This window comes from Ovis canadensis, chromosome 3 (assembly GCF_042477335.2).
Source record: "Ovis canadensis isolate MfBH-ARS-UI-01 breed Bighorn chromosome 3, ARS-UI_OviCan_v2, whole genome shotgun sequence".
Classification (NCBI taxonomy): domain Eukaryota; kingdom Metazoa; phylum Chordata; class Mammalia; order Artiodactyla; family Bovidae; genus Ovis; species Ovis canadensis.
In genome coordinates, this window is record NC_091247.1 from 72,039,049 (window position 1) to 72,183,227 (window position 144,179).

Genomic DNA, 144,179 nt, shown 5'->3' on the forward strand with positions numbered 1-144,179 from the left:
TATTTATGAATGACTTAAACTATAATTTCAACTTTTCTGAATATTGTCCTTTAGGTATGTGAAAGTGCTGAACTCTATATGCCAGCAAATTTGGAAAACACAGTAGTGGCCACAGAACTGGAAAAGGTCAATTTTCATTCCAATCCCAAAGAAAGACAAGGCCAAAGAATGTTCAAACTACTGTACAATTACACTCATCTCACACTCTAGCTAAGTAATGCTCAAAATTCTCCAAGCTAGCCTTCAACAGTACATGAACTGAGAACTTCCAGATGTCCAAGATATATTTATAAAAGGCAAAGGAACCAGAGATCAAATTGTCAACATCCATTGGATCATCGAAAAAACAAGACAAAAACATCTACTTATGCCTCATTGACTATGCTAGAGCCTTTGACTGAGGATCAAAACAAAATGGAAAATTCTTCAAGCAATGGGAATACCAGACCACCTTACCTGCCTCCTGAGAAATCTGTACAGAGGTCAAGAAGCAACATGGACATGGACACTGAACTGGCCATGGAACCCCAGACTGTTTCCGAATAGGGAAAGGAGTACATCAAGGCTGTATATTGTCACCCTGTTTATTTAACTTATATGCAGAGCACATCATGCAAAATGCAGGGCAGATGAAGCACAAGCTGAAATCAAGATTGCTAGGAGAAATATTAATAACCTCATATATGCAAATGACACCACTTTTATGGCAGACAGTGAGGAGGAACTAAAGAGCCTCTTGATGAAAGTAAGAGGAGAGTGAAAAACCTGGCTTAAAACTCAACATTCAGAAAACTAAGATCATAGCATCTGGTCCATCCTTTCATGGCAAATAGATGAGGAAACAATGGAAATAGTATCTTTATTTTGGGGGGCTCCAAAATCACTGCAGATGGTGACTGCAGCTATGAAATTAAATGACTCTTGCTCCTTGGAAGAAAAGTTATGACCAACCTAGACAGCATATTAAAAAGCAGAGTCATTACTTTGCCAACAAAGGTCCATCTAGTCAAAGCTATGGTTTTTCCGGTAGTCATGTATAGATTTGAGTTGGAACATAAAGAAATCTGAGCATTGAAGAACTGATGCTTTTGAACTGTCGTGTTGGAGAAAATTTACAAGAGTCCCTTGGACTGCAAGGAGATCAAACCAGTCAATCCTAAAGGAAAACAGTCCTGAATATTCATTGGAAGGACTGATGGTGAAGCTGAAGCTCTAATACTTTGGCCACCTATTGTGAAGAACTGACTCACTGGAAAGACCCTGATGCTGGGAAAGATTGAAGTCAGCAGGAGTAGGGTACAACAGAGGATGAGATGGTTGGATGGCATCCCCGACTCAATAGACATGAGTTTGAGCAAGCTCTGGGAGTTGGTGATGGACAGGGAGGCCTGGCTTGCTGTAGTCCATGGGGCCACAAAGAGTTGGACATAACTGAGAATCTGAACTGAACTGAAGTATGTGGAAAGAAGTAATTGCCACTCAGTATTTGAAATAAAACTGTATATATCTTACTCAGCAATGTAGAGTTGTGCTTGTAAGACACAGTGTTTCTGATCAAAGTACACTGTTGATTTTAGACATGGATTTTAGGAAATGCATATATCAGAAATTGGTGGGCTAACCAGAAGCAAGAGTGCCTAGGGATTGAATGACCTTTGGCCTCAGTCATAGGATTGTGGCTGCCACCAATTGGTTGACTTTCAGAACGTTGTATAGCCTGTGGGACATTGGAAGAAGTTTCCACTGGTTGGGAGGGTATTTAAGCAATTTTGGAAGTCTATTTTATTCAAGTCAATTAACCAGTATTTCTGTAGAAAAATAGAAATATTTTTATTTTCAAGTACAAAACCAAAAAATAATATATTTTACAATAATTAGATATGTAGCCTTTCTATCTCCACTATCTGATATACTAAATGATAAAAATTAAAGAGAAAGAAAATTTCAAGTTAGTTGTACAAAAAGGGAAACAGTAAACAAATCTCTGGGACTGCAATAAATAGTTGTATTTCAGTGATCTCGGTAGATAATCCATGTTGTGAAGTAATTGCCATAATTTTAAATTATAGAAAGCAAAAATTTATATAGCTGACACTTTACAGAGAATAAAAAAAGCCAAACAAATATTTATTTTAACTATATTTTGCATAAATACTGCCCATCATCATATTTTTTGTCCTCCATTACCATATGCCATATTCTCCTATTAATTCCTAAGTCCAGTTGTATACAGTATCCAAAAGCTAAAATTAGAAATTTAGTTTCACTGAAGATTGAAGAAGTGAACAAATAACTTATTCAGTTGTGCAATATTTTACCAACAGGTCAAACTTGTTTTCCTTTCAGTTCAGTTCAGTCCCTCAGTCATGTCAGACTCTTTGCGACTCCATGAACTGCAGCATGCTAGGCCTCCCTGTCCATCACCATCTCCCAGAGTTCACTCAAACTCAGGTCCATCGAGTCGGTGATGCCATCCAGCCATCTCATCCTCTGTCGTCCCCTTCTCCTCCTGCCCCCAATCCTTCCCAGCATCAGAGTCTTTGCCAATGAGTCAACTCTTCGCATGAGGTGGCCAAAGTACTGAAGTTTCAGCTTCAGCATCATTCCTTCCAAAGAACACCCAGGACTGATCTCCTTCAGAATGGACTGGTTGGATCTCCTTGCAGTCCTTCTCAAGCACCACAGTTCAAAAGCATCAATGCTTCTTTTACAGATCACCAATTTCAAACTAATATGAATATAGATAACTAGATATATTCATTTAATTATCTTCAAAACAACTGTTGTACTAAAGAGAGTTGAAAGATGCTATTGTGTTGAAAAAGAGAATAGAACTAGATTTACTGAACCCATGACATTTTTCTAGGTTCTGTGCTATGCAATCAGCTTATTTTCTCATGTTATCTATTTAATTTTCACAGTAATTGCTATATTTTCTTTATGAAAAACATCACACATAAATACACAAATTGACTTTACATTAAGATGATATTGTAGATGAACAATCAATGACTCAGAAAGATTTGATAAATTTCTCTGGTTAAAAAATAAATTGGGGGAGCAGGGATTCAAATTCATCCCTGCCTAACATAGAAGCCCATGGGAGCTCTAAGATGAAATAAAATAAAATAAAACTCATTTCAAATTAGTCTTAATCTGGGTGAATTATCCTATCTTGTGAATATCAAGAATGTTTAAATATTATATTTATAATTTATGCTATCTAGCCTATACGTGGTTTTGTGAGAGAAATAAGTGAACTTGCCAAACAGATTATGTGGATTGTGACTCAGTTATGCTTTTCAACAAATGTTATTTATGGAATTTACTACTCCCCTGCAAATTGAGCCATATACCATGCACACTAAAATGTTTGCCTGGATGAACTCAAGTAGGGCAGCTCTAATAGTCTATTTTGTTTTTCAAAGTGTCGGCATTCAGCTCATTGGAAGGTACATGATAGAACAATGCTTTCCCCCTTTGCAGTAAATGATGCCACATTTCTTGTTGTTTTCCAATTTTCTAGCTCTCTGTAGTGCTCCATGACTTTGTAGCTACAATTGTGGTTGTGCTGGGTAGTTTATTAGTCAATTCCTTCAACACCCAGGGATCCATTTTATTTGGTCCTGCTGGTTTATGTATGTTCACATTTTTAAAAAAGTATTCCCTGGTGAGTTTTAGTCAGTAGTCATTTTTTCACTTCTTTCCAATTCTGTAAACTTCATTTTCTCTATCAGCATTGCTTTCTTAGTTTGCTATACTGTCTCCAGTTTTTGGTCTCTTATTTCCTGTGAATCATAGGCTTTAAAAACATTAGCTAATTTTCTCATCTCTTCAGATAAACTGCTCATTTCTCTACTTTTTTCTTCTTTTTGCCACTGGAGTCTGTTTTCTGATATCACATTGAATTCTATTATTGTAAGTGCCCCTTTGCACTTATCCCAGATTCTAACCTATTCATTCCCTGTCTTTATATGGTTCTACTATTTAAGCACATCAGAGTATACCATTTTGATCACTAGGATATGGATACCTCAATTCACAAACTTTATACTTAAGTTCTCTATTAAATTGCTTGATGGAATATTATCCATAGTAGAAAAAAGACAAATGTATTATATAGTGTGGACACACACACAGGCATACATCCATAATACAATTAACATACAGTGGTAGTGTTAGTTGCTCAGTTATGTCCAACTCTTTGTGACCTCATGGACTGAATTGTAACCTGCCAGGCTCATCTGTCCATGGAATTCTCCAGGCAAGTATACTGGTGTGGATTACTATTCCCTTCTCTAGGGATCTTCCTGACCCAGTGCTTGAACCTAGGTCTCCTGTATTGCAGGCAGATTCTTTACCATCTGAGCCACCAATTAACATAGGGTGATATAAATCATGAAAGAGCTCTATGTTGCCCACCGTAAGGCCAAGATTCAGATGCCTAAGTTTATACTTCATCAATAATAGCTTCTACATATTAATTATGTTTCAACTTTGTAACAGGACTCTTTCACATATATCCTGGATAGCAAAAGGAGAATAGCTACCAGTACTGAAAGAACTAACATACCAGAGATATGCATTACTATGGAGCTGTGTTTCTGACTTCATATATTGGCAATTGCTCTCCCATTTTAAAAGTTCTTTTAGGGATCTAGCCAAAGTGAATTCTATTTGTTATTCAAACAAGTGTTGGACATCCTTTCAGATTTCATAGAAGTTTATAGTTGCCTTTATAAAGTCAAATGTTTTCCCACAATCTCTATTTAGCTACTAATTTGTACCTCCTAGTTTTTCTCCACCTGAAGATGTTATAAAATTTGCATTAAGATTATAGAATGGTAGTCTCCCTGTGTTTCTTCGTAAGTGTTTTATCAGTGTTGATGGGTCAAAACCCTCGCTAAAACATTTAATACTGAATACAATGGAATAAACTACATACATACTACATATACATTGAAATAAGATAGCATGGTAAAGCACTTGTTGGTGGAGAATATTTCAGTATGGGGTAATGATTCCTATTGGCTAAGAGCTTATAGTGGGCTCCCCTGGTGTCTCAGACAGTAAAGAATCTGCTGGCAATGTGGAAGATCGGGGTTTGATCCCTGGGTTGGGAAGATCCCCTGGAGAAGGGAATGGCAGCCCACTCCAGTATTCTTGCCTGGAGAACTCCATGAACAGAGGAGCCTGGCAAGCTGCAGTCTGGGGTTGCAGAGTTGGACACAACTGAGCGACTAACGTGCACACACACACGCAAGAGCTTATAGTACAGTCTATCAGGTTAGCTGTTGTTTACTTGGAAAGTAAGAATGCAAATCAAAGCACAGGAAAATTACACATATTGGTATTGTCCTTTAGTGGCTTGTATGTGTATATATATTTAATTATACATGTTTTCTTTGTCTCAGTCTCTCATATATAGCACACATGACATTTGATGAATGTGCTTAAATGTTACGTAGGAAGTACTTTAAAGACAAATAGGATTTCATGAACATGCAAAATAGAAAAGATTTTAAAATATGAATATATATCTTTGTTCACAAATTTAACTAAAACTTATCAAGTGCCTAACCCATGCCATTTGAATCACATATACTCTCTTTCTTAATAATTATGTTTATACTGAGAATGTGATAAGGGAATATAGAACAAAATGGAACAAGACAGAGAATTTTATTGTCCTCATATGAGTCACTCTCGGGAAAAGTAAAAGATATAAAGATATGCATTTTGACAAACAGAGAGAGCATCAATTCTTAAGTCCAAAATCCCAAGTGTGAGTTCCAAAATAAGGGATAAAGATAATAGAAAAAAATATAACAAATATATTAGACAAAATAATGAGGAGCCTGGAGGGCTACAGTCCATGGGGTCTCAAAGAGTCAAAACTGGGTCTTCTGTATTGCAGGCGACTGAGCGATTTTCACTTCCACTTTCCTGGACTCTTTGTTTAGTACCCTGCAATAAAGTTATTCTTTTCTACTTCACTCAAAACTGTCTCTGTGATTCAATTTGGTGGTGTACAGAGGCCAGGTTTCAGCAACACTTTGGGGTGGCAAATTTTGCTCCTCTACAGAACTTTATTTACAATAAATAAGCAAGACTGGAAATAATTAAAATATTCAACAAGGGAATGGGCCCATTCCTTAAGAAGGTGGAAATGTTTTCAGCGTAATAAAGGAGTATCCAAAGGAAAATATATTTAATGAAATTAGAAATAAGGTTTATATACTATATAAAATCACTGAAGAACATGATATTACAATATGTAACTATGGTGAACAACCATGTTGAAGAGAAGGAAGCTGGCAATCATATGAGTGACTAAGAATGTAAGAAAGTATGACAAATTTCCATTTGTCATAATAGGTGCAGATTATGTAATATCTAAAATATATTAATCAATAGTCTTAGTAAAACATAATTTAGAGATGTGGAAGTCCCAATTCCAATTCATGGTTGGGGAGGAGGGGATTTCCCATTACCTACAAGCAGTTGTCAGACACAAACATAGTGTCCAAGAATTCAACTCAGTTCTGACACTCTATACCAGAGACATCATCAGATTTCACAGGTTGAGTTTGACCCTACAATATTGCCTCTAACTCCAGTTGCACCTCCACCCCGACTTCAGACATCACTCACAAGCCTAAGCTGTCACCTGTTCTTCTGACCAACTGACAATAGTTTGAAGTTTCCAGTGACCCCCTATAACTCAGGATGCCAACTGAAAGCCCAGGATATTTATTACCTGTACTTCTGACCAACTGGCTATAGATCAGAGTCTTCTTGACCTCCTCCTTGGGTTTGATTAATTTGCTAGACTAGCTGACAGAATTCAGAGAAATATTTTACTTACTAGATTACAGGTTTATTTTGAAAGATTTAACTCAGGGACAAGCAGATGGGAGAGGTATATGGGGCAAAGTGTGGGGCAAGGGCTCAGAGCTTCCTCCTCATCTCTAGGCAAGCTGCTCTCCCAGTACCTTCCAGTGTTCACCAACCCAGAAGTGCTTTGAATCCCTTCATTTTAGATGTTTATAAAGAGGGTTCATTACATATACATGATTGATTAACTCATTGGACAGTGGTGACTGGTTCAACCTCTGGCCCCTTATCTCCTCCCCAGAGATCAGGGATGGGACTAAAAGTTACAACTCAACCTTCTAAACATAGAGTTGGCTCCTCTGGCAACCAGCCCACGTTCTTAGGAGTTATCCAAAAGTCACCTCATTAACAAAACAAAAGACACTTTTACTTCTCTCTTCACATAGGAAATTCCAAGGGTTTTAATAGCTCTGTGCCAGAAAAAAGACAATGACCAAATAAATATTTCATACTCTAAATCACAATATCAAAGCTAGAAGAATATAACAGAAATGAGTTAAAATTTAATCCTATTTTGGAACAGCACAGGGTATACAAAACAAAAGGTTTGTTTAAATTGTGAGCTTTTCTTATTATTAAATATTTTTAATGATGCACGTTTTATTTTGATTATTAAAAAAGCTATTTATATAGTTGCTTGCCAACCATCCTTGCACATAAATAACTTAAATGGCAAAATATATTTGTTAGACAGCTTAGTAATAACTAAATTGGTTGAATTAAAACACAGATACTCTCTGACCCAGCCATTCCATCAACATAAATTCAACATAGATAGTTTTGGATGAAAGCACAAAGATATAAATGGGAATATTCACTGCAGTGTTGCAGTAACTAAAAGACATAAATATCTTTCAATAGAAATCAATTAAGCAATTTTGCTATACCCATGCACTGCATTATTCTTTTTTACTTTATTCTCTCCATACTTTTTTGAAGTATTTCAAGTTTTATTGTTATTACATAAAGTAAGATATAGAACATTATTAAATTGTGGTCTTATGTACATAAAATAAGTATATTATAAATATACACATATATAAACACAGCAATTATATGGAAAAGTACTTTGAGGGAGGGGAATTGAGACGCAATTGTTAACTGTACTTCAAGAATGATATTGACAAGGATGGTGAGATAGAGAAATTTTGGAGAGGAGAGAGTGGATTCCATCTGTAGCATTCAAATTATTACTCTGAAAATGAATCACATTTCCTATTAAACCATAATTTAAAATAATTTAAGAACAACATATTTATCTTTGTTTCTTTAAGCTGTGTAAAAGTTACTTAGTTCTTTCTATATAGCAGGGGCTCACTAATGGTTGATTATATGAATTCCAAATGAAACAGACTGGCAGAGAGAAAGGGTCATGTGACTGAAAGGTTGTTGCTGAATCATGCAAAGATGCTGGGATTCTTGGCCTCTGGAGGAGACGAATTCAATTTGGGGCCAGAGACGAGGCTTGATTGCTCAGAGCTTTTGTGTAATAGCTCAGTTCAGTTCAGTGCTCAGTCGTATCCGACTCTTTGTGACCCCATAAAACGCAGCACTCCAGACCTCCCTGTCCATCACCAACTCCCGGAGTTCACTCAGACTCACATCCATCGAGTCCGTGATGCCATCCAGCCATCTCATCCTCTGTCATCTTCTTCTCCTCCTGCCCTCAATCCCTCCCAGCATCAGAGTCTTTTCCAATGAGTCATCTCTTTCCATGAGGTGGCCAAAGTACTGGAGTTTCAGCTTTAGCATCATTCCTTCCAAAGAAATCCCAGGGTTGATCTCCTTCAGAATGGACTGGTTGGATCTCCTTGCAGTCCAAGGGACTCTCAAGAGTCTTCTCCAACACCACAGTTCAAAAGCATCAATTCTTTGGCACTCAGCCTTCTTCACAGTCCAACTCTCACATCCATACATGACCACAGGAAAAACCATAGCCTTGACTAGAAGAAACTTAGTCAGCAAAGTATATTTCTGCTTTTGAACACACTATCTAGGTTGGTCATAACATTTCTTCCAAGGAGTAAGCGTCTTTTAATTTCATGGCTGCAATCACCATCTGCAGTGATTTTGGAGCTCAAAAAAAAAAAAAAAGTCTGACACTGTTTCCACTGTTTGCCCATCTATTTCCCATGAAGTGATGGGACCGGATGCCATGATCTTCGTTTTCTGAATGTTGAGCTTTAAGCCAAATTTTTCACTCTCCACTTTCACTTTCATCAAGAGGCTTTTTGGTTCCTCTTCACTTTCTGACATAAGGGTGGTATCATCTGCATATCTGAGGTGATTGATATTTTTCCCGGCAGTCTTGATTCCAGCGTGTGCTTCTTCCAGTCCAGCATTTCTCATGATATACTCTGGATATAAGTGAAATAAGCAGGGTGACAACATACAGCCTTCACGTACTTTTTTTCCTATTTGGAACCAGTCAGTTGTTCCATGTCCAGTTCTAACTGTTGCTTCCTGACCTGCCTACAGGTTTCTCAAGAGGCAGGTTAGGTGGTCTGGTATTCATATCTCTTTCAGAATTTTCCACAGTTTATTGTGATCCACACAGTCAAAGACTTTGGCATAGTCAATAAAGCAGAAATAGATGTTTTTCTTGAACTCTCTTGCTTTTTCTATGATCCAGTGGATGTTGGCAATTTGATCTCTGGTTCCTCTGCCTTTTCTAAAACCAACTTGAACATCAGGAAGTTCAGGGTTCACATATTATTGAAACCTGGCTTGGAGAGTTTTGAGCATTACTTTACTAGCGTGTGAGACGAGTGCAATTGTGCGGTAGTTTGAGCATTCTTTGGCATTGCCTTTCTTTGGGATTGGAATGAAAACTGACCTTTTCCGGTCCTGTGGCCACTGCTGAGTTTTCCAAACTTGCTGGCATATTAAGTACAGCACTTTCACAGCATCATCTTTTAGGATTTGAAATAGCTCCTCTGCAATTCCATCACCTCCACTAGCTTTGTTTGTAGTGATGCTTTCTAAGGCCCACTTGATTTCACATTCCAGGATGTCTGGCTCTAGATGAGTGATCACACCATCGTGATTGTTTTGGTTGTGAAGATCTTTTTTGTATAGTTCTTCTGTGAATTCTGGCCACCTGTTCTTAATATCTTCTGCTTCTGTTAGGTCCAGACCATTTCTGTCCTTTATCGAGCCCATCTTTGCATGAAATGTTCCCTTGGTCTCTCTAATTTTCTTGAAGAAATCTCTAGTCTTTCCCCTTCTGGTGTTTTCCTCTATTTCTTTGCATTGATCGCTGAAGAAGGCTTTCTTATCTCTTCTTGCTATTCTTTGGAACTCTGCATTCAGATGCTTATATCTTTCCTTTTCTCCTTTGCTTTTTGCTTCTCTTCTTTTCACAGCTATTTGTAAGGCCTCCCCAGACAGCCATTTTGCTTTATTGCATTTCTTTTCCATGGGGATGGTCTTGATCCCTGTCTCCTGTACAATGTCACGAACCTCATTCCAGAGTTCATCAGGCACTCTATCAGATCTAGGCCCTTAAATCTATTTCTCACTTCCACTGTATAATCATAAGGGATTTGATTTAGGTCATACCTGAATGTTCTAGCGGTTTTCCTTACTTTCTTCAATTTAAGTCTGAATTTTGTAATAAGGAGTTCATGATCTGAGCCAGAGTCAGCTTCTGGTCTTGTTTTTGTTGTCTGTATAGAGCTTCTCCATCTTTGGCTGCAAAGAATATAATCAATCTGAATTTGGGTTGACCATCTGGTGATGTCCATGTGTAAAGTCTTCTCTTGTGTTGTTGGAAGAGGGTGTTTTCTATGACCAGTGCATTTTCTTGGCAAAATTCTACTAGTCTTTGCCCTGCTTCATTCCATATTCCAAGGCCAAATTTGCCTGTTACTCCAGGTGTTTCTTGATTTCCTACTTTAGCATTCCAGTCCCCTATAATGAAAAGGACATCTTTTTTTGGTGTTAGTTCTAAAAGGTCTTGTAGGTCTTCATAGAACTGTTCAACTTCAGCTTCTTCAGCGTTACTGGTTGGGGCATAGACTTGGATAACTGTGATATTGAATGGTTTGCCTTTGAGACGAACAGAGATCATTCTGTCATTTTTGAGATTGCATCCAAGTACTGCATTTCGGACTCTTTTGTTGACCGTGATGGCTACTCCATTTCTTCTGAGGGATTCCTGCCAGCAGTAGTAGATATAATGGTCATCTGAGTTATATTCACCCATTCCAGTCCATTTTAGTTCACTGATTCCTAGAATGTTGACGTTCACCCTTGCCATCTCTTGTTTGACCACTTCCAATTTGCCTTGATCATGGACCTGACATTCCAGGTTCTTATGCAATATTGCTTTTTACAGCATCGGATCTTGCTTCTATCACCAGTCACATCCACAACTGGGTGTTGTTTTTTCTTTGGCTCCATCCCTTCATTCTTTCTGGCGTTATTTCTCCACTGATACCCAGTAGCATATTGGACACCTAATGACCTGGGGAGTTCCTCTTTTGGTATCCTATCATTTTGCCTTTTCATACTGTTCATGTGGTTCTCAAGGCAAGAATACTGAAGTGGCTTGCCATTCCCTTCTCCAGTGCATAACAGGCAGGATGCATAATCCTAAAGAATGTAGAGGGAAAAAAATGTTTGTCCTTTTTTCCTCCTTGAGAATTCCAGAACCCTTTCTCCTTGGGGACCCCTAGACTTCTTATCAACCTGCCTAGGAAATGACTCTCTCATGTCAAAATGGAGTCTCCTACAATTGGGCTAAATAATTGAGTGGTAATTTCCTGTGTAAAACATCCTTTCACCTAGACAGTAGTTAACCAATATTCAGTGTTTTAAGAACTGATTGAAAGGATGGCCACAGTCCTTGTTAGAGAGTTATTTGTCTGTGAATTTCATTGTAATTAGGCTTAATGAGGCTGTTACTTCCCTGGGTCCACAGTGTCATATTGTTGGCCAAAGGACACCGAGGCTATTATATCTCTTCTCATTTTGAATCAAGAATACTCTTTTCTGGGTATAAATTTCATTAAGGTCAGGAATATAATGGGAATGAACATACAAGGCAAGGAGAGAATCCTTTTTTTTTTTTTCAACTTTTTTTTTTTTCCCCTAAATACTCATTTGTGGCCTTTCACTCTACCTTTTTCACAAAATGAGGTCAGTTCACCCCTCTTACTTGTTAAGCCCTGGGTTATAGTACAACTCCTAAGCCCATTACCTTTACCTATTGCAGAGACAAAACTGAGATATTTGTTGGAGCTATAAATAGCAGTAAGATAGTGGTTAAATGCATAAGACTTGTTCACAATTTGATGACCTGGTTTTGAATGTTAACTCCATCAAGCACCAGCTGAAAAAAATTCAGGCAAGGTATTTAACTTTTCAGAGCTTTCATTTAGTCATCTGTGTAATGCTGAAAATAAGCCAACAGAGCCATGGTAACAACTATGGTTTTTAGAAAGTTGTATATACAGAGTTTTAAAATAGTGGTTATATATTAACAACAATCAGACTTTAAAAAGGAGTACATTTTTCCAGCAGGAAAATACATTTGTAACTTTTCCTGGGCAAGTGGTATCTCAGAATTTAAAACAAACAAAAAAGTAGAGTTGGCAGGATGATAATTGTTATGAGAGTTATCATATGTTCTAGTGGTTATTATTCTATAATAAACTTAGACATTGAGAAATAATAAGCTTGGAAAAGGTATTGGAGACCCTGAAAAGACTCCTTAGGTTTGGTGTACTATATCCTGTTCCATGTGCCAGGCAAGTGTATATATTTACTGTGAAAATCCCTAAGGGCAGAAATGTGCTTAAAATTGTCAAGCAACAGAGAAATAAAAATCCTGGTGACAAAAACTTCTTAGGAATCTTATCTCAAAAACATCAGTTATTTGATCTCACAGCTTGATTCCAAACAGAATTTAATTGCCAGTCTATGTCTGACGCAGGATACAGCATGCTTGGGGCTGGTGTATGGGGATGATCCACAGAGATGTTATGGGGAGGGAGGTGGGAGGAGGGTTCATGTTTGGGAATGCATGTAAGAATTAAAGATTTTGAAATTAAAAAAATAAAAAACTAAAATAAAATAAAATGAAGGAAAAAAAAAAAAAAACCTTTGCTTCTCAGTTTCTAAAACCTAAGCACTTACCCTATGTCAAATCCTCAGTCATAAAGGAAGCGTAAGTGATCTCTGCCATAGTGCAGCTCTTAGTGTATACAGAGAGACAATAAACAAGTAAACACATGAATAAACCTACAAAGACTAATTGTAATATATGACATGAACTCAAAATTCAGAGCTCAGTGGCAGAGAGAATGAAAAATGTGGTGGAGTGCATTGTCTATATAGAGAAGGTTTTACACAAAATTACTCTGAGTGCAGTTCAATTTATTCTCTCTAGTTTCAATATGAATTACAGATGCCTTAAATTGTAAAAAAAAAAAAAAAAATCCAACAATGTAGTTTTGCAATCACTTCATAAAAATAAATGAGTACTTTTCAAACCAACTTTTGAAATTATTTCTTTATAACCACTAAACTAAAATTGAGTGCACCAAGAGTGCTCAGCTTTCTCTCACTGTAAACGACAGAAGTTCTATCTGTCATTGTAGAGTGTTATTGATTTCATTTTAAATCCTCACATAATGACTACACACAAAAACCTTCTTTTCTATTAACAGTTAAAAATTAAAAGCAAATGATAGAAGTAGTGATTTAAAACTACTAATTTATTTATGATTTCCCAAGAAATTTTGCTGTTTGATTCTTTACTGGCAAAGAAGCAAAAAATAACAACAAAACCTTTGTCCGAGGAATTGATACTGACAAATCTAATTGCTGATTGGAATCTCTTATCCTATATAAGACAGCAAGTTGCAGCTGTTATAGAATCCTTCAGCTGGTCCATTACTTACTGACAAATTAAACTCTAAATTACTGATTTTTTTTTTTTTTTTGGCCAAAGTCCTTAATATTGCCACCCCATGGTTTTTAAAAGATTTATTTTAAAAAGAACAATAATGTGAAGGCCAAGTGAAAGATAACAAGTCTACTGGATTATAACTTTGATTTTTTCCTACAATTAGCTCTATTTGTGCTAGAAAGCTCTATGAATCATTTGAATATGTACTAAAGAATTCCCACCTCCTCCTTCCTTCCTCTGTCATATTGATAACTTGAAGAATTTAATCTCTTCTATTTTGAGCATTCATCCCTTTCACCACCCAAATCTGAGATAATATTAGGTAGAATGTGTTTCTTAATCATCCATCACCCCTCCCTCATAAAAACCGCAGACATGGTGCTTTTCTTGTTTGTTGCTTTGTGGTTGTCTGATTCATAGGTTAGCACTTTTGACTATACATTTTCCTTGTGGTTTCTATCTAAGTCTGTCATTTCCATTCATTTCAGAGTTAAAGTTTGTATGAGTAAATAGTTTTGTTATCAGAAGAATCTTAAAGGCTTTTGAAAGACTTCTAAAGTAGTCAAATATATTTTTGTATTCAATTGCTCTAACTTCCAAGGTTAAAGCCCCATTTCTCACAGGAACACTTTGAATGCTACAGCAGAACACACAGGGCCTGAGAAGTAGCAAGTGACTGATGATGCTATTGATTTTAGCCTTGGTTGGTTTTCTATATGGAGCTTTACACTTCTCATAAAGCTTTTAAAAATAAACCAAAATAAACTTCCCAGAGAAACAATAAAAGTTAAACACTATTTTTAATAAAAGCACACAACTACTGACACTTTCCATCTCTATTATACTAATAATATGCAAGTGGGTTATACTTTCTGGAACCTCAAATTAGTGACATGCAGAAGGTGAACAGGTATTTTCAATTTATATCCCAGGCAACCTCAAAAGCTATGTTACCACTGTTATGTTATATGTTATTATGTTTTACCACCCATCCATGCTCAAGAAACTAGTTACATTTAATATTTTATGATTGTAGTGAATATCTGAAGCTATTTCATCATGAAGCACTTACAAAGGTAAATACTTAAGAAAATAAGATATGGATCTTCTTTCTGTGTTACACATTGTTTATTTGCTTCAGTTGTCTATAGATTCTGTAAACATTATATTTGTCATTGTTTAGTTGCTAAGTTGTATCTCTTTTGCAACCTCCTGCATGGACTGTAGCCCACAGGGCTTCTCTGTCCATGAGATTTCCCAGGCAAGAATTCTGGAGTGGGTTGCCAGTTTCTTTTCCAGGGATCTTTCTGACTCGAGACTGAACCCAATTGATCCAATGGTACGCATTGGGAGGCAGATTCTTTACCACTGAGCTACCAGGGGAGGCTAAACATTATACATGTATATGTTATAGTATTTTTATTTAGGCCATATTTTACTGTGGATTAATTTTATACACTGAATAGATAGTTCATGTAAAAATCAAAGCAATATAAAAAGGTATATAAGTCTTATTCTAATCTGGTTTATTCTATCACACTTACTCCCTACACAGCCATTTTTAGTTTCCCATGTAGTTTCCCAGTGTCTCTTTATGTAAATTCTAAGAAATATTAATATATATTCTCTTCCTTCTTTTCTCATATACTCTACTAAACCTTTTTCTTTAAGAATATATTCTAGAACTTATCTACTATCAAGATGGAGAGTATTTCCTCCTTTTTTAAATGCTGCATAATATTTTAAAATGTAGCTGTGCTCTTACACTTTAGCTTGCTTTCGAACTCTAGAAAATGCAAGGTTGATGCACTGAAAAAGATGCCAGATGATTAAACTTATACATCTGTTATTTTGCCCATGTTCAAATATATCTATAGAATAGATTCCCCAAAATGGGATTGTAGAATCAAAGGATGATACAGTTGCAATTTCAAGAGATGTTGCCAAATTTTCCCGCAGAGGAGCTGTTTCATCTTCACATTTTTGCCAGCAGGTTATGAAAGTATCTTTTCTCCACTGTCCTACAAATAGATTTTTTGGTCAACTTTTGGGAATTTTTTTGCATTTCTCTTATTTGTAGGTAACTTAAACACCTTTTCATCTGCTGAAGAAAAATTTATATACATAATTTTCTTGTGGACTATGTATAAACTGTGTTCTTTTATATAATGAGCCATCGGTCTTTTACTTATTGATTTCTTGGGAATTTATGTATATATATATATGCTGTATATAAATAGTAATATTTTTTCTGTGATATAAACATTTTTAGTCTTATTTTTTCTTTTTATTTTCAATTTTAAGTGATAATTTTTGCTATGCAAAAGTGCTTCTTTTTTTTTATTTTTTGCTTTTTTAAAATGTATTTATGGTTTTCAAGTTTTGGGTCATGATCCTTCCCTACTGTGAGGTTATCAAATGATTCATTCATATTTCCCTCAAGCACATGCATGGTTTTATTTTTTTTATACTCAAAACTTTTATTGATTTGTGGTTTACATGTCTTGAGATATGGATCTAAATTCTTTACCCTACTGGGTAACAACAGAGTTTACAAATTCATATAACTCTATTAATATGAGATACTGAATTTTTTAACAATGTGTTTTTAAAATTTTTTAATTGAAGGATAATTGCTTTACAGAATTTTGTTGTTTTCTGCCAAATCTTAACATGAATCAGCCATAGGTATACATATGTCCCCTCCCTCTTGCACCTCCTTCCCATCTCCCTCCCCATCTCACCCCTCTAGGTTGATACAAAGCCCCTATTTGAGTTTCCTGAGCCATACAGAAAATTCCCATTGACTATCTATTTTACATATGGTAATATAAGTTTCCAAGTTTCCATACATCTCACCCTCTCCTCCCCTCTCCCTTTGTCCACAAGTCTGTTCTCTATGTCTGTTTCTCCATTGCTGCCCTACAAATAAACTCTTCAGTACCATCTTTCTAGAGTCTATAGTATTTGTTTTTCTCTTTCTGACTTACTTCACTCTGTATAATAGGCCCTAGGCTCATCCATCTCATTATAACTGACTCACATGTGTTCCTTTTTATGGCTGGTTCCAAATAGGAAAAGGAGTACATCAAGGCTGTATACTGTCACCCTGTTTATTTAACTTATAGGCAGAGTACATCATGAGAAATGCTGGGCTGGAAGAAGCACAAGCTAGAATCAAGATTGCCGGGAGAAATATCAATAACCTCAGATATGCAGATGACACCACCCTTATGGCAGAAAGTGAAGAGGAACTAAAAAGCCTCTTGATGAAAGTGAAAGAGGAGACTGAAAAAGTTGGCTTAAGGCTCAACATTCAGAAAACTAAGATCATGGCATCTAGTCCCATCACTTCATTGGAAATAGATGGGGAAACAGTGAGAACAGTGTCAGACTTTATTTTGGGGGGCTCCAAAATCACTGCAGATGGTCACTGCAGCCATGAAATTAAAAGAGGCTTACTTCTTGGAAGGAAAGTTATGACCAATCTTGACAACATATTAAAAAGCAGAGACATTACTTTGTCAACAAAGGTCCATCTAGTCAAGGCTATGGTTTTTCCAGTGGTCATGTATGGATGTGAGCGTTGGACTGTGAAGAAAGCTGAATGCCGAAGTATTGATGCTTTTGAAGTATAGTGTTGGAGAAGATTCTTGAGAGTCCCTTGGACTGCAAGGAGATCCAACCAGTCCATCCTGAAAGAGATCAGCCCTGGTGTTCTTTGGAAGGAATGATGCTAAAGCTGAAACTCCAGTACTTTGGCCACCTCATGTAACGAGTTTACTCCTTGGAAAAGACTCTGATGCTGGAAGGGATTGGGGACAGTAGGAGAAAGGGACGACCGAGGATGAGATGGCTGGATGGCATCACCAACTCAATAGACGTGAGTTTGAGTGAACTCCAGGAGTTGTTGATGGACAGGGAGGCCTGGTGTGCTGCGCTTCATGGGGACACAAAGAGTCGGATACAACAGAGTGGCTGAACTGAACTGAACTGAACTGAACATTCCGTTGTGTATATGTACCACGACTTCTTCATCCATTCATCTGTCGATGGACATCTAGGTTGCTTCCTTGATCTATCTATTGTAAACAGTGCTGCAGTGAACACTGGGGTACGTGTCTTTTTCAGTTTTGGTTTTCTCAGGGTATATGCCTAGGAGTGGGATTGCTGGGTCATATGGTGGTTTTATTCCTATTTTTTTTAAAAAATAAATCTCCATACCATCTTCCATACATTTCTACCAACAGTGCAAGAGGGTTCCCTTTTCTCCACATCCTCTTCAGCGTTTATTGTTTGTAGTCTTTTTGATGATGGCCATTCTGACCAGTTTGAGGTGATAAATCATCGCAGTTTTATTTGCATTTCTCTAATAATGAGTGATGCTGAGCATCTTTCAGTATGTTTATTAGCCATCTGACATAATGCCTTCCTTACATATAAGATTTCATATTCATTTGGGTTATCCCTATTCTTTCTTTTTTGTTCATTTGGTTCATATATGTATTCATTCATCTTTACCACATCTTTTAATTTTTGTGATTTTTGTCAGAGTCTTTCTGAATATTCTTACCTGTTTATCTTTTTTCCCATAAGTGCTTCAGAATTTGCATAACAATTTTAGAAGCTAGCCTTCTGCTTAAATCTAATTATTACATCATTGCTATTTATAGTGTGCATTTCCTTATTCTTCAACAGTCAGGCCCTTATTTTCCTGGATGCTCTTCAACATTTCCAAATTTGGTGACTAAGACATTAACACCTTCTAGCTGTGTGCTCCTTTTCATTTTTGAAAGTGACGTTGTCTCTGCCCCTCTAATCATGTGACTTGGCAGGTAAAAATCTTCAGTGATTCTCCATAGTATTTGGTGGCCAACATACTTATTATACAAAGACCTCCAAAGCTCTCCAGCTTCTGCACATACCGTGCATACCTTCTCTACTCAGAGGTTTTTTTTTTGGGGGGGGGTTCTAAAACCCAGTACTTTATCTCTAATAATAGGATATTTGCAAAAAAAATATCACATTCCATTATTTTTCAAAAATGTATCTAGCTGTTTTTGGAGTCCTCGACCAAGGTACCAGCACTTCTTTAAAGGTTTTATTAGCTCTCATGGATTGATTCAGGTACTCCTCATCTGTGCTTCCTTTATATCTCTCATATAGCTTTAATCAAACTTTTATGTGAATGATTATTTTAAAGCATTCACCATGTTTATCAAGTATAGGATTTTGTCTTAATATAGGTACATTCTCATGAGACAAGTATTGTAAATGCAAAATAGAAATCATTTAATGTCTATATAGGTGAGACATAGTTTCATCTTTAGTTAGGAGTTCAAATGCCTAACTCACCTAGAAGTTCACAATATTGATGATAGACTTGAGATAGCACCCAAGAACCTTGGCAGGGAGCTTAGTTTCTTTCTATCATAACTTAATAGGCTGTTCACACACATCTTCCAAGATTGTGTGTGGATGGCTGCATGGAAGTATGTGCCAACACATGGTGTAAAGAGTACCCTGCTGCTGCTGCTGCTAAGTCGCTTCAGTCATGTCTGACTCTGTGCGACCTCATAGACAGCAGCCCACCAGGCTCCCCCATCCCTGGGATTCTCCAAGCAAGAACACTGGAGTGGGTTGTCATTTCCTTCTCCAGTGCATGAAAGTGAAAAGTGAAAGTGAAGTCGCTCAGTCGTGTCCAATTCCTAGCGACCCATGGACTGCAGCTTGCCAGGCTCCTCCATTCATGGGATTTTCCAGGCAAGAATAATGGAGTGGTCGCCATTTCCTTCTCGAGGGGATCTTCCCAGTTCAAGGATCAAACTTACATTTCTTGTATTGGTAAGCATTGGCAGGCAAATACTTTACCACTGAGCCACATATCCATACGTAATATAAGAAAGACCATGTGGTTAATAACAGCAGAGTATGTAACTAAAGATTAAATTTCCTTCACTGCTGCTAAGTCACTTCAGTCGTGTCTGACTCTGTGCCACCCCATAGATGGCAGCCCACCAGGCTCCCCCGTCCCTGGGATTCTCCAGGCAAGAACATTGGAATGGATGGCATTTCCTTCTCCATTGCATGAAAATGAAAAGTGAAAGTGAAGCCGTTCAGTCATGTCTGACTCTTAGCGACCCCATGGACTGTAGCCCACCAGGCTCCTCCATCCATGTGATTTTCCAGGCAAGAGTACTGGAGTGGGGTGTCATTGCCTTCTCCTTCAGAAAAGTGTAAATGCCTTTTAGCAGGTTAAACAAAGCTGTCTCTGACAGTAAATTCAAGAAAGGTTAAGATTGTTTATGTAGTATTAGTAGGGAAATGGTAAGTGAGACATCTAAGTCACAATGCATAGAGGAACAGTATGATAGACTTGACTGCATGAAGTAAAATGTTTGTATATCAAAAGTTGACAAGATCTTGCTTTATAATCTAGAAGGAAAATATTCATAAAAATATGACAAAAGGTCAATGTATTTGTATAAGTAACTCACATGGCAACATGAAAATTATTTTAAAATTTATAGTGAAAATGTAATGTACATAGGACTTTCCCAGATAACTTAAATGACTACATTGCACAGTAATCAAAGAAACATTTATAAGAGAAAAATTTGTGTATATTGTAGTAAGGTTAAATAAATATACGTAATACAAATAAAAGATTGCTTCTTTCTTCCTTATAATTGATTTTATTCCCAATCCTTTAATTCTCTGAGTGGTGGGACAATACTAACTTTACACTTAATAATACTATCACCATTTCCTTGATGTAAACTACCTTAAGTCTTAACAAAAATATGACTTACTTCCTCTTCCTGGAATTCTTTCTTCTGCAGACTTTTCTCACTTAAACGTATTAATCCACCCTTCTATTCATCTTACAGATGTTGGTTTGATTGCCATTTTTTCAGGGAAATGTATCTTGTCCTTTAACTAGATAAAGTCTCTCTTTTAAGTGTTCTTATATAATGGCAGAGGAACCACAGATCAAATTGCCAACATACACTGGATCACCAAAAAAGTAAGAGAGTTCCAGAAAAACATCTATTTCTGCTTTATTGACTATGCCAAAGCCTTTGACTATGTGGATCACAATAAACTGTGGAAAATTCTGAAAGAGATGGGAATACCAGACCACCTGACCTGCCTCTTGAGAAACCTGTATGCAGGTCAGGAAGCAACAGTTAGAACTGGACATGGAACAACAGACTGGTTCCAAACAGGAAAAGGAGTCCATCAAGGTTGTATATTGTCACCCTGCTTATTTAACTTATATGCAGAGTACATCATGAGAAACGCTGGGCTGGATGAAGCACATGCTGGAATCAAGACTGCAAGGAGAAATATTAATCACCTCAGATATGCAGATGACACCACCTTTATGGCAGAAAGTGAAAAAGAACTAAAGAGCCTCATGATGAAAGTGAAAAAAGAGAGTGAAAAAATTGGCTTAAACCTCAACATTCAGAAAACTAAGATCATGGCATCCAGTCCCATCACTTCATGGCAAATATGGAGAAACAGTGGGAACAGTGGCTGACTTTATTTTTTGGGGCTCCAAAATCACTGCAGATGGTGACTGCACACATTAAATTAAAAGACGCTTACACCTTGGAAGGAAAGTTATGACCAATCTTGACGACATATTAAAAAACAGAGACACTACTTTGTCAACAAAGGTCCGTCTAGTCAAAGCTATGTTTGTTTCCAGTGGTCGTGTATGGATGTGAGAGCTGCACTGTGAAGAAAGCTGAGCACTGAAGTATTGATGCTTTTGAACTGTGGGGTTGGAGAAGACTCTTGAGACTCCTTTGGACTGCAAGGGGATCCAACCAGTCCATCCTAAAAGAGATCAGTCCTGGGTGTTCATTGGAGGGACTGATGTTGGAAATCCAATGGACAGAGGAGCCTGGTGGGCTATAGTTCATGGGGTCAAAAAGAGCCAGACATGATTTAGCAACTAACAACAGCACCAAAATCCCTTTATAATCCATCAAAATTATCAAGTGAATTTTAATCATGCATGTGACAAATGGTTTTTAAACTGACACACTCGGTAAGTCTTTACACATAACCTAGAAAATCCCATGGATGGAGGAGCCTGGTAGGCTCATGGACATGAGTTTGGGTAAATACAAGAGTTGGTAGTGGACAGGGAGGCCTAGCATGCATGGCTCATTGAGTAGCAAAGAGTCAACCATGACTATGCAACTGAACTGAACTGAATCTTATTCTGATTTCATAGTACATACTAAAGTGCAATCGATCGATTAATCATCTATCTCCCCTATTAGACTGCTTTCAGCTACACTGCTGAGATTGTGCCTGTTTTCCTATTTTAAAATACACCCGTTTTCCTAGTGTCCAGCATGTGCTTTGGCACAAGACTGACATCTATTAAACAATATTTAAATTTTTAAATATTTAAAATATTTAAATGAGCAAATAAACAACATTCTTTGAAAAGTAGAAGCATCAGTTCAGTTCAGTTCTTTTTTTTTGTTTGCTTGTGTTTTTTTTTTAATTTTTATTTTTACTTTATTTTACTTTACAATACTGTATTGGTTTTGCCATACATTGACATGACTCCACCACGAGTGTACATGAGCTCCCAAACATAAACCCCCCTCCCACCTCCCTCCCCACAACATCCCTCTGGGTCATCCCAGTGCACCAGCCCCAAGCATCCTGTATCCTGCATCGGACATAGACTGGTGATTCGATTCTTACATGATAGTATACATGTTTCAATGCCATTCTCCCAAATCATCCCACACTCTCCCTCTGAGTCCAAAATGCCGCTATACACATCTGTGTCTTTTTTGCTGTCTTGCATAGAGGGTCATCATTGTCATCTTTCTAAATTCCATATATATGTGTTAGTATACTGTATTGGTGTTTTTCTTTCTGGCTTACTTCACTCTGTATAATTGGCTCCAGTTTCATCCATCTCATCAGAACTGATTCAAATGTATTCTTTTCAATGGCTGAGTAATACTGCATTGTGTATATGTACCACAGCTTTCTTATCCATTCATCTGCTGATGGACATCTAGATTGTTTCCATGTCCTGGCTATTATAAACAGTGCTGCGATGAACATTGGGGTACATGTGTCTCTTTCAATTCAGGTTTCCTCGGTATGTATGCCTAGCAGTGGGATTGCTGGGTCATAAGGCAGTTCTATTTGCAATTTTTAAAGGAATATCCACACTGTTTTCCATAGTGGTTGTACTAGTTTGCATTCCTACCAACAGTGTAAGAGGGTTCCCTTTTCTCCACACCCTCTCCAGGATTTATTGCTTGCAGATTTTTGGATCACAGACATTCTGACTGGTGTGAAGTGGTACCTCATTGTGGTTTTGATTTGCATTTCTCTAATAATGAGTGATGTTGAGCATCTTTTCATGTGTTTGTTAGCCATCCGTGTGTCTTCTTTGGAGACATGTCTATTTAGTTCTTTGGCTCATTTTTTGATTGGGTCGTTTATTTTTCTGGAATTGAGTTGCATAAGTTACTTGTATATTTTTGAGATTAGTTGTTTGTCAGTTGTTTCATTTGCTATTATTTTCTCCCATTCAGAAGGCTGTCTTTTCACCTTGCTTATATTTTCCTTTGTTGTGCAGAAGCTTTTAATTTTAATTAGATCCCATTTGTTTATTTTTGCTTTTATTTCCAGAATTCTGGGAGGTGGATCATAGAGGATCCTGCTGTGATGTATGTCGGAGAGAGTTTTGCCTATGTTCTCCTCTAGGAGTTTTATAGTTTCTGGTCTTACATTTAGATCTTTAATCCATTTTGAGTTTATTTTTGTGTGCAGTGTTAGAAAGTGATCTAGTTTCATTCTTTTAGAAGTGGTTGACCAGTTTTCCCAGCACCACTTGTTAAAGAGATTGTCTTTACTCCATTGTATATTCTTGCCTCCTTTGTCAAAGATAAGGTGTCCATATGTGTGTGGATTTATCTCTGGGCTTTCTATTTTGTTCCATTGATCTATATGTCTGTCTTTGTGCCAGTACCATACTGTCTTGATGACTGTGGCTTTGTAGTAGAGCCTGAAGTCAGGCAAGTTGATTCCTCCAGTTCCATTCTTCTTTCTCAAGATTGCTTTGGCTATTCGAGGTTTTTTGTATTTCCATACAAATCTTGAAATGATTTGTTCTAGTTCTGTGAAAAATATCGCTGGTAGCTTGTTAGGGATTGCATTGAATTTGTAAATTGCTTTGAGTAGTATACTCATTTTCACTATATTGATTCTTCCGATCCATGGACATGGTATATTTCTCCATCTATTAGTGTCCTCTTTGATTTCTTTCATCAGTGTTTTATAGTTTTCTATATATAGGTCTTTAGTTTCTTTAGGTAGATATATTCCTAAGTATTTTATTTTTTTTCATTGCAATGGAGAATGGAATTATTTCCCTAATTTCTTTTTCTATTTTCTCATTAGTAGTGTATAGAAATGCAGGGATTTCTGTGTGTTGATTTTATATCCTGCAACTTTACTATATTCATTGATTAGCTCTAGTAATTTTCTGGTGGAGTCTTTAGGGTTTTCTATCTTAGAGGATCATGTCATCTGCAAACAGTGAGAGTTTTACTTCTTCTTTTCCAATTGGATTCCTTTTATTTCTTTTTCTGCTTGTATTGCTGTGGCCAAAACTTCCAGAACTATGTTGAATAGTAGTGGTGAAAGTGGGCGCCCTTATCTTGTTCCTAACATTAGGGGCAATGCTTTCAATTTTTCACCATTGAGGAGAATGTTTGCTGTGGGTTTGTCATATATAGCTTTTATTATGTTGAGGTATGTTCCTTCTATTCCTGCTTTCTGGAGAGTTTTTATCATAAATGGATGTTGAATTTTGTCAAAGGCCTTCTCTGCATCTATTGAGATAATCATATCGCTTTTATTTTTCAATTTGTTAATATGGTGAATTACATTGATTGATTTGTGGATATTGAAGAATCCTTGCATCCCTGGGATAAAGCCCACTTGGTCATGGTGTATGATCTTTTTAATGTGTTCTTGGATTCTGATTCCTAGAATTTTATTGAGGAGTTTTGCATCTATGTTCATCAGTGATATTGGCTTGTAGTTTTCTTTTTTTGTAGTATCTTTGTCAGGTTTTGGTATTAGGGTGATGGTGGCCTCATAGAATGAGTTTGGAAGTTTACCTTCCTCTGCAATTTTCTGGAAGAGTTTGAGTAGGATAGGTGTTAGGTCTTTTCGAAATTTTTGGTAGAATTCAGCTGTGAAGCCATCTGGACCTGGGCTTTTGTTTGCTGGAAGATTTCTGATTACAGTTTCAATTTCTGTGCTTGTGATGGGTCTGTTAAGATTTTCTATTTCTTCCTGGTTCAGTTTTGGAATATTGTACTTTTCTAAGAATTTGTCCATTTCTTCCACGTTGTCCATTTCATTGGCATATAATTGCTGATAGTAGTCTCTTATGATCCTTTGTATTTCTGTGTTGTTGTTGTGATCTCTCCATTTTCATTTCTAATTTTATTGATTTGATTTTTCTCTCTTTGCTTCTTGATGAGTCTGGTTAATGGTTTGTCAATTTTATTTATCCTTTCAAAGAACCAGCTTTTGGCTTTGTTGATTTTTGCTATGGTCTCTTTTGTTTCTTTTGCATTTATTTCTGCCCTAATTTTTAAGATTTCTTTCCTTCTACTAACTCTGGGGTTCTCTAATTCTTCCTTTTCTAGTTGCTTTAGTTGTAGAGTTAGGTTATTTATTTGACTTTTTTCTTGTTTCTTGAGGTATGCCTGTAGTGCTATGAACCTTTCTCTTAGCACTGCTTTTATAGTGTCCCACAGGTTTTGGGTTTAGTTTCTATACATAGTTTGATTTCTTTTTTTATTTCTTCCGTGATTTGTTGGTTATTCAGAAGTGTGTTGTTCAACCACCATAAGTTGGAACTTTTAATAGTTTTTCTTCTGTAATTGAGATCTAATCTTCATGCATTATGGTCAGAAAAGATGGTTGGAAAGATTTCGATTTTTTTAAATTTATCAAGGTTAGGTTTATGGCCCAGGATGTGATCTATCCTGGAGAAGGTTCCATGAGCACTTGAGAAAAAGGTGAAATTCATTGTTTTGGGGTGAAATGTCCTATAGATATCAATTAAGTCTAACTGGTCTAATGTATCATTTAAAGTTTGCGTTTCTTTGTTAATTTTCTGTTTAGTTGATATGTCCATAGGTGTGAGTAGGGTATTAAAGTCTCCCACTATTATTGTGTTATTGTTAATTTCCCCTTTCATACTTGTTAGCATTTGTCTTACATATTGTGGTGCTCCTATATTGGCTGCATATATATTTATAATTGTTATATCTTCTTCTTGGATTGATCCTTTGATCATTATGTAGTGGCCTTCTTTATCTCTTTTTACAGCCTTTGTTTTAAAGTCTATTTTATCGGATATGAGTATTGCCACTCCTGCTTTCTTTTGGTCTCTATTTGCGTGGTATATCTTTTTCCAGCCCTTCACTTTCAGTCTGTATGCGTCCTTTGTTTTGAGGTGGGTCTCTTGTAAGCAGCATATAAAGGGGTCTTGTTTTTGTATCCATTTGGCCAGTCTTTGTCTTTTGGTTGGGGCATTCAACCCATTTACGTTTAAGGTAATTATTGATAAGTATGATCTCGTTACCATTTACTTTATTGTTTTGGGTTCAGGTTTATACACCCTTTTTGTGTTTCCTGTCTAGAGAATATCTTTTAGAATTTGTTGGAGAGCTGGCTTGGTGGTGCTGAATTCTCTCAGCTTTTGCTTGTCTGTAAAGCTTTTGATTTCTCCTCCGTATTTGAATGAGATCCTTGCTGGGTACAGTAATCTGGGCTGTAGGTTATTGTCTTTCATCACTTTAAGTATGTCTTGCCATTCCCTCCTGGCCTGAAGAGTTTCTATTGAAAGATCAGCTGTTATCCTTATGGGAATCCCCTTGTGTGTTATTTGTTGTTTTTCCCTTGCTGCTTTTAATATTTGTTCTTTGTGTTTGATCTTTGTTAATTTGATTAATATGTGTCTTGGGGTGTTTCACCTTGGGTTTATCCTATTTGGAACTCTCTGTGTTTCTTGGACTTGGGTGATTATTTCCTTCCCCATTTTAGGGAAGTTTTCAACTATTATCTCCTCAAGGATTTTCTCATGGTCTTCCTTTTTGTCTTCTTCTTCTGGGACTCCTATAATTCGAATGTTGGAGCATTTCATGTTTTCCTGGAGGTTTCTGAGATTGTCCTCATTTCTTTTAATTCGTTTTTCTTTTTTCCTCTCTGATTCATTTATTTCTACCATTCTATCTTCTATTTCACTAATCCTATTTTCTGCCTCCGTTATTCTACTATTTGTTGCCTCCAGAGTGTTTCTGATCTCACTTACTGCATTATTCATTATATATTGACTCTTTTTTATTTATTCTAGGTCCTTGTTAAACCTTTCTTGCATCTTCTCAATCCTTGTCTCTAGGCTATTTATCTGTGATTCCATTTTGATTTCAAGATTTTGGATCATTTTTACTATCAATATTCAGAATTCTTTCTCAGGTAGATTCCCTATCTCTTCCTCTTTTGTTTGGTTTGGTGGGCATTTCTCCCGTTCCTTAATCTGCTGAGTATTCCTCTGTCTCTTCATCTTGGTTATATTGCTGTGTTTGGGGTGGCCTTTTTATATTCTGGTAATTTGTGAAGTTCTCTTTATTATGGAACTTCCTCACTGTGGGTGGGGTTGTATCAGTGGCTTGTTAAGGTTTCCTGGTTAGGGAGGCTTGTGTTGGAGTTCTGGTGGGTGGAACTGGGTTTCTTCTCTCTGGAGTGCAGTAGAGTGACCAGTAATGGGTTATGAGATGTCAAAGGTTTTGGAGTAGATTTGAGCTGCCTGTATATTTAGGCTCAGGGGTGTGTTCCTGTGTTACTGGAGAATTTGCATGGTATGTCTTGCTCTGGAACTTGTTGGCCCTTGGGTGGAGCTTGGTTTCAGTGTAGATATGGAGGCATTTGATGAGCTCCTATTGCTTAATCTTCCCTGAATTCAGGAGTTCTCTGATGTTCTCAGGCTTTGGACTTAAGCCTCCTGCTTCTGGTTTTCAGTTTTATTTTTACAGTAGCCTCTAGATTTCTCCATCTATACAGCACTGATGATAAAACATCTAGGTTAAAGATGAAAAGTTTCTCCACATTGAGGGACACCCAGAGAGGTTCACTGAGTTACATGCAGGAGAGAAGAGGGAAGGGGTAGTTAGAGGTGACTAGAATGAGATGCGGTGAGATCAAAAGAGGAGAGAGCAAGCTAGCCAGTAGTCACTTCCTTATGTATGCTCCATAGTGTGGACCGCTCAGAGGTATTTATGGAGTTATACAGGGAAGATGAGAGGGAGGAAGTAGACAGAGGTGGCCAGGAGGATAAGAGAGAGGAATGAAAAAGAGAGAGACAAATCCTGCCAGTAACCAGTTCCTTAGGTGTTCTCCACCGTCTGGAACACATAGAGATTCACAGAGTGGATAGAGAATAGATGGGGGAGGAAAGAGACAGAAGCCACCTGGTGGAGAAAAAGGAGAGTCCAAAGGAGGAGAGAGTGATCAAGCCAGTAATCTCGCTCTCAGGTAAAATCGGGTAGTGAAGTTTGGGTTTTTAAATGTACAAAATTGACCACAAAAAACAAAAAGCAAAGTTTAAAAATCTAGAGTAGAGGTTGGATTTTCAAAAATACAATATTAAAGGAAAGAAGCAGAAGGAAAAAAGAAAAAAGAAAAAAAAAAGAAAGAAAAAAAAAGCCACAAGAATTATTAAAAAACTCTAACAACAACCACATAAAGACTATATATGGTGTTTGCCTTAAAAAAAATAGAGTTTTTTCTTTTGAAAAGTAATAAGAGGTTATAGAAATAAAAATTAGAGGAGAAACAGAAGACTTAACAATTAAAAAAAGTTAGGAAAAAAAAGGTAAGAAAAAAAAAGAGAAAAAAAAGGAATGATTGTAAAAATAGTAAAGATATATATCTGGCCCTTTTCTGATGTTGTGGGCAGTGTGAGTCACTTCCAAGGCGGTTCCTTCTGTTTAACTTCTTCTGTTTGCTGGTTTTTTAGGCTCACTAGTTCAGTCGTGCTGTGGGGAGGGGGGATGCTGCAAACAAATAGCACTGTCGTGTGCACACAGTGTCTCCACCCCACTGGACCTGTCCCTTCTCGTGGCACACAAACCACTCCGGTTCTACGATGCTCAGCCGGGAACCGTCTGGGGCCTGCCCTAGGCTGCGTGCACCTCCCTGGTCTAAGCCGCTCAGGTTTGGCGCTTAGGTAGCCCTCAGAGGCTCAGATTTGTTGGGGACTACGTTTTGTGCCCTTCCCAGGTCCGAGTAGCTCAGGAGTTTGGCAAGCGCGGTCGCTGCGACTTGTCGCCTTTTCTGTCTCTGCTGCTCAGTTTTCTGGGTGTACCACTGGCGCCCCTTGTGAGGCAGATGGTGTCTGTCCAGCACCCCCAGAAGTCTTAGCAAAGAAGCCTGCTTGCAGGTTGGTGGGTAGAGTCTCTCTGGGGCTGCAATTGCCCCTTTCCAGCCCTTACAACTCTGGCTGCCTGTCCCCGGCGGGGGATGGTCTGCAGCCGGCTATTTCCGTTCCATCCTTTGTTCTGTGCGCGGTCCTGGCGGTGTCTTATGTTCGAGCTTTTTGCGTTGTAGCTATCCCACAGTCTGCTTTGCTAGCCCAAGTTAGATCGTTCTGGTTACACGTGGGGCATTCCTGCCCGATTCTTACAAATCTCTGCAGCCCACACCTCCCGCGCTTCCCTGCCCTGCTCCCACTTGCTAGTGGCAGATGCAGGCGTCTGTGCTGCTTTTCCTCTGGGGGATTTACTGTTGGGCTTGTAATCTGTTGGTTTTAATTATTTATTTATTTTTCCTTCCTGTTATGTTGCCCTCTGTGTTTCCAAGGCTCGCCACAGACTCGGCAGGGAGAGTGTTTCCTGGTGTTTGGAAACCTCTCTTCTTAAAATTCCCTTCCCGGGACAGGCTTCCCTTTCCGGGACAGAGCTCCCTCCCCACCTCCTTTGTCTCTCTTTTCATCTTTTATATTTTTTCCTACCTGTTTTCGAAGACAATGATCTGCTTTTCTGGTTGCCTGATGTCCTCTGCCAGCATTCAGAAGTTGTTTTGTGGAGTTTGCTCGGCGTTGAAATGTTCTTTTGAGGAATTTGTGAGGGAGAAAGCGGTCTTCCCGTCCTATTCCTCCGCCATCTTAGGACCGCCCCTCCTCAGTTCAGTTCTCTCCCTCAGTTGTGTCTGACTCTTTTCCACCCGATGAATCACAGCACGAAAGGCCTCCCTGTTCATCAACAACTCCCGGAGTTCACTCAAACTCATATCCATCGAGTCGGTGATGCCATCCAGCCATCTCATCCTCTGTCATCTTCTTCTCCTCCTGTCCCCAATCCTTCCCAGCATCAGAGTCTTTTCCAATGAGTCAACTCTTCACATCAGGTGGCCAAAGTATTAGAGTTTCAGCTTCAGCATCAGTCCTTCCAATGAACAGACAGGACTGATCTCCTTTAGGATGGACTGGTTTGCTCTCCTTGCAGTGCAAGGGACTCTCAAGAGTCTTCTCCAACACCACAGTTCAAAAGCATCAATACTTCAGCGCTCAGCTTTCTTCACAGTCCAACACTCACATCCATACGTGACCACTGGTAAAATCATAACCTTGACTAGACGGACCTTCGTTGGCAAAGTAATATCTCTGCTTTTTAATATGCTATCTCGTTGGTCATAACTTTCCTTCCAAGGAGTAAGCAGCTTTTAATTTCATGGCTGCAGTCACCATCTGCAGTGATTTTGGAGCCCAAAAAATAAAGTCTGACACTGTTTCCCCATCTATTTCCCATGAAGTGATGGGACTGGATGCCATGATCCTAGTTTTCTGAATGTTGAGCCTTAAGCCAACTTTTTCACTCTCCTCTTTCACTTTCATCAAGAGGCTTTTTAGTTCCTCTTCACTTTCTGCCATAAGGGTGGTGTCATCTGCATATCTGACATTACTGATATTTCCCCTGGTAATCTTGATTAGAGCGTGTGCTTCTTCCAGCCCAGAGTTTCTCATGATGCACTCTGCATATAAGTGAAAAAAAGCAGGGTGACAATATACAGCCTTGACTTACTCCTTTTCCTATTTGGAACCAGTCTGTTGTTCCATGTCCAGTTCTAACTGTTGCTTCCTGACCTGCATATAGGTTTCTCAAGAGACAGGTCAGATGGTCTGGTATTCCAATCTCTTGAAGAATGTTCCAAAGTGTATTGTGATCCACACAGTCAAAGGCTTTGGCATAGTCAATAAAGCAGAAATAGATGCTTTTCTGGAACTCTCTTGCTTTTTCTATGATCCCGTGGATGTTGGCAATTTGATCTCTGGTTCCTCTGCCTTTTCTAAAACCAGCTTGAGCATCTGGAAGTTCGTGGTACACATATTGCTGAAGCCTGGCTTGGAGAATTTTGAGCATTACTTTATTAGTATGTTAGATGAGTTCAATTGTGCGGTAGTTGATCATTCTTTGGCATTGCCTTTCTTTGAGATTGGAATGAAAACTGACCTTTTCCAGTCCTGTGGCCACTGCTGAGTTTTCCAAATCTGCTGACATATTGAGTGCAGCACTTTCACAGCATAATTTTTCAAGATTTGAAATAGCTCAACTGGGATTCCATCACCTCCACTAGCTTTGTTCATAGTGATGCTTTCTAAGGCCCACTTGACTTCACATTCCAGGATGTCTGGCTCTAGGTGAGTGATCACACCATCATGATTATTTTGGTCATGAAGATCTTTTTTGTACAGTTCTTCTGTGTATTCTTGCCACCTTTTCTTAATATCTTCTGCTTCTGTTAGGTCTATATCATTTCTGTCCTTTATTGAGCCCATCTTTGCATGAAATATTCCCTTGGTATCTCTAATTTACTTAAAGAGATCTCTAGTCTTTCCCATTCAGTTGTTTTCCTCTATTTCTTTGCATTGATCTCTGAGGAAGGCTTCCTTACTCTCCTTGCTATTCTTTGGAACTCTGCATTCAGATGCTTATATCTTTCCTTTTCTCCTTTGCTTTTCACTTCTTTTCTTTTCACAGCTATTTGTAAGTCCACCTCAGAGAGCCATTTTGCATTTTTGCATTTCTTTTCCATGGGGATGGTCTTCAGATTTTACAAAATTATTGAAGATAAAAGTGAGGTATACCCTTTGACCTACTACACATTCATTGTAATTTACTGTGAGCTCTACACATATGAATACAATTTTAACAATCATTATCTATAATAGTGTAAGTCAGAAACTATATAAATGTCCAACAACAGGAAATTGCTACAATAAATTACTGCACTTTAATGTAATACTTTATAAAGTACACCTTAAAAAATATAAAGGAACAGTTTTAGATGTGGGAAAAGAATCACTGTAAAGTCCTAAATGAAGAAAGCAGATTTTATACATCATGCTTTGACTTTTATTTTTTTTTAAAAGAAAGGTACTTGCATACACACACAAATGTGTACAAATATTTTCAAAGCCATAATGTGTGAGCTATATGGCTAGAGAATTTCTTCTGTTTGTGCATTTTTAAGTTTATTTCCTGAGTTGAACATGTTTTCCTTTTCTTAAACAGTGTTTCTTATTGAAATGGGAAATAATACTAGACCTAATCATGGGAAAATGATCAGATTGTTTATTTGAAACCTGATAAATCAGTATAGTATGATAAATATAGTGAGGAAAAATCTGACATAATAGGAGAAAGAAAGAGTCATGTATTTTTCAGCCTTTTAATAAAATTTATATATGGATAAATTGCCATGGATTTTAGTTATGATTTTGTCATGACAATGATTTTAATTTTAAAGGAAAGAAAATAGTGTCTCAAACTATATTTTTAACATTTTATTTATAGTAAATATAATATAAAAGCACAATTTGTTCATTTATTTCATTTTAAGCTTGTGGAATAAACCAGCACTGATCTTCAAACTCTTAACTTTGAAAAGAAAATGTTGTGGAATTGATTGTGATACTAGAAATGAATAAGAAGAATTGAAAGAATGATGATGTCAGTGGCTTGTGACTGGGGGAAATGAGGGAGATATTGGTCAAAGGGTACAAATTTTTCGTTTATAAGATGAATAAATTCTGGGGATCTAATGTACAGCCTGGTGAGTATAATTAGCAATACAGGTGATTATAGTTAACCAGATAATTAACAATGATAATAATTGTTAATGTAATTAAGAAGTCACATTTCATTGTGCTTTGCTTTATTGTGCGTTGCAGACATTGTGGCTTTTTACAAACTGAAGGTTTGTGGTAACACTGAATTGTGCAAGTCTATTGCTATCATTTTTCCAATAGCCTTTGTGTTTCTGTGCTACATTTTGATAGTTTCTGTGACATTTCAAACATTTACATTATTGTTATACTTGTTGTGGTGATCTGTGATCAGTGATTTATGATTTTACTATTGTAATTGTTTTGGGGTACCGCAAACTGCCCAAATAAAACAACAACAATAGATAAATATTGTGTAAGTTCTGACTGCCCTACCAACTGGGCTTTCCCCAGTTTCTTTTCCTCTCTTTGTGTGGGTGCCTGTGTGTTATTCACTCGGTCGTGTCTGACTCTTTGGGCCTCCATATTTCCTGGGACACAATCATATTGAAATTAGACCATTTAATAATCTTACAATGGCTTCTAAGTGTTCAAGTAAAAGGAAGAGTCAGTTGATATGGCAAACTTCATTGTTGTTTTATTTAAAAAAATTAATATAGCCACCCATCTTTAGCAACCATCACCCTGATCAGTCTGTAGACATCAACATGGAGTCAAAACAATCCATCAATAAAAAGATTATGATTTGCTGAAGGCTCAGATGATGATTAGATTTTTAGTAATAAATTATTTTTAATTAAAGTATATACTTTGTCTTTTTTAGACATAATGCTATTACACACTTGATAAACTTTGGTATAGTGGAAACATAATTTTTCTTTGCATTGGAAACCAAAAATTTGTGTGACTAGTTTTATTACAGTTATCTAGATCCAAATTAATGATATCTCTGAGATTTGCCTATACTATGTTGTATACTTGACATTTCCTAAGAGTAAATGGTAAATGTTCTCACCACACACAAAGAAACATTGGTAATTATGTGAGGGGAAGGATGTGTAATTAATTTGACTGTGGTAATCATTTCACAATATAAACAAATACATATTAAATCATCACATTCTAAATCATTTTAAAAAGTCATGCTGTACAACCTAAATTTATACAATTTTTTGTCAGCCATACCATGATAAAGAAGAAAAAAGACAAAGAAAATCCAAGATCTGATTCTGAAGACACTGCTAATTTATTTTCAGGTTTATGATTCCATCAGCTTGTAAATCACAAAAGTGAAATCTATCTGTAAATACCTGAAACAAAATAAATTAATCCTTATATCTATTACACAACTATGCAGAAGACGTGAGCACACACAATATGGGCTTCCTTATGCTCTGTAAAAATCATAGAAAACAAAATGGTCTCAAAAACCTAGAGGAAAGACATAGGGTACCAATAATGAGCATAAATTATAAGTAGCCAAGGAGAGAAGAAAAGTAAAAGAATGCCAAGGGAGAAAGGGTAAGATACAACCAACTGAATTCAGACTTCCAGAGAATAGCAAAGGGAGATAAGAAGGGCTTCTTAAGTGAACAATGCAAAGAAACAGAGGAAAGCAACAGAATGGGAAAGACTAGAGATCTCTTCAAGAAAACTGGACATATCAAGAGAACATTTCATGCAAGGATGTACCCAATAAAGGACAGAAATCGTAAGGGCCTAACAGAGGCAGAAGAGATAAGAAGAGGTAGCAAGAATACACAGAACTATTTTCAAAAATATCTTAACAACCTGGATAACCACGACTGTGGCCACTCTCCTAGAGCCCAGCATTCTGGAGTGTGAAGTAAAGTGGGCCTTGGGAAGGACTACAATCAACAAAGCTAGTGGAGGTAGCAGAATTCCAGCTGAGCTATTTAAAATCTGGAAAAAAAAAAATGATGCTGTTAAAGTGCTGTATTTAATATGTCAGCCAATTTGGAAAACCCAGCAGTGGCCACAGGACTGAAAGTGGTCAATTTTATTTTTATTTTTTTATTTTTAATTTTTTAGTATAAATTTATTTATTTTAATTGGAGGTTAATTACTTTACAATATTGTATTGATTTTGCCATACATTGACATGAATCTGCCACGAGTGTACACGTATTCCCCATCTTGAACCCCCCTCCCATCTCCTTCCCCATACCATCCCTCTGGGTCATCCCAGTGCACCGGCCCCAAGCATCCTGTATCATGCATCCAACCTGGACTGGCGATTCATTTCACATATGATAATATACATGTTTCAATGCCATTCTCCCAAATCATCCCACACTCTCCCTCTGAGTCCAAAAGGCCACTATACACATCTGTGTCTTTTTTGCTGTCTTGCATACAGGGTTATCATTGTCATCTTTCTAAATTCCATATATATGTGTTAGTATACTGTATTGGTGTTTTTCTTTCTGGCTTACTTCACTCTGTATAATTGGCTCCAGTTTCATCCATCTCATCGGAACTGATTCAAATGTATTCTTTTTAACGGCTGAGTAATACTGCATTGTGTATATGTACCACAGCTTTCTTATCCATTCATCTGCTGATGGACATCTAGATTGTTTCCATGTCCTGGCTATTATAAACAGTGCTGCGATGAACATTGGGGTACATGTGTCTCTTTCAATTCTGGTTTCCTCGGTGTGTATGCCTAGCAGTGGGATTGCTGGGTCATAAGGCAGTTCTATTTCCAGTTTTTTAAGGAATCTCCACACTGTTCTCCATAGTGGCTGTACTAGTTTGCATTCCCACCAACAGTGTAAGAGGGTTCCCTTTTCTCCACACCCTCTCCAGCATTTATCGCTTGTAGACTTTTGGATAGCAGCCATTCTGACTGGTGTGAAATAGTAAAGAGGTCAATTTTAATTCCAATCCCAAAGAAAGACAATGCCAAAAAATGTGCAAACTACCCTACAATTGCTCTCATTTCATATACTAGGAAGGTTATACTCAAAACCTTTCAAGCTAGGCTTCAGCAGCATGTGAACCAATAACTTCCAGATGTACAAGCTGGTTTTGCAGAAGCAGAGAAATCAGAGATAAAATTGCCAACATTTGTTGGATCATGGAGAAAGCAAGAGAGTACCAGAAAAAAAAAAAATCTTCTTCTGCTTCATTGACTACATGGAAGTCTTTGACTGTGTGGATCACAGCAAACTGTGGGAAATCCTTAAAGAGATGGGAATACCAGATCACCTTACCTGCCTCCTTAGAAACTTGAATGAGAGTCAAGAAGCAACAGTTAGAACCAGACATAGAACAACATACTGGTTTCAAATTGCAAAAAGAGTATGTCAAGGCAATTTATTGTCACCCTGCTTATTTCACTTCTATGCAAAGTAAATCATGTCAAATGTCAGACTGGATGAATTGCAAGCTGTCAAGATTGCTGGGAGAAATATCAATAACCTCAGATATGCAGATGATATCACTCTAAAGGCATAAAGAGAGGAGGAACTAAAGATCCTCTTGATTAAAATGAAAGAGGAGAGTGAAAGAGTTGGCTTAACACTCAACAATCAAAAAACTAAGAGCATGACCTCAGATCCCACCATTCATGGCAAATAGAAGGGAAAAGAGTGGAAGCAGTGAAAAATTTTATTTTTTTGGACTACAAAATCATGGTGACTGCAAGCATGAAATTAAAAGATACTTGCTCTTTGGAAGGATAGCAATGACAAACCTAGACAGTGTATTTAAAAGCAAAGACATCACTTGGCTGACAAAAGTCCATACAGTCAAAGCTATGGTCTTTTTCCAGTAGTCATGTACAGATGTCTACCATTTAGCATATCCTTATTAATTTTAATTATTTTTCTTTCTTTATCAATCTCATTATATAGCTATATGATGACAAATATGGAGACAGATGATAGAGATAGTAGATAGATACATAGATACATAGATTATCTTGCTTTGAAGGCCTGGCAGAAACAAAAGTAACTATTTCTTGTGTCTTTTTTTTTTCCTGCTAACTATACATCTAATAAAATGCAATTTACACAGATCTTGGATTTTTCCAATTTAGTCTCCAAGGATCTTCCAATGAATAAAAAAGGTGGGGTACAAGTGATTATGATGGATTAGACTATAAATGAAAACACTGGGACTTATTAAGAGAGTTAAACTATCATTTTAATTTCACCTGGCGCTTACATGGCAGTTATAGAATAATGTTAGAAGTATCAGGGGGCTAGTAATTGCATGACTCCCCGACTGAGGTAATTTCAATAGAACTGGCAACTAGGGAGTCCCATAGTCAGTTGCTTTTCAGCAATGTCCAGGACTGACAATTATCATTATCTCTCACATTTGTGCAGGTAAACTATTTGTAGGCAAGGTAGGGACTGCTTGTCCCTGATATATCAACTGTTACACAAGAAAACATTGAGAATATTCCTCAAGGTGCGGTATGAAAGAGAGCAAAGGCAAAGCACTTTACCTGGAGAATATGTAAAGCCAAGATTTACCATCTAGTTTATGCTCTGTATCAAGAATTCTCCAGGGCTCTCACATCACTAGAGGCTATTTTAAATGTTTGATATATAAGCAGAGGAGCAAGGAGGCAGAGATTTCTTCTGCCTCATGTAGAAAAGATAGTATGAGTGCTCTATTTAGAAATGTTGAGGCCGGATGCCTCCTTTGTGACACTGTTAACCCTCCTGTCTCTCCTGCTTAGCATCTCACTTGGCCTGACTGCTTTAAAGGTAAATAAGTGGGAAGAAGTCATGACTTGCTTACAGTATAAGTGTACAGATGCATATGTTGTGTACTGTTTTGGATATTCTAGATAACTTCCCTCCTGGCAATGTATTTCTTTTGTAATTCATCACTGCCCCTTTGTCTTATAGTCCTACCTAATAAGATGGATTTCATTTTCACAAATCCAAAAAGACTTCTGAGAGTGGAAATGAATGAATCATTATGGTTTTGTAACCAAGGGACTTGCAATATCTTGAGAGAAATCCTGGAAAGATTTTGATTCAAGGACCAGAAGATTTTAATTCATGGCAGCAGAAAGGATGCCTCTCTTTCTTACATTGTGTTCACTTAACCATATGAATTAAAGGTAAATTTTGGGCCACATTCTAGGTAGGTGACACACATTTATTTCAGTGTAGACACTGTACTCTGAAGCTTGCCTTTATGTTAGTAAACATCAGTCACTAGCTAAAGATAAGTGAATTAAACTGTCATTGGTTTCCTCAATATGCTGCTGCTAAGTTGCTTCAGTCGTGTCCAACTCTGTGTGACCCCATAGATGGCAGCCCACCAGGCCCCTCTGTCCCTGGGATTCTCCAGGCAAGAATACTGGAGCCGGTCGTCATTTCCTTCTCCAATACATGCACGCATGCTAAGTCACTTCAGTCGTGTCCGACTCTGTGTGACCCTATGGACAGCAGCCCACCAGGCTCCTCTGGCCACAGGATTCTCTAGGCAAGAATACTGGAGCAGGTTGCCATTTCCTTCTCCAGCCTCAATGTGAATTAAAGATAATGTCTGAATCATATTTTAAAGTGAGGTTCACATAATATATAGAAAAGAGTGCTTTCAGGAATATGATTCAAGTTGGGACCTAACAAATCTGTGTACTCTGTGTATTCCCTGTCACCATTGCCAAAGTGAAAACAGGGTGCCAGAACTCTGTGTTATCATAGAAGGAACATACTCCCTTTCTCAACCCTCTAATACTCATTGATTTGCTACCATCATCTGCATTGAGATCATCAGGATTAATTATTTTATGTCTTTATCGCAAAGTAGATCCACCGCCTTAAAAATCTTACACATGTAAGGTTAATCCTCACTCTTCGGTTCTGCTGCTTATCAAGCTCAATGGGGCAACACTACCCCCTACCCTGTCCCAAATTTTCTCACCCCCTTATCACTCCTGCTGTTTTCTTTTTCCTTCAGAGCAATTTACTATATAGTTTTTTATATGTTTTTCTGTTTTTCACACAAGAAACTTTTGGCTCTCTTGTTCATTGCTATTCCCCAAGCACATAGAACTTGGCACAAAGTAGACAATAAATAATTATTTTTGAATACATGCATAAATGAAATTACTAAAACTATAAATGATATTAATAATATACATTTAACAAGTATTTATGAGTACTTAATATAGTATGTATACATCATAAAACATATTATAACATGCTATTTAATATCTAAAACAAATATTTCAAGATAACTAATAAACTATTAATAATATTTATCTTTCCAATGCATCAGAGACCTACAACATTAATTGTAAATTTTAAATGTTGGATAGCCTACTGTTTTCCAGCTCTTATGAAGTATTAAATAATACCTATATTCAGGTATTTCAAAGCACTGTTCAGCAAATGAGGTGTGTACATAGAAAAAATGCAAAGTAGGAAGTGTGATCCAAAAAGAGCTACAGATAAAATTATTTGACTGGTTAAATTAATTAACCATTGGATTTTCCTGGTGGCTCAGATAGTAAAGCGTCTGCCCAATGCAGGAGACCTGGGTTCAATACCTGAGTCAGGAAGATCCACTGGATAAGGAAATGGCAACCCACTCCAGTACTCTTGCCTGCAAATTCCCATGGATGGAAGAGCCTGGTTCTCTACAGTCCATGGGGTCGAAAAGAGTCAGACACGATTGAGTGACTTCACTTTTTTTTTCACTTTAAGGTAATTATGATTTGGAGGTCAAAACACTGCAAAATTAGGCAACAAATACTTTCTTTTAGTGTGTTATGATTGAATATTTAATACTTCATTTTATATTTTAAAACTCACAGTCTTATGTAGTTTCATGCTAGTAGAACCCAGAAAATTATGCTTGGAGACAGCTTCCATCAGTACCTCTTAAAATTTAACTACATATACACACTCAGTTCAGTTCAGGTCAGTCACTCAGTCATGTCTGACTCTTTGCGACCCCATAATTGCAGCACGCCAGGCTTCCCTGTCCATCACCAACTCCTGGAGTTCACTCAAACTCATGTCCATCGAGTTGGTGATGCCATCCAGCCATCTCATCCTCTGGCATCCCCTTCTCCTCCTGCCCGCAACATAGCCCAGCATCAGGGTCTTTTCCAATGAGTCAACTCTTCACATCAGGTGGCCAAAGTAATGGAGTTTCAGCTTCAGCATCAGTCCTTCCAATGAACACCCAGGACTGATCTCCTTTAGAATGGACTGTTTGGATCTCCTTGCAGTCCAATGGACTCTCAGAGTCTTCTCCAACACCACAGTTCAAAAGCATCAATTCTTTGCTGCTTAGCTTTCTTCACGATCCAACTTTCACATCCATACATGACCACTGGAAAAACCATAGCCTTGACTAAACGGACCTTTGTTGACAAGTAATGTCTCTGCTTTTGAATATGCTATCTAGGTTGGGCATAACTTTTCTTCCAAGGAATAGGCATATTTTAATTTCATGGCTGCAATCACCATCTGCAGTGATTTTGCTGCCCCCAAAGATAAAGTCAGCCACTGTTCCCAATGTTTCTCCATCTATTTCCCATGAAGTGATGGGACCAGATGCCATGATCTTCGTTTTCTGAATGTTGAGCTTTAAGCCAACTTTTTCATTCTCCTCCAACTTTTTCATTCTCCTCCAACTTTTTCATTCTCCTCTTTCACTTTTATCAAGAGGCTTTTTAGTTCCTCTTCACTTTCTGCAATAAGGGTGGTGTCATCTGCATATCTGAGATTATTGATATTTCTCCTGGCAGTCTTGATTCCAGCTTGTGCTTCTTCCAGCCCAGCATTTCTCATGATGCACTCTGCATAGAAGTTAATAAGCAGGGTAACAATATACAGCTTTGATGCCCTCCTTTTCCTATTTGGAACCAGTCTGTTGTTCCATGTCCAGTTCTAACTGTTGCTTCCTGACCTGCATATAGGTTTCTCAAGAGACAGGTCAGGTGGTCTGGTATTCCCATCTTTCTCAGAATTTTCCACAGTTTACTGTGATCCACACAGTCAAAGGCTTTGGCATAGGCAATAAAGCAGAAATATATGTTTTTCTGGAACTCTCTTGCTTTTTCCATGATCCAGCAGATGTTGACAATTTGATCTCTGGTTCCTCTGCCTTTTCTAAAACCAGCTTAAACATCTGGAAGTTCATGTTTCATGTATTGCTGAAGCCTGGCCTGGAGAATTTTGAGCTTTACTTTGCTAGCGTGTGAGATGAGTGCAATTGTGTGGTAGTTTGAGGATTCTTTGGAAAGGCAATTCCAAATAATTGGGATTGGAATGACAACTGACTTTTTCCAGTCCTATGACCACTGCTGAGTTTTCCAAATTTTTTGGCATATTGAGTGCATCACTTTCACAGATCATTTTTCAGGATTTTAAAGAGCTCAACTGGAATTCCATCACCTCCACTAGCTTTGTTTGTAGTGATGTTTTCTAAGGCCCACTTGACTTCACATTCCAGGATGTCTGGCTCTACTATACTTAAAATAGATAATCAACAGAGGCCTACTGTATAGAGCAGAGAACTCCACTCAGTAATCTGTAATAACCTAAACAGGAAAATAATTTGAAAAAGAATAGATACATGTATTTGTATAACTTAGTCACTTTGCTGTACACCTGAAGTTAACACAACATTGTAAATCAACTATGTGCTGTGTTTAGTCACTCAGTCACGTATGACTCTTTGCAACCCCATGGACTGTAGGCCACCAGGCTCCTCCGTCCATTGAATTCTCCAGGCAAGAATACTGAAGTTGGTTGCCATGCCCTGCTCCAGGCGATCTTCATTCAGAGATTGAACCCAGATCTCCCACACTGCAGGTGGATTCTTTCCTGTCTGAGCCACCATGGAAAACCCAACTATAGTACAATATAAAATAATTTTAAAAACAACAGCAACAACAAAAGAATAACATTTGAATCAACCGAAGATCCTGTTACAAAGCAGACTCTTATCTGCAGTAGATCTGAGGTAAGACCTGGACTCTGCATTTCTAGTGAACTGTCAGATAATGATGGTAAAGTTGCCAAACCCTTGGCTAAATATTGAGCAGAAAGGTCCTCAACACTGCCAGAGTCATTAAACAAAAGATCATTATAGCAACTGGAATTTTAATAAAATGAACCATAAAGTCAATTGGATTTGATTTTATACTTTGAAAGCTGACACCTAAAATATGCTTCAATGCATTTTCATTAGTATTGCTATCAAGCAGAAATTTCAGTGTTTTGTGCAGAAAGCTTCAACTGTAGCTTAGGAAGAAAACATGGTAAGATTACAAATCTTGCCTGCTATAGTGCTTCCTTATATATTCATTTTCTTGAAATACTATTTGTCAGGTACCCAGAGGGTTCCACTGCACCACCAGGTACTATGTAAAAGAGAATTTAAGAGAACCACTTATCTCTCCTTCGAGATCTAGCTTACTAGCCCCCACCTAAGATATTTGGTTGTAAAACCCAAATATATTTTTATATAACCTAAAGGTCATTTTGAACAAACTTAAGGTCTTATTAGGGACTAAGAAACTCTTTCAAATTTTTCTGAGTGCTTTGTGAAACCTCATTTTCAACTTGATCTTTTCCCAAATCCCTGCTAGTGAAGTCACTGAAGACCAAAATTTTGCATCAGAAGATGGAACTTCTCTTCTGTGTGTGAGAATGTTAAAGCAATTTTTTTAAAGGTATGGTTTATTTCATTTACAGCAGGTATTGTGCACCCAGACCAGAAACAAAAAGTCAATGCAGCTGTGGTTTAGGAAAATTAACAGTCTCTCCCACAAACTCATCATTTTGACAGAAGTCTCCAGTATGAACTTGGTCACAATATATTATAAAATGTTTTAAAAATTGAAAACAAATATGACTTCTTATGCAGATTCTACTTGGGGTCTCAGAAGGAAACACCAGAAAATTTCATATATATATATATGCTGCTACTGCTGCTAAGTCACTTCAGTTGTGTCCAACTCTGTGTGACCCCATAGACGGCAGCCCACCAGGCTTCCCCGTCCCTGGGATTCTCCAGGCAAGAACATTAGAGTGGGTTGCCATTTCCTTCTCCTATGCATGAAAGTGAAAAGTGAAAGGGAAACACTCAGTCATGTCAGACTCTTCGTAACCCCATGGACTGCACCCTACCAGGCTTCTGCGTCCATGGGATTTTCCAGGCAAGAGTACTGGAGTGGGGTGCCATTGCCTTCTCCATATATATATACATACACACACATATATATGTATATATAGTATATTATATACATTGAAAATTGATACATTAAACATTCATAAATATTCATATATATATATGTAGGAGGCAGTGATATATAAGCTGGGAAAGTACCATCTAATAAGATATTTTACGGGTAAATACTTCTAGAGGGAATGTATAATCTCTGCTGAACCTTACAGGTTCAAAAGAACTGGGCATATATGGAGAAATAAGCAGTTTGCTGCAGCTGGAGAAAACTGCATATGGATGGAGAACGGGAAGCAGGAGATGCTGAACAGAGAATTTTCTAACAGAATTTTGAATAGTTATAGAGAATCTTGTGTGCCTTGTCTATTGTGGTGCTGAGGATTTATCTTACAGCCGAAGAAGAATCATTAAACAAGTCCTTATAAACACTGTTTTCTAGAAAGCTAATGTTACTAGAGGTATAGAGGATGGACTAGTTGGAGAAAGTCTTCAGGTCAGCTATCCTCTAGGAGCTTATTGATCTGAGAAAAGAAAGATGCTGAAAGCCCAAACCAATCTGTTAGCAGTGAGAATACAGAGGAAGCAAAGAGCATGTATATGTGTGTGAATGTATAGTTGTGTGGATGGATGGATATATATATATATGCATATTGAGTAATTGGATGTGTGGTACCTCAAAGAATTACCTACAAATACTAAAACTTATGAATGGTGATGTTCTCCTAATGTAAGATACTGATGAAAATTTTTAATATACATATGAATAAATAAGAAAATCTCTACTGACATGATATAATTTTGAGTGTGTCTTGTCAGAAAATTAATATGCTTTTTCATTAGGATTTTGGGAGAGATTTGTTAGAAACATGGCCTTGTCTTCCATATTTTTATGAATCTTCTAAGAATGAAGAGTGGCAGAATACACCAACCCAAATACATAACTTTGGCATCAGGATTACTTTTAAAGACATTAAAAGAAAATAGCGGATGCAAGAAGGGTATCTTAACTTCCTCTTTTCTTCCAGAAAATAGGAGATTAACACTCCAGTATGAAAGATGTCCTCTCTGTACCAGGAGAAAAGAAACTTTCTTTGATGGGAAGTCAAAGCCAAGAGTTCTCTGTATGAACAGAGCTTTTCAATTCTTATTTTTCTTTAGCCTCTGAATATAGTTTAATTTTCCACAATTGTTTCTCCTTATTCAACCTAATATAATAGCATGTAGGTTTTGCCATTCTTTTGGGGTTTCACCCCATTTGAGGGCTCTTATGTAAAACATATAAACTTGTATGCTTTTCTTCTATTAATTTGTCTTATCTAAGTTTAATTCTCAGGCAAAACCAAAACACCCTAAAAAAGTAAAGAAAATGCCAGCAAAATTTGAGAACTCTATTTTATATAGAGTAAAAAGCACTATTAGAATATATGTTACCAGAGGATACTGTAATTTCAGATGCGTCTTCCTACCTCTCTTACTTTGAATATTAGGTAAATAAAATCAATATCAGGGTGTAATTTGTCTATAGGTTATGTTGGTTTAATAGTGACATATTTGTACAGAAAGGTGATCACAATAGTTTATGGATATCACTATTCCTGGGGAATGCTTCAATCACTCAAGGGTAACGGTAAGTGTGAGTAGAGGTTTAGCAAGGAATCAGGGGAAAAAGGATAAACCAAGTGCATGCTCTGTACCTCCACAGGCTTTCTGTAGGGTTCCAAAACTGATGAATGCAATGTCTTATAGTGTGAACATACCCTGTGACTCCATATCCAGTAAACACAAGTTGCTGTTGTGTTTACTTGTTTGGCTTTTCTGTCGTCAGTCTGATGGAAATGCTGATTGAAAAAGAAGACTGGTAAACTATGTTTTTCCCTCTGTAATAAATCTAGGGTATATTTGGGCCACAAAATTGTCTCATGCCATCATGTGGATACAGTTACTGGGCTTTCAAATTCTGTCTATTGCTCATTTTTTAAAGGTTTTTGAATAGGGAATATCTGCCAAATTCTAATGCAATAGTTACATTCTCTCTCTCAAATAACCACTGATATATTCTTTTTTAAAATGTATAGAAGATCATGGTTTTTAAGTCTAAGATGATGAATTTATCCAAACTCCTGCTATCAGGGGAAGATTTAAAGACAATAGTTCATATTAGAAACTGCCATAGGAATTTTACAGATGATATTAAGAAAAGACATTGTTGAAAAAGAGAGTTGGGAAATGTAAAAGTATTCCCCAGAAGGACTTCCTACTGAAGAGTGAAGTTTAAAATTTTTTTGCAGAAATTTCTTTCTGTGAATCTGACTGTGAGATTTTTTAGCTCATTGCTTCTTTATAAACACAAAGCAACTTGGATTTACCTCATTTTCTCATACAACAGGGATACTGCTAGTCCATTTTCCAGCCCCATATGCAAAATAATGGCTCATCTTGCATGCCTCAAAAGCTTTTGAATTTAAATTAGGTCATGAAGTTGGTGGGGAGGAAAAAAATGCCAACATTTTTCAATGTTTATAACCTGAGGTTTCAAATTACTTGAACAAAGTCACAAACTTCTCTAAAATTAAAAGTAGGCAGAGCCCCCCAAATCATATTTTTACCTATACATTTCAAATACAAAATTATATAAGAAGTAGTTATTTTTGCAATTTCAACTTTTGTAATTCTTCTAGTGTTTACATGAGTGATTTTGCAGAGGATAACCTTGTGACCTCTGGGGTTCTATACCCAATTTTGGGGGCCCTTAACCTTGAGTATTGGCTTCTATTAAATGGATGAGTCTAATAAAGTGAATTGTTATAGTCAAATTTTGCTTACCTAGCAAAGTTAAAGGAAATAGCATTATCTGTAAATTAGATAATTTTAATATATAATCCCTTAATTGCCATCTTTATTATCCTAAACAGCAAGAATGAGAATCTTAAGTTATTGATTACATTAATGAACATTTGACATTCTATTTCCTGAATTGTGATTCTCTTGGCTTGGGGCATAGTTCATTCTCTCCTTTTGTGTGTGTGTGTTCTCTGGTTCTTTCTCACTCTCCTCTCCGTTTTTGATGTTTTATTTAGTAAAAACTATAAACACAGTATTAGGAATAATTCACTTGACAATCACACATATATCTATCAACTGCTATGTGTTCCTACTCTGTTTTTAAAAATACCATTTAATTCAGTATAATCCTTAAAACAATTCTAGAAAGCAGGGATCATTTTCATTGTCATTTTACAAATGCAGAAAGTAAGAAATTAATTAAAAGTCAATAGGTAGTGAGAGATTAGGAATGCAAATCAAGTACATCAGCTTTCACAGTCATTGCTATTTCCATTATGCAATATAACTTTTAAAATAAACTGATAACTTGGATTTATCTCATATAAACATATAAACAAGGTCATGAGCTATGTTTTAGACAGTTTCTAAGGAAATAATTCTGTCATTATTTAATATAAACCAGTAATTCAACTAATTTGTTAACCATTGTTTGTTGATTTATTCTATGAGTTCAAAGTTTTGTTGTCCAAGACAATCTAACCCAAACTTGTAACCATTACCAAGTATTACTTGATCTGAATTTAAGTAATGATTTATGATTCTTAAGCCTTTGATACTAGCTTAATATTACTCTGCATTTTGTTTGAAGTGCCTCCCTTAATATTCACAACAATCCAGTATTAATACCCTAATATTCCAAATTAGAAAGGCAGGTTCATACAAGTATATAACTTCCTAAATTCTGCTACTCCTAAGTGGTTCACCTATGGCTTGAACTGGGACTTAATTTATTCTAGTGTTCAAACTATTACATTCAGGACTTTACATGTGTGATAAAGCTTAGAAAAATTAGTGAAATTGATAAGGACAGGGAAAAGGGACAGGGTAGGTAATTAAGTATCAATAGTTAACCTCATTCAGTTCACTTCAGTTCAGTTGCTCAGTCGTGTCTGACTCTGCGACTCCATGAATCGCAGCACACTAGGCTTCCCTGTCCATCACCAACTCCTGGAGTTCACCCAAACTCGTCCATCGAGTCGGTGATGCCATCCAGCCATCTCATCCTCTGTTGTCCCCTTCTCCTCCTGCCCCCAATCCCTCCCAGCATCAGGGTCTTTTCCAATGAGTCAACTCTTCGCATGAGGTGGCCGAAGTCAGCCTCAACATCAGTCCTTCCAATGAACAGCCAGGACTTGTCTCCTTTAGGATGGACTGTTTGGATCTCCTTGCAGTCCAAGGGACTCTCAAGAGTTTTCTCCAACACCACAGTTCAAAAGCATCAATTCTTCGGCACTCAGCTTTCTTCACAGTCCAACTCTCACATCCATATATGACCACTGGAAAAACCATAGCCTTGACTAGATGGACTTTTGTTGACAAAGTAACATCTCTGCTTTTTAATATGCTGTCTATGAGGAAGATGATCTCCCCTCTCCAATTTTCCTTTGATTATAAAACTGTAGCCCACTAAGTTCTTGGGGTGGTATCCTTGCCTGCCTCTTTGTAAGCCTCACAAGCATCCTACCCTAATAGATCACTTCTTATCTATCATTTTGCCTCTTGTATTATTTCCGCACTGAGAAATAAAGAACCACAGCTCCTTGGAGCCACTGCTACTTGTCACTCAAGACACATTTCCACAGTTTCAACTGGCTCATTACTGACTTCAGATTTTATTCTACATACCTAATATGAAATAATAGGGCATTGCTTTTATCTCTCCCAAACTGGAGCTGTACTCATGTGCAACTTTTGCTTTCTTCTAGTTGCTTTATTTGTCTCAAGGTTTCAGTTCAGTTCAGCTTAGTCACTCAGTCATGTCCAACTCTTTGCAACCCCATGAAATGTAGCATGCCAAGTCTCCCTGTCCATCACCATCATCTGGCATTTACCCAAATTTATGTCCATTGAGTTGGTGATGCCATCTAACCATCTAATCCTCTGTCGTCCCCTTCTCCTCCTGCCTTCAATCTTTCCCAGCATCAAGGACTTTTCAAATGAGTCAGCTCTTCACATCAGGTGGCAAAATATTGGAGTTTCAGCTTCAACATCAGTCCTTCCAATGAACACCCAGGACTAATCTCCTTTAAGATGGACTAGTTGGATCTCCTTGCAATCTAAGGAATTCTCAAGAGTCTTCTCCAGCACCACAGTTCAAAAGCATCAATTCTTTGGCGCTCAGCTTTCTTCACAGTCCAACTCTCACATCCATGCATAACCACTGGAATAACCATAGCCTTGACTAGATGGACATTTGTTGGCAAAGTAATCTCTGCTTTTGAATAAGGTGTCTAGGTTGGTCATAACTTTCCTTCCAAGGAGTAGGCGTCTTTTAATTTCATGGCTGCAATCACCATCTGCAGTGATTTGGGAGCCCAAAAATATAAAGTCAGCCACTATTTCCACTGTTTCCCCATCTATTTGCCATGAAGTGATGGGACTGAATGCCATGATCTTCGTTTTCTGAATGTTGAGCTTTAAGCCAACTGTTTCACTCTCCTCTTTCACTTTCATAAAGAGGCTCTTTAGTTCTTCTTTTTCTGCCATAAGAGTGGTGTCATCTGCATATCAGAGGTTATTGATATTTCTCCTGGCAATCTTGATTCCAGCTTGTGCTTCATCCAGCCTAGCGTTGCTCATGATATACTCTGCATATAAGTTAAATAAGCAGGGTGATAGTATATAGCCTTGATGTACTCCTTTTCCTATTTGGAACAGGCTGTTGTTCCATGTCCTGTCCTAAATGTTGTTTCCTGACCTGCATTCAGGTTTCTCAAGAGGCAGGTCAGGTGGTCTGGTATTCCTATCTGTTTCAGAATTTTCCAGTTTGTTGTCATTCACACAGTTAAAGGCTTTGGCATAGTCAATAAAGCAGATATGGATGTTTTTTCTGGAACTCTCTTGCTTTTTCAGTAATCCAGCAGATGTTGGCAATTTGATTTCTGGTTCCTCTGCCTTTTCTAAAATCAGCTTGAACATTTGGCATTCACAGTTCACATATTGCTGAAGCGTGACTTGGAGAATTTTGAGCATTACTTTACCAAGGTGTGAGATGAGTGCAATTGTGTGGTAGTTTGAGCTTTCTTTGTCATTGCCTTTCTTTGGGAGTGAAATGAAAACTGCCCTTTTCCAGTTCTATGGCCACTGCTGAGTTTTCCAAATTTGCTGGCATATTTAGTGCAGCACTTTCACAGCATCATCTTTCAGGATTTGAAATAGCTCAACTGGAATTCCATCACCTCCACTAGCTTTGTTTGTAGTGATACTTCCTAAGGTCCACTTGACTTTGCATTTCAGGATGTCTGACTCTAGGTGAGTGATCACACCATCGTGATTATCTGGGTCATGAAGCTCTTTTTTGTATATTTCTTCTGTGTATTCTTGTCACCTCTTCTTAATATCTTTTGCTTCTGTGAGGTCCATACAATTTCTGTCCTTTATTGAGCCCATCTTTGCGTGAAATGTTCCCTTGGTATCTCTAATTTTCTTGAAGAGCTCTATAGTCTTTCCCATTCTATTGTTTTCCTCTATTTCTTTGCATTGATTGCTAAGGAGGGCTTTCTTGTCTCTCCTGCTATTCTTTGGAACTCTGCATTCAAATGGGTATATCTTTCCTTTTTTCCTTTGCCTTTGACTTCTCTTCTATTCACAGCTATTTGTAAGGCTTCCTCAGATGGCCATTTTACTTTTTTGCATTTCTTTTTCTTAGGGTTGGTCTCAATCCCTGTCTCCTGTACAATGTCACGAACCTCAATCCATAGTTCATCAGGCACTCTATCAGCTCTGGTCCCTTAAATCTATTTCTCACTTTCACTGTATAATCATAAGGGATTTGGTTTAGGTCATACCTGCATGGTCTAGTGGCTTCCCATAACAACAAAAGGAATATGTTAAAAACTGAAGATGACAGAGTAATGCCTCAAAACCAAATATACTGGCTTCAACCCTCGTGCTGAAAATCTTGCACTTTTTTCTTATACTCAGGACACTGCTTGATATCTAGGGACTCAAGATTACAATATGCTCCTTCCTACCTTAGGCAATTTCTTACCTGGACAACTACAGATTCCCATCTCATTCTTCAAACCTGTAGTATTTTGTTGTTATTTGTTGCTGTTTAGTCACTAAGTCGTGTTCAACTCTATTGGGTGCCTGCAAAATTGAAGAAAGTGGGGGAAACCACTAGACCATGCGGGTATGACCTGAATAGAAGAGAAGTGAAAGGCAAAGGAGAAAAGGAAAGATATACCCATTTGAATGCAAAGTTCCAAAGAATAGCAGGAGAGGCAAGAAAGCCCTCCTAAACCATGCAAGTTCATCTGGACTTGCTCTTCATCCCCTTCTCTGTTGCTTTCACAAGGGGATAATCAGTGAGGTGAACACTCAATGGGTGTCTGAAAGCTACCTTTCACTGATTTTTGTGAGTTGATAGCTATTTCTTGGTGATAGCTATTTCTACTTTTACCTTTTTTTGAATATAAAGTATAAGTATCCTTCATGGGCACCAGTGCATAGTAGACATTTGACAAAGATTTCTACAGGTTTAGGAATGCCTTTGGAGCAGGGGTGAGAGATCATATATCTTCATCTCTCTATCTAGTGCCATGTTTAGACATGGGGAGTTGCAATAAATATAGATCTTATTAATCAATAAAATATTTTAAAACTTTTGACAGTTTCTTTTCTATGTTACCATTCTTTATCAACACATGTTATACTTATTATGAATCTAAATCATTTTATTCTTACCCGAGAGTATTCATATTACTAAGGGACATTCAAATCATTAGTAAAGATCTATAAGTTTTCCTTCTTCTTCTTCTTCTTTTTTTTTTCTTTTTTTTGGACTTCCCTTGTGGCTCAGAGGTTAAAGTGTCTGCCTGGAATGCAGGAGACCAGGGTTTGATTCCTGGGTCGGGAAGATCCCCTGGAGAAGGAAATGGCAACCCACTACAGTACTCTCGCCTGGAGAATCCCATGGAGGGAGGAGTCTGGTGGGCTACAGTCCATGGGGTCGCAAAGAGTTAGACACGACTGAGCGACTTCACTTCACTTTCCTTCTTTTATCTACACTAAGAAACATTAAAATGGATATTGTATTAAATTTTTATTCTAAGAACAACTGAGAAAAAAATGAAGTTTTCTTCTAAATTAAAAAACATATTAAGCTATTGAGAGCTGTATCTAAAATGGGGAGAAATGGTTTACCTTTAAATTGGAATATTTGTGCAGAAGCAAAATTTTACACTGCTCTGCATTTTCCCTAATAATGATTCCACTTATATCTGTGAAGACTATTTTCAAGATGAAGATATGGTGACTGAACTGACAAGAATTAGGTGACACACTCCAAATGCAAAGAAATGAATGGGGTTCTGGAAAAGGAGTAAGGAGACTTCTGTTCTCAGTTCTACTACTGATTCAGTTCAGTTCAGTCACTTAGTCGTGTCTAACTCTTTGTGACCCCAAGGACTGCAGCACACCAGGATTCCCTGTCCATCACCAACTCTGGAGTCTACTCAAACTCATATCCATCAAGTTGATGATGCCATCCAACCATCTCATCCTCTGTTATCCCCTTCTCTTCCTGCCTTCAATCTTTCCCAGCATCAGGGTCTTTTCAAATGAGTCAGTTCTTCACAACAGATGGCCAAAGTATTGGAGTTTCAGCTTCAGCATCAGTCTTTCCAATGAATATTCAGGACTGATTTCCTTTAGGATGGACTGGTTGGATCTCCTTGCATTCCAAGGGACTCTCAAGAGTCTTTTCCAACACCACAGTTAAAAAGCATAAATTTTTTGGTGCTCAGCTTCATTCACAGTCCAACTCTCATATCCACATATGACTACTGGAAAAACCATAGCATTGACTAGATTGACCTTTGTTGGCAAAGTAATGTCTTTGCTTTCTAATAAGCTGTCTAGGTTGGTCATAGCTTTTCTTTCAAGGAGCAAGTGTCTTTTAATTTTAAGGCTGCAGTCACCAACTGCAGTGACTTTGGAACCCAAAAATATAAAGTCTGTCATTATTTTCATTGTTTCCTCATCTGTTTGCCGTGAAGTGATGGGACCAGATTTCATGATCTTAGTTTCCTAAATGTTGTTTTAAGCCAAATTTTTCACTTTCCTCTTTCGCTGTCATCAAGAGGCTCTTTAGTTCTTTGCTTTCTGCCAAAGGATGGGGTTATCTGCATATCTGAGGTTATTGGTATTTCTCTCAGCAATCTTGATTCCAGCTTGTGATTCATCCACCTGGGCATTTAATATGATGTGCTCTGCATATAGAGACATTACTTTGCCAACAAAGGTCCATCTAGTCAAGGCTATGGTTTTTCCAGTAGTCATGTATGGATGTGAGAATTGGACTATGAAGAAGGCTGAGCACTGAAGAATTGATGCTTTTCAACTGTGTTGTTGGAGAAGACTCTTGAGAGTCCCTTGGACTGCAAGGAGATCCAACCACTCCATTCTAAAGGAGATCTGTCCTGGGTGTTCTTTGGAAGGAATGATGCTAAAGCTGAAACTCCAGTACTTTGGCCACTTCATGCGAAGAGTTGACTCATTGGAAAAGACCCTGACGCTTGGAGGGATTGGGGCAGGAGAAGAAGGGGACGACAGAGGATGAGATGGCTGGATGGCATTACCGACTCAATGGACGTGAGTCTGAGTGAACTCCGGGAGTTGGTGATGGACAGGGAGGCCTGGCGTGCTCCAATTCATGGGGTCACCAAGAGTCAGACACGACTGAGAGACTGAACTGACTGACTGACTGACTCTGCATATAAGTTAAAAAAGCAGGGTGACAAAATACAGCCTTGACATACTCCTTTTCCTATTTGGAACAAGTTTGTTGTCTAGTTGTAACTGTTGTTTCCTGACCCATATACAGTTTCTCAAGAGGCAGGTCAGGTGGTCTAGTGCTTCAATCTGGTTCAGAAATTTCCAGTTTGTTTGTGACCCACAGAGTCATGGGCTTTGCCATAATAAATAAAGCAGAAGTAGATGTTTTTCTGGAACTCTATTGTTTTTTCAAACATCCAAAAGATATTGGCAATTGATCTTTGGTTCCTTTGCCTTTTAAATCCAGCTTGAACATCTGAAGTTCACGGTTCACGTACTGTTGAAGCTTGGTTTGGAAAATTTTGTGGCAGTGCATGCAGGGGACCTTTTGAAGAAGGTTGCATTATTCACCTTAGTTTGGTCTAAGGTCAAGCAACAGGGAGGGAACACAGTCTTACCTATCAACAGAAGATTGGATTAAAGATTTACAGAGCATGGCCCTGTCCATCAGAACAAGACCCAGGATCCCCCACAGTCAGTCTCTCCCATCAGGAAGTTTCAATAAGCCTCTTATCCTTATCTGTTAGAGGGCAGTTCGGTTCAGTTCAGTCCCTCAGTCCTGTCCAACTCTTTGCAACAGGATAAATCACAGCACACAAGGCCTCCCTGTCCACCAACTCCCGGAGTTTACACAAACTCATAGCCATCCTGTCCATGATGCCATCCAGCCATCTCATCCTCTGTCATCCCCTTCTCCTCCGGCCCTCAAACCGTCCCAGCATCAGGGGTTTTTCCAGTGAGTTCACTCTTCACATGAGGTGACCAAAGTATTGGAATTTCAACTTCAGCATCAGTCCTTCCAATGAACACCCAAGTTTGATGTCCTTTAGGATGGACTGGTCGGATCTCCTTGCAGTCCAAGGGACTCTCAAGAGTCTTCTCCAACACTGCAGTTCAAAAGCATCAATTCTTCGGTCCACAGCTTTCTTTACAGTCCAACTCTCACATCCATACGTGACCACTGGAAAAACCATAGCCTTGACTAGACAGACCTTTGTTGGTAAAGTAATATCTCCGCTTTTTAATATGCTATCTACCTTGGTCATAACTTTCTTTCCAAGGAGTAAGTGTCTTTTAATTTCATGGCTGCAATCACCATCTGCAGTGATTTGTGAGCCCAAAAATATAAAGCCCGCCACTGTTTCCACTGTATCCCCATCTATTTCCCATGAAGTGATGGGAACAGATGCCATTACCTTAGTTTTCTGAATGTTGAGCCTTAAGCCAACTTTTTCAGTCTCCTCTTTCACTTTCCTCAAGAGCCTTTTTAGTTCCTCTTCCCTAAGGGTGGTGTCATCTGCATATCTGAGGTGATTGATATTTCTCCCGGCAATCTTGATTCCAGCTTGGGCTTTTCTAGCCCAGCATTTCTCATGAGGTACTCTGAATATGTTAAATAAGCAGGGTGACAATATACAGCCTTGACGTACTCCTTTTCCTATTTGGAACTAGTCTATTACTCCATGTCCAGTCCTAACTGTTGCTTCCTGATCTGCATACAGGTTTCTCAAGAGGCAAGTCAGGTGGTCTGGTATTCCCATCTCTTTCAGAATTTTCCACAGTTTATTGTCATCCGCACAGTCAAAGGCTTTGGAATAGTCAATAAAGCAGAAATAGATGTTTTTCTGGAACTCTCTTGCTTTTTCAATGATGTTGGCAATTTGATTTCTGGTTCCTCTGCCTTTTCTAAAACCAGCTTGAACATCTGGAAGTTCACGGTTCATATATTGCTGAAGCCTGGCTTGGAGAATTTTGAGCTTTACTTTTTTACTAATGTGTGAGATGAGTGCAATTGTGCAGTAGTTTGAGCATTCTTTGGCATTGCCTTTCTTTGGGATTGGAATGAAAACTGACCTTTTTCAGACCCGTGGCCATGGCTGAGTTTTCCAAATTTGCTAGCATATTGAGTGCAGCACTTTCACAGCATCATCTTTCAGAATTTGAAATAGCTCAACTGGAATTCCATCATCTCCACTAGCTTTGTTCATAGTGATACTTTCTGAGGCCCACTTGACTTCACATTCCAGGATGTCTGGCTCTAGGTGAGTGATCACACCATCGTGAGTATCTGGCTTGTGAAGCTCTTTTTTTGTATATTTATGCTGTGTATTCTTGCCACCTCTTCTTAATATCTTTTGCTTCTGTTAGGTCCATCCCATTTCTGTCCTTTATCAAGCCCATTTTTGCATGAAATGTTCCCTTGGTGTCTCTAATTTTCTTGAGGAGATCTCTCATCTTTCCCATTCTGTTGTTTTCCTCTATTTCTTTGCATTGATCACTGAGGAAGGCTTTCTTATATCTCCTTGCTATTCTTTGGATCTCTGCATTCAGATGCTTTTATCTTTCCTTTTCTCCTTTGCTTTTCACTCCTCTTGTTTTCACAGCTATTTGTAAGACCTCCTCAGACAGCCATTTTGCTTTTTTGCATTTCTTTTCCATGGGGATGGTCTTGATTCCTGTCTCCTGTACAATGTCCAAGAAGAGCTGTCCCACTTCTGAGGTCAGGAGCAGCGGCTGAGAGGACCTACCCCACATTTGAGGCCAGGGGCGGCGATTGAGAGGAGCAACCCCATGTCCAAGGAGCAGTGGCTGTGAGGAAACAGGAGGGCTGAAATGAGCTACTCCACATTCAAGGTCAGAGGGGTGACCTCGTCCAAGGTAAGGAGCAGAGGCTGCGTTTTCTTGGAGCCCTGTGAAGAGATACCCCACGTCCAAGGTAAGAGAAACCCAAGTAAGGTGGTATGTGTTGCGAGAGGGCATCAGAGACCAGACACACTGAAACCATAATCACAGAGAACTAGCCAATCTGATCGCATGGACCACAGCCTTGTCTAACTCAATGAAATTAAGCCATGCTGTGTGGGGCCACCCAAGATGAACGGGTCATGGTGGAGAGATCTGACAGAATGTGGTCCACTGGAGAAGGGAATGGTAAACCACTTCAGTATTCTTGCCTTGAGAACCCCATGAACAGTTTGAAAAGGCAAAATTATAGAATACTTAAAGACAAAATTCCCAGGTTGGTAAGTGCCCATATGTTACTGGAGATCAGTGGAGAAACAACTCCAGAAAGAATGTAGGGATGGAGCCAAAGCAAAAGCAATACCCAGTTGTGGATGTGACTGGTGATAGAAGCAAGATCCAATGTTGTAAAGAGCAATATTGCATAGGAACCTGGAATGTTAGGTCCATGAATCAAGGCAAATTGGAAGTGGTCAAATAAGAGATGGCAAGAGTGAACATCAACATTCTAGGAATCAACAAACTAAAATGGACTGGAATGGTGAATTTAACTCAGATAACCATTATATCTACTACTGTGGGCAGGAAATCCTTAGAAAAAATGAAGTAGCCATCATGGTCAATAAAATAATCCAAAATGCAGTACTTGGATGCAGTCTCAAAAATGACAGAATGATCTCTGTTCGTTTCCAAGGCAAACCACTCAATATCACATTAATCCAAGCCTATGCCCCAATCCAGTAATGCTGAAGCAGCTGAAGTTGAATGGTTCTATGAAGACCTACAAGACCTTTTAGAACTAAAACCCCCAAAAGATAGCCTTTTCATTATAGGGGACTGGAATGCAGAAGTAGAAAGTCAAAAAACACTTAGAATAACAGGCAAATTTGGCCTTGGAGTATAGAATGAAGCAGGGCAAAGTTTAATAGAGTTTTTCCAAGAGAACGCACTGGTCCCAGCAAACACCCTCTTCCAACAACGCAAGAGAAGTCTCTACACATGGACATCACCAGATGATCAACACCAAAATCAGACTGATTATATTCTTTGGAGCTAAAGATAGAGCAGCGCTATACAGTCAGCAAAAACAAGACCGGAAGCTGACTGTGGCTCAGATCATGAACACCTTATTGCCAAATTCAGATTTAAATTGAAGAAAGTAGGGAGACCCACTAGACCATTCAGGTATGACCTAAATCAAATCCCTTATGATTACACAGTGGAAGTGAGAAATAGATTTAAGGGACTAGATCTGATAGACAGAGTGCATGATGAACTATGGACTGAGGTCTGTGACATTGTACAGGAGACAGGGATTTTTTCCATCCCCATGGAAAAGAAATGCAAAAAAACCAAAATGGCTGTCTGAGGAGGCTTTACAAATAGCTGTTAGAGGGCAGGCAGAATGAAAACCACAATCACAGAAAACTAATCAAACTGATCACATGGATCACATTGTCTAACTCAATGAAACTGAGAGCCAGGCCATATAGGGCCACCCAGACAGATCATCAGGGGAGTTCTGACAAAACGTGGTCTGATGGAGAAAAGAATGGCAAATCACTTCAGTGTTCTTACTTTGAGAACCCCATGAAGAGTATGAAAAGGCAAAAAGATATGACACTGAATGATGAACTCCCCAGGTCAGTAGGTGCCCAATATGCTACTGGAGAAGAGTGGAGAAATAACTCCAGATAGAATGAAGAGACAGAGCCAAAGCAAAAACAACATCCAGTTGTATATGGGACTGGTGATGGAAGTAAAGTCCAATGATGTAAAGTGCAATATTACATAGGAACCTGGAATATTAGGCCCATGAATCAAGGTAAATTGAAAGTGGTCAAACAAGAGATGGCAAGAGTAAACATCAACATTTTAGGAATCAGCTAACTAAAATGGATGGTAATGCACAAATTTAACTCAGATAACCATTACATGTATGACTCTGGGCAAAAATCACTCAGAAGAAATGGAGTAGCCTTCAGAGTCAACAAAAGAGTCCAAAATGCAGTACTTGGATGCAACCTCAAAAACGACAGAATTCAATTTTGGAGTTAATACAAATCTATGCCCCAACCAGCAGTGCTGAAGAAGCTGAAGTTGAATGATTCTGTGATGGCCTAAAAGGCCTTCTAGAACTAACATCCTAAGAGTTATCCTTTTCATCAGTTCAGTTCAGTCAATCAGTCGTATCTAACTCTTCGCAGCCCCATGATCTGCAGCACAACAGGCCTCCCTGTCCATCACCAACTCCTGGAGTTGACTCAAACATATGTCCATTGAGTCTGTGATGCCATCCAACCATCTCATCCCCTGTCATCCCCTTCTCCTGCCTTCAATCTTTTCCAGCATCAGGGTCTTTTACAGTGAGTCAGTTCTTTGCATCAGGTGGCCAAAGTATTAGAGTTTCAGCTTCAGTTTCAGTCTTTCCAATGAATATTCAGGACTGATTTCCTTTAGGATGGACTGGTTTGGTCTCCTTGCTGTCCAAGGTACTCTAAAGAGTCTTCTCCAACACCACATTTCAAAAGCATCAATTTTTCGGTGCTCAGCTTTCCTTATAATCAAACTCTCATATCCATAAATGACTACTGGAAGAACCATAGCTTTTACTAGACTGACCTTTGTTGACAAAGCAATGGCTCTGCTTTTTAATATGCTATCTAGGTTGTTCATAGTTTTTCTTCCAAGGAGTAAACGTCTTTTAATTTCATGGCTGCAGTCACCATCTGCAGTGATTTTGGAGCCCCCTTCCCCCAAAATAAATTCTGTTACCGTTTCCATATTTTCTTCTTCTTTTTGTCATGAAGGGATGGGACCAGATGACATGATCTTCGTTTTCTGAATGTTGAGCCTTAAGTCAACTTTTTCTCTTCTTTCACTTTCATCAAGAGCCTCTTTAGTTCTTCTTCACTTTCTGTCATAAGGGTGGTGTCATCTGCATATCTGAGGTTATTGATGTTTCTCCTAGCAATCTTGATTCCAGCTTGTGCTTCATCCGGCCCGGCATTTCTCATGATGTACTCTGCATATAAGTGAAATAAGCAGGGTGAAAATATACAGCCTTGCCATACTCCTTTCCCAATTTGGAACCAGTCTGTTGTTCCATGTCCAGTTCTAACTTCTGCTTCTGGACCTGCATGCAGATTTCTCAAGAGGCAGGTCAGGTGGTCTGGTATTAGGGGGCTGGAATGCAAAAATCAAATGTCAAGAGATACCTGAAGTAATAGGCAAATTTGGCCTTAGAGTATAACATGAAGCAGGGCAAAGACTAACAGAGTTTTGCCAAGAAAATGCACTGGTCATAGCAAACACCTTCTTTCAACAACACAAGATAAGACTGTACACACGGACATCACCAGATGGTCAACAGCAAAATCAGATTGATTATATTCTTTGCAGCCAAATATGGAGAAGCTCTGTACAGTTAGCACAAACAAGACTGGGAGCTGACTGTGGCTCAAATAATGAACTCTCTTTTGTCAACTTCAGACTTAAATTGAAGAAAGTAGGGAAAAGCACTAGACCATCTAGGTATGACCTAAATAAAATACCTTGCAATTATACTGTGGAAGTGGCAAATAGGTTAAAGGGATTAGATCTGATAGACTACCTGAGGAACTATGAAGGGAGGTTCTTAACGTTGTACAGGAGGCAGTGATCAAGACCATCCCCAAGAAAAAAAGAAATATAAAAAGGCAACATGGTTGTCTAAGGAGGCCTTAAAATTGCTGAGAAAAGAAGAGAAGTGAAACCTAAAGGAGAAAAGGAAAGATATACCCATTTGAACGCAGAGTTCCAAAGAATAGCAAGGAGTGATAAGAAAGCCTTCCTCAGTGATCAATGCAAAGAAATGTAGGAAAACAGTAGAATGGCAAGACTAGAGATTATTTCAATAAAATTTAGAAGATTAAGTGAGATGAATATCCAGTGTCATTAAAATGAGAAATTCGAGGGCTAACTGCTCTGTTTCTTTGTGTGTCTTCTGTTTCAAGCCCCTAAAGTTCATCTATTTTGAAAACACTTCTCTTGTTCATATTATCTAAATTCTATGTCTGTAATTTTATTAAAATTGTCTAAAATTATCTATATTCATACAATTTCCTGATCACAATTAGTACATGCTTTTCCATATTCAATAGCATCTTGCACATCTCTAAGAAGCTTGTCAATCTTTCCATAAAATAGAACTGTCACTCTTCTCTCTCTTACATGTCAACATATAGTCCAAAGGGGTATTGCTTACTGAAAAAAGGTGGAAATGCGTTCCACCTCTCTCTGATAGTTTGTCTTGCTCTTGCTTTTTTTGGGCACATGGTTATCCCATACGCCAAAAGAAGTGAGAGATAAAAATATGAATGATGTGTATAGACATCATATTTGCCATAAGCATCTATCATCATCCTCTCAGGAGTAAAACAATATATATTCATTATATCAGGAATTTCTTTCCAAATAAACTGTGTTTGCAATGATGATTGTTTTTGTGGCAGTTAATTTTAACTTTTCTGGTATCCAATCTTCTCTGACCTTTATTATTGAAATATGAGTCACCACTAAACTATATTTGTTATGTGTTAATACAGCCCATTAACTGGCAGGAACTTCTATAGCTGCTCATGTAATAGGCTAGATTAGTGCAGACTTAGTGGATGAATTGGAAGCTCTAAATATAATATGAAAGCAAAAATAGGATGTGTCCAAAATAGATTAATCAAATAAATGAATTACATAAATCCTTATGATATAGCAATGTACAATTGTTAAGAACTATAATGCAAAACACAGTATATTTGAAGATAGAATATTCACATAAGCAAGAAGCTCTATGTATGAGACACAAAATTGCATTCTTCTTTTCCCTATCAGATTTTTACCACATTTCAAGAACTGTAAATGGTCAAAGATATTCCTCTGCTTTCAAAATAACATGTTAGCCTGCTACAGTTTTGTGGATTCTTGAAGAAGACAGAAGATTATTAGGAAAGAAAGAGGGACTTCTTACTTATGACATAGTTGGCAACGTGAGCTTATTGTCTCCATTATGTCATCTTGTTTCCCGGGTCCCAAAGAAGTTATATAGATCTTGGAAAGAAGTTGCATGTGCCATTTGCTTTTTTAATGAGTAACTCTGAGCTCAGGAAACTACAATATTTTGAGGTGACTTATAGAAAACCTGCCCAATCTTTGCTTTACTAGAAGAGATTATCTTTATTACCCTTGGGAGCAAGTAAATTTGTTCTTTGTCCTGGAGGCGGATACAATCTCTATCCTTCAAAACTGACTACTATACAGAAATCCTTGAAAACATTCCAGAATAAAAACTTGTCAATGCTCTGCTCAAAGACTTAAAAACAAGAGAGACTAAAGAGATTGTCTTCTGATACCACTGTTAAATTGTTCTTAACATCTGTCCTGCTTTAGTTCTACTTTATAAATCCACCTGATGTATCACTAAATAATGCATAATTGCTTGCTTTGAAATTAAAATTAATGGAGCATTCAGTGCCTTTTTGTTATTTTTTTAAATCCACATTAAATCTTATCCAAGACTTATCCAAGTCCATATATGTAGCTATAGCCTATTCATTACCAGGGCTGTATAATATTCCTTGTTTGAGTGTGTCAAAACTTATGTATTCCTTGCATTTATCCATTTGGCTTATTTTTGTTTATTGTTTATGTGAAAATATTTTGAGTCTTTTGAGCAAGTCTCCTAATACATATATTCAGGAATTTCTCTAGAGCATTTTAATAGGAAAGGGAGTGTTAAAACATTTTAGACATACAATGAATGTCACCAGATACTTCAATGTTTTCTCAGTGGGTTAAAGTTTGAAAATATCTTTACTTTTTATTAATGTTCATTATTTGAATACCTACATTGGGTAGAAATTTCAGGTGCTTAGCATTTTTGTCAAAATATGGTATTCCTGCTTAATTCTTTTGCCTATTTTCTACAATTTTTTTCTTATAAATTCATCAGAATTCTTCACATTTTCTTGGTACTAATTAATGGTCAATGATACATTTGGAACTAAGGTCCCCAATTCATGACTTGCCTTTTCATCCTCATTTTCTTTTATTTCACTTCATTTGATATCTTTTACTATGCTTCATAATCAATGTCTTATTAAGAAGTCCTACTAACTTTCATCTATGGCATGAAAATAGATATGATTTCCAAATTTTACATTGAGTTTAGTTTTCATAAAAATATATATTTATGAATTTATAATATATATACATGCCTGTATATAACCAACTTCTCATGTCTATTCTTTCTCCATAGATCTATAATAGCAAGCCTATCAAGTACAACTGTTCATACATATATGAGTCTTTCAATGGGCTCCTTTAGGTTACATTGATCTATTTATCTATTCCTATTCCAAATACAAAATTAATGACCATAGTTTATAATAATAATTGGCATTAAGTGAGGCAAATATTTCCATCTGGTCCTGTGTCTTCAGGGAAATTTTGTCTCTTTTGGCTCTCTTTTCCATATAAACTTTAGAATCATCTTGTCCGGTATGCTCACATATCCACAAGAAAGCATAAATTAAGATTCTATTTAAATAGTATTAAAAATATAGGATAGTTTAGGAGCAATGGAAATATTTGAAGTATGTTCCTTTGATTACTTGAACATGACATGTATCTTCATCAACATATATTTTCTCTTGTATATTTTAATAAAAATTATGATAGTGTATATAAAATCTTGAAAGTATTTAGTTAGAATTATTTCTAGTTACTTTGTATTTTTGATGTAATTTAAATTGTATCTTTGAAATTTCATCTTCTAAATGCTTGTTGTTGATACATAAAAATGTAACTGAGTTTTGTATATTGCTTCTGTACCAATCAGACTGTCAGTTTTAGTTATTTATCTATAGTTTCTTCTAACTTTTTTCTGAATTTTATACATTCATATTATGTAATCTATGATATATCTATGATAATGAGAGTTTTGAAAATTGTTTTCTATTTTCAATAACTTTGCTTCTTTTTATCTTTTTTAGACTGTCTTGAATATTCTGTATGTTACAGAATAGAATGCTATTAGTGCACATCCCCACCTTTTTCCTGAATTTGAAGACAATTGCTTGCAGCATTCATGCTTAGTTATTGTAATTTTAGCAGTTTTTTGGTAAGCAACTCTTAGGGAGTTTAAAGACGTTTCTCCCTTTTTATAAATTGCTATAAATTTGATTTATGTTTATTTTTTTATTTTTATTTTTGTCAAGAATGTGCCTTTATCTACTTATTCATTAGTACATATCCAATGCTTGGAAGAGTGACTGGCATATAGTAAATGTGGAACTGGATACTGAATTTTATACATTTTTGTGCATTTATTTTGATAATCACACAATTCTTCACATTAATCTACAAATATACTCAATTATATTATTATATTTTTTTTCTTTTTTTTTCAAAATTGAAACCTTACGGTCTTTTACTTCCATTGTACAATTGTACGCACATTTTTTTAAATTTTTTTTTAATTTTTATTTTTACTTTATTTTACTTTACAATACTGTATTGGTTTTGCCATACATTGACATGAATCCACCACTGGTGTACATACGATCCCAAACATGAACCCTCCTCCCACCTCCCTCCCCACAACATCCCTCTGGGTTATCCCCATGCACCAGCCCCAAGCATGCTGTATCCTGCATCGGATATAGACTGGTGATTTGATTCTTACATGATAGTATACATGTTTCAATGCCATTCTCCCAAATCACCCCACCCTCTCCCTCTCCCTCTGAGTCCAAAAGTCCGCTATACACATTTTGCTGTCTTGCATACCATGTTCAGGGATCGGAAGAATCAATATACTGAAAATGAGTATACTACCCAAAGCAATTTACAAATTCAATGCAATCCCTAGCAAGCTACCAGAGATATTTTTCACAGAACTAGAACAAATAATTTCAAGATTTGTATGGAAATACAAAAAACCTCGAATAGCCAAAGCAATCTTGAGAAAGAAGAATGGAACTGGAGGATTCAACTTGCCTGACTTCAGGCTCTACTACAAAGCCACAGTCATCAAGACAGTATGGTACTGGCACAAAGACAGAAATATAGATCAATGGAACAAAATAGAAAGCCCAGAGATAAATCCACATACCTATGGACACCTTATCTTTGACAAAGGAGGCAAGAATATACAATGGAGTAAAGACAATATCTTTAACAAGTGGTGCTGGGAAAACTGGTCAACCACTTCTAAAAGAATGAAACTAGATCGCTTTCTAACACAAAAATATATTTTCTAATGTTAAGTTATCCTTGCACTTCTAAATATTTATATAGAGGAGAACAGGCTAAGAGGTATGGCAGATTTATCTGTGGCTATACAAATTCTGCAGCTAAAGATATTTTTTTTACCAAGAAGGATATGACATCAAGCTGGGACAATTGTTTTAAGATACTATGATCTTTTCTTCCACCCCCCTCAGTTTTGTGATGCAGAAAGGTAGAAGATAGGGTACATTACTATAAAGAAATTAAAATGTATTCACTGTCTTCTCAATATTTAGTTTCCAAACAAGTACATGAAAAGATAGACTTATGGAGTAAAGTTTAAAACTTCAGTTCTATCAATCAGTGTGTTAGAACTAGCTGTAACGCACATCAGCTATGCAGACAGAGTCAAGGATACACTTTGTCTTAAAGGAGGATGTGTAGTAAAGCACCCTAAAATTATATTTTTAGTTTGTCTTGTTCCCCATGAGTAAAGTATTAGAAAAAAAAAACATAAAAGAGCTTAAATTTATTCTGCCTTATTAATAATTTTTCTACATAGTTTTTCATTCTAAACCTGAGATTGTAAATGTTCTTGCTGTTTGAGGCATGTTTATTTCTTCTGTTTATTTCTTCTATATGGCATTTCTTATGTCTCATCCTTTCTTAGAACATTTACTGAGTTTTTTCCCTTTGTATATTCCTCTGCCTAGTTATGTCCTTACATTTATGAAAAGAAACCAGATCTTTTTCTTGCTCTGTAACTCAGAGATAGCAGATGTATCATAATGAAGTCATCCTTTAACTGCTTACATGTGAAAAGACATAAATATCATGTACCCCCACCCCCTAACCTCCACCCCCACACACATACACACTGGACTTCCTGACATATTTCCAGGCTCTTTGATTATCAGGGAAGTGTTTCTAAATTCAAAAATATTTACAATTTAATTAGCTTCATAGCAAATTAAATCTATGATATTATATTGCTGACTGACTGTGTTCTCAGTCACTTCAGTTATGTCCAACTCTTTGTGACATTACGGACTGGAGCCTGCCAGGATCTTCTGTCCAAGGGATGCTCCAGGCAAGAATACTGGAGTGGGTTGCCATTCCCATTTCCAGGAGATCTTCCTGACCCAGGGATTGAACCCACATCTTTTATGTCTCCTACACCGACAGGTGGATTCTTTACCACTAGCACCACCTAGGAAGCCTTATTGACTACTTTTATTTTAATGACAGAGATTCATCCTAGAAGCATGTGTTTATTTAATATTAGCAGTGGTTATGTATAGAAAGAAGAATAAAACTAAACTGTATGTAATATCACTTTTTGGTAAATATATAACAAACAATCTGTAGCAGATGCAAAGTTCCTTGTATAATTTCTTTGGTTCTGATTAAAATTTGTGATGTGATTATTAATGTTTTCTAACTATCATGTATGTTCAACAAAAAGTCCTTTAGAAATATTATAATTCAGGCAATTCTAACCATGGGCAAAGTATCAAACTGGGTAATACATATTTTTTTGCCAATTCAACACTTATGTCACACTCTAGGTCCTTTCCAAGTTCTAATGCCTGTTTCATTGCTTCCCTCTGTCTGGACCCAGTTCTCCTGCTTCCCCATTTATCGTGGCAAAGCCTGTCTAGATACCTTGTTCATACTTGGATAAGACTCACTGCATTTGATATCTTTTTTGGAGGTATCTGCATTTAATAGAGACCTATGACTTGTGTGCCCAATATCTTCCCTTTCAACAAAATGTTGGTTGCGCAAAAGTCCATTTAAAATACATTCAGCTTTCTGTACTTGCTGGTCACCATTAAGGAACTAGAAGGGTAAAGTGCAAAAAATAAAATAAAATAAAATAAAAGCATCCTTTGAAAGTGTATTCAAACTGAGCCTCAATGACAAGAATGTTTCTGAGATACCTTGTTTGAAAGATGGGAAGACTGATGATGTAGGATCTTTGTAATATTTCATTGTCAGTTTCATTTGCAATGACACCAAGTATAATTTACTTGTCCTCTCTCTAGAAGCAACATTATTTAAGCAAAACTTCTCTCACATTGGTAATCAGATATTTCTCCTGAACACTAATCCCAAGGGTGGTGATACAGAATATGTAGTTGACTCAGTAGTACTGATTTGGGAAGGAGGTGGGACAAAATGTTGATTGCATATTTTATATTTTTCCTTTGATATTCTCTCTCTTAAAACATCTTGCTTAAGATTCTATCAAGTGACTCCAGCACTTACGATTCCAGAGTTAAATAACTCCAGCAATAGTCTAGAAAACAAAGTTAAATTTCTGGGGCAAATTTCAATTGTTAGATAGTTGCTGTGAATAGTGAAACTAATCAGGATCTAGGGGGACCTTTCCAGTGACAGGCCCCAGTGTACCCCACCTTTTGTTTGTAAGAAAGACTTAGTGTTCTAGGCCTTCCCCAAGTTCCAAAGAATAAATACAATCAGAAAAGTGAGAAAAGGCAGAAACAAAGGAAAACAGTCAAGAAAGACAATATAATAACAGTTTGGTCATAAAACAAAGTTAAGTACCTTTAGTTTCCACTCAAAGTCTACAGATAATATTCTGAGCCAGAGCTTTGAGTAGTTTTGCAGATACTAAAACACCCACTATGTAGAAAATATTAACTGCACACTGGCCACAAACATACAGATCACTGACTATATTCTGTTTGGAACCAGAATGTTGATGATTGAGATTCTCAAATCATCACCATATTACCTCACCATCAACCAACCAGAGAATTGTGCCCAAGCTGACCACACACTCTGTAAGCCTCTCCCTCACCCTGACTTTAAAAATCCTTCCTGAAAAAAACAGTGGAAAATTTCAGGTTTTTTGAGCATAAGTTGCCTGGTCTCCATGCTTAGCCTCATAATGTGTACCTTACAATAAACACAAATGCTTCACCCCAAACCAATGTCAGTAGATCGGCTTTGCTGCTCATTGGGTGAGCAGATCAAAGTTTGTTTCAATAACAATAGGGCATCATAAGAAGTTTTCTGAGACTTCATTCATACTCTGCTAGAGTATTAAGATCAGCAACTTATGTCTACCATGGGTGAAAGCAGGAGACAGTTAACGTGACACATTACTACTACAAATTACTTTGCTGGGTTATATTTGCCAGACAGAACTGTACTTTAGTAATCTGGGGGACATGGTTTTTATTGCTAACAAATGATGAGAAATTCCAATGCTTTTGAAACAAAGTATTTCTTCTTTTTTGCATTTTTCATTTGGAAGGTTTGCCCTGGCTATAGAATTGAATCAACTATGTAATTTGGAATTGCTCCTGGGAATTAAGAAATAGAAAGTGTTCCTAAAGATCAGCTTGTTTTGTATTTGATTAAATAAGTGTGGCAGAAAAATAAAGTAAAAATATAAAATCGATTACTTTGTTTTAACTCAGTATATCAGTGTAGGCCTGTATACTTTTAAAGCACTTCTCTGTGAAGTCGCTCAGTCGTGTCCGACTCTTTGTGACCCCATGGACTGTAGCCTATGAGGTTCCTCTGTCCATGGGATTTTCCAGATAAGAATACTGGAGTGGGTTGCCGTTTCCTTCTCCAGGGGATCTTCCTGACCCAAGGATTGAACCCAGGTCTCCCGCATTGTAGGCAGATGCTTCACCAAAAATGTTTTTTCTTCCTGTTTGAGTGTTAGTTATATTTGTCATTGTTATACATTACACATCCCTAGTATTTATATATCTTACAGCTGGAAGCTTTTACATTTTTATTTTCTTCATTCAGTTCTCCCTTCCCCCCACCCTCCATCTCTGGTAACCACAAGTCTGATCTATTTTTCAATGACTTTGCAACTGAACAACAACAACTAGATGTTTAAAATTGTTAATCCCTACAATGTTCCTTTGGGATATAGAAGGGGAGTGCTAGTCTTCCTACTTTATGCGTGAAACTGTATACACAGGAAATCAGTGATTGATCAGAGGCAAGAATTCAGGTATCCAATCTTAAAAAAAATAATGATATTCCTATTATACTACTTTAGCTTTCATTATACTATGTGAAGAAAAAGTGGGATATCTAAAGTGACAGTTACTTACATGGCAAACACTCTAGTAGTAGCTTTTTAAAAATTATCTCCTTTAATTCTTACCCTAACTCTCTGAGGCTATATACTTTATGAATTTTATGAAAAAGGACACTTTTTGTAAAGGTTAATAAAGGTTTTCATAAAGGTTAATTAATTCATCCAGTGAAAACAACTAGTATATGGCAAAGTTAGCAACAAAGAATACTACTTTTCAGAAATATTACATAAACTTCCAACTTATCCATGATCATCAAACTTTACCCATTTCCTAAGCTGCTGCCTGTTTATGACTTCTCCTCTGACTTCTCTTTGCAGCTTCTTTCTGTCAAGTAGTACCTATATGCTGGCATTGACCACCATGAAAGTAATCATCCTTTGTTAGTGGCTGATGTGGTGCTTTGCCCATGAGTCACATCTTGTTTAAAATTCAGGGAGATCCTAAATTAAAAATTGTAACTACCTTATCTATGATCCAAAAAAATTAAAAGAGTGGATTTTACATAATTAAGAGCATTGTGGAATCTGAATCTTGCTTACTATAAACTATATCTAGAACTTAGAATTAAATAAGATTATACATTTTAAACATCAGATAAGATGCCTGGCACATAGTAGGTCTTTTCCTTTATTTTTATTCTTCACCTGCCTTTTAGAGATTCTGAATAATAAGTTCTATGTATTGTTTGTTATTTGAGCAGTTTCCTTTTTTTCCCTTTAACAAAGACAAAAACTAACATTCACCATATTCTCTAATATGAGGTCATTGCATAAATTCCCTTAGCAATAAGCAATCTGTTTTATATATTTGATCTTGAGATTCTTCCAAATACTCTTTTTTAGAAAATGTGGAATGTTTTTCACAAAAATGGAAAATTTACATTTTTTGAAAACATTCAGTACAGCCTCGATGGAAATCACTGCTTAAAAGATATGAATCTTGCATTTGATCTACATTTCTAAATTAGTCTCTATTATGGTTCTACAGAGGTGACTGAAATTTTAGTCTTAAGTAGCAGTCTTGGAAAGCTTCCAAATACCAGTTTTTGCCACTTCTTTAATGAAAGCATTTCTCAGGGTTGCCTTTCATTTTGGAAATACAGCTTTGTTTTAACAAATAAAGCTTTGTTCACAAATTTCTCAGATTTAAATGCCTTCCCAGACATACTTCTAGTTTGTTGATGCATCTGATGCATCTTTCGATCAATTTAGCTCAACCCACCACTCTAAATCTACTTTTGGTAATCTGTATCACACATTGTACCACTTATTTCTCATTACTCCATGAGAATTATCTCCTTTGCTAACTATATATATATATATATATATATATATATATATTTTGGGTGTTCTATAAAACCAGAGTTAAATCTAATATCAAAATTATTACAAGGGCCTTTGAAGTATTTATTTTATGGTAATTATTTGGAGTCATTGGTGGAATTTTCTATGCAAGGGGAAATTTTCCTCTCTAGCACATACCTTTTAACTTCAACTTGACCAACAATAGCAAATTAATTTGATCTTTTGTATAAATTTTATCAACTCATGGTAAACTGTTATGTTGAAAAGTATTTAGACTATGTTAGGGTTCAATAAGTAGTGCCATGATTAATCAGCAATCTGAGGAGACCCTTGAATCAGGTGGTGTTTCTCTTCCTAAACCCAGGAGGTGGGGTGGAGTAAGGAATGAATTACAAGACATTGTTTCATTATTATTATGACCATTTCCTCTTTTGGCTTCTGATCTGTTGTCATAGTTTTCAAACCAGTTTTTATATAAGGGAGTTACAATTATTAACTTATTGAATGAAATAATTTAAAAAAAAAATAAAAACAAGATATGTCCATGTAAGTCATCAATGGTTAAATCAGAGTGATTATTTTGTTTTCCTGAGTAATTTCTTTTTAAAAGTGTGCATTCTTTATGAAAGTGAAAATTTGAAAGTGAAAGTCATTCAGTCATGTCAGACTCTGACATCCCATGGAGTATATAGTCAGTGGAATTCTCCAGGCCGGAATACTGGAGTGGGTACTCTTGCCTGAAAAGTCCCATGGACGGAGGAGCCTGGTGGGCTGCAGTCCATGGGGTCACAAAGAGTTGAAGATGACTGAACAACTTCCCTTTCACTTTTCAGTTTCATGCACTGGAGAAGGAAATGGCAACCCACTCCAGTGTTCTTGCCTGGAGAATCCCAGGGACGGCGGAGCCTGGTGGGCTGCCGTCTCTGGGGTCGCACAGAGTAGGACACTACTGAAGTGACTTAGCAGCAGCAGCAGCAGCCTTTCCCTTCTCCAGAGATATTCCCAACCCTGGGACTGAACCCAGGTCTCCCACATTGCAGGTGGATTCTTTACCAGCATTCCCTATAGACAGAATCAAGTACCAAGAATATAAGAAGCCATAGAGGTATGATTTAAATACTGATATTTTCCTTTCTATTCAGGAGGATGACAAAACAATGCCTTTTGAGAAGCTGTAGAGAACAATACAATCTTCTGTGCTTATTTCTGAGTCTCTTTTGTCCTAACAGGATAATAAATTATTGAGACATTTCACGCTTTTGTTTATAAAATATCTGGGTCATAAATTCTTCACAACTTACACCATGTAATATGATTCCATCTCACTATGGGATGGGCATTTACACATACAGTTTCTTTTCTATTATCCACTAGTTTATTTCCACTGGGAATCATTCCTCTCTTACTCAACATGGTGTAGACATCCCTAAGAATCATAGTAATCTTCTAGTAATCACAGTTTTTTATATGCTCAGGGAATTATTTATCAGGTTATCTTTCATGCAGTATGGCTGAAAATTCTCTAAGCCAGGCTTCAGTAATATGTGAACCGTGAACTTCCAGATGTTCAAGCTGCTTTTAGAAAAGGCAGAGGAACCAGAGATCAAATTGCCAACATCCGCTGGATCATCAAAAAAGCAAGAGAGTTCCAGAAAAACATCTATTTCTGCTTTATTAACTATGCCAAAACCTTTGACTGCATGGATCACAAGAAACTGTGGAAAATTCTGAAAGAGATGGGAATATCAGACCACCTGACCTGCCTCTTGAGAAACCTATATGCAGGTCAGGAAGCAACAGTTAGAACTGGACATGGAACAACAGACTGGTTCCAAATAGGAAAAGGAGTACGTCAAGGCTGTATATTGTCACCCAGCTTATTTAACTTCTATGCAGAGTACATCATGAGAAACGCTGGACTGGAAGAAACACAAGCTGGAATCAAGATTCCTGGGAGTAATATCAATAACCTCAGATATGCAAGTGACATGACCCTTATGGCAGAAAGTGAAGAGGGACTAAAAAGCCTCTTGATGAAAGTGGAAAGAGGAGACTGAAAAGTTGGCTTAAAGCTCAACATTCAGAAAACGAAGATCATGACTTCTGATCCCATCACTTCATGAGAAATAGATGGGGAAACAATGGAAACAGTGTCAGACTTTACTTTTGGGGGCTCCAAAATCACTGCAGATGATGATTGCAGCCACGAAATTAAAAGACGCTTACTCCTTGGAAGAAAAGTTATGACCAACCTCGATAGTATATTCAAAAGCAGAGACATTACTTTGCCAACAAAGGTCCATCTAGTCAAGGCTATGGTTTTTCCAGTGGTCATGTATGGATGTGAGAGTTGGACTGTGAAGAAAGCTGAGCGCTGAATAATTAATGCTTTTGAACTGTGGTGTTGGAGAAGACTCTTGAGAGTCCCTTGAACTGCCAGGGGATCCAACCAGTCCACCCTAAGGCAGATCAGTCCTGGTCTTCACTGGAAAGACTGATGCTGAAGCTGAAACTCCAATACTTTGGCCACCTCATGCAAAGAGTTGACTCACTGTAAAAGACCCTGATGCTGGGAGCGATTAGGGGCAGGAGGAGAAGGGGATGACAGAGGATGAGATGGCTGGAAGGCATCACCAACTCAATGGACATGAGTTTGAGTGAACTCTGGAAGTTGTTGATGGACAGCGAGGCCTGGTGTGCCGTGATTCATGGGGTTGCAAAGAGTCAGACATGACTGAGTGACTGAAATGAACTACCTTTCATGACTGAAATATCCTACTTTCCTTTGTTTTACTTTTCATCCTTCTCCAATATTTAGACTTCAATGAGAATATAGACTACACTCTAGTATTCTTTTTTTAATAATTAATGTCAAACAAATAGGAAGTTCTCCACTATATACATAGTTTCTCCCAAAGTAGATCAAGGTAAACAAGTTGATCTGAGAAACAGAAAAACTGTAGATCAGAATCTGGCTTGTTATTTAAGATTCAGTTCAATATAACTTCTTACAAAAAGCATTTCTTGAACTTAAATTTAATTTCCCCTAAGGTTGTACTAGTTTCTGTTCTTTCATGCTTTAATAAGACTCTAAGCTTACCTGAATCAGCATATATAATATATTTATGTTTATTAGTTTATAGTTAGCTCTGAGTGCAGGGGGAGAAATCTCATTTATTTTTGAATTCCCACTATCTGTCATAGTACCTGGCAAAATATAGGCTCTACCTTTGTGGTTACAAAAATTGCTATAATCATGGGCATATGAGAGATATTTGATATCACATTAAGTAAACAATATAGGGAATTTTTATATCATAGAAATACTTTTACTTCAAAATTCATCTTTCTTTTAAAATTAGAATATTTACCAATACTCTGTAATCTAGTACTTTCATTTTTATAGTGATAAAAATTTTACAAATGCAGAACTACTTTGCATTACTGGAATACTTCTTCATAAAGCCCCAAGTGTTTTACAGTCAATGATATAGCATTCTAATTACAATGTTTTGAGGAACAAATAAATTACCAACAATTCTTTATGGCTCATTAGCCTCTGGCACAGGATACTGTAGTGAAGATCTACAAACTGTGTGAATCAAACACCTCTTCTAACAGATGAAACTATGAAACCCCAGAGAAGTGTCATGACCTTCTAAGACATTAGAGTAGGCTTATTATGGTGTCAAGGTCAAAACTCGTATTTCAAATATAAAAGATGAGAGATGAATCTCCAACTCTGACATGCTTTCACCTCTGAGAGAAGTGATTATAAGTAAAAGGTCTGCATAAAGTATAATGGTCTAACACATGAAATATATTGTCCTGCCTACAACAGAATGTACTGGAGAATGCCCTAGTAGCCAGAGGCAAGATTTGGTAAGCTAAGTAAGTTTGCAGTGGTATGTGTGTGCTCAGTCGTGTGTGACTCTTTGTGACCACCTGGACTACAGCCCACCAGGCTCTTCTGTCAATGGAATTTTCCAGGCCAGAATACTGGAGTGGGTTGCTATTTCCTACTCCAAGGGATCTTTATGCCTATGAAATGGATTGCTTCAAGACTATTCTCAGTAGTAGGATATCATCTTCAGTTCAGTTCAGTCGCTCAGTCGTGTCTGACTCTTTGCGACCCCATGAATTCAGCACACCAGGCCTCCCTGTTCATCACCATCTCCCGGAGTTCACTCAGACTCACATCCATCGAGTCCGTGATGCCAGCCAGCCATCTCATCCTCTGTCGTCCCCTTCTCCTCCTGCCCCCAATCCCTCCCAGCATCAGAGTGTTTTCCAATGAGTCAACTCTTCACATGAGGTGGCCAAAGTACTGGAGTTTCAGTTTTAGCATCATTCCTTCCAAAGAAATCCCAGGGCTGATCTCCTTCAGAATGGACTGGCTGGATCTCCTTGTAGTTAAAGGGACTCTCAAGAGTCTTCTCCAACACCACAGTTCAAAAGCACCAATTCTTCAGCACTCAGCCTTCTTCACAGTCCAACTCTCACATCCATACATGACCAGAGGAAAAACCATAGCCTTGACTAGACGGACCTTAGTTGGCAAAGTAATGTCTCTGCTTTTGAATATGCTATCTAGGATGGTCATAACTTTTCTTCCAAGGAGTAAGCGCCTTTTAATTTCATGGCTGCAGTCACCATCTGCAGTGATTCTGGAGCCCAAAAAAATGAAGTCTGACACCATTTCCACTGTTTCCCCATCTATTTCCCATGAAGTGATGGAACCAGATGCCATGATCTTCATTTTCTGAATGTTGAGATTTAGGCCAACTTTTTCGCTCTCCTCTTTCACTTTCATCAAGAGGCTTTTTAGTTCCTCTTCACTTTCTGCCATAAGGGTGGTGTCATCTGCATATCTGAGGTGACTGATATTTCTCCCGGCAATCTTGATTCCAGCTTGTGTTTCTTCCAGTCCAGCGTTTCTCATGATGTACTCTGCATAGAAATTAAATAAGCAGGGTGACAATATACAGCCTTGACGTACTCCTTTTCCTATTTGGAACCAGTCTGTTTTCCATGTCCAGTTCTAACTGTTGCTTCCTGACCTGCATACAGATTTCTCAAGGGGCAGGTCAGGTGGTCTGATATTCCCATCTCTTTCAGAATTTTCCACAGTTTCTTGTGATCCACACAGCCAAAGGCTTTGGCATAGTCAACAAAGCAGAAATAGATGTTTTTCTGGAACTCTCTTGCTTTTCTGATGATCCAGCGGATATTGGCAATTTGATCTCTGGTTCCTCTGCCTTTTCTAAAACCAGCTAGAACATCAGGGAGTTCACGGTTCACGTACTGCTGAGGCCTGGCTTGGAGAATTTTGAGCATTACTTTACTAGCATGTGAGATGAGTGCAATTGTGTGGTAGTTTGAGCATTCTTTGGCATTGCCTTTCTTTGGAATTGGAATGAAAACTGACCTTTTGCAGTCCTGTGGCCACTGCTGAGTTTTCCAAATTTGCTGGCATATGTTAGCAATTGACAAATTCACCTAATCCTACTTCCTCTTATGCAGTGTGAACCAGAAATGTACATGGAGAGGGTGGCCTGGAAAGAGGCCTGAGTACTTGCTCCTCAATGAAATCATTCATCCAGCTTATATGAACTGATGACTTATGATATGCAAGGCATTGTAAATTCTCCAAGCCAGGCTTCAGCAATACGTGAACCGTGAACTCCCTGATGTTCTAGCTGGTTTTAGAAAAGGCAGAGGAACCAGAGATCAAATTGCCAACATCCGCTGGATCATCAGAAAAGCAAGAGAGTTCCAGAAAAACATCTATTTCTGCTTTGTTGACTATGCCAAAGCCTTTGGCTGTGTGGATCACAAGAAACTGTGGAAAATTCTGAAAGAGATGGGAATACCAGACCACCTGACCTGCCTCTTGAGAAATCTGTATGCAGGTCAGGAAGCAACAGTTAGAACTGGACATGGAAAACAGACTGGTTCCAAATAGGAAAAGGAGTACGTCAAGGCTGTATATTGTCACCCTGCTTATTTAATTTCTATGCAGAGTACATCATGAGAAACGCTGGACTGGAAGAAACACAAGCTGGAATCAAGATTGCCGGGAGAAATATCAGTCACCTCAGATATGCAGATGACACCACCCTTATGGCAGAAAGTGAAGAGGAACTAAAAAGCCTCTTGATGAAAGTGAAAGAGGAGAGCGAAAAAGTTGGCCTAAATCTCAACATTCAGAAAATGAAGATCATGGCATCTGGTTCCATCACTTCATGGGAAATAGATGGGGAAACAGTGGAAATGGTGTCAGACTTCATTTTTTTGGGCTCCAGAATCACTGCAGATGGTGACTGCAGCCATGAAATTAAAAGGCGCTTACTCCTTGGAAGAAAAGTTATGACCATCCTAGATAGCATATTCAAAAGCAGAGACATTACTTTGCCAACTAAGGTCCGTCTAGTCAAGGCTATGGTTTTTCCTCTGGTCATGTATGGATGTGAGAGTTGGACTGTGAAGAAGGCTGAGTGCTGAAGAATTGGTGCTTTTGAACTGTGGTGTTGGAGAAGACTCTTGAGAGTCCCTTTAACTACAAGGAGATCCAGCCAGTCCATTCTGAAGGAGATCAGCCCTGGGATTTCTTTGGAAGGAATGATGCTAAAACTGAAACTCCAGTACTTTGGCCACTTCATGTGAAGAGTTGACTCATTGGAAAACACTCTGATGCTGGGAGGGATTGGGGGCAGGAGGAGAAGGGGACGACAGAGGATGAGATGGCTGGCTGGCATCACGGACTCGATGGATGTGAGTCTGAGTGAACTCCGGGAGATGGTGATGAACAGGGAGGCCTGGTGTGCTGTAATTCATGGGGTCACAAAGAGTCAGACACGACTGAGCGACTGAACTGAACTGAACTGTACTAGTGGCTGAGCAAAAGCTGGCAGGGCTCCAGTACTCACAGATCCCATAAATTATTAAGGAAAGTGAACATTATTCAAATGATCAGACAAAAGATTAAGAACTTACCATTGCTTTAATTATATTAACAGAAACATGCATGGTGTTTAGTAAGTATATTAAACAGAGATTTTATCTTATTGAGGAGGTTAAGAAAGATTTCCACTTGTAACTGAATAAATTTGAAGAATGACAAATCAATTTCCAGTTGACCCTAGTGGTAAAGAATCTGCATGCCAATGCAGGAGACTTAAGAGATGCAGATTCAGTTCCTGGGTCAGGAAGATCCTCTGGAGGAGGACATGGCAACCCACTCTAGTATTCTTGCCTGGGGAATCTCACGGATAGAGTAGTCTGGAGAGCTACAGTCTATGGGGTGGCGAAGAGTTGGACACAACTGAAGTGACTTAGGACACAAAAATAGAACAAAGAACACTCCAGGTAAAAAGAATAATATGTTCAAAGATTCTTGCGTGGGAGAAAGAGAGGATATTTCAAGTGACTGGAAGGTGGAAATATGACTGGAGTAGCATGAAAAGGGATATTTCTGCTTTTGACCCTTTCAGAAGATGCAGCTAGAAAACAGATGTATATATACTGATCCATGCATACACATTAATATTTATTTCTGTATCTAACTGTATATATTTATTTCAAAATGTGGTTCATACTGGCTTCTCAACTCTCCTTATCTGACACTGAGCATCACTGCTGTCATCATTTACAATATGCTTACTTATTTCTTCAATTGTGTTTATTTAGTTTCAGAATTGCTAATTTATGGCGTGCTGCGATTTATGGGGTCGCAAAGAGCTGGACACGACTGAGCAACTGAACTGAAGTGAACTGATGACTATGAGTAAAAAAAAAAATAATGCTTACTAGAATGCAGTAATTATATATAGTTATTTTGTTGTTTGCTTTATGATATGTAGCAAAATATTGTTTTTCAAATTCACTTAGATTAGTTCTTCTCTTCCCCCCTTTTCAATGCAGTTGTATTAATCATGAGAAATAGATCACTTTCTTACAATTTGTATTCCAGTTTTTATTCTCCTATCGCCCTTGTTATTTCCTCTTTAAAATTTACATTTCAGTCTTTGTGGTATACAGTTCTGTGGGTTTGGGGAATTCAGTGTCCTGTGTGTACCATCACAGTTGGAAACATTTGCTCATGTTCTCTTTTATATATAATCCTTCTCCTCAACTCTAACAGATGAGTGGTTGTAACCCAGGAAGGATACACTGGAACTCTATGGCATAAGCTGAAGCTACAATCCACAGGCAGAACTTTTTCTTCTGGAAAGCTTCAGTTCTGCTTCTAAGGCCTTTCAATTGGCTCTGATCATATCCACTGTGATTACCAGGGATAATATCCCTAACTTAAAGAAAACTGACAGTGAATTTTAATCATAGCTACAAAATATCTTTATAATAACACCTGAATTGAATAACTGCAATCTGTATCCAAGGCAAGTTAAAACGTAAACCAACATAAGTATTTTTATTTCAGGAAATTTAAAGTAAATGAATGAGATGGTACAATAAATATTTTCCTATGAATATTTCATCTTCTTTTTTTACTAATACAAATAAAACTAAAAATATGTATTCTCAGCCTACATTATAATTAGTATGTCTACATGACAGAATTCAAAGCTATAAGATATAAAAGAGAATTTTATGAATTACTCTCAGACAGTACTGAAAGAAGACAGACTTCTTTGACACACATATTTACTTTCGCCTCAGTTCTATATCCATTCCACAGCCTGGACATGGATATAATAGATGGCTTTCTAGCATATTCTGTAATGTATAATTATGAGCTAAAAAGAGCATGAGTTTCTGATAAATCATGAATATCAATAACATTCTTGGACTATCTCCTTGTGGACTTAACTTTACCTAGAAAATAAACCTTATTTTTTTTTTGTAAGTTACTATTATTTTGGTTTTTAGTTACAAGGTGAAATAGTGCTCACACATGAAACTTTAAGCCACAAACATTTGTCTTTAAGCTAAAATTCTAATTGTGTCCACCTAGCTAGCTTACTAATACAAATAATGTGACATAAATCTTGAAATATCTACTTTAAAATCTACTGGAATTTTACTTTTACTCTTTATATACCAAACAGCATAACCAAACAGTAGTAGTCAAAAAAAAAAAAAATTTGTACTTCAGTAGAATTCTGAACAAACTAACTGAATTATACATTTGAACCAAGATTGGGCAGATTAAAGATATAATTTTTTGTTTTCATGAAATCAGAAATTTTGGTCACTGAGAAATTACAGTGATCATTTAGATTGATCACTTATTTTACACATGAGGATAATACACCCAGACCGATTGAATAATGGGTCCTATGCCACATAGTTCATAAGCATTAGAATTATTCATAGATCTTAGTGCACAGAGTTTAGACTTATTTGAAGATAATTTCTTTTCAATATACCAAAAGTGATCAATTGGATTAAAATATTAGAGAAGTCAAAAAGATTATTCTGGTTTTTTTAAGGGACATTAACTTCTTCATGGAAAACCAAATTTCACTTAGCTCTAACAAGTTTGTTGCTGTTGTTCAGTCATCAAGTTGTGTCAGACTCTTTGTGATCCATGGACTGAAGCACACCATGCCACCCTGTCCCTCATCATCTCCCAAAGGTTGCTCAAGTTCATGTCCATTGCATAATTGATGCCATCCAGCCATCTCATCCTGTGATGTCCTCTTCTTCTGCCCTCAATCTTTCCCACCATCAGAAACTTTTCCAGATCAGCATTCAACAACTTTCTATATGCCTAAACATGAAGTCTGCCATACAGGGATTAAAACTAAAGGCAGAAATTCATGGATTAATTGAGAAACAAGCAAGAATAAGAAAAAAAAAATTATCTTGGATAATTATGACCTAACATGACTTTAACAGTCATGTCTATATTTGTTTCTTTCTTAGGTAAATTATGAAATAATTACCCACAGTTATCTAATTATGCCTTTCTAATCTCTGTATTGAGCTCTTTGGGGTCTAAGCTTGGACACCCACCAGGAATCACAATATATATAAAAGAAAAACAAATCCTATTTTGGAAGAATTCCTCCATTTGGGAGAAGTTGTAATGACTCTTATGAAAGAAGAAAACATACTAGTAAGTTAAGGTTGCAGTGCAATAAATGATTCCCCAAGGAGTAATAAACTGGTTAGGATAATCAGTGTGCTAGTTTTTGTGTCCATTTTATTTTTAATACACTTCAACTTACTCCAATAAAAAAAGAAGGGTTGAATTACTGAATCACAGAATCTTGTAATAATAATAGGAAATAAGGTAGTCTAAGTATCTCACAGAAAATTATGATCTGAAATTATAAAATATCTTCTCAAGGCACTGGAAGGAGAAAGAAAAAGAGAGAAAGGAAAGTTTGTGTGTATGAAAAAATATTCTGATATTAGTACATCTGTACCTCAGATGCTTCCCTGGTAGCTTAGCTGGTAAAGAATCTGCCTGCAATGCAGGAGATCCCAGTTTGATTCCTGGGTCAAGAAGACCCATGGAGAAGGGATACTCCAGTATTCTTGGAATTCCCTGGTGCTCAGTCTGTAAAAATATCTTCCTGCAATGCAGAAACCTGGGTTCAGTCCCTGGGTTGGGAAGCCTGGAGGAGGGAATGGCAACCCACTTCAGTACTCTTGCCTGGAGAATTCCCATGCAGGCTGAAGTCCATGGGGTTGTAAAGAGTTGGACATGACTGAGCAACTAAGCATACTGTACTTTAGAGAAACATGAGAGCAGTTTACAAAGTGAAATAATGATTTTATAATGAACTCTGTTTTATAGAAATTTGTATTCTTTAATTAGTTTTATGACAATCCTCTAATAAATTTCCAAAGTTGTGCTACTGGATACAGGTTCTGGCTATGGTTTTTAAAATGCTTGATTAAAATGTTTCAATATGAGTTTTGGCAGTTTAGATATATAGATATATCTGAAAACCATTTAGGTTTCCTAGCTTCTGTTATCTCTCAGTATTTTTATTCACTGGAAGATTGACAGATTCCGATTTGCCTTTCCCCAATTCTGAGCTTGATTTTATCTTCAACCATTTTGGATTTAAGTATTATTTTATGAATCAGTTCCAACAGTGTCTATTGGGATGAATGAGAATTCCCTGAAAGAGAAGAAAGAAGACAGAAAAGAGTTCTAAGACTGTCAAGATGCAATTTGAGACTAATCTGATCTGTAGAAAGAATATTCTCTTGTGGTTGATCCTACATAGGTAGAATTTAGAAACCTTCAACAAAAAGGCTTATGATTGAATAGCAATAGTTAGAAGAAAGTATTCTTTTTAATGCAGCTATTTTCTCATGTTTGTCTCAGTTTTCATGGCAGTATATTTCTTGGGGTTCAGAAATAACTTTCAACACTGCTTTTTATTAAGTAAGAGCAAGCTTACTCATGAAAATTTTATTTTCATTTAAAAATTATTTTGTATTATGCTTAGTTTAACTTTTCACTAAATTTTAGTTTAATTTTCATGAAAGAAAACAGTTTTCTTTCATAAAAAAACTTGGTTTTACTATATTGTTTTTGTAGAAGAGATGCTAAATTTTATATATACCAATATGCTTTTTATTTAAATAACATTACTGGAGAGAAGTCAAGATGGTAGAGACATAGAGTTTATCTCTCTCCACAAATGTATCAAGAACACATCTACAAATGGAACAATTCTCACAAAGCTCTGACTGAACACTAGCAGAGGGTCTTGGTCACTTAAAAATACAAGAAAGATCCCCATAGGATGAAAGGAAAGGATGAAAGAAAGAAATAGGAAAAAGGAAGAGAAGAATAAGTGGAATAGGACCTTTATCCTTGGTGGGGAGTGAAGGAGGTGAAAGAGAGGAGAGGTTCTGGCATTTAGAGAATCCCATCACCAGTGGGGAGATCAGCTGGGAGAGAAGGGGAGCTTTAGGGGCTGTCAGAGGAGAGTGTGGCAACTGATCTGTATTTTTTGAAGATACATGGAGAATTCCATTTTTGGTAACTGCCATTAACATAGAGGAAAAGGGCTTAATAACTTAAATTACTAGATTTTATTTGGTGAAGCAAGAAGGCAATGGCACCCCACTCCAGTACTTTTACCTGGAAAATCCCATGGATGGAGGAGCCTGGTAGGCTGCAGTCCATGGGGTCGCTAAGAGTCGGACACGACTGAGCTATTTCACTTTCACTTTTCACTTTCATGCATTGGAGAAGGAAATGGCAACCCACTCCAGTGTTCTTGCCTGGAGAATCCCAGGGACGGGGAGCCTGGTGGGCTGCCCTCTCTGGGGTCGCATAGAGTCGGACACAATTGAAGTGACTTAGCAGCAGCAAACATTTCTTTTAGAAGCCACTCTTGTTCCAAACTACTTAGTTTTCTGTGATAGTACATAAATGTGGTACATGTTTGTGTGTGTTTATGTATACTTTTAAAAATCCTAGCATAGGTTTCAAGAATGCTGCTGCTAAGTCACTTCAGTCGTGTCTGATTCCGTGTGACCTCATAGACGGCAGCCCACCAGGCTCCCCCGTCCCTGGGACTCTCCAGACAAGAATACTGGAGTGGGTTGCTGTTTCCTTATGCAGTGCATGAAAGTGAAAAGTGAAAGTGAAGTAGCTCAGTTGTGTCTGACTCTTAGCGACCCCATGGACTGCAGCCTACCAAGCTCCTCCATCTATGGGATTTTCGAGGCAAGAGTACTGGAATGGGTTGCTATTGCCTTCTCCTTTCAAGAATAACTTAAGCTCTAATATTTGATAGGTGTACTTTTTATCCATTTCAAAGAAAATATACTTTTCTATGATTATATTGGTATTTACATATTACCTTGAATGCTAACAAAAAGTAACTAACTCACTTCTGCAGCCTTCATAGTTGACTAGAGAAATTATCAAGAAGGTGTTGTGTTCGATTTTTTCAATTATCTTTTCAAATAAGCCAGACATTTTTTTCCTTTCATATTTAGTTGACAGTGTTCAAGGCCTTCATTCTATTTATATTACTTCCCAGTGCCAATTTCTGTCACTCATAATTGAATTCCTTCTTCAATTTTTCCATGTATGTTCACTACACTCAAAAGGTTATTATGGAGAGTTGTTTCAGTTTTCAGTTTGAGTGTTACAAAGTCAAGTATCACAACATAAAACATTTTCATAGTTAGATTTTGGTCCACTGGTTTTCTAAGTACTGAGATACTTTCTAAATTTAAGTATTTTCACAAACCTAATTGATAAAACAGATGGTATTGAGAATTTTTTATAAAAGCCTTAAAATGAGTAAAGAAGTTAAGATTAGACTGTTGTCCATTCATTCATTCTACCTGAAGAGCTACTAAAGAACTTACATAATACTGATACAATGTTGGTATTATGGGCTGGACTGGATCCAGTTCTAGTATTCTCTTAAATTAACAAGACACTGATTCCCAGAAAATTTAAGTGACTAGTACATTGTCACAGTGCTAATGTCAGTGCTAGGCCTTTTGACTACTTCTGAAATAAATTTCTTTTTATACTACTAAGTGCTAGACATTTGAGAGATGTTAATAATTTATATTTAACCAAACAAATATTTCTGTACTATTATCCTATATAACAAACTGACTTCTTGGTAGCTCAGTGGTAAAGAACCACTTTAGGAGATGTAGGAGATAAAGGAGACATAGGTTTGATACCTCAGTTGGGAAGATACCCTGGAGAAGCCCAGTATTGTTGCCAGGAAAACCCTGGTAGGGTACAGTCCATAGGTTTGCAAAGAGTCAGACATGATTGAGCATGAACTACCCTACAAATAATTAAATATTTTAGTAATGATCTCATATTTCAGAGTAAAAAGTAGTTTACAGAGATAAATGAAAATTACTTCATGTGAAGCCAAACAAGACAAGAGTTATGAAAAGTGATTAGAAAGGGTATGGAGTTGTGATTCTATAACCAAGCTGAAATTAAGATTGCCAGGAGAAATATCAATAACCTCAGATATGTAGATGATACCACCCTTATGTCAGAAAGTGATTAAGAACTTAAAAGCCTCTTGACGAAAGTGAAAGAGGAGAGTGAAAAAGTTGGCTTAAAGCTCAGCATTCAGAAAACTAAGATCATGGCATCTGGTCCCATCATTTCATGAGAAATAGATGGGGAAACAGTGGAAACAGTGTCAAACTTTTATTTTGGGGGGCTCCAAAATCACTGCAGATGGTGATTGTAGCCATGAAATTAAAAGACGCTTACTATTTTAAGGAAGGAAAGTTATGACCAGCCAGGATAGTATATTGAAAAGCAGAGACATTACTTTGCCAACAAAGGTCTGTCTAGTCAAGGCTATGGTTTTTCCAGTGGTCATGAATGGATGTGAGAGTTGGACTGTGAAGAAAGCTGAGTGCTGAAGAATTGATGCTTTTGAACTGTGGTGTTGGAGAAGACTCTTGAGAGTCCCTTGAATGGCAAGGAGATCTAACCAGTCCATTCTAAAGGAGATCAGTCCTGGGTGTTCATTGGAAAGACTGATGATAAAGCTGAAACTCCAATACTTTGGCCACCTCATGCGAAGAGTAGTCTCATTGGAAAAGACTGATACTGGGGGAGTTGGGGCAGGAGGAAAAGGGGATGACAGAGGTTGAGATGTCTGTATGGCATTACCCGCTCGATGGACATGAGTTTGAGTGAACTCCCAGAGTTGGTAATGGACAGGGAGGCCTGGCGTGCTGTGATTCATGGGGTCGCAAAGAGTCGGACACGACTGAGTGACTGAAGTGAATTGAATGTGGCTATTCATATATAATCATAAAGAAAATTAACAGTTAAAAATCACAAGTAGGTATAAGCAATATGTTCAATTATTTTTGAATGCTAAATATGAAATTTAATTGAATGTCTAATATTATTTTGGGTAATCACAGCAACATCATTAGGTGAGGGTCAGTCTGTCTACTGTCATATCGTTACATATCGTTACATATTGTTACAGTATATATCTTCCAGGAAACTCCCGATTTTACAACATTTTTCCATATAAAATTATCAATTTTCATGAGTTTAATGCTTTTATTGTTTTAGTATTACAGGTATTATTTGTTTTACAGGTATTATTCATTATCTATGAGAGAACATTTATGAAAAGCCTTTTATGCAATGGGTGACCACTCTAGACAATTTGCCTTAGGCTAGCCTGGCTTACGTCTGTTTCTCAAGTGTGATTATTAATTGCGCCCTGTTTTAGTTTCAAAGTCTTCATGGAGAACAAATCATAGTGTAACCTTATTTATGCCATCTAAGACCTTTTTAACCTCATCTATTTTTGAGTCCTTTGGTCATTTTTTTGCATAGCTGTCACAGCAGCAACAAGTCTGAGTAAACTCAATCCAGGTAAAGAAAGTAAAAAATAACTTGGCTGTAAGACGTGCTTTTTTATTTGTACTCAGCTTCTGTTGGGCGATTGTCCACTCAAGGTTAGCGGTAGGCTCCTCGGAGGGAGTGTGGAGCAAGTCTGTCCGAGTTACCTGGATGGCATGTGAGGAGCCGATCCATATGGACACCACTACTTGGCGCTGCAGAGACTCTTTTGCATTTAATCATGCTGTTTCCTAAAAGCTTTGTTTTGTGTTAGTTGATTCATGTTACCCTGAGCACCCATCCCCCCATGCCCGGACAGGTGGGCATGTGCCTGTGGGGCTCGGGGTGGGGACGTGGTCCTCAGTTGTGTGGACACAAGCTGCTTGGTGTCCTCAGTGCCTCTGAAATTCTTTATGAAATGAGCCACCTGCATTAAACTTATTTTTTAACATGTTACAAAGGAATCATATCAATCAACTTCAAAGAGCAAATTTCAACAGCACCTCATCTTAAACTTTTGTCCTGTGATTCTCAGCTCCTTCATTGAGGTTTTGCTATTGCTGCTGAAGCATAACATTCCAAAATATCTGAATGACAGTGACAGATGAACAACATAGAAGGACAGGAGAATTAGTACTTGTGGGAAAATTTTTTGACTAAAGGGAAGAGGTTCAGATGCATAAATTATTCCCTTTTCAACTTTTGGGACAGATGTCTTTAGAAGAAGCAACAGTCTTAGAGTTTCAAAGAGCAATTCCGTGACATCAAGTCATAATTTGAATTTCATTCTAAGCAGCAGTCAGCTGATAATACACCCAAATATTTGTTAATAACTCCCCTTACCTCTCCCGTCTGCTTCCTTGGAATGCACTCTTGAATAAAACAGCAAAATACAAGCTTTTGGTTTAAGACTCTAGGACTTCCCAGGTGGGGCTAGTGGTAAAGAACCTGCCAGTGATGGAGACCTAAGAGATATTGGTTAGATTCCTGGGTCAGAAGGATCTCCTGCAATAGGAAATGGCAACCAACTTCTGTATTCTTGCCTGGAAAATTTCATGGACAGAGGAGCTTGGCGGGCTACAGTTCCTGGTATTGTGGAGTCAGACATGGCTGAGCATCCATGCAAAATGTAGGCTTTTGTGAATCTAGTATTCAAATCTTAGCAATCTTTGCCTCATTCCTTAATAAGGCAGCAAAATATAAGCTTTCTATCTAAGGTTCTACATTTTTAAGAAATACATATGACTGCAGTTAGTAACTCTTTGGAAAGTGATTGCATAAACTCATAAAAAGCTTACTTATTTTTATATGACTCTTTAAACAAAGGAATGATTTTATTTATTCATACATACATATATATATATATATATGGACAATGTGTGTATCTGTGTGTATGTACACATGTGTGTGAATGGGTATGGGTTTGGGATTGTAAGCATGAAATAGGTATAACTTCATTATCATGGTCTTTACTCAGAACAGTTTTTAGTGACTCAGTCCAGTTCACTCAGTCGTGTCCAACTCTTTGTGACCCCATGGACTGCAGCATGTGAGGCCTCCCTGTCCATTACCAACTCCTCGAGTTTACTCAAACTCATGTCCATTGAGCCAGAGATGCCATCCAACCATCTCATCTTCTGTCATCCCCTTCTCTTCCTGCCTTCAATCTTTCCCAGCATCAAGTGGCCAAAGTATTGGAGTTTCAGTTTCAGCATCAGTCCTCCCAATGAAATTCAGGACTGATTTCCTTTAGGATGGACTGGTTAGATCTCCTTGCTGGCCAAGGGACTCTCAAGAGTCTTCTCCAACACCACAGTTCAAAGGTGTCAATTCTTCAGTACTTAGTTTTCTTTATAGTCCAATTCACATATCCATATGTGACTACTGGAAAAACCATAGCCTTGACTAGACAGACCTTTGTTGGCAAAGTAATGTTTCTGCTTTTTAATATGCTGTCTGTGTTGGTCATAGCTTTTCTTCCAAGCAGTAAGCATCTTTTAATTTCATGGCTGCAGTCACCATATGCAATGATTTTGAATAAAGTCAGCCACTATTTCCACTGTTTCCCCATCTATTTGCTATGAAGTGATGGGACCTGATGCCATGATCTTAATTTTCTAATGTTGAGCTTTAAGACAACTTTCGCACTATCTATAGAGTCAGCAAAAACAAGGCCAGGAGCTGACTGTGGCTCAGATCATGAATTCTTTATTGTTAAATTCAAACTTAAATTGAAGAAAGTAGGGAAAAACACTAGACTATTCAGGTATGACCTAAATAAAATCCCTTATGATTATACAGTGGAAGTGAGAAATAGTTGTAAAGGCCTAGATCTGATAGACAGAGTGCCTGATGAAGTATGAACAGAGGTTTGTGTCAGTACGGGAGACAGGGATCAAGACCATCCCCAGCGGGGCGGGGGTGGGGAGGGTGGGGATGGGAGAGGAGGGGGAAATGCAAAAAAGGAAAATGGCTATCTGAGGAGACCTTACAAATAGCTGTGAAAAGAACAGAAACGAAAAGCAAAGGAGAAAATGAAAGATATAACCATTTGAATGCAGAGTTCCAAAGAATAGCAAGGAGAGATAAGAAAGCCTTCTTCAGTGATCAGTGCAAAGAAATAGAAGAAAACAGTAGAATGGGAAAGACTATAGATCTCTTCAAGAAAATTAGAGATACCAAGGGAACACTTCATACAAAGATGAGCTTGATAAAGGACAGAAATGGTATGGATCTAACAGAAGCAGAAGGTGGCAAGAATACACAGAAGAACTGTACAAAAAAGATCTTCATGACCAAGATAATCACAATGGTATGATCACTCACCTAGAGTGAGACATCCTGGAACGTGAAGTCAAGTGGGCCTTAGAAAGCATCACTTCGAACAAAGCTAGTGGAGGTGATGGAATTCCAGTTGAGTTATTTCAAATCCTGAAAGATGATGCTGTGAAAGTGCTGCACTCAATATGCCAGCAAATGTGGAAAACTCAGCAGTGGCCAAAGGCTGGAAAAGGTCAGTTTGCATTCCAATTCCAAAGAAAGGCAATGCCAAAGAATGCTCAAACTACTAAACAATTGCACTAATCTCACACACTAGTAAAGTAATGCTTAAAATTCTCCAAGCCAAGCTTCAACAATACGTGAACCGTGAAATACCAGTTGTTCAAGCTGGTTTTAGAAATGTTAGAGGAACCAGAGATCAAATTGCCAATATCCAGTGGATCATCAAAAAAGTGAGAGTTTCAGTAAAACATCTATTTCTGCTTTATTGACTATGCCAAAGCCTTTGACTGTGTGGATCACAATAAGCTAGAAAATTCTGAAGGAGATGGGAATACCAGACCACCTGACCTGCCTCTTGAGAAATCTGTATGCAGGTCAGGAACCAACAGTTAGGACTGGGCATGGAACAACAGACTGGTTCCAAATAGGAAAAGGAGGGCATCAAAGCTGTATATTGTCACCCTGCTTATTTAACTTCTATGCAGAATACACCATGAGAAATGCTGGGCTGGATGAAGCACACGCTGGAATCAAGATTGCCGGGAGAAACATCAGTATCCTTAGATATGCAGATGATATCACCCTTATGGCAGAAAGTGAAGAAGGACTGAAGAGCCTCTTGATGAAAGTGAAAGAAGAGGAAAAGTTGGCTTAAAGCTCAACATTCAGAAAACAAAGATCATGGCATTGGTCCCATCACTGCATGGCAAATAGGTGGGGAAACAGGGAAAACAGTGGCAGACTTTTAGTGCCTAAGTAGGTAAATTACTTGGAATAGCACGTTTTGAAGAGATAATATGTTTACTGATATCCACATTATACCAGATATTGTGGTGGATGTTTTCATGTTTGTCATTTCATTTATATCTTACAGCTACTCTGCAAATTGCAGGACTTAAGTCATTGATTTCAGTTCATATTACTTATGGTATTTTGTATTGGCTTTTTCTCACAATTCTTATTTTCCTCCTTGAAGTCTCTAAGAGTGGACAATACTTCCTAATCAAACTGACACCACATTTGGCCATATGTCTTGATTAAGGAAATGTGAGGTAAGTAACAATTGTCAGCTATGAACAAAATGTTTAAGTGCATGCAAAAGATTTCCCATATATACCTTCCCTATTTTTCAAAATCTACCTAAAACAAATTCATCAATCACCCACAATGAACATACAGTGCGAGCTAGAAATAAGCCTCTTGTTGTGAGCCACTGTAATTTTTAGGTCATTTGTCCTGCAGTATAACTTATACTCAGTTATTAAGTGGTACTGTCAGCATCCAAATGTTTAGCTCTTAATCAGAAGAAAAAAATACATATCTTGCTTTCAAAAGGTATGGAAGCCATCAAAAATATAAAATCACAGACATAAAAAGTAAAGAAAAATATTAGGAAATCCATCTGTTGTTATTTAGTCACTAAGTAGTGTCTGACTCTTACGACACCCACAAAATCCTAAATGAGGGAAACAGTTCAAAATCATTAGAGGATTTCAGAGAAGACAGTGATTCTTAATTAATTTAAACTACTATTTCTCTCCCCGATGATATTATTTCTTCTTCTTCACACCCTGAACTTATGATATTTTAGTTCACTCATTTATTTTAAAAATAAGCAAACTATCCTCTATTTATACTATATATTTACAGTATATTTATTATATATATATAGGATATATATCCTCTATACTATACTAAAAATGCTCTATGCTTATACTAAAAAAAGCATAAACACTATACTTTTTAGTAACTATATGCAGACATCACTATATTAACATAAATATACATTATACAAAGCACAAGGATAAGAGATAAAATTGAAAGACAACTACTGTATTTTAACTTATTAAGAAATTTAGAAATAAAAACAAACTAGAGAATACAAGAGAAAAGAAACAGACTCACAAGTGAAGAGAAGATATTAGTGGTTTCCAGTGGGGAGAAGGAAGGTGGAATGGGCAAAATAGGATTAAGGATTAGAGATACAAACTACTATGTATAAAATAAATAAGCTACAAGATATATGTAGAGAGGCTCTAGGAAATAGGGACCTTAATAGATTTGCTTGAAGAACAGAGGGGGAAATGTTCAAATTTTAACAATAGTCAATTGAGATTCTTTATACCCCGAGTTTTAGCAATTTATGCACATTCAGGCTCACTCTGCTTAGCATATCTTGAAACTTGCATTCTAGTTATCTTAATAACTCTCACTCACCTAATCCACTCCAGTGGGTATGAAAATAATAATCATGTACAAATTCATCATAGAACTAATAATAGGAAATGATAAAATAATACTTCAGATCTATACACAGTTAAACTTCTAGATCAATCTTTGTGCATTTAGTACTATTCAGTATCCATTTAAATTTGTCTCATATACAACAGAATTAAACATTAAAACAATATTTATAAAAATAGTTTCATCATGCTAGTAATATAATTCTCTGAGAAAATTGGGAGAAAAATTCTGCTTAGTTTAGGTATTGAGAAGCCAAAATTCCATTAATTATTTGCTGACACTCCAGATTAAATGTATCATATATAGACTGCAGAGGGGGAACTGACAGGACTATTCTTCTTCAGTTACGGTTCTTTATTACCTTTCTCTAAAGATCAGGATCACTGTTTCTGTGTTATTAAAGACATTAATCTAAAAATACCTGAAATGACCCTAACAATTGACTTGCTAGTGTGATGGTTTGTTCAGCTGACTGATCACGTTAATTAGATTGGCGAACTAGAGAAAATATTCTTAGTTTTAATGTAATACTCTGAATATGAGAATTTGGAACTTCCAGACAATCAATCTGCTATTAGGGAAGATGAGTCATCTTCAGTGTCAAAATAGTTAATGTAAAACTGAATAGATTACAGAATTAAATATTATCACCCACAGAGTTTTTCAGGGATCTAGATACTATGCCTACTACTACTACTACTACTACTACTAAGTCACTTCAGTCGTGTCCGACTCTGTGCAACCCCATAGACGGCAGCCCACCAGGCTCCCCCGTCCCTGGGATTCTCCAGGCAAGAACACTGGAATGGGTTGCCATTTCCTTCTCCAATGTATGAAAGTGAAAAGTGAAAGTGAAGTCACTCAGTCGTGTCCGACCCTCAGCGACCCCATGGACTGCAGCCTTCAAGACCTCAAAATGGAGTATAATGTCATTGGAACGCTTAGTGCAAAGATTTTGGACATAGTTTATTAGAATGCTTTCTACTTTGTGGTTTAGATTGAGGGAAAACCATAAGGGAAAGCTATAACATAATTATAAAATAAATGAGCTATTTTCCCCTTTTGATAGTAATGGCTGTTAAATTGTCTAAAATAAGAAAGAGACTGTGGTGGTGGTTTAGTCTCTAAGTCGTGTCCGACTCTCGCGATACCATGAACTGTAGCCTGCCAGGCTCTTCTGTCAATTGGATTCTCCAGGCGAGAATACTGGAGTGGGTTGCCATTTCCTTCTCCAGAGGATCTTCCTGACCCAGAAATCAAACCCAGGTCAGAAAGAGACTAGAGCACTTCTATTCCTGGATATTTTCAGTACATGGTAGTTTTAGGTCTCAAAGAGCTACTTGACTTAGAAAAAAAAAATAATAATAATAATAAGGAAAACCAGAAATTTAATGTAAATTGGAATGACAAAGTTAAAATGTTGGTAAAGTTAGATAAGTAACCCAGGGGAAATCATGTAGCAGCAACTGGAGGTGGAAGTAGCATTTATAAAGGATCAAAAGAAAGCAAAATCAATGGATTTTAAGAAGTCCCCAGATATGTTTCCTAGCATTTTAAGACTCAAGGCTTCCAAATATGGATTTTTCACACATAAGTTGGTATCAAGATTTTTTTTAAGTCACCAAAATTTCTGACCTAGATGGAAAAACTCCTCTAACAAGTCTTCTTGCTTCCCTTTTGTTTCCAATGAAAGCATACTCTATCATTCAAAAGTCAGAGATCTCTTTATATTAAGATATCTTAATGTTATAAAGTAGCAACAAGATCCATGAGATTCCTCTGCTTGCCGCTGTTTCTTAGAATAGATGTAATTGCCTTATCAAATGTGTGCACGGTCTCTCTCCAAACTTGGCTCTTACTAACCTAGCACTTTATTTCTATGCTTTAAATATACTGGACTTGCAGGGATTCCTAAAGTTCCTCCAGTTCTTTCCATTTTATGAACTTTGCACATCCACCGTCTTACTCCATTTCTCATCTCAGTATGACTCCTATTATTCAAATGTCAATTTAAATATATTTTCTCTGATTAGCTATCACCAACCACTTAATCTTAAGTAGCTGCCACCTGCTATCTGCCCTAAAGCTCTATGTTCTATTCTGCATAATGTTTAACTCAGTGTACACCTGTGTATTTGTATTAATTAGGATATAAGTTAACTCATCAGTCAGCAAACAAAAAATATCAAAAACATGAACCCAGGCTTCCCTGGTGGCTCAGTGGTAAAGCATCTGCCTGCCAATGCAAGAGACATGGGTTCAGTCCTTGGTCTGGGAAGATTCCACATGCCTCAGAGCATCTAAGCCTGTGCTTCAACTTCTGAACCTCCGCTCTAGAGCCTGGGAGCAACACCTACTGAGGCCACATGCCATAATTATGAGGCCTGCATGCCTAGAGCCCATGCTCCACAACAGGAGAAGCCACCACAATGAGAACACATCCACTGCCGCTAGAGAGCAGCCCCCACTCACGACAACTAGAGAAAAGCCTGCACAGCAAGACCCAACACAGCAGAAAGTAAACAAATAAATAAAACAGGCAAGGCAAAAGAAGGGAGACTAAGACAAGGAGTGTAATATACACTACTTCTACTGCTTCCTATTGGACAAAACACTAACTGTCTCGTCACACATAGTTGAGAGACAGGGTGGGGAATGCAGCCTAGATTGGCAATTGCTCGTCCAACTAATTCATTGGCAAGAAAAATAAATAAATACAGTGGAGAACAAACAGAAGCCTTGGCGAAGGCAAATTTTTAAGTGACTTAACATCTGTCTTCTCCACTAGGCTGTCCATGAAGACAGAAACATAACCCTATTTACTTATTGTCCAGCTCAGTGGCTGGCACATAGGAAGTACTCAATATCTAGACATTAGCTCAATAAATAAAATGGATTCTGAATCATTACTGTAAAGAAAATCAGCACATTTTTTTATTACAACCTTCACAAGTACCTGATATTAGATAATTTATGTATTTAAGTATGTATTTTCTGTCTTCTTACTAAATTTTAAGTTCAAAGAGACTAGGCACATTTACTATTCATTTCAAAGCTATATTCCCAGTACACAGTATAATGTGGAAAATAAATTAATGCATGTTGAACTAATAAATTAAGGTGAAATGTAATTGTTTCCTCAATTTATAGGATTTTGACAAGGTTGGGCAGCTGACAAATTTCAGAGCTTTTTCCTTTACCCAGTATTTCTCTATATTTTTCCCATCATCCCATCCACCCACAGTGCCATTTTAGACCTTTTTTCCCTACCCAATACTCCATGCAAGTTCAGTACCACAGATCTGTTTATGTGGTGTGATCCTTTGGAGGGCAACAAATTAGTGTAATATTTAAGAATATTTTGCCTCTCTTCCATCCCAGCAACCAATTTTTGCTCCCTTGAGAATAATATAGCCCCTGTTGAAAATGCTTGCTCAATATCATGACATTTATTATTTTAGTTTCTGTAAGCAGTACTCTTGCCTGGAAAATCCCATGGATGGAGGAGCCTGATGGGCTGCAGTCCATCGGGTCGCAAAGAGTCGGACATTACTGAGCGACTTCACTTTCACTTTTCACTTTGATGCATTGGAGAAGGAAATGGCAACCCACTCCAGTGTTCTTGCCTGGAGAATCCCAGGGACGGGGGAGCCTGGTGGGCTGCCGTCTATGGGGTCGCACAGAGTCGGACACGACTAAAGCGACTTAGCAGTAGCAGCAGCAGTTAAGTATGACAAGGAATTTCATTCAGGTATATCATTGATGAGCTACATAAAACCAAATTATTGATAAATTTTTTGAAAGTAATATGCAAAATCATGGGTTTGAAAGCCAAGTATATGACCCGATAATAAATACTAAATCAATATTCCTAGAGGAAAGTCTATCTGTCTTCTGTCTTTAATTTACATTTTTCTATGGATAGCTATAGTCATCTTTACGTGAGTTAATATAATTTGTTAGACACAAGCCTAGCAGTTCACATATGTTTTATGATGGAAATCTTGTTTTGGGGAGAAACTCCAAAATTTATGGCTTCAGTATACTTTAGGGTATTATGAAAAGGAAGAAGATTTATTGGAATAACTGGAAGAGGCAAAGAAATATTGTAAAATGCAGGTATGGATAAGGTTATTTGCAGTTTTTTAATTAAAATTAATATTGGTTATGTACATTATAGTAGTTTTATAATAAATGTATTTATAACAAATATTGTGTGATTTAATAGAGAATTTTTTCATGTCATTGAAATTGCATCCACCTGATCTGTAAATTACAAGCTAATTACAAATCATGATTCTTATAAATTATACTTTAGATATATCATTATTATGGCACATCACCAGAGCTATGGGGCTTCCCCAGTGGTTCAGTGGTAAAGAAACTGTCTGCAATGCAGGAGATGCCAGAGATGTGAGTTCAGTCCCTGGGTTGGGAATGTAATCTGGAGGAAGGCACTGCAACCCACCCCAAGATTCTTGCCTGGAGAATCTCATGGACACAGGAGCCTGGTAGGATATCATTCAGGGATATCACTGATAGACCACAAAAAAATAAAACAATTTTTTTTAATAGAACAAGAAAAAAATGTTGATTTGAATATTCTAATATGTAACATTCTGCTTATCTCCAAATCTGTTTTCTGGCAACCCCAATGCTCTGGAACATAGCATACAAGCAATAACTAAAACAATCAAATAAAATAAAAATTATGAACTGCTGAATAGCAATCACAAGTGTTTATTTAACACATTTTAACCTGTATTCAAGCCTCTTTTCTGGCCCCATCATGATGATAGTATTTTTCACTTTTAGTTATTTGGCTTATTCCCTATCATTAGACCATTAAAATATCAGTTTCTTAGTAGTGAACCTCTATTCAATTTAATATCACCTAAGAGAATAGAACAATGTTGAAATTACAGTGTAAAAAATTCATACTGTATCCAAAGATTACTATCTCATGTAATATGTCTTATGTTCTTTATTAACCACCTAATACTGACCTCAGTGATTTGCATATTACTGTCCAAATTAATTTAATATATAATTATAATAAATGCGATAATCTGTTCTCCCTCTCTCATACCTAATTAAAAGCAGTACCAACAGAGCTAGACACAGGCACCAGAGCAGAGCCACTAACAAAAAGAAGAAGAACGGGGTGGGGGCGGGGGGTGGAAATACAAAGGTCAAAAGAAAATACCGAAGGTAGGGCAGAGAATAAAAAGAGAAAGTAATTAGTTATTGGAGTCATTAAGAAAAGGTTGATGATATTCCAGATAATATCTTTAAAAGCAGGTAAGTATATAATGCAATCCAAAACTAGGCTCACCCCAAAATATACAGAATTAAAAGATATAGGTTCTTGAATTAATTATAATAGTTATATGCAAAATTATTCTTAAAACAGATTATCCACATATTATGTTAGATCAAAGATATTACTGTACTAATAATTCAAGACTCTATTTGATTTATTTCAACTTTTGAAGAAATTTCACATGAAAAGTTTATGATGAGTTCTTATAGGAACAAGAATTTTATTTGCTTTGGTAACTTCTCTGACACCTCAGATTCTTCTTTTATTTTTTATTCTATGCTAAAGCTGTGTTGTAATGATAAATAGTATTATACAGAATTTGCACTACAGATTAACATAAAAAGATGATAAAAAGGAAGTAAGGTTAAGGTTAGTACTCAGAAAATTCCTATATTCTCAATTAATTAATTGGTAGGGGACATTTAGGTGAATCCTTTAGACATATAGCTGAATATGATATGAATTTATTCAGTGCAGTCCTACCAGCTTACATTATTTTTTTGTATTCCTTAAAGAATAAAACAGAGTGCAACCTTGAAATGTAGGCCTACATGTCAGAATTTTTACATGGCTCTAAAACTCAACATTTCAGGTTAGGGTTTCTATTTTCTTTGCTCAAGTAGCCAATTTAAAAGGGAGCCACCCACTTTCAGGATAACCTTTTAAAATATAATCATATTCTCATTTATTATGCTTTGTAAAATGGTGACTTATCAAAACTGTTTCCAAATTTAAAAATATTTTATATATTATAGCATTCCTTTCTCACATGCAGTTTCTAACATATCATTTTGGGGTTCCATAGCAATAATCATCACCATAAAATCCAAAACCACCTAAAAATTAATACCATTTTCTAAAAACCTTGGAAATAATGAAACTAACTTAGAATCATCTTAATCACCATTCTTGTTTTGCACACAATAAACTTTTGCTCAAGATCATGTACATGCACATACACACACAACACAGACATACACACACATATATATGAGGGGCTTCCCTGGTGAGTCAGTTGGTAAAGAATTCACCTGCAATGCAGGACAGTCAGGTTTGATCTCTGGTTTGGGGAGATTTCCTGGAGAAGGAAATGGCACCCAACTCCAGTATTCTTGCCTGGGAAATCCCATGGACAGAGGAGCCTGGCAGGCTACAGTCCATGGTGTCAAAAGAGTCAGACACAACTTAGTGCCTAGACCACCACCACCACCATATATATATTTAATAATGGCCCACATAAGGTGAAAACTTAATAGACTCTATAGTTAACATCTAATCCCTTGATATGGATTGCTCCATGCTATCATCTCAAAAAAATTATGAATTAGATATCATTGCTATCCTTATTTTATAGATACATCTTTGTGTGGAGAAGAAGCATTTTTAAATGTAGAAGATTAAAACTAGAGATCAAGTCTTGTCTTAAAGATCCTTATTTCATACTACATTTTACTGCATAATTAATCTGTTATTTAGATAAGCAACTTAAAATTTAAATTGCATATTTTGTACAGGCTTTATACATAATTTGAAAACGTTTGGAGATTGCTGAATCTTGAGCTTATAAACGATAGAATTGGAGCCATTGTAAATAACTTGTAAATAATAGCTCCAGAAAGAAAGAAGTGGCTGGGGCAAAGTAGGAACAATACTCAGCTATGGATGTGTCCAGTGGTGAAAGTAAAATTAAGGGATATCTCCATGCAAAGATGGTCAAGAAAAAGAACAGAAATGGTAAGGACCTAACTGAAGCAGAAGAGAGTAAGAAGAGATGGCAAAAAAACACAGGACTATACCAAAAAAAGTCATAATGACCCAGATAACCTGATGGTTTGGTCACTCTTCTAGCACCATACAACCTGGAGTGTGAAGTCAAGTGGGCCTTAGGAAGCATTACTACAAACAAAAGTAGTGCATGTGATGAGAATTCCAGTTGAGCTATTTAAAATCTGAGAAGATGATGCTGTTAAAGTGTTGCACTCAATATGTCAGCAAATTTGGAAAACTCGACAATGGCCACAGGACTGGAAAAGATCAGTTTTCATTTCAATCCCAAAGAAGGGCAATGTCAAAATATGTTCAAAAACCCTGCAATTGCACTAATTTCACATGCTATCCAGATGATGCTCAAAATCCTTCAAGATAGGCTTTATCAGTATGTGAACCAAGAACTTCTAGATACACAATCTGGATTTAGAAAAGTCAGAGACACAATAGATAAAATTCCCAACATTTTCTGGACCACGCTCAACATTCAGAAAATTAAGATCATTGCATCTGGTCCCATCACTTCATGGGAAATAGATGGGGAAACAGTGGAAACAGTGTCAGACTTTATTTTGGGGGGCTCCAAAATCACTGCAGATGGTGACTGCAGCCATAAAATTAAAAGATGCTTACTCCTTGGAAGAAAAGTCATGACCAACCTAGATAGCATATTGAAAAGCAGAGACATTACTTTGCCAACAAAGGTCCGTCTAGTCAAGGCTATGGTTTTTCCAGTGGTCATGTATGGATGAGAGAGTTGGACTGTGAAGAAAGCTGAGCGCTGAAGAATTGATGCATTTCAACTGTGGTGTTGGAGAAGACTCTTGAGAGTCCCTTGGACTACAAGGAGATCCAACCAGTTCATTCTAAAGAAAATCAGCCCTGGGTGTTCTTTGGAAGGAATGATGCTAAAGCTGAAACTCCAGTACTTTGGCCACCTCATGCAAAGAGTTGACTCATTGGAAAAGACTCTGATGCTGGAAGGGATTGGGGGCAGGAGGAGAAGGGGATGATAGAGGATGAGATGGCTGGATGGCATCACTGACTCGATGGATGTGAGTTTGAGTGAACTCTAGGAGATGGTGATGGACAGGGAGGCCTGGCATGCTGCGATTCATGGGGTCACAAAGAGTCGGACACAACTGAGTGACTGAACTGAGAGAATGCTAGGGAATTCCAGAAAAATATCTACTTCTGCTTCATTGACTATGCTGAAGTTTCTGATTGTATGGATCACCACAAATTGTGGAAAATTCTTAAATAGATGAAAATACCAGACTACCTTACCTATCTCCTGTGAAACCTGTATGCCGGTCGAGAAGCAACAGTTAGAACTGAACATGGAACAATTGACTGCTTGAAAACAGGGAGAGAATTACTTCAAGGTTGTATATTGTCACCTTGCTTATTTAACTTTTATGAAGAGTACATCATGTGAAATTCCAGGCTGGATGAATCACAATCTGGAATCAAGACTGCTAGGAGAAATATCAGCCTCAGATATGCAGATAATATCACTCTAATGGCAGAAAATGAAGAGGAACTAAAAAAGCCTCTTAATGAGGATCAAAGAGGAAAGTGAAAAAGCTGGCTTGAAAGTCAACATTCAAAAAACTAAGGTCATGACATCTGGTCCCATCACTTAATAGCAAATAGATGGGGAAGCAGTGGAAGCAATGTCAGACTTTATCTCCTTTAGCTCTAAAACCACTGCACATGGTGACTGCAGCCACCTTGGAAGAAAAGTGATGACCAACATAGACAGCATATTAAAAAGCAGAGACATTACTTTGCTGACAAAGGCCCGTGTAGTCAAAGCTATGGTTTTTCCAGTACTCCTGTATGGATATGAGAGTTGGACAATAAAGAAGGCTGAGCGCCAAAGAACAGATGCTTTTGAACTGTGGTGTTGGAGAAGACTCTTGAGAAGACTCTTGACAAGATCAAACCAGTCAATAATAAAGGAAATTAAACCTGAATAATCATTGGAAGGACTGATGCTAAAGGTGAAGCTCCAATACTTTGGCCACCTGATGCAAAGTGTCAGCTCACTGGAAAAGACCCTGATGCAATGAAAGATTGAAGGCAGGAGAAGAATGGGACAACAGAGAATGAGATGGTTGTGTGGCATCACTGACTCAATGGACATGACTTTGACCAAGCTCTGGGAGATGGTGAAGGACAGGCAAGCCTGGCGTGCTGAAGGCCATGGGGTTGCAAAGAGTTGGATATGACTTAGCAAATGAACAAAAAAAGGATAAAATTGATACAGGAATGAAATAATTGACTGCATCCATAAACAAGTCTGATATTTTTGAAATTTAACAACAAAATCTAATATGCAATAATGCAAATTACAATGTCTGAGATCTAATAAAAATTACCAGACAAACTGAGACAGAAAATATGACCCATAACTCATGTGGGAGTTGGGAATAGAGTGGAAATCAATTAATTAAAAGAGTATCAAAATGTCAGAAAAGAGAATTAGCAGACAGTTTTCTTGATAAAGCTACTGCAAATCTATGAATATATTCAGGATGTAAAGGAAAATACGATAGTGAAGAAAGAAGTGGAAGTTTTTTTAAATATATAAGTCAAAATTCTAAAGATAAAATATAAAATACCTAATTCAAAATATATTTGATGGGAATAACAGCAAATTACACACTATAGAAAAGAGTAACTTGAAGGCAGAGAAATATAAATGATTGAAAATGAGCCAATGAAAATAATAGAAATAAATAGAATATTAATGACCTGTAGGACTGTATCAACCAGTCTAATATGAGGTGGTGGTGAACATTTGAAGAAGATTGGTTTAAATTTTCCATATTTGATTAAAGTTTAAAACTCCTGATTCAAGATACTAAATGAATCCCAAACAAAAGAAACATAAAAGAAACCATGCCAGAACTAAGCATGATCAAATTGCTGAATACCAATGATAAAAGGGAAAACTTTAATAGCATCCAGGGAAAGGGGAGAAACATTACTCATAGAGAAGAGAGCTAAACCACAATTCTTTAAAAAACATGCAAACCAGAAAGCAATGGAACTATGTCTTTAAAGTACTAGAAGAAAAAAGAATACACTCAAACTAGAATTCTATAACCAGTGTAAATACTTTTCGGAAATAAAAGCAAAATAAAGATTATAAAACAAACAGAAGCTAAGAGAACACATCATCTTTAGACCTTCACATTCAGGAAAAAAATGAATAATGCTGCATGGAAATTTGCATCTATATAAATTAATAAACAATGCCCAAAGTGGCAACTATGTGTGTACACATAATTGTTCTCATTTATTTATTCCCTCTGGGGGCTTCCCCTCGTGTATCAGTGATAAAGAATCTGCCTGCAGCTAAGAATCTGCCTGCCGCAGCAGGAGACACTAGTTTGATCCCTGGGTTGGGATGATCCCCTGGAGAAGGATATGGCAACCCATTCCAGTATTCTTGGCTGGAAAATCTCACAGACAGAGAAACCTGGCAGGCTACAGTCCATGGGGTCACAAAGAGTTGTATGTGACTTAGTGACTAAAGAACAGCAAAACAAAAATAATAACAAATTGGAATTTTTGAAAAAGATTATGAGACCCTGAAACCACACTGTTTCTATACATATCAAAATTTTGCATCTACCTTAGCACCAATAAGTTTCTAAATGTGTTTTTAATGTTACCACCCTCAGATTGTATTCACTTAAGGAGTTGTGTTTTTATTTTCATAAAATATATGCCTATACATACACACCTCAGAAAAGCTTTTGCCAGCTCCCATGTAACTACCTAGTAATAAAAGATATTGCAACAGTCTAAACTCTCTGTGAGTGTGTGTGTAAATAAAATTGGAGTTTATTTTACTTTTTATGAGTTGAAAGCCATAGTGCGTGCATGCTAACTTGCTTCAGTCATGGTTGATTCTTCGTGACTCTATGGACCATAGCCCACCAGTCTCCTCTGTCCATGGAATTCTCCAGGCAAGAATACTACAGTGGGTTGCCATGCCCTCCTCCAAGGGATTTTCCCAACCCAGAGATAAAACCTGCATCTCTTAGGTCTCCTGCATTGGCAGGCGGGTTTACAACAGCACCACCTGAGAATGAATCATATTGATTTAACCTTGATTTTCTTTCTCCTATGAGAATATCTGCCTCAGTTAGATGGTTGTCTACAGTCTTTAAGACATAGCCCTGCTCAGTGAAAAGAACACTGAAATAAGTAAATCATATTCATTCTCATGCAATACATGAAAGAATTGTAGAAACTTTGTATTATGAGAAAAAAGCCAGACTCTAAAACTATATTATATGATTTCGATTATATAAAAGTCTGGAAAAACAAATCTGTAATGACAAAAAGCTAACAGTGGTGATGGGGCCATGAGTGATGGGAAAGGACTGATTATAAATGACTGACATTTTGTGTGATACGAATATCCTATATCTTGCATGAGACAGAAATTTTACATCTGTCTGCATATTTAAACCTATTGAATCACACACTAAAAAAGGTGCATTATGTTATATGTAAATGACACTTCAATAAAACTGCCTCCTTAGCTATCCCATCTTCCAAAATATAAAATTATTTTTTATCATGATCCTCATACTTCATTTCTGGAGATAAACTGTCTAGAGGTTTAAACAGACTAAGGCATCTGCTATGTCTTGCCTATAAGTTTTCTGGATAATTTTGAATCCACCGTTATTCATTATTCATGTTCCTGAAGATACCATCTGTATATTTAATCAATGAAATTTTCTGAGCTGTTTCTTCCTTAGCAGATCCTTTTTGTTTCTGACATCACTCAGGGTATTGTTGGAATCTCTGCTTTAAGTTAATGAATGTCTGTGTTTGGTGAGTGTCAACTAATGCCCCAAAAGCAAACAGATAGATTGTAGTTAGTGAGCATTTTCTAGCAGTCACTGTTCAAAACTGTCCACATATATTCACTATTTATTACTCATAAAAATATTGGGGGTGTATTTTCCTTATTCTATGCGTAATGAAACTAAGACACAATGAGTAGATAACTTGCACAAGCTCACAAAGCCAGTCAAAGATGAAACTAGAGTAACTGTTTGTCACAAGGTAAGTAGTGAGCAGATAACATCAGTCAGCTGTTGAGTACTATAATCTAAATGCCACTGTTTTTACTCTCCTGGATTTTACCAGAAACTCCAAACAACATATGTCTCTATTGACAACAACTTGAATTTCATAAAAACTGCAAAAATTCAACATTTTTTTGTATTTTGTCCTAATATTATCAGTCAGCTCAGAGACATCAAATTGCAATAAACTGTTCCTGATGACTATAGCTAAAATCCACATATAATATACATAAGGCTTCCTTTGTGGCTCAGAGTAAAGAGTCTACCCACAATGTAGGAGACCCAGTTACAATCCCTGGGCTGGGAAGATCCCCTAGAGAAGGGAATGGCTACTCACTCCAGTATACCTAACAGTTGTTAAGAAAGTGAATCCTTGGAGTTCTTATTACAAGGAAAACATGTTTCTCTTTCTTCTTTTTATTCTACCTATATGAGGAAATAGACACTAAGTAAACATTGTGATAATCATTTCACACTATATGTAAGTCAAACCATCATGCCTTAAATTTATACTGTGATAAAAATCAGCTATATCTCAAAACTGGAAAAAAAAATAGATTAAAATGGCAAAAAAAGTACTCTTCCTTAGAGTGTTTTTTGTTTTTTTTACCTAGTACTTTGGCCACCTCATGTGAAGAGTTGACTCATTGGAAAAGACCCTGATGCTGGGAGGGATTGGGAGCAGGAGGAGAAGGGGACAACAGAGAATGAGATGGCTGGATGGCATCACCAACTCAATGGATGTGAGTTTCAGTGAACTCCAGGAGTTGGTGATGGACAGAGAGGCCTGGCGTGCTGCAGTTCTTGGGGTCGCAAAGAGTCAGACACGACTGAGCGACTGAACTGAACTGAACTGAATACTAAATCATCAATATAATTAATTTTAGTTCTGGTAGTGATTTTCCAGTCATTTTTAGTTAGATTATGATAATAAGTAGGACATTAAAATAACTTTGGCCAGCATGATAAAAATATATTTCATTACTTCATATGTAAAGTAAGCTATTTCTGAATATCTCTTGGAAAAAAAAAATAGAAAAGAAAGCATTAGTGGGATAAAGTAGCTTGTTCAACTTTTCTCCACCTTGCTACATTTCCTCTCCTGGAGTGACTTTGACAGCGACAATTAGGAAATGACTTCCCTCAGCACTGAGAATCACCAAGGCCTATCAGCTGTTGATTTTACTGGCTAGACAGGCCTATTATATCAAGAGTTTGAAAGTATCAATACACCTACATGCATCATTTCTCTAATGAAAGAATTCAATATTCTCTTGTCCTTCAGGGAGTTTGAGCTATTTGAATTTTATCACAACTCTCCACTTCAGTAGCTCTAGAGGCTCTCAATTAGCATGTTCAATTAAAATCTGTTTAAGTAAGAATTTTTCTGTACCCTAGCACCTGAGTAGTAGTAGCTGGGTATCCTATTCACTTATACCTAGATCACTGAAGCATTCTAGTATTAGAATAAACAGCACATCTCTAAAAATAGAGATGCCACCTATACTTATATTGCCAGCACTTTTTTTAACCTTCTTATTACTCCATCTTCTTATTTTGCCCAGAATGCTACAGAATACTTATTAAAGCAGCTACAAAATAATACAAATTGAACTTCAATCTTCAGAAGTCAAAGCCTCTCTCCATGAGTCTATCATGAATCAGTACAAGACCTGAGATCTCACACAAGAACTCTCATGAAATGACATGTTCTGCCATCAATTGGCATTTTTATCCCTCTTGCAAGTTTGTTTTCTCTTTACAAGAGTTTTGAAACTCTGTTTCCTTTGTTGATATTTCTGTTCCCAAGTCCTTTGCATTTCTCTTCCTAATTGTCAAATTAGATTATATGTTGCAAGAAAGTTTTAGTAAAAACAGGAGAGTAATCTTTCCAGTCAGAGTGCACTGTCCCCTAACTCAGATAATTCAGCACCAGGACATTGGAGAACTGACTATCAATAACTTGTTCTTTCATTTCACATGGAAAATAGCCACCAAATTTATCCAGTTTTTACTATTTTCTTTACCCTAATCTTTACTATAATCTTTGTCTTCCCTCCAATTTCCTTTTGCTTCATTTGCTATCAGTTGGTCTCATGCTTAGCAAAACTTCCCCAAAGCTAGACCTTACAATGATAACTTGAAAGTTATGAGTGTCAATTGAATTGGGAGGTGAACCAAAGATCACAAATTAGATTATGGGGACAGTGAAACAAAGACAGGGAAAAAAATGCCTCCAAGAGTCTGTTAATGAGTGTAGTAGAGGGTTGCCATATAAAAAACAGGATCCCTACTTAAATTTGAATTTCAGATAACTTTCATACTTTCTTATTATTGAGTATGTGTCAAATTTTGCATGGGATATACCTATGCTAAAAATTATTTGCTGTTTACTTAAAATTCAAACTGCTTTACTTAAAATTCAAATTTAACTGGGCACTTTGTATTTTTATTTGGCCACTCTAATGTGTACCACCAAGGATAAATAGTAATCAATATTAAAAAACAAATAATGAATGTGTTTCTTTTTTGTTTGTTTTTCTAAGTAACTCACTTTTATTACTACTATTTTATTGATGTATAGAGGTGGCTCAGTGGTAAAGAATAATCCTTCTGCCAACGCAGGAGACACAGGATCGATCCCTGGGTCAGGAATATCTCCTGGAGGAGGAAATGGCAACCCATTCCAGTATTCTTCCCAGAAAAATCCCATGGACAAAAGAACCTGGTGAGCTATAGTCCATAGGGTCATAAAAAGTCAAATACAACTGAGCATGCATGCATACATTTTGCATGCACGTATAGTTGATTGACAATGTTGTGCTAATTTCTACTATTATATACATATACGCATTCTTTTTTTCTATTCTTTTCCATATGCTTATCCTTGGATATTGAATATAGTTCTCTGTGCTATCCAGTAGGACCTTGTTGTTTATGCATTCTATATGCAATAGTTTGCAGCTACTAACATCCGTAATTCATCCCCTCCACCTTTCCCCCTTGGCAACCACAGTCTGCTCTTTACATCTGTGAGTCTGTTTCTGTTTTGTAGATAGATTCATTCGTGGCAAAGCATCATAAAACTCCTGGAAGAGACCATAGGAAAAACATTCTCCACCATAAATTGTAGACATATTTTCTTAGGTCAGTCTGCTAAGGCAATAGAAATAAGAAGAAAAAAATAAATAAATGGTAACTAGTCAAACATACAAGGTTTTGAGCAGCAAAGAAAACCATAAACAAAACAAAAAGACAACCAATGGAATGGGAGAAAATATTTGCAAACTATATGAGTAACAAAAGTTTAGTTTCCCTAATATACAAATAGCTCATACAGAAGCGGAAGAAGATGGTGGAGGAGTAAGATGGGGAGGTTGCCAGACTCCCCACAAATACATTAAAAACTCATTAAGATATGGAACAACTCCTACTAAGCAACCTCTAGGTGACAGCAGAAAACCCCAAGACTTCAGGGGAGCAGGCTAAACTCCCTGAAATGAAGTAGGAGAGAGGATGGAGACATAAAAAGAGAAAAGATGAAGAACTTCTAGATGGGAGCTTGTGTCCTGGAGGGAGGCAGGGAGTCATGAAGCAAGAAGGGTTCCCTTGTACTGGGAAGTTCCCTGATAGGTGAGTCCAAGTGAGAGCTGTGGGATCTTGGAAAATTGGACAAAACAGAGACTAGAGGGCAGAAAAGACAAAGCTGCACTTCTCAGCCCATAAAGACCTCACAGACTGTGGCCTTGAGCAGACAGTGGGCTCAGGGAACCAAGAGAAGCACATGGAAGCCCCATGGTGTAGAAGGCAGGCCGGGGGTACCAAGGGAGGAGTGGCATACCAACCTCTCCACCACACACAAACAGCACAGCCCAGAGGGTGGGCCAGGGAGCTGAAAGAAGAACATACAAGCCCCATGACATAGAGGGTTAGCTCAGGGGGCTGAGGGAAGGCCACACAAGTCTCTGCAACACAGAAGGCAGGGTCAGAGAGACAAGAAAAAATCAACACAAGCCCCTACTTAGCAAGTTCCAGCTTGCAGTGCACTGTGGCACATGGGCAACAGAAGTACCAGAAAAGATTTCAGGAACAAGTCGGGGGCTGGTGGCAGTGAAGATATGCTGAGAGGGCCACTTTGACAATGCTGTGAAAATAGAAGTGTCTAACATTGCCAAAGCCAGAAGGACTGCCCAAAGACTTGCTGAATGCAGAGACACCCCAAAATCTACTACTGGGACTCTGCACTGCCCTTGAGAGAGACAAGATCCAGCTCCATCAACCAGAACAAAAGCACAAGCTCCCCCAACCAGGGAAATATTATAGGACATTAATCCAACCCCATCCACAGGGGCAGACTCCACAACCAAGAAGAATGCCAGGTGCTTCCAAACTCATTCTACAAGGTCACAATCACCCTGATATCAAAACCAGGGAAGAAAAACACGTGCAATAAATAAAATCACAGGCCAATATCATTGATCAACATAGATGCAAAAATCCTCAACAAAATCCTGGAAAACATAATTCAACAACACATTAAAAAGTTCATACACTATGATTAAGTTGGGTTTATTTCAGGGATGCAAAGATTCTTCAATATGCATAAATCAATCAATGTGATACACAGTATTAACAAACTGAAAGTTAAAAACCACATGATCATCTCAATGGATCCAGAAAAAGCCTTTGACAAAATTCAGCACCCATTTATGATAAAAAAACACTTCAAAAAATGTGCATAGAAGGAATCTACCTCAATATTGTAAAGGTCATATATGATAAGCCAACAGCAAACATTATTCTCAACAGTGAAAAATTAAAGTGTTCCCTCTAACATTAGGAACAAGGCAAGGGTGTCCACTCTCACCACTATTATTCAACATAGTTGAATAAGTCTTAGTTAGGGCAATTAGAGAAGAAAAAGAAATAAAAGGAATCCAGCTCAGAAAAGAAGAAGTAAAATCTCACTGTGCGCAGATGACATGATACTTCACATAGAAAACTCAAAAGAAATAATCAGAAAATTACTGGAGCTAATCAGTGAATTTAGCAAATTCATGGAATTGGGTCAACACACAGGGTCAATACACAGAAATCACTTGCATTTCTATATACTAACAATGAAAAATCAAAAACAGAAATTAAGGAAATCAATCCCATTCACCATTGCAACAAAAAGAATAAGATATATAGAAATAAACCTACCTAAGGAGATAAAAGAACTGCATACAGAAGATTATAAGACACTGAAGAAAGAAATCAAAGATGACATAAATAGATGTAGAGATATTCCATGTTCCTGGGTAGGAAGAATCACTATTGTGAAAATGACTATACTACCAAATGCAATCTACAGATTCAATGTAAACCCTATCAAATTACCAATGGCATTTTCCACAGAACTAGAACAAAACATTTCACAATTCATGTGGAAACACAAAATTCCCCAAATAGCCCAAGTAGTTTTGAGAAAGAAGAATGGAGCTAGAGGAATCAACCTTGCTGACTTCAGACTAAACTACAAAGCTACTGTCATCAAGACAGTATGGCACTGGCACAAAACAGATATATAGACCAATGGAACAGATAGAGAGCCCAGAGAAAAAACTCATACACCTATGGGTACCTTATTTTTGACAAAGGAGGCAAGAATATACAACGGAGCAAAGTTAGTCTCTTCAATAAATGGTGCTGGGAAAACTGGACAGCTACATGTAAAAGAATGAAATTAGAACACTTCCTAATACCATACACAAAGATAAACTCAAAATGGATTAAAGACCTAAATGTAAATGTAAGAGCAGAAACTAAAAAGCTTTTAAAGGAAAACAGGCATAATACTTAATGACAGAAGTAAAAGAAGATCCTCTATGACCCACCTCTTAGAGTAGTGGAAATAAAAACAAAAATAAGCAAATGGGACCTAATTAAACTTAAAAGCTTTTGCACAGTAAAGAAAACTACAAATAAGGTGAAAAAACAACTCTCAGAATGGGAGAAAATAAAAGCGAAGTAAACAACTGACAAAGAATTAATTTCCAAAATATACAAGCAGCTCATACAACTCAATACCAGAAAAACAAACAACCCAATCAAAAGGTGAGAAAAGGACCTAAACAGACATTTGTCCAAAGAAGACATACAGATGGCTAACAAACACATGAAAAGATGCTCAACATTGCTCATTATTAGAGACATGCAAGTCAAAGCTACAATGAGATACCACCTCACACCAGTCAAAATAGCCATCATCAAAAAGTCTACAAACAATAAATGTTAGACAGAGTGTGGAGAAAAGGGAGCCCTATTGCATTGCTTGTGGGAATGTAAATTGATACAGCCACTATGGACGACAGTCAGGAGATTCCTTAAAAACTAGGAATAAAACCACCATATGAGTCAACAATTCCACTGCTAGGCATATATCCTGAGAAAATAAAAACTGAAAGAGATATATGTACCCCAATGTTTACTACAGCATTATTTACAATAGCTAGAATGTGGAAGCAACCTAGATGTCCATCAACAGATGAATGGATAAAGAAGCTATGGTACATATATACAATGGAGTACTATTCAGTCATAAACAGGAAAGCATTTGAGTCAGTTCTAATGAGATGGATGAACCTAGAATCTATTATACAGAGTGAAGTAAGTCAGAAAGAGAAATATAAATATCACAAACTAAATTGGAAGTGGTCAAACAGGAGATGGCAGGGTGATAGTCAATATTCTAGGAATCAGCAAACTAAAATGGACTGGAATGGGTGAAATTAACTCAGATGATCATTATATCTACTACCATGGGAAGGAATCCCTTAGAAGAAATGGAGTAGCCATCATGGTCAACAAAAGAGTCCAAAATGCAGTATTTGGATGCAATCTCAAAAATGACAGAATGATCTCTGTTCATTTCCAAGGCAAACCATTCAATATCATAGTAATGCAAGCCTATGAAGCTGAACTTGAACAGTTATATGAAGACCTACAAGACCTTTTAGAACTAACATCCCAAAAGATGTCCTTTTTATTATAGGGGACTGGAATGCAAAAGTAGGAAGTCAAGAAACACCTGGGGTAACAAGCAAATTTGGCCTTGGAAAATGGAATGAAGCAGGACAAAGGCTGATAGAGTTTTGCCCAGGAATGCACTGGTCATAGCAAACACCCTCTTCCAATATCACAAGAGAAGACTCTACACGTGGACATCACCAGATGGTCAACAATGAAATCAGATTGATTATATTCTTTGCAGCCAAAGATGGAGAAGCTCTATACAGTCAGAAAAACAAGACTGGGAGCTGACTGCGGCTCAGATCATAAACTCCTTATTGCCAAATTCAGACTGAAATTGAAGAAAGTAGGGAAAACCAGTAGACCATTCAGGTATGACCTAAATCAAATCCCTTATGATTATACAGTGGGCGTGGGAAATAGATTTAAAGGACTAGATCTGATAGACAGAGTGCCTGATGAACTATGGACAGAGGTTCATGACATTGTAAAGGAGCCAGGGATCAAGACGATCCCCATGGAAAAGAAATGCAAAAGAGCAAAAGGCTGTCGGGGAATCCTTTCAAACAGCTGTGAAAAGAAGAGAAGCAAAGGAGAAAACAAAAAAGAAGATATAGGCATTTGAATGCAAGGTTCCAAACAATAGCAAGGAGAGATAAGAAAACCTTCCTCAGTGATCAATGCAAGAAATAGAGGAAAACAACAGACTGGGAAAGACTAGAGATCTCTTCAAGAAAATTAGAGATACCAAGGGAACATTTCATGCAAAGATGGGCTTGATAAAGGACAGAAATGGTACGGACCTAACAGAAGCAGAAGATATTAAGAAGAGGTGGCAAGAATACACAGAAGAACTGTATGAAAAGGAGGTTCACGACCCAGATACTCGCAATGGCGTGATCACTCACCTAGAGCCAGATATCCTGGAATGTGATGTCAAATGGGCCTTAGGAAGTATCACTACAAAGCTAGTGGAGGTGATGGAATTCCAGTCGAGCTGTTTCAAATCCTGAAAGATGATGCTGTGAAAGTGCTGTACTCAATATGTCAGCATATTTGGAAAACTCAGCAGTGGCCACAGGACTGGAAAATGTCAGTTTTCATTCCAATTCCAAAGAAAGGCAATGCCAAAGAATGCTCAAACTACCGCACAACTGCACTCATCTCACATACTAGTAAAGTACTGTTCAAAATTCTCCAAGCCAGTCTTCAGCAATACATGAACTGTGAACTTCCAGATGTCCAAGCTGGTTTTAGAAAAGGCAGAGGAACCAGAGATCAAATTGCCAACATCCACTGGATCATCAAAAAAGCAAGAGAGTTCCAAAAAAAACCCAACCATCTATTTCTGCTTTATTGACTATGCCAAAGCCTTTGACTGTGTGGATCACAATAAACTGTGGAAAATTCTGAAAGAGATGGGAATACCAGACCACCTGACCTGCCTCTTGAGAAACCTATATGCAAGTCAGGAAGCAACAGTTAGAACTGGACATGGATCGACAGACTGGTTCCAAATAGGAAAAGGAGTATGTCAAGGCTGTGTATTGTCATCCTGCTTATTTAACTTATACGCAGAGTACATCAAGAGAAATGCTTGGCTGGAAGAAGCACAAGCTGGTATCAAGATTGCCAGGAGAAATATCAATAACCTCAGATATGCAGATGACACCACCCTAATGGCAGAAAGTGAAGAAGAACTAAAAAGCCTCTTGATGAAAGTGAAAGTGGAGAGTGAAAAAGTTGGCTTAAAGCTCAACATTCAGAAAATGAATATCATGACATCCATTCCTATCACTTCATGGAAAATTGATGGGGAAACAGTGGAAAAAGTGGCTGACTTTATTTTGGGGGGATCCAAAATCACTGCAGATGGTGATTGCAGCCATGAAATTAAAAAGACGCTTACTCCTTGGAAGGAAAGTTATGACCAACCTAGATAGCATTAAAAAACAGAGACATTACTTTGCCAACAAAGGTCCATCTAGTCAAGGCTATGGTTTTTCCAGTGGTCATGTATGGATATGAGAGTTGGGCTGTGAAGAAAGCTGAGCATCAAAGATTGATGCTTTTGAACTATGGGGTTGGAGAAGACTCTTTAGAGTCCCTTGGACTTCAAGGAGATCCAACCAGTCCATTTTAAAGGAGATCGGTCCTGAGTGTTCATTGGAAGGATTGATGCTAATGCTGAAACTCCCATACTTTGGCCACCTCATGAGAAGAGTTGACTCATTGGTAAAGGCCCTGAAGCTGGTAGGGATTGGGGGCAGGAGGAGAAGGGGATGACAGAGGATAAGATGGCTGGATGGCATCACCGACTCGATGGATATGAGTTTGGGTGAACTCTTGGAGTTGGTGATGGACAGGGAGGCCTGAGGTGCTCCAATCCATGGCATCGCAAATAGTCGCACACGACTGAGCTGCTGAAATGAACTGAGATGAACATATACACATGGAATCTAAGAACACATATATACAGAATCTGGGAAGAATGTACTGATGAAATTATTTGCAGGGCAGCAATGGAGAAACATACATAGAGAACAGACTTATGGACACAGAGAGAGGGAAGGAGTGAGAGGGTGAAATGTGTGGAGAGAGTAACATGGAAACTTACAATACCATATGTAAAATAGATAGCCAATGGGAATTTGCTGCATGACTCAGGGAACTCAAAGATGGGCTCTGTAACAATCTAGAATGGTGGAACAGGGAGGGAGATGGGAGGGAACTTTGGGAGGGAGGAGACATGCCTGTACCTATGGCTGATTCTTGTTGATGTTTGACAGAAAAAAAATAGTTAAAGCAATTGTCCTTCAATTAAAATATAAACTAAAAAAATAATTTATACAAAGTTAAATGATGATAAAAAATCAACTTTATTATTTATTAAAAATATTGCAAAACGTGACTTAGGTTTGGACCCTAAACAAAGAACCAATCAAAAATAGGCAGAAGACCTAAACAGACTTTTTTTTTTCCAAGCAAAACATGCACATGGCCAATAGGCACATGAAAACATGCTCGATATCACTGCTGCTGCTGCTGCTGCTAAGTCACTTCAGTCGTGTCCAATTCTATGCAACCCTAGAGATGGCAGCCCACCAGACTCCCCCATCCCTGGGATTCTCCAGGCAAGAACACTGGAGTGGGTTGCCATTTCCTTCTCCAGTGCATGAAAGTGAAAAGTGAAAGTGAAGTCACTCAGTCATGTTCGACTCCACGTGACCCCATGGACTGCAGCCCACCAGGCTCCTCCATCCATGGGATTTTCCAAGCAACGCAAATCAAAACTACAATGAGATATTATCTCGCACCAGTCAGATATTACCTTGCATAGCCATCTTCAGAAAAGCTACAAATAACAAATGCTGTAGGGAGTGTGGAGAAAAGCAAAGCCTTCTACACTGTTGATGGGAATGCAAATTGGTGCAGTCACTATGGATAACTGTATAGAGGTTCCTCAGAAAACTAAGCAGAATTACCATATTATCTTTCAATCTCACTCCTGGGCATATATCCAGACAGAATTACAATTCAAAGAGATGCATGAATATATTTTGAAATCATTCCCACAGAGGATAGGATGGCTGAATCTCATCCCCATTATATTTAGGTTTGCTCCGATTGCTTAATCTTGTGTTCCCTTTCCCTTGACCAACTCCATTCAGAATTGTGGTTGCCTGGCTCAGAAAGTTCCTATGTTTGTGGTGCTGGAGAAAAACCATCAAAAGAGAAGAGAGACACATGGACTTGCTAGGGAAAAGTGCATCTCTAGACATGGCTTCAGTCCCTTCTGACGACCACCAGAAAGCCTTCTGACTATCACCAGAAATCACTTTTCACCAAAAATTCTTGTCTCCATGACTGATAGCTCTGAGTGAGTGACATCTTATCTGTATCTTCCTCCTTCTTCTTCAGTCTGAGGGTTGGTAACAGCTTTTAAAACATTGTTTCCTAGATTTATCCATGTCACTTCTCTGTCCCTTTAATTCCTCACCCCTCTTTGCTTAAGTCACTAAAGTATTTTCATTTGAACCATGAGAGGTTAATTTATTTCCTGCTAAGATCTTGATAGACAATGCCAAAGAATGTTCAAACTACAGTACAAATGCACTCATCTTACACGCTAACAAAGTAATGCTCAAAATTCGCCCAGCCAGGCTTCAACATTACGTGAACCTAGAACTTTTAGATACTCAAGCTGGACTTAAAAAAGACAGAGAAACCAGAGATCAAATTGCCAACATCCGCTGGATCATTGAAAAAGTAAGGGAGTTCCATAAAAACATCTACTCCTGCTTTACTGACTACACCAAAGCCTTTGGCTGTGTGGGTCACAACAAAGTGTGGAACATTCTTAAAGAGATGAGACTAGCAGACCACTTCACCTGCCTCCTGAGAACTCTGTATGCAGGTCAAGAAGCAATAGGTAGAACTGGACATGGAACAACAGATTGGTTCTAAATTGGGAAAAGATTATGTCAAGACTGTATACTGTTACCCTGCTTATTTAACTTATATGTAGAGTGAGTGAATGAAGTCGCTCAGTCATGTCCGACTCTTTGTGACCCCATGGACAGTAGCCAACCAAGCTCCTCCATCCATGGGATTTTCCAGGCAAGAATACAGGAGTGGGTTGCCATTTCCTTCTGCAGGGTGTCCTTCCCGACCCAGGGACTGAACCCGGGTCTCCTGCATTGTAGGCAGACGCTTTACCATCTGAGCCACCAGGGAAGTACCAGAGTACTTCATATACCAGAGTACATCATGCTAAACGCCAGGCTGAATGAAACACAAGCTGGAATCAAGATTGCCAACAGAAATATCAGTAACCTCAGATAGGCAGATGACATCACCCTTATGACAGAAAGAGAAGAAAAACTAAAGAGCCTCTTGATGAAAGTGAAAGAGGAGAGTGAAAAGTTGGCTTAAAACTCAACATTTGGAAAACTAAGATCTGGCATCCGGTCCCATCACTTTATGGAAACAATGGAAACAGTGACAGAGACTTTTTTTTTTTTCGGGGGGGGGTGCGGCTCCAAAAACACTGCAGATGGGGACTGCAGCCATGAAATTAAAAGATGCTTATTCCTTGGAAGAAAAGCTATGACCATCCTAGATAGCATATTAAAAAGCAGAGACATTACTTTTCCAACAAAGGTCCATCTAGTTAAAGCTATGGTTTTTCCAGTAGTCATGTATGGATGTGAGAGTTGGACTATAAAGAAAGCTGAACACCAAAGAAATTGCTGATTTTGAAATGTGGTGTTGGAGAAGACTCTTGAAAGTCCCTTGGACTGCAAGGAGATCCAACCAGTCAATCCTAAAGACAATCAATCCTTGATATTCATTGGAAGGACTGATTCTCTAGCTGAAACTCCAATACTTCAGCCACCTGATGCAAAGAATTGACTCATTTGGAAAGACCATGGTGCTGAGAAAGATTAAAGGCAAGAAGAGAATGGGACGGCAGTGGATGAGATGGTTGGATGGCATCACTAACTCGATGGACATGAGTTTGAGCAAGCTGCGGAAGTTGGTGATGGACAGGGAAACCTGGCATGCTGTAGTCCATGGGGTAGGAAAGAGTCAAACATGACTGAGCAACTAAAGTGAAGATCTTAAGTGATAGCCTATAAAATTCTATGTGTTTTTCTGAATATGCATGCTATTATTTCTCAAAATAAAACAAAAATAAGCAGGAGAAAGGGCAGAGAGGATGGAGAACAAGTTTTCTGATTGATTAGTGATGTGAGAAGAAGAATTTGTATAAGCAGAGCTTTGTCTTTTCCTCCCATGGAACCAGCGTGTGTACAGAAAAGTAGCTTTGTGATCTAATAAGTGAGCTCAGTAGGCCAGGATTAAAATAGTGATGGGTGTGTTAAACTGAAAGAGATGTCAGCAAATCCAACTGACTCCATGCCCTAGTCACATCTTCCAATATTTTTAACCAATAATAAAGTTGATTTTTATCATTGTCTAAATACTGTGTATCTTGAAAAAAATAAATGGATTATATATGGAGCAACCTAGAATTGTATTTGATGGAAAACACAGGGAAGAAGCATTTTTGATGTGCATCAAAAATGCTAATTAAGGCCCTATGCATTAGCAATTAGTGACCACACAATTTTTTTTTTTTACTTTAACGATGTTCATTGACTTGAATTGTGCCAAGAGATTTGTTCTTCACTTTTGTGGGTGGCTTTTAACTGGCATATCTAGGTGAAAGATATGAGACTTTAAGCTCTCTTAATTATGAGCCATGAGGAATTTTTATCTTCAGTTCAGTTCAGTTCAATTCAGTCACTCAGTCGTGTCTGACTCTTTGCAACCCCATGAATTGCAGCACATCAGGCCTCCCTGTCCATCACCAATTCCTGGAGTTCACTCAAACTCATGTCCATTGAGTCGGTGATGCCATCCAGCCATCTCATCCTCTGTTGTCCCCTTCTCCTCCTGCCCCCAATCACTCCCAGCATCAGAGTCTTTTCCAATGAGTCAACTCTTTGCATGAGGGGTCCAAAGTACTGGAGTTTCAGCTTTAGCATCATTCTTTCCAAAGAACACTCAGGACTGATCTTTAGGATGGAGTGGTTGGATCTCCTTGCAGTCCAAGGGACTCTCAAGAGTCTTCCCCAACACCATAGTTCAAAAGCATCAATTCTTCGGTGCTCAGCTTACTTCACAGTCCAACTCTCACATCCATACATGACCACTGGAAAAACCATAGCCTTAACTAGATGGATCTTTGTTGGCAAAGTAATGTCTCTGCTTTTTAATATGCTATCTAGGTTGGTCATAACTTTCCTTCCAAGGAGTGAGCGTCATTTAATTTCATGGCTGCAGTCACCATCTGAAGTGATTTTGGAGCCCAAAAAATAAAGTCTGACATTGTTTTCACTGTTTCCCCATCTATTTCCCATGAAGTGATGGGACCAGATGCCATGATCTTTGTTTTCTGAATGTTGAGCTTTCAGCCAAATTTTTCACTCTCCTCTTTCACTTTTATCAAGAGGCTTTTTAGTTCCTCTTCACTTTCTGCCTTAGTAAGTCACAATATTTAATCTCTGCTTGTGCATAGGCAAATGGTTGCCTTCATGTAGGTAAGAGCTTTTAATAGATATTAGCATTCAGACCCTTAAATGACCTTTAGCTTCAGATTCAGCTAGGTTTGGTATTGCAGGTGAGGCCAGGACAGAGATTTGGTTCTTTTAGACATTTTTGGAAGGTACAGTATTTTCTACTTTTGCTCTGAGCCATTTTTTTCAGGTAGAGTCTCATAACATAAGATAGCTATTTATGTTTCATGTGTACATATAAAAAGTTTTTTAATTTGTTAATGCCAGCATATAGTAGATAATGTTGAATCAACTCTCACAAATAATAATCACTGCATTTAGAAATAAAAGAGTAAGCTAGAGGGACTATATGGTTAGTTGTTCAGTCATGTCCGACTCTTTGAGACTCCATGGACTGCAGCCCATATGGCTCCCCTGTCCATGGGGATTCTCCAGGCAAGAATATTAGAGTGGGTTGCCTTTCCTTCCTCCAGGGGCTCTTCCCAACCCAGGGATCAAACCCAGGTCTCCTACATTGCAGACAGTCTCTTTACCATCTGAGTCACCAAGAAGCCCAGAGGGGCTATAATTTCATAGTATTCATCTTACTTAGGTTTTAAAGGTCATTTCACCTACCAGCGCCCATATTCTCAGACTGACTCTATATTTGCTAACTAAGAAACTACTGATGCTGGCTTTAGGTCACAGAACCCACACTGTGAGAGACTTCATCTATGGAAAATTGATGGATTATGTTAATTTACAGAAAAGGAAAAAATGCGGGTAGCTATTATGCAAAATATAGAGAGTCAAAAGAAAGTTTTTAGAAAAAAAATTGTGATTAAGAAAAAAGAATTTCAACATAAAAAAGAGTTAAGACAGAGAAGAAGGAAATATGTAAACTAAATTTTCTTTAACTATGATATTAGAAAATAAAATATATAGATCATTTGATTATTTGAAAATATTGTCCAAGATCTAATAAAGGAAGAAGGGTATACTTTTAAAGGGCTGAGAAGTCACAATGAACAAAACACAAAAGACAGGCAAAAAAGACAAAACACAAAAATGAAACAAAACTGTTTATAGGTAGCCTTTTTTTGGCAATGTAAAATGACTTTTAGTTAGAACTATAAACCATTAATCTATTCTTTGCTTACCTCTCTCAAATTAGTAGACTTGTCAGAGCACTTTTTGGTTTATAGAAACTTAGAAAACATATTGGTTTCCCAAATGCAAGAGCTCCTGTGCTTCCTATGCACTACCTAACCACATATACAGTTCCTTGTATTATTAATATTCTCACTTAAAGAAGTGTATCTGTGATAATTAATGGCCAACCAATACATCATTTGTAACAAAGTCCACAGTATATATTAAGGTTCACATTTGTGTTGAAAATTCTACAGGTATAATGTGTAAAATGTACAGTGTTTAATGGCAAGTATCCACTATTACAATATCAATACAGTATCACATAGAATACTTTCACTACTCTCAAAATTGCCTGCACTCCATCTATTCATTATTCCCTCTCTGCTCTGAAAGTCGTGACTACCAATGATTTTTTAAAACTGTCTCAATAATTTCATCTTTTACAGAATGTCATATAATTGAAATCAGTAAAAATGCTTTCCACATTGGCTTTTCTTTTAACTTAACAATATACATTAAAGTTCCTTCTCTTATTGTAACTTGATAGCTTGTTTAGTTTTTATTAGTGAATAATATTCCACTGCATGTATGCATCATAGTTTGTTAATCCATTTTTTCAATTAAAGGACATCTTGGTTCCTTCCAAGTTTAGGCAGTTGCAAATAAAGTTGCTAAAAACCATTGTGTGCATGTTTTTATGTGAATATAAAGTTTCAGTTTATTTGAGTAAATACCAAGCAGCATGTTATTAGACTGCATGATAAGAGTATTTACTTTTTTAAGACTATTTACTTTTTAAGAAACTGCCAAATTACCTTCCAAAGTAGTTACATTATTTTGAATTCTGTTGATCCATATGCTTGCCAGCATTTAGTGTTAGTATTCTGAACTTAAGTCTTTCTAATAGATATGTAGTGGTATATCATTTTTGTTTCAAGTTTTAAGATGCCTTAATGGCACTGATATCAATAACCTCAGATATGCAGATGACATCACCCTTATGGCAGAAAGTGAAGAGGAACTAAAAAGCCTCTTGGGGAAAATGAAAGAGGAGAGTGAAAAAGTTGGCTTAAAGCTCAACATTCGGAAAACGAAGATCATGGCATCTGGTCCCATCACTTCATGGGAAATAGATGGGGAAACAGTGGAAATAGTGTCAGACTTTATTTATTTATTTATTTTTTCCTTTGGCTCCAAAATCACTTCAGATGGTGACTGCAGCCATGAAATTAAAAGACACTTACTCCTTGGAAGGAAAGTTATGACCAATCTAGATAGTATATTGAAAAGCAGAGACGTTACTTTGCCAACAAATGTCCATCTAGTCAAGGCTATGGTTTTTCCAGTGGTCGTGTATGGATGTGAGAGTTGGACTGTGAAGTAAGCTGAGCACCGAAGAATTGATGCTTTTGAATTGTGGTGTTGGAGAAGACTCTTGAGAGTCTCTTGGACTGCAAGGAGATCCAACCAGTCCATTCTAAAGGATATCAGCTCTAGGTGTTCTTTGGAAAGAATGATGCTAAAGCTGAAACTCCAGTACTTTGGCCCCCTCATGTGAAGAGTTGACTCATTGGAAAAGACTGTGATGCTGGGAGTGATTGGGGGCAGGAGGAAAAGGGAACGACAGAAGATGAGATGGCTGGATGACATCACCGACTTGATGGATGTGAGTTTGAGTGAACTCCGGGAGTTGGTGATGGACAGGGAGGCCTGGTGTGTTGCGATTCATGGAGTCGCAAAGAGTCAGACACGACTAAGTGACTGAACTGAACTGAACTGAACGGCACTGAACATTTTCCTCATGTGCTTATTTGCCATCTCTATATCTTCTTTATGAGGTTTCCAGATTTTTTTGGTTATTTTTCATTACTTTTTTTTTTAAACCTGATGAGTTTTAAGAATTCTTTTTATATTTTTAAATACCACTTCTTTAACAGATATGCACTTTCTTGAGTCTGTGGCTTGCTTTTTCATTTTATTATTTTACAGAGTAATTTTTAATTTTAGTGAAGTCCAAACAATCAAGTACTCCCTTCAAAATTCATGCTCTCTATGTTTTATCTAAAAATCATCTTCAAACCCAAGTTCATCTATATTTTACCCTATGTTTCCTTCTAGGAATGTTTTAGTTTTGAACTTTATATTTAGTTCTTTGATCAATTTTTAAGTCAATTTTTGTGAAAGGTCTGTGTCTAGATTTAACCTTTTTACATGTGAATGTGTAGTACCAATCCTTGAAAATACTATATTTTCTCCATTGAATTACCTTTGTTCCTTTTTCAAAGATCAGTTAATAATATTTGTGCAAGGCTACTTCTGGGCACTCTAGTCAGCTTCACTGATCCGTTTTTCCATTCTTTTGCAAATAACACACTGTCTTGATTATTGTAACTTTAGTTAGTCTTGAAGCTAGATAGTGTAAGTTCTCCTATTAATATCATGTTGGCTATTCTGGGTCTTTTGCCTTTCTGTGTAACTGTAGAATTGGTTTGGGAATTTGATTGGGATTTCACTGAATATATAGATGAAGTTTGGAGAAACCTATATCTTAACAATATCGAATCTTCCTGTTCATGTTCATGGAGTATTTCCCTGTTTATTTAATTCTTCTTTGAATATTTCATCAAAATTTTGTAGCATTACACAGATATTGTACATATTTTGTTAGAGTTTTATCTAACTACATAATTTTTTAATACCCTAAAAAATTTAATAAACAGAAACCTTGATTGAATAGAGTCAGGAGGCCAGAAGGGAGTGCTCCCACACCATAGAGTGATAGCAGAGCCAAACAGGGAGAAGAAAGACTCCTCTTATTCTCTGCATAAAGAAGCCCTTCAAGGTACAAAGCCCATAAAAAAAGATTACAAGGCTCAAGACCTCATTATCCTTCATTACTAGTTCCTGTAATACTACTATCTTACTGATGAGAAAACCTAAGGGCAGGAATAGAGACTCAGACATAGAGATCAGACAATGTACACACAGTGGGGTGAGGAGAGTGCTGGATGAATTGAGAAAGCAGCATTGAAACATATACATTACCATTCAAAACCTTGGCTATACTCTAGACCCACGTGTTGTTGTTTAGTGTCTGACTCTTTTGTGACAGACAGGCTCCTCTGTCCATGGGATTTTCCAGGCAAGAATACAGGCGTGGATCACAGTTTCCTTCTCTCCAGGAGTTCTTCCCAAGCCAGGGATTGAACCTGCATCTCCAGCAAGTCTCCTGCATTGCAGGCCTGTTCTTTACTTCTGAATCACTAGGGAAGACACAGATAGTGGGGAGTTGCTGTATAACACAGGGAGCTCAACATGGTGCTCTGTGACAACCTGGTAGTGGTTTAGTTGCTAAGGCGTGTGTGTCACTTGCAATCCCACGGACTGTAGCCTGCCAGGCTCCTCTGTCCATGGGATTCTCCACGCAAGAATACTGGAGTGGGTTGCCATTTCCTTCTCCAGGGGATCTTCCTGACCTGGGAATCAAACCCGGGTCTCCTGCATTGTAGGCAGATTCTTTACCAACTGAGCTACAACACTTGACAACCTAGAGGGATGGAATGGGGTGAAGGGTGGGAAGGAGGTTCAAGAGGGAGGGACCATATGTATACTTATGGCTGATTCACACTGTTGTATGGCAGAAACCAGTACAGCATTGTAAAGCAATTATCCTTCAATTTAAAATAAAAATTAAAAAGAAAAGATCAGAGATTTGTCCAAGACTTCTGAGCAATAAACAATGTTGTTATTTCTCAATGCTTTTTTGTTTTTACACAATTTTTTAACCCTCATACATCACTAACATCCATTTTCACCAGATTATTTTCACCAAATTATTTTTGGTAAAAAATAATGTTTTCATTTTCACCAAATTATTTACTGTATTTGACTCTAGCAGTGCATTCTTTAGTATTTCAGTTGCTGAAGCTAACCATTACCTTTTTACCTTCACTTAGGAAGAAAAATCAGAGAAGGCAATGGTAACCCACTCCAGTACTCTTGCCTGGAAAATCCCATGAACAGAGGAGCCTGGTAGGCTGCAGTCCATGGGGTCACTAAGAGTCAGACATGACTGAGCGACTTCACTTTCACTTTTCACTTTCATGTATTGGAGAAAGAAATGGCAACCCATTCCAGTGTTCTTGCCTGGAGACTCCCAGGGATGGGGGAGCCTGGTGGGCTGCCGTCTATGGGGTCACAAGAGTCAGGCATGACTGAAGCGACTTAGCAGCAGGAAGAAAAATAAGTCACCTAGAAGTAATGTTTATAGGAGTTTTACTGAGTGTATTTCTTTAAAATCCTGAAGCCTGATATGGATTGATATTAAGTTTCTAAAGGGTTTTACTTTGTTTCAAATATGGATGATTTGCTTCTTGCCTCTCCTTATCAAGTCTCTTCATTGGAAGAAAGGAACTGCTTGCTAAAGCTTTTAGCCTTAAAGGTATATAAGGTCATCAGGAAAAATTTCAGTTTGCCCGGTTTCTGTATTTATGGCATCAGATATCAGAACAATGGTTACATTTAAATCCACATAAACTCTATAGTGCCCTGTTTTCCCCAAACACAAACTAAGTACCAAATGTGAGTTTTTCTCAAGCTAGTTGGTTATTGTTAAAATTATATTACAAATATCTATCTTGTGGCCAAACTCCTGTGTATTTTACTCAACAGTAAGAACCCTGACCCAATTTTATGAGAAGAACTGTACAACATAACTTTCAAAGCTTAGAGTTTGAAGAATCTGACTTTGAGAATTCCAGTATTTAGATTTCCTTTCCCATTTTTGCATATAAAATACAAGGAAATTTCCTTGGGATACTCACACAAGATCATGGGGACCACTCATCTACCCCAAATCTTTCAGGATTGCTTACCAATGATGGGTCACCTCCTGATTCCTCATGATGATCTACTGAAAATTCCTCATCAGTATTTCACTGATGATTCTTATTTAAAAGGAAGTGAAAGTAGCTCAGTTGAGTCCGACTCTTTGTGATCCCATGGACTATAGAGTCCATGGAATTCTCCAGGCCAGAATACTGGAGTGGGTAACCTTTCTCTTTTCCAGAGGATCTTCCCAACCCAGGGCTCTAACCCAGGTCTCCTGCTTTGCAGGTGGATTCTTTACCACCTGAGCTACCAGGGAAGCCAAAGAATACTGGAGTGGGTAGCCTATCCCTTCTCCAGTGGGTCTTACTGACCCAGGGATCGAACTGGCGTCCCCTGCATTGCAGACAGATTCTTTACCAACTGAATTATCAGGGAAGCCCTATTTAAAAGGTGACAGTGACAAATACCAAGCTGGGTATGCTACTACAACTCTTTTTGATGTGTCAAGGCAGCATCTTTACCTATGGCTTTCAGCCCAATGGGCAAAATTTTATATTCCTACATGGTCTTGTGCTTTAGCCAAGGACACAACTGCCAACATTTATACAGACAGTTGATTTGCTTCTGGATTAGCTCATGATTTTGGAATGTTGTGGAAACATGTTTTCCTTACTTCCAGCAGAAATGAAGTTAAAATGGTCTTAATGTTCAGGAATTATTGGATATATTATTTTACCTACCACTTTAGCAACTATTAAGACTCAGGGGCATTGTAGACTTAACTCTCTGGAAGCTAAGGGAAGTCATCTTGCTGACATTTCCAGAAGAGAAGCCATCCTTAAAGGGACCAGCAGCAGCCAAACCTCAGTCATGGCCCAAAGAGACATTTACTCAAATGATAACTTAGTAAAACTGGCTATAGAAACTCAACAATTGGCCTCAGGTAAAGAAAAACAAGATTTGAAATTCAACAATTGCAGATTTGATAAAAAGGTAAAGCTCTGATTTGGACCAAAAAACAACCCAGTCCTACCAGAGACTCTAAAATTCTTACTCTTCACCACTGCACATCCATTAAACCATGGCCTACTGACAAAATGATAGCATGCATGAATCAATCTGTTACAGAAACAATAACAAGGCCACAGTGTCTACCTCACTTGCCCTATTTATCCAAAGTACAGCTCACTGAAGCCTGTGTGTACTGCTCCCAGATAAACTACTTAATGAACTATTTGAGATCTGACTAATAGATTTCATACAACATCTTCCATTTCATGGATATAAATATGTTTTAATCATGATCTGTATGTTTGCACACTGCACTGAAGGGGCTGAAGCCTTCCCTTGCAGACAGACTACTTCCTTTCCTGCGCCTAAAGTCCTTCCAGAAAGATAATCCCTACCTGGGTAACTCAAATTCTGTAGTGACCTGACCATTGTACTGATCAGGTTTTTTGACATGTCTGTGCTATTTGGCTGGTTTTATAACACTTTCACTTTGCTTAACACCATCAACCTTCTGATTTAAAGAACACACAAATGGCATGATTAAAGCTCAGCTGGCAAAATTTGTAGGGACCCTTCAAATACCTTGGCCAAAAGCACTGCCACTGATCCTCCTAAATCTTTGATTTACCTTTTTGAAACTCATATAAACTTTTTCACCCTTTGAGATAGATATTACTCCACCTCAATATGTATGCATTTTATTTCATTCTATTGTTTTATTGCATTAGCTAGGATTTCCATATGATATTGAATAGGCACAATAAGTGGATATCATTGCTCTGTTACTAATTTATTCTAATCTAGTCTAATCTCACTATGAAAGCATCTAGTTTCTCCCCATTAAGTATACTGTTAGTGATTAGTCACTTCAGTTAAGTCCAACTCTTTGTGACTCTGTGGACTGTAGCCTGCCAGACTCCTCTGTCCATGAGATTCTCCAGGCACAAATACTAGAATGTGCTGCATTTTCTCCTCCTCCAGGGATCTTCCTGACCCAGGGATCCAACTCATGTCTCTTACACCTCCTGCATTGGCAGGTAGGTTTTTTACCACTAGAGCCACCTGGGAAGCCAAGTATGTTAACTATAGGTTTACGGTAGATGTTCTTTATCAAGTTGAAAATAGTCCCCTCTATTCCTAGTTAACTCTGAGCTTATATGATGAACTGGTATTGGATTCTGTTAAATGTTTCTTTTGTAACTATTAATTCAATCATGTGATATTTCTTTTTTAGCCTCTTGATGTAATTAATTATGTTGATTACATTTCAGATGATGGATATATCATTACATTTTAAAAATTATAAACTTATTGCTATTTTCAAAGGACTAGCTTTTTGCTTTTTGGATTAAAGTTGACCTCTTAATAATAGCAACTGGAAAAATATCCTTAGAGATTATTAAAGCTATACTAGGTAGTTATAGAAAATGTGACGAAATCTAAGCTAGGAAGAATAGGAAGCTAAGTGTAAAAATATCAGAGAAAAAAATAAATGGCTGAATTTCAAGGTGACAGTTGTTGTTTATATAAATGCATGTATTGTTTTTCCCATGTAACTACATTATAGACAAAGATAAAATTTTTATTATATTGGAAATAAGCTTTAATAATATCTGATCACTGGGATTTTCATCATTGCAATCTCTAGACCTTTCAATATGTTGAGAATGTCAAAAATGTTATAGTCTTAGAGATGAGAAAGGATTTTTTTTTTTTGTCAAGTGCTTTCTACCTTTCATTTTTAAACAGTCTATAATAGCCTTTTGTTGGGATATGTTGACAAATAAAGTTTATTTCACAGATTGAAACTAAACAAGTCTCATTTTATTTTCCTTAACTCAGGTACCAATTAATTTTGCCATAATATTTGGAAATATCATAAATCATATATAAGCCAGTACTACAGTAATGTTTTATAGTCTATTTAACTTTGGATTTTTAAAAAGAAGAAAATATGAGAGACTAGATAAGAGCTAAGGTCTTAAAGAATTTCACTGAAAAAACATTCTACATTACAGTTGCTGAAAGAATCCAGCTTGACAAGATATCAAAAATCACACTTGCTGAGTTTAGTAAAATAAGAAATTACATAGAGTGAATTTTGAATTTTAATTACTTTAAACTAAGAGAGCTGAGCTCAAGTCCATACTCTCCAACTAGAATTTGTATTGGTCTCCTGTTTAATATCGTTAGGAAAAAAAAAACAAAAACAAAAAACAACTAAGATGAAGGAAATAATAATCCATCCCCACTACTACCTTTTTTTAAATCAAATAACTTTTCTGTTTATGGTTTTCTTCTACGTAAAATATAATGACAGGACTTCCTAGGTGGCTCAGTGGTAAAGAATCCATCTGCAATGCAGGAGACTCAGAAGATGCTAGTTCGTCCCTGAGTTGGGAAGATCCCCTGAAGGAGGAAATTGTAATCCACTGCAGTATTCTTGCCTGGAGAACTACATGGAGAGAGGAGCCTGGCAAGCTACAGTCCATGATGTCACAAAGAGCTGGACACAACTGAGCACATTTCTTCTAGCTCTCAAAACTTACGGTTTGAAAGTTTAACACTCGAAGAAATTAACCTTAAAACTAACCATTATTCTTGGTAACATGAAAAAAAAGATAGTTTCATAAATGGTGTATATGACAAAGTATTTTATAGACTTTGTAACTATATTTATTCTTACAAATACACATGAGGTTTCTGAGGCAGGCAAATATTATCATTTGGAGCAATAAGTACTTCAGTTACCTACATCCCAAGTTGTCTCTTCTGCAGTAATCCAATGAGAATTAGATGTCACCCTATATGTACTAAGATCTATACTATAAGTGAGGAACCCTGATAGTTAAATAGGAAAATGGGTATAACAGCTTTCCTTTCCTTTCGATCAAGGGACAGAAATGTGTCTCTCTAAGGCAAACAAATTCTCCTTAGAAACAGAAAGGTAAAGACCAATATTTTTATCCTTTGAAAGAAACCAATATTTCTAAGAAGAACAAAAGCCAAGACTCTCTGAATTTATGACAATTTCTAAGAACATTTTCATGGCTTCAGTTTTTATCCCCTTTGAAATGTAAATACATTCATTCCTCAGACAGGCAAATCTCTCCCAACTGTCTGTCACTGTTTACCTACTCTTTAACTTGAAAATCTCCTCATGACCCAGGTCCCAAATTTCTCTTCTCAGAAAGGCCTACCCATGCAGAAACAAAGAAATGCTTACTTTCTGATGTTATTAAACCATATTTTCAAACCTGAATTATGTTTAGAACTTACCATTCCTTTAGATAAATGATTCTTAGTATGTGGTTGCTTGACCAGCAGTATCAGTACCAGCTGGGAAACTGTTAGAAGCACAGATTTCTTGACTCCAATCTTGAACTTCTGAATCAGAAACTCTATGTATTGGACCCAGCAATCTGTTTATTTTCAAGTCCTCATAATTTTGATACACACCCCAAATTTGATAATCACTTCCTTAGAAAAGTAATGGTATTGATATATAGGACTGACTTTCCCTCTCATTTTTTTTCCATTGTGGTAAAATACACATAACATAAAATTTATTGCCTTACAGTTTTTAGTGTAAAATTCAGTGGTATTAAATCCATTCATGTGGCTTCCCTGGTGGCTCAGTGGTAAAGAATCTTCCTGTTAATACAGAAGATGTGGTTTTAATCCTAGGGTGAGAAGATTCCCTGGAGAAAAGTATGGCAACCAACTCTAGTATTCTTGCCTGGGAAATTCCATGGACACAGGAGCCTGGAGGGCTATATTCCATGGGGTCGCAAAAGAGTTGGACATGACTTAGCAACTAAACAACAACAACAAATAACATTCAAAGGGACTTCCCTGGTGGTCCAGTGGTTAAGAATCCACCCTTGCAATTCAATAGAAGGTGGGTTCAACCCCTGGTGGGGAACTAAGATCCCAAATGCCTCTGAGCAACTAAGCCTGTGCCACAACCACTGGAGCCTGTGTGCAACAACTAGAGAGTCTGTGTGCTGCAAGGAAAGATCCTGCATGGCCCAGTGAAGATCTCATGTGCCACAACTAGGATACAATGCTGCCAGATTACTCAATTACTTTAAAAAATATATTCATATTTTTGTGTAACCATCACAACCACTCATCTCTTGCAGTTTGGAATTCTAAACTCATTAAGTAATAATTCTTCATTCTCTTCTCCCCTCACCTTTTCACAACCGCCATTCTATTGTCTGTATTTATAATATTGACTACTCTGAGTATCTCATATAAGTGAAATCATACTATCTTTGACTTTCTGTAACTGGCTTATTTCCTTTAGCATAACGTAACCAAGGCCCACCCATGTTGTAGCATATGTCAGAATTTCATTCATTTTAAAGCTAAATAATATTCCACTGTATTTATATACCATGTACAACTTATCCATTCATCCTCCAATCAACATTTAGGTTGCTTTCATACTTTGGCTATTGAAAATAGTGGTGCTAATTTCCCAAGACTCTGATTTTAATTCTTTAGGGTGTATGCCTAAATGGAGGATTTCTGGGTCATATGGTAATTCTATTTTTACATTTTTGAGAAACTGCCATAGTGCTTTCCACAGTGGCTATTCAAATTTCAATAGCACATAAGGGTTCCTTTTCTCCATACCCTTGCTAGTTTCTTTTTTTTTTTTTAATAGCAAATATCCTATTGAATGACAAGAAGTATCTCATGTAGTTTCCATTTGCATTTCTTAATAATTAGTGATGTTGAGAATCTTTTCACATGGTTTTTGGGTATTTATTTACCTTCTGTGGGGAAATATCTATTCAAATCCCTTGCCCATTATTAATTCAGTTGTTTGTTTTTATGCTGTTGTTGAATTTTAGAAATTCTATATATATTCCGGATATTAATCTATGTCAAGTAGGTGATCTGGAAATATTTTGTCCCATTTTGTGGTAGTCTGAACATTCTTTGGCATTGTGTTTCTTTGGGATTGGAATGAAAACTGACATTTTCCCATCTTGTATCCACTGCTGAGTTTTCCAAATTTGCTAGCATATTGAGTGCAACACTTTCACAGCATCATCTTTTAGGATTTGATATAGTTCAACTGGAATTCCATCACCTCCACTAGCTTTATCATAGTGATGCTTCCAAAGGCCCACTTGACTTCACATTCCAGGATGTCTAGCTCTAGGTGAGTGATCACACCATTGTGGTTATCTGGGTCATCAAGATTTTTTCTTTTGTATAGTTCTGTGTATTCTTGCCACCTCTTCTTAATATGTTCTGCTTCTGTTAGGTCCACAACATTTCTGTACTTTTTGGAGCCCATCTTTTCATGAAATGTTCCCTTGGTATCTCTAATTTTCTTGAAGAGATCTCTAGTCCTTCCCATTCTATTGTTTCCTCTATTTCTTTGCATTGATCACTGAGGAAGGCTTTCTTATCTCTTCTTGCTATTGTTTGGAACTCTGCGTTCAAATGGGTATATCTTTCCTTTTCTCCTTTGCCTTTCACTTCTATTCTTTTCTCCGCTATTTGTAAGGCCTTCTCAGACAACCGTTTTGCCTTTTTGCATTTCTTTTTCTTGGGGATGATCTTGATCACTGCCTCCTATAAAATATCACAAACCTCCATCCATAGTTCTTCAGGTACTCTGTCATATCTAATCCTTTGAATCTGTTTGTCACTTCCACTGTAAAATGATAAAGGATTTGATTTAGGTCATACCTGGATGGTCCAGTGGTTTTCCCCGCTTTCTTTCAACAGGGGATGGGTTGCATAATAATTGCCTTGATGATCACTCACCATGATTATTCACTATCTGAGTTACTTAATATAATAGAATTTATTCATTCTTAATTATTCTCAGGCATGGGATAAATTGACTTAGAAATTGTACTCATTTGTGTAGGCCATAGACTGTAATATAGGCACTCTGTAAGTGACTAGACATTTAGTCTCATGTCGAAAGCAAAGAGTTTATTAGTTTCTTCAACTTTGGTTATATAGTACTTCTACTATGTTTTCAAAAGTATAAATGTGATAATGCCACTATTATCTATGCAAATTTTATGTAATTTTAATGGGAATATAGTGCTTTCTGGAACTGGACTTTGGTTTCCTTTAATTATGACATTGATAAACCCTTATCATTGTTGCTGCTGTTGTTCAGTCTCTCAGTCATGTCCATCTCTTTGTGACCCCATAGACTGCAACATACCAGGCTTTCCTGTCCTTCACCATCTCCCAGAGCTTGCTCAAACTCATGTTCATTGAGTCAGTGATGCCATCCAATAATCTCATCCTCTGTTGTCCTGTTCTCCTCCTGCCTTCAATCTTTCCCAGCATCAGGGTCTTTTCTATGAATCGGCTCTTCACATCAGGTGGCCAAAGTATTGTAGCTTCAGCCTCAATCCTTCCAATGAATATTCAGGATTGATTTCCTTTATGATTGACTGGTTGGATCTCTTTACAGTCCAAGGGACTTTCAAGAGTCTTCTCTAATACCACAGTTTTGAACTGCATAAATTCTTTAGTACTCACCCTTCTTTTGGTTCACCTCTCACATTCATGCATGACTACTGGAAAAAAAAACACAGCTTTGATTATACAGACCTTTGTTAGCAAGTAATGTCTCTGCTTTTAAATTCACAGTCTAGGTTTGTCATAGCTTTTCTTCCAAGGAGAATACCCTTATCATATGATCCAGCAATTCCATTCCTGGGCATATATATCAAGATAACTCTAATTTGAAAAGATAGATGCACCCCAATGTTCATGGAAGCAGTATTTATAAATGCCAAGACATGGAAATAACCTGTGTCCACCAACAGATGAATGATATAAAGAATATATTATATATACACACAGATACTGGAATATTACTCAGCCATAAAAAAATGAAATAATGCCATTTGCAATAACATAAGTGGATGAAGAGATTATCATACTAAGTGAAGTAAGTCAGATAGAGAAAGACAAATAGCCTATGACATCATTTCTATGTGGCATTAAAAAAATGATACAAATGAACTTATTTACAAAATAGAAACAGACACACAGACATAGGAAACAAACATGGTTAACAAAGGGAAAGGTGAAGAGGGATAAATTAGAACCTTGGTATTAATGTATTAACACTACTTTATATATAACATAGTTAAACAAAAGTTCAACAGTTCAAATTTACTCTGACCCCTTTTCCATAAGGGGAATATTGTTGTAAACCATAACATCTTTATCCTTCATGGTAATTATTACTGATTCTTTGCTTTTTGGTTAGTGTTTGATCAGATGCTACCTTCAAACCTCACATCCACTGAACAATGAGGAGATCCACAAGTCTGGTTCACATGTTCTGTCAGTGGTTGGCTATGATGTGAGCTATTATTGTAACTTTCTCTTTAGGGAAGATTTGAACGTGTCCTAAATGCTCTCAGGCACTTTTTCTCTCAGTATTTATCCAGCAACTACAGCAAATAATAGAAATAATGTATGGGAGGACATGTGGTTCATAAGAGTGTTTATTTATTGAGGCAATTTCTTTACATTCTGCTGCTGCTAAGACAAGTTACTCTTTGCATAGGATGCCATTGTGGTTCCTGTGCATTCATTAGTCATATCTAATAAAATTTAACTATTTGTGTCACTCTTGAATCCCTTCACTGTGATCACCATACAGTTTGTATGTGTAGAACTACAGATTCAAAATTATTTTTTAAAAGTATATTTAGATTGAAAGTGATAAACTATTGTAAATTGCAATTAAAATTTTATTGAAATATCATTGAAATTGAATATGCTAAAAATAAAGTTGTCTTCCTACTCCTGAAAATAAGAAAGAAAGAGGGAGGGAGAGAGGAAGGAAGGAAGGAAGGAAGGACATTTTGCTTGCATTTTTCTTACCAAGAAGTCTGTGTTGGTCAACCATTGGGTATTTGTTAGCAAAAAGGATCAGACATCTTATTACTAGGTCTTTATTCTGAATTAGATTGAGTGATCTATAACTAACAGAAATTTAGCTACTAAAAGATAATCAATCATACTTTTTCTAAGAGACTTTTTCCTTTGCTCACATGCCTTTTTCCCTTTGTCTCTAAGATCAAAACAATGTAGGGTGATTTTGGTAATACTTAAGAATTATAAATTTCCAAGTCAAAAATAATACTGATAAACAGATTTTAGTGAAACAATGCTGACATCCAGTGACTACTTAAGCTAATGCAAAATTTGTAAATAACATAGAATCTGAAGTACAGTGTTCCTTTATTTAAAGGTCTAGTCAAAGTAAGATACTACTGTCGGATTGATCAATTTATCTAGGTCTGAATCTAGGAAACACCTTGCATAGTCAATATTTCTGAAGGCTCTGGAAAATCAAAGACTTCTATTCAATAAATGCCTATAAAACAACATGTTAAAGTTAAGGGGCCTAACCACATAGCATGCATTTAAAGTTTTCCAAATGTGGAGTTAAAAGATATGTAAATAGGAATTCATTTTATGAAAATGGACATTACACTATCCCCCATTGAGAAGGGGGGATTAGCATTTTTATTATTGCTATTATATTATAGATGTATATATGTCAATATATTTCATCAGTAAAATCATTTATAATATTAAAAAAAGTTGCTTTGTGTACTGAATATAGATTTCCTCATGTTAAACTAAATGAAAAACTGTACTGGTAAATATAATAAATATAATAATAATAAACATTTAATCAATAATAAATTAAAAAAAAACTTAGTTCTGGGGTATCCAATCCTCATAACTCATCTAGAGTTAACATTTTCTTTTGCTGTTGTTCAGTCTCTCAATTATGTCCAACTAGTTGCAACCCCACGGATTGAAACACACCAGGTGTCCCAGTGATCAGTATCTCCTGGAGGCTGCTCATACTCTTATTCATTGAAGAGATGATGCAATACACTATCTCATCCACTGACATCCCCATATGGCCCAGCCTTCAAATTTTCCCAACATCAGTGCCTTTTCCAGTAAGCCAGTTCTTCGCACCAGGTGGCCAAAGTATTGGAGCTTCACCTTCAGCATCAGTCCTTCAAATGAATATTCAGAATTGATTTCCATTAGGATTGACTGCTTTGATCTCCTTGCAGTCCAAGGGACTCCCAAGAGTTTTGTCCAACACCACAGTTCAAAAGCATCAGTTCTTCAGCGCTCAACCTTTTTTATGGTCCAAATCTCACATCCATACATGACTACTGGAAAAACCATAGCTTTGACTAGACACACCTTTGTTGGAAAAGCAATATCTCTGCTTTTTAATACACTGACTAGGTTGGTCATATCTTGTCTTCCAGAGAGCAAGTGTCTTTTAATTTCATGACTGCAGTCATCATCTGCAGGGATTTTGGAGCCCAAGAAAATAAAGCCTGTCACATAGCCAATGTTTCACCATCTGTTTGCCATGAAGTGATGGGACCAGATGCCATGATCTTTGTTTTATGAACGTTGAATTTTAAGCTGGCTTTTTCACTCTCCTCTTTCACCTTCAAAGAAGTTCCTCCGTTCCTCTTCACTTTCTGCCATAAGGATAGTGTCACCTGCATGTATAAGGTTATTGATATTTCTCCTGGCAAACTTGATTCCAGCTTGTGCTTCATCCAGCCCAGCACTTAGAATGATGTTCTCTCCACATAAGTGAAATAAGCAGGGTGACTATCTATAGTCTTGATATAGTCCTTTCCTAACTTGGAACCTGTCCTTTGTTTTATGTCCGGTTCCAACTGTTGCTTCAGGTTTTGCAGGAGGCAGGTCAAGTGGTCTGGCATTCCCATCACTTTAAGAAGTATCCACAGTTTGTTGTGATCCACACAGTCAGAGGCTTTAGTGTATTCAATGAAGCAGAAGTAGATGTTTTCCTGGAATCATTATGCTTTTTTGATGATCCAATGGATGTTGGCAATTTGATCTCTGGTTCCTCTGTCTTTTCTAAATCTATCACGAACATTTGAAAATTCATGGTTCACATACTGTTGAAGCCTGGCTTGGAGAATTTTGAGCATTGCTTTGCTAGCACGTGAGATGAGTGTAATTGTGCAGTAGTTTGAACATTCTTTTGGCACATCTTTGGGACTGGAATGAAAATTGACTTTTCTAGTCTTGTGTACACTGCTAAGTTTTCCAAATTTGCTGGCATATTGAGCATATCACTTTCACAGCATCATCTTTTAGGACTTGAAATAACTCAACTGGAACTCCATCACCTCCACTAGCTTTGTTCATAGTGATGCTTTCTAAGGCCCACTTGACTTTGCATTCAAGGATGTCTGGCTCTAGGTGAGTAATCACACCATTGTGGTTATCTCAGTCATGAAGATCTTTTTTTGTATTGTTCTTCTCTGCATTGTTGCCACCTCTTCTTAATGTCTTTTGCTTCTGTTAGGTCCATACAGTTTCTCTCCTTTATTTTGCCCATCTTTGGATGAAATGTTCCCTTGACATCTCTAATTTTCTTGAAGAATGCTCTAGCTTTCTCCATTCTATTGTTTTCCTGTATTTCTTTGCCTTATCACTTAGGAAGACTTTCTTATCTCTCCTTGTCATTTTTTGGAACTCTGCATTCAGATGGGTATATCTTTCCTTTTGTCCTTTGCCTTTTGCTTCTCGTCTTTCCCTTTTTCCTTTCACTTCTCTCCTCTCAGCTATTTGCAAGTCCTCCTCAGACAACCTTATTACATATCTTTTTCTTAAGGATGGTTTTGATTAGCACGTCCTTTCCAGTGTTATGAACCTCCAACCATAGTTTTTCAGGCACTCTGTCTATCAGATCTAATCCTTTGAATCTATTTGTCACTTCCACTGTATAAGCACAAGGGATTTTATTTCGGTCATACCTGAATGGCCTAATGCCATTCTCTATTTTCTTTAAGTCTGAATTTTGAAATAAGGAGTTCAAGATCTGAGCCATAGTCAACTCCCAGTCTTATTTTTGCTGACTTTACAGAGCTTCTCCATCTTCAGTTGCAAAAAATGTAATCAACTGGATTTTGGTATTGGCCATCTGGTGATGTCCATGTGTAGACTCATCTCTTGTGTTGTTGGAAAAGGTTGTTTGCTACAACCGGTGTGTTCTCTTGCAAAACTCTGGTATCCTTTGCCTTGCTTCATTTGTGCTTCTACGCCAAACTTGCCTGATACTCTGTATATCTCTTGATTTTCTACTTTTCTATTCCAGTCCCCTGTGATGAAAAGGATATCTTTTTGGGGTCTTAGTTCTAGAAGGTCATATAGGTCTTCATAGAACCAATCAACTTCAGAATATCTTTCCTTTTGCAATCTTGCAAAACATACCTGACTTGTTTTTGTCAAGATCTGTGACAGGTTAGACACTATTTACAAGCTAACAAGTCAGGCTTCCCATTTGGCAACATGGTAAAGAATCTGACTGCTAATGCAAGAGGAGCAAGATTTGCAAGTTCAACCCCTGGGTCAGGAAGATCCCATGGAGGTGGAAATGGCAACCCAGTCCAGTATTCTTGCCTGGAAAATTTCATGGACAGGGGTGCCTGGGGCTATAGTCTATGGAGTCGCTGAGAGCTGAACATAATTGTGCACACACACACACACACACATACGTACACACAAACTAGTTAGGCTGTAACTGTTTCTGACTCAAGAGACTCCTGAGTCAGAAATGAGGGCAGAATATTACTCCCGGCAATTGCATGAGCAACAATTTTGTGTTAGTTACCTGAGTTCTGAACTCCACAAGACAATACAAAAAGGCTAGATGAAATCTGCCTATGCATTTGGCAGTAGGCTGTGTTATAAGAGAGGAACCTCAAAATTAAGAATCTAAAGTTTTTATAATTGTTAACCATGCCAGTGATTTTGGAGCCGAAGAAAATAAAGTCTGTCACTGTTTCCATTCTTTTCCCCATCTATTTGCCATAAGTGATAGGATTAGATGCCATGATCTTAATTTTTTGAATGTTAACTCTTAAGCCAGCTTTTTCACTCTCCTCTTTCACCTTCATAAAGAGGCTTTTTAGTTTTTCTCTGCTTTCTGCCATTAGAGTGGTGTCATCTGCATATCTGAGGTTCTTGATATTTCTTTCAGCAATCTTCTTTCCAGCTTGTGCTTCATCCAGCCCCACATTTCATATGAGAGTTAGCATAATTCTTTAAAATACTTGTATAATAGCAAATCAATGTTACATGTGCTTACATGCAACTTTTAGCTGGTTTTTATCATTCATTTCTTTTTATGCTCTCCAAAACACAATTTGTCTAGTCATTTCCTTGATTGAGTAAATATTTAAAATGTTTATTAGTTGTAACACTTGCAATTTCTAGCTGATTGATGCTTTTTGGACACCTGTTGTAAACTAGGAAGTATACAGAGATGCCACGAAGAACTTTGACATTAAAATTTAAAGTTAACTCTACGCTTCCTTACATTTTCCTATGCAATTTAAAAAATTGATTATTCTTCTGCTCCTCTCCTTTTTTTTGTTGATTGTTGGAAATCATTCAGTGAAAGTTGCTCAGTCATGTCTGATTCTTTGTGACCCCATGGACTATACAGTCCATGGAATTCTCCAGTCCAGATTACTGGAGAGGGTAGCCATTTCCCTTTTCCAAGGGATCTTCCCAACCCAGGGATCAAACCCAGGTCTACCACATTGCACGAAGATTCTTTACCAGCTGAGCCACAAAGGAAGCCCATTAAATCAAATCATTAAAGCAAAAAATCAAATCATTAGAACAATTCCTAATAACCATTTTTAGGATGTCAAGTCTTCTTAAGTCTATACAGGCAGCAAAAACAAGACCAGGAGTTGACTGTGGCTCAGATCATAAACTCCTTATTGCCAAATGCAGACTTAAATTGAAGAAAATAGGGGATACCACTAGACCACTGAGGCATGATCTAAATCAAATTCCTTACGATTACACAGTGGAAGTAAGAAATAGATTCAAGGGATTAGATCTCATAGATGAGTGCCTGATGAACTATGAATGGAGGTTCATAACATTGTACAGGATATAGGGATCAAGACCATCCCCAAGAAAAATAAAAGCAAAAAAGCAAAATGACTGTCTGAGGAGGGCTTAATTTCACAGCATCATATTTTAGGATTTGAAATAGCTCAATTGGAATTCTATCACCTCCACTAGCTTTGTTTGTAGTGATGATTCCTAAGGCCCACTTGACTTCACATTCCAGAATGTCTGGCTCTAGGTGAGTGATCACACCATCATGGTTATCTGGGTCATGAATATCTTATTTGTATAGTTCTGTGTATTCTTGCCACCTCTTCTTAATGTCTTCTGCTTCTGTTAGGTCCATAATAGCTCTATCCTTTATTGTGCCCATCTTTGCATGAAATGTTCCCTTGGTATCTCTAATTTTCTTGAAGAGATCTCTAGTCTTTCCCATTTTATTGTTTTTCTCTATTTCTTTGCCTATTTCCTCTATTTCATTGATCTCAAAGTAAGGCTTTCTTATCTCTCCTTGCTATTCTTTGGAACTCTGGTTTCAAATGGGTATATCTTTCCTTTTCTCCTTTTCCTTTAGCTTCTCTTCTTTCCATAGCTATTTGTAAGGCCTCCTCAGACAAACATTATGCCTGTTTACACTTCTTTTAGTGTGGATGGTCTTGATCCCTGCCTCCTGTAAAATATCACAAATCTCCACCTATAGTTCTTCAGGCACTCTGTCTATCAGATCTAATCCCTTGAATCTATGTCTCACTTTCACTGCATAATCATAAGGGATTTGATTTAGGCCATACCTGAATGGTCTAGTGGTTTTCCTTACTTCCTTCAATTTAAGTCTGAATTTGGCAATAAGGAATTCATGATCTGAGCCACAATCAGCTCCTGGTTTTGTTTTTGCTGACTGTTGAGAGCTTCTCCATCTTTGGCTGGAAATGATGGAAACGAGATTAGGCTGTTTTCAGTACTGACCATCTAGTGATGTCCATTCGTAGAGTCTTCTCTTGTGTTTTTGGAAGAGGATGTTTGCTATGACCAGTGCGTTCTCTTAGCAAAACTCTATTAGCCTCTGCCCTGCTTCATTCTGTACTCAAAGCCAAATTTGCCTGTTATTCCAGGTATTTCTTGACTTCCTACTTTTGCATCCCTACTTTTGTATAATGAAAAGTACATCTTTTTTGGGTGTTAGTTCTAAAAGGTCTTGTAGGTCTTCATAGAACCATTCAGCTTCAGCTTCTTCAGCATTACTGATCAGCTCATAGACTTGGATTACTGTGATAGTGAATGGTTTGCCTTGGAAACAACGAAGATCATTCTGTCGTTTTTGAGACTGCATCTTCAAGTACTGCATTTTGGACTCTTGTTGACTATGATAGCTACTCCATTTCTTCCGAGGGATTCTTGCCCACAGTAGTAGATATAATGGTCATCTGAGTTAAATTCACCCTTTCCAGTCATTTTAGTTCACTGATTTCTAAAATGTCAATATTCTCTCTTGCCATTTCCCATTTGACCACTTCCAATTTGCCTTGATTCATGAACCTTACATTCCGGGTTCCTATGCAATATTGCTCTTTATTGCATCAGACTTTACTTCCATCACCAGTCACATCCACAACCGGGTGTTGTTTTTGCTTTGGCTTCATCTCTTCATTCTTTCTGGAGTTATTTCTCCACTGATCTCCAGTAGCACCTACTAACCTGGGGAGATGATCTTTCAGTGTCCTATCTCTTTGCCTTTTCATAGTGTTCATGGTGTTCACAAGGCAAGAATACTGAAATGGTTTACCATTCCCTTCTCCAGTGGACCACATTTTCTCAGAACTCTCCACCATGACCTGTCCATCTTGGGTGTCCCTACACTGTATGGACCATAGTTTCATTGAATTAGACAATGCTGTGGCCCATGTGATTAGATTGGTTAGTTTTCTGTGATTGTGGTTTATTTGGCAAGCAAAGGAAAATACATCCTCGAGGCATGAGTCTGGGCTGACCCAGAAGACGCAAATAGAAGAGAAGCTCCCAGCTCAATTTTGGCTCCTCTTTTTATATGTTCTTTCTCCTCCCTCTGAGCCTGCCCTATTTAAATTGGGCTACCCAGAAGGGCTGTTTGTTTAAATTGAGATCCTCACTCTGGTTATCGGACATTCCTTTGTTCTATTTTTGCAGACTTTTCCCTTCCTTGTTTTTAAGCTACCACCATTCTGGATTCCTTTTTCCTGTTCTAACTACTCAACAGAAACAGAAAAAAGGTACAGATGGTTTTATTTGCAAAGCAGAAATAGAGACACAGATATAGAGTACAAAGTTGCAGATACCAAGGGGGAAAGAGGATGGGTGGGATGAACTGATAGATGGGAGTAATGTATATATGTATTGATATAGATATTCAGTTCAGTTCAGTCTCTCAGTCGTGTCCGACTCTTTGTGACCCCATGAATCGCAGCACACCAGGCCTCCCTGTCCATCACCATCTCCCGGAGTTCACTCAGACGCACGTCCATCCAGTCAGTGATGCCATCCAGCCATCTCATCCTCGGTCATCCCCTTCTCCTCCTGCCCTCAATCCCTCCCAGCATCAGAGTCTTTTCCAATAAGTCAACTCTTCTCATGAGGTGGCCAAAATGCTGGAGTTTTGGCTTTAGCATCATTCCTTCCAAAGAAATCCCAGGGTTGATCTCCTTCAGAATGGACTGGTTGGATCTCCTTGCAGTCCAAGGGACTCTCAAGAGTCTTCTCCAACACCACGGTTCAAAAGCATCAATTCTTCGGCGCTCAGCCTTCTTCACAGTCCAACTCTCACATCCATACATGACCACTGGAAAAACCATAGCCTTGACTAGACGGACCTTTGTTGGCAAAGTGATGTCTCTGCTTTTGAATATGCTACCTAGGTTGGTCATAACTTTTCTTCCAAGGAGTAAGCATCTTTTAATTTCATGGCTGCAGTCACCATCTGAAGTGATTTTGGAGCCCCCAAAAATAAAGTCTGACACTGTTTCCACTGTTTCCCCATCTATTTCCCATGAAGTGATGGGACCAGATGCCATGATCTTCGTTTTCTGTATGTTGAGCTTTAAGCCAACTTTTTGACTCTCCACTTTCACTTTCCTTAAGAGGCTTTTTAGTTCCTCTTCACTTTCTGCCATAAGGGTGGTGTCATTTGCATATCTGAGGTTATTGGTATTTCTCCCAGCAATCTTGATTCCATCTTGTGCTTCGTCCAGCCCAGCGTTTCTCGTGATGTACTCTGCATATAAGTTAAATAAGCAGGGTGACAATATACAGCCTTGACATACTCCTTTTCCTATTTGGAACCTGTCTGTTGTTCCATGTCCGGTTCTAACTGTTGCTTCCTGACCTGCATACAGGTTTCTCAAGAGGCAGCTCAGGTGGTCTGGTATTTCCATCTCTTTCAGAATTTTCCACAGTTTCTTGTGATCCACACTGTCAAAGGTTTTGGCATAGTCAATAAAACTATTAAGATATAGGTATTACTGTGTATAAAATATATAACTAATGAGATCTGAGTGTATAGCACAGGAAATTGACTCAGTTATCTATAGTGACCTAAATGGGAGGAAAATGAAAAAAGAGAGGATATATGTATACATTTGGCTGATTCACTTTGTTGTACAGTAAAAGCTGACACAGCTGTGCAAAGCAACTATACTTCAATTTAAAAAAAAAAAAAAGACTGACTTTGCAGTCAGTGATGAAATTAACTTTGAAACAGTAGTGAATAGCCAGTATCTTACACAAGAAAAATATAAATTTATTTTAAAATTTAAACTTGCAAATATCTAATAAGTGACTTTCAGTAGTATTTCCTTTTTTTGATTGCCTTTTAGCATTTAAAAAACATATGACTCTTGTGAGTCATTTAACTATTTAAGTTAGCATTGTAAAGTAATTGGTAAAAGTTTATAAAATTGAAGCATTCTTAGCAATAATACTAGTACTTTTGTCCTTATAAAATAATGTATTTAAAATTAAATCAACAATTGCAACTTTGAAAAAGTTTTTAAACAGAAACACAATTTACATAACACATTTTAAAGGGCAGAGAGACTTTTTAATAGGTTAAGTGGAAATAACTCCTTAGTCAATTAAACAAAGCATAGTCTTCCTTCTTTATTACTCATAATAATAAAGTACATAAAGACTCATTCTGTGCCATCATTATTCACCTCTTTAGTAGAGTTGAAAAGAATTCGTGAAAATTAATGTTCACAAAAGTAAAGTCTTGGTAATTAGAATAAGGAAGAACAGAAGACAAAGACATCAGCATAATTGCTTTTTCCTCAACCCATTGCTATTCTCAAGATTTGACTGTGATATTGACTGGTTCTCAGCAGCTTATATTGTGCAAGGAAATAAAAGACCTAAAGGGTCAGGATGTTTCACTTCTTTATTATGAATTTATCCAAGTGCTCAGTAGAGTGTCTAAAACTCTCAAATATTCAATAAATATTAACGATTGAATAGATTATCTTCTTTAGAACTATATTAAAAAGAAGAGCATGTTATTATACTCTTTGAGAGTTCTGTTTTCTGGATTTTTTTTTAGTTGCCTTTATGTGGATAGACACCTTGATTTCTCCACTGAAATAATGGCTTTCTAAAACTAACCACAATATTTTCTACAAATGTCTTCTTCACAGCAAAGAAAGAAGCACATTGTTCTGTTAAAGGATGATTAGGGGGTAACCAAATGATTTTCCTGACAAGAAAGAAACAATTTTGCATTTTCTTAATGCTCTTACAAATAATATCAGATAAATAATATGATAAAAATCATAATATTTATTAGTAATTTATTATATAATTCATATAATGGGCACTGTAGAAAATATCCACATTACATAATAAGTTAGATGAATTGTTTTTACAGTTAATATACTTTAATTTCTAATTAACTTTTCATTACACATTTAATTACATCACAGATCATTTTAATTACTTAGAAGTAGTAATGGATTATCAAATTTTCATGGTATTTTCTGTAGAATCACCAAATAAAGGATTATTCTCCTATCTTTTCCTGATAGAATTTGTCTCTAGTTACATACACTGAATGCTCTCTTAAGCTAAACCAATCATCTTTTTAAATGGTGTAGAAAACATTTCTTGTCTTGATAACAGAAAATGCTCAAGATGCTGAAGGCCATTAATGAATTAAATAAGAAGAATAATCTTGCCCTGTGTTAATATTAAGCTTACCAATATCATCCAGAGTGCATTAGTATCTAATTTAAGGCAAGTTCTAGGGCTAAAAGAAAAATTCAGGTTTGACATTGCATTTTACTAAGAGAAGTCCTTGTATGAATGGCAAACAGATGAAGCTGTTACTCTCTTGAGAGTAATTTGCATATTATCTAATATTTTCATGCCGAGAAAGCACAGGCATCATTTTGATGTAAGACATTTAGTAATTTCTACTCACACACACAAAAACCATGAAATAGGCAAATATCCATTTTTCCCTTAAAATGAAACTTTAGAAATAAATTTGGCTTGCACCCATGCTATTTATAAATAATAAAAGAGCTATCTGATTAAATGCTGCCAAGCTACTGAAAAATAAAACTTATTCCTTAAAAGTTTATTTGAAATAATATAATTTACTATTTTAATATATTTAAGCATTTTGATTTCATGGTAACAGTAGAAAAGAAACAACATGAAAATCTTATAGGTATTTAAATACTATAGATATTTAATAAGCAATTGCCATCTGGGCAAAACAAGGTCTTGGTTTTATCCATTTATATAACTGAGTCATATTCCCAAAGATTCAGAAAATGCATCTGGTGTCAAAAATAGCTTCAGACAATCAGAAACTTGAAATGTAGAACTTTGAAGCTAATGTAGTGTGATGGAAAAATCTGTAGAAACTAGAGTATTCAGAGATTCAACATGATTGACAATAATAAAAGTAACATAATAATAGCTATAATTTGCTCTTTTTTATGTTTAAATTTTCTTTCTGAGAGTTTCTCACTATTAATCCATTTGGTGTCAAACAATCTTATAAAACTTGTTTTCCTGAGTTTACAGATGAAGACTCGAAGCAGAAGGGTATTAATGTACTTGCCAAGGAACATGTAAATGGTTATTTCGGGATCTTGGCTTCAATCTTTGATTGTATAGCTTAATTATTTCATTTCAACACTTCTGCTACTAATGGGCAGAATCTTGCTTACTTTTTAAATGGTTATAACAGTAGCATAGATCAGATAGGTTTGTTGTCAGAATTAGCAATGCTAGCACTCCAGTACTCTTGCCTGGAGAATTGCATGGACGGAGGAGCCTGGTAGGTTGCAGACCTGGGGTCGTGAAGAGTCAGAAACGACTGAGCGACTTTACTTTCACTTTTCACTTTCATGCATCGGAGAAGGAAACGGCAACCCACTCCATTGTTCTTGCCTGGAGAATCCCAGGGACGGAGGAGCCCAGTGGGCTGCCGTCTATGGGGTCACACAGAGTCGGACACGACTGAAGTGACTTAGCAGCAGCAGCAGCACTTCTTTTAAAAATTTTATTAGGCTTTCTACAAATGTTCACTCTTATCTTAATACACATTAATATGTATCACTCATGGATATGTCAGTGTGCTTATGTGAATATTTGTCCCATTACTTAAATTAGAGGCAAACTTTTTCTGTAAAAGGCTCTGCGGTACTCTACAGTATAAACTGAGGCTCTGTATCTCAATTATTTCAACCCTAGCACTAAAAGCAGGAATTCCCCGGTGGCTCAGGTGGTAAAAAATGTGCCTACAATGTGGGAGACCCAGGTCTGATCCCTGGGTTGGGAAGATCCTATGGAGAAGGAAATGATAACCCACTCCAATATTCTTGCCTGGATAAACGCATGGATGGAGGAGCCTAGTGAGTTACAGTCCATGAGGTTACAAAGAGTCAGATATAACTGAGTGACTAACACACACACACACACACACACACAGCACTAAGCAGCCATAAACACAATGTAAACAAATGAGTGACTGGATTTCAATGAAACTTTATCTACAAAAACAGATAATAAGACTAATTAGGCTTCAAGCCATAACTTCAAGTCCGGACTTAGATAATATTATTGGTAGAGGCAGAGATCTTATAGTTATATTTACAAACTATAACATTTATGTACTTGCAAAAGCACATTGTATTGATGTTACCTATAATATCTCCATTCTAGTAAAGAGAGCAACATTGCAACACCTTAGCTTCTTAGCCTAGCTTATTTCTGGGAGTCTGATTATATGACAAATCTCTCAACAACTAAAACCACAACCACATAATATATTTCTAAAGCTCCAGGTCAGCAAACAGATTGACCTCAGAATTAATAATTAGATGAACAAAAGCTACTTTCACATATGTTTTCCATGCAGCTCTTTTAAACTGTATATTAAACAACTGAAAGATGGAGATTTTACACACAATGCCAAGAACCACTTTGAAAAATGTGATTCTATGCAAAAGCAACTTTCTAGAGAAGTCTTTATTATACGTAACTGGTAGCTTGTTGCTGAGAAGATGATACTAATTAAGAAGCTGATACATTCACTTTCTCATTAAAACAGAAACATGGACTTCTTATGTGAGAGCAATGTAATTCCTTATGACTGTTTCTGTAGTTTGTTTCCCAGTGAACATCAAGTTGAAAAGAAATCTTACATACATTTTTATTTGTATGAATAATAAACTAAATCTATCTGTTTGCAAAAACATGTAATGCTTGATGAAAACAATATTTATTTTTTTCTATGTTTAAAATATAAATGTAATTTCAACTTGTCAGTTATGTTACAATATTCTGAGTGATTTCACTTAATAAGCTAATAGAAATTCCAAATTTTGGAGTTCTTCAGTCTCAAATGTCCTTGCCTCCAACTTCACAAAGTTCATACATAGACTAAATCATCTTCCTGCCTCTCTGAGAAAAAGATCTCACATACATATACATATACAAATCCA